This window comes from Podarcis muralis, chromosome 6 (genome assembly GCF_964188315.1).
Source record: "Podarcis muralis chromosome 6, rPodMur119.hap1.1, whole genome shotgun sequence".
NCBI lineage: Eukaryota > Metazoa > Chordata > Lepidosauria > Squamata > Lacertidae > Podarcis > Podarcis muralis.
This window is the reverse complement of record NC_135660.1, coordinates 63,635,582-63,779,760: the sequence shown is the minus strand read 5'-3', so window position 1 is coordinate 63,779,760 and position 144,179 is coordinate 63,635,582. Positions and strand designations below refer to the sequence as shown.

The following is a 144,179-nucleotide window of genomic DNA, read 5'->3' as shown; positions in this document are numbered from 1 at the left end:
CAGCTTATTTCTCGAATGTTTTGGCTCCCGAATGCCACAAACCCGGAAGTGAGTGTTCCGGTTTGTGAACTATTTTTGGAAGCCAAACATCCGACGGGGCTTTTGTGGCTTCCAATTGGCTGCAGGAGCTTCCTGCACCCAATCAGAAGCCACGCTTTGGTTTTCGAACATTTTGGAAGTCAAAAAGACTTTTGGAACAGATTCCATTCGACTTCCAAGGTATGACTGTAGAGTCAAGGAAGCTATTACAGGTAATAAGTCTTCCTTGGGAAAACTGATGTCTTGTCCAAACAAAAGACACAAGCTTTGGTGAAAGAAATGCAAGCAGCTAATAAGAGATGCAAACAAATAATTCAAGGAGCACAAGGCTGAAAACCTAAAGACCAACACAAGATATTCTTTAAATGCATTAGAAGCCAAATATCAGGTATGGGGAAATGAGACACAGGTATTGAGAGTGAGGAACAGAGGGAAGCATGTGACAGTGAGGGAGTAAGAGACAGAGGAAGGTGTGGGTAAAGTATTTTTCCCATTTCCCTTCTCTCCCTTCCTCCACCAAGCCTCCCCCAACTTCAATTTTTGCTGTCCCTGCTCATCTCCTAAATTTAAAAGATAGTTACATACCAGCGATAAGTATTAGTTCCCTAGGAAGATAGTTTTCACTATTGTGATATTATGTTTATTCCCACCCCACCATTCGTGACTGACTGACTGACTGACTGATTGAGGACAATAGCTGTCAGAAAGTGAAATATGGCATTTTGATCTTCATTTGTAATGCCTTTGTATACTTAGTGTTGTTGCATAAATAAACCACTTGATTCTTGAGAAAAACTATCAGGAGAGAGAAGAAAGATTTGATGCTCTATTTATAGAACAAAACTGGGATGACAGATTGGATTCCAGCATTCAGCTTAATCTGTAAAATTTTAACAACCAGGATAAAATAATGTTCAGACTGAGAGCAACATAATTGCATTTGACATACACAATACAAAACAGTTCAACTACGCTACTTATTTGAAACTCATACTCAGATGCTGGCAAGATCTAAGTGTTCCATTTCACAAGACTAAACATCAGCCACCTAAAATGTTATTACACATACAACCTCTAAACTCTGTATGAATAGAAATGGCATGACCACTTAACAGGTGACTTTGAAAGAAATTGAAAGAATCACTGACTAATTTTGGCTTATAATCTTAAATTACAAAGCGTACCATCCTAGACATGCTTATTGAGAGAGTAAGAACAATTGACGTGTACTTCCATGTAAACGTACGTTGGGTTGCTGTTAAAGCATGATTCTCAAAAGTTCTTCTTAGGCTGTAATCCCAAACAAACTTACGACTAAGGAACATGCCCTGTTGATTTACTTTGAAATAAAAAAAGCCTCTGATTACACTACTCAACACTTCTAGATGCACATGAAAAAACAGTGCAATTCCTATCACCAATTGAAAATTTTGGAGTTTCTGTAATGTAGAATCAAGCAGCTAGTCTATGACTGCCCCTTGATGGCAAGAATGGGAAGAGGAATAGCATCCCGTTACTTAAACTGCCATTCATATACTTGCATTTCTGTGTAATAACACTGTTTTTAAAATATGCAAGTATAATCTATCCCTATACATAATTATTTAAGAAAATGCTAAAGTTAATTAGCTGACAAAATCCACCTACTTTATACATGTAAGTAATTTGTATGCTGATGTTCTTGTTGTAGAACAGAAACCAACACAAATACAGTACCTGTGGCAAATGTAATCCAGATTCTTTTTTCAAAATTTAAAATAGCCATTTTGCTGATCTAGATTCCGCCCATCCCACCCCCACCACGAAAACAGATTGTACAAATGTTGATTCCCCCACTATTTCTCTGGGCTGCTGCAGTTTTATCTTCCTGACTGCTGCTTCCCCAACCCCAATTGATACCCAAGTCTAGCTGATATCCATCAGAAAGTTCTGAATGGACTCAAATGTGAAACTGCTGTTCATCTAACAAAAGTATAGAAAATGTCTCTAGGATCTGCCTCCATACCAGAGATTACAATGAAAAGTGGTGATTGTAGGGATATATTTTTTTAGGAAACTGGGTGGTGAGGTGAAGTGGGGTGTGGGGGTTGGAGAATCCCGGAAATAAATTACCGGTAGTCTGGTTGGCTCAATGTCTCTTCTGGACAAATTCGTGGAAATTTATTAAAGATCAAATTATCAGGAATATAGGATAAGTCCTGCTGAATGAGCATCAACATGACTTCAGCAGCACCAAGTCTTGTATCACTAATCCTTTAGAGTTATTTGAGAGTGTCAACAAACACATCAAAAGGAGTAATCAGGTACACATTGTGTACTTGAGACTTTAAACTAGGAGTGGGGAACCTGTGGCTTGTGTGCCAATATTTAACACACCAGGCCATTTTCTCCAAACCATGCCCACCCACCCACCAATAACATCACTGATGATGTCAGCTGATGGAAAGAGAGGGTTTAATTCTGCATTGGTTGTATCACCCCATTCCCAGGAGGGAACAGGATCTGGCAGCCTAGGCAGCAGAATTTAATCTCTGCTAACCACCTGATGAGTGGAGATTACAGTCCTTTGCATTCTCCTTTAAGTGAGCAGGATGGTGGCAGGAAAATGTGAGACCAACATTGCTGCCACCCAAGGCTTGTAAAACCCTTCGCATGTTTGCCCCCTCCCCTTTTAAGACTGAAGCACAAGGGATTTTGACAGGTGCGTGGTCACACCCTTCTGTCAAATTTGGCACATGAGGCAGATAAGTGGAGCCAAAAAGGTTCTGCATCCCTGCTTTAAACCAACCAATTTATCTGTGCCATACATAATTTTAGATTTGTTATGCTAGTATTTTATGAGGTTCTTATGATATTGACCTAATTTATCTTAATTTCTGTAATGCTTGATTAAGTTCTATTAAGTAAAGGAAATGTATTTGCTATGTGCCTGGAGACTTGTCCTTGAACACTACATTTATAGTGTGGTGACAGTAAGGGGGACTAACTCTCCCTCTTTAATGTGGCAGTTGTAGAGGGAGCTGAGATGAAAAACTTAGTGTCTGCTACATAGAAATCAGGCTTAGATTTTCCCCTCAGAGCATATCTGGATTTTGAGCAAGTACTGTGGACACCATCCCCTCTGGTAATTTATCTCCTCCCTCCAGCCAGATCAGTTCTTCATCCTAAGAGACATAGATAAATCACCCATGCACCCATTTCACTTATCCAAGGGATCAGCGTAAATGTCAAATCCAAAAGAGAAGTGTCTCTAAAAGCTCACAAAACAAATATCACTCCTCCAACTTTCTCCTTACTATGTACTTTTCGGGGGCGGGGGGGGGGGGAGAAGGTAACCATCCATACACCCTCATGACCAAGGCAGCCAGTGAGGGAGGGAAGGGATTAAGACACTGTGGACACCAGGGGTCACAATGGCACTATTATGATGGCCCTTGTATTAATTAGAGTAGGAATGGCAGATTTCAAGCCCAGGGGCTGGATGCAGCCCTCAAGGCTTTGGGACTTTCTCCAGGCCATATTCTCTTCTCAGCTGCACCTAACCAGCCCAGCTGGAATATGTCCTTGAACTCTGATAATGCTTCTTGTTTGCTGGGGTAGGAGATAGAGCTGCTGTTAGCATGTGTATAGAAAGTAAGCTAAAATTCATGTTTATTGCTCTGCCCACTCTGGCCTTGCTAGGCTCTGGTGTTTGGCCTCCAGAAGGTTGCTTAGAATGAAATACAGGCTGAAGAGGGTTCCCCCCCCCCTAAGTTACTGTTGTTGGCATCCGTCTGTCTGCATAGACAGTGGAGTGCACCTCTGGGGCTGAAGTCATACTGCCATGTTAGTTATGGGAGTAGTAGTAACTCTGGTGAGTGACACTTCCTGCTTCTTCTGCGGTAGTTTCTCCACCTTTGGTCCCCACCCCACCCAAGTTTTAAATCATTAAAAAAAACCCAACTCCTGACCCACTGATATTTTGTTCTAGAATGACACAATCAGTGCCATTCCATGCATGTTCATAGGAGCATTCATTTGGCCTTACTCCCTAGTAAGCTTATTTAGAACTTAGGGACATAGGTGCAAATACATGGAATAGAACCACAGCACTGTTTTAAAGCCATGAAACTCACCAGATGACATTGGGCCAGTCCGTATACCTCAGCCTCAAAGGGTTGTTGTGAGGATAAAACTGGGAAAGAACCATACATGCTCCTGGATAAAAATGTAAAAAAAAAACACCCAGTAAATTAAAAAAAAAAACAACCCACTACGTTGGGGACAGAATCTCTGAAGAGAAAAATAACAGGGACTTTTTACCCTTTTCTGTCACCTATCATTTCTCTCTGTTCCTACAATTCTGGTCCCACAACTTCTACTCTCTGAAATGTGAAAAGGATCCGGATTTCTTTCACCAAAGTATTATTTACTAATATTTTCCAAAAAGGAGAGAGAAAAAATCTTACAACACTTTGTTTTTAGAAATTTCTGTATAACCATAAATAAATCAATTAGGGGCGCCACAGAAGAGTCTATTTACGGTTCTTATTCACCATCATAATTAGAGGAATATTAAAAAAGTTTCATGTCCTGGGGGCCATCCGCAACCCTCCTTCGCGCAAAGATGGGGAGGGAAACGTCCAGCCGGTAACCCAACCAGCATTTAGAGAATCCCTCTAAGTCTGCGTAGAGCGCGCGGCAGGCAGTTCCCTTAAGCGGGTGAAGGAATGACGGGGGAGCGTGGGCACTGCAGCTTCCCTTGACGCTACGGAGTTTTCGTAGCCGCGCGGCCAACCTCTCCCTCCCACTCACCCAGCGCGGCGTTTTCCTATACTGTATAATAACATGCCGCCCACTAAAACAACATGGCGGCCTCGCTCTCTGGCCCCGGGCTGTAGGCGGCGCAGCGGCTCTGCGGGGTTTTGTGGCGAAGAAGCCCTGGCGGGGGGAAATCTCCGCCTGTGCCGCCTCACAACTCCCGTCTGCGGCTCCTCCCTCGCCAACTGAAGGGAAGTGTGTGGGGGGAGAGAAAGAAACCAACGAGCGGGGGTGTCCGCGCCTCAGGCTGCCGCCACGTCTCGCGGGCCCCTGCTCCTTTTTCCTTTTTGTTTCTTCCGCGCCGGCTCCTCCAACCGCCGCCTCTGCTGATTCCGGGGGCGGCCTAGAGAGGTCGCCCTTGCTCTGAGAGCGGCTGGCACAGGAGCCGAGTGAAGGGAGACCGCGCCGAGAGAGGGAGCCGGCGGCTTGTGGGCGGGAGCGGGGTGGCGGCGGCGGCGGCGCGAAAGAGGGACGAGGGGCGTCGTGTGAAGAAGAATCGCCGCTTGCGGGCCGCCAGCAAATTCCTCCTGAGGCGGCGATACGGAGGGAAGCTGAGGGGGCAGACTGGGGATAGGGCTATAGCTTTGAGGCGGGCGAGGAGCGGGGCGTCATCGTCTTCGTCGTGGATGTGCCTCTGAGGTAAAAGAGGTTGCCTGAGGTAAAAATTAAAAAAAAGCCGGCGAGGAGGAGGGGACAGACGGAGGCGATCAGGACACATGGCGGCAGCAGCAGCCCCGGGGCTGGTTTGACAGAGAGGAGCGCTGCTGCTGCTGCTGCTGCCTGCGAGGGAGAGAGGATGTCGCTGCAGCCTTCGGAAGCCAACTCGGAGCTCCTCTCGCCCGCCGCCGGCGACAAGCGGCTGTTGCTGGGCTGCAGCGCGGAGGAGGGAGAGAGAGCGGATTCCCCGGCGGAGGCGGCGGGATCAGAGCAGGACGAGAGGGCGGCGGCGCTGGCGGCTGCGGAGGAGGAGGAGGAGGAGGGAGGAGGAGGAGGAGAGAAGAAACTGCCTCCCCAGCTGACGGAGCCCAGGGCAGCTTCTGGGGTATGTATGCATTATATGTTTGCTCCTGGTTCTTCCTAGCGGTCTGCTGCAGCAAAACAGCGGCAAAAAAGGCTGGCAGACTGATTGCGGCAAGGCTAGTAAAGGATTTCATGGACCACCATCAGCGGCTGAGATGCTCTTTTAAGGGATGCTGGAAAGCTTCTCCCGTCCACAGATGCTTCGCTGCTGAGCTCACCAGGAGATGCTGGGATGAATGGCTCGGCTTCAACTCCTGTGAATCAAGCAGCTTAAGGCCAAATCTTTCCTGGTGGTAATGGAAAGCAAAGGGCATGAAATTCACGGGAGGTTTTGTTTCTTTTCCTCCCACCCTCTCAGGTGTACACATAATATACATGTTGACTGGTTTCACTAATGTAACAGCACCCAGTGATTAGCATCAGTGGGGTTTTTTGGGGGGTGGAGGGAGGTGGTTCTTATAAACTTATCCATAGAGAAGTAGCTGGTATTTAACGGTCCTGCCATTTTTGGCTACATTGTCGGAACAATTAGCGTGCTGAATGGGACAGATTGCGTAGGCGTGGTTTCCAGGATTTCTCTGTTCTGGCACGGAATAAGATCCCAACACATTGTTTTTCGTTTTAAATCAAGGCCGTTATAACATTGATGTATCAGCAACTTTTTAGCATGAATATAGTTTAAATATCTGTAAGTCCAGTGAATAAGTATCAAGGAAGATTTTGTCAAGACTGTTTGAGAGGAAAGAGGACTGCAGGGGATAATTAGGAGAAACTAGTTCTGGAGGACACTTTAAGGGGAGCAAGGATTTTGCTATACATACACATTAAATATAAATACACTGTGAATGAAAGCTTGAGGTCATTAATCAGGTAGCAGGACAAATTAGGGGGAGCACCCAACACCCTTTGAAAGTAACTCCAGGGGGTTGTGTTTTGACCTAGTGTGTATCATTCCAACGGGGCACAATTATGGTATGTACTTGTATTTAGAATGCATTAATGCTTATAGCATTTTCACCATTTAGCCTTAATTTCTCAGCTATAGTTTCTCTCATAGTTTGATAGCTTTGAGAGACTGGAGATTGCTTTTGGAGAATGCAATTATAAAGTAAACAGTTAAGCAACAAATGAATGCTTAGAATTGCCTAACTAGAAACAAAATCATTGGTTGAATCTTGGGGGGTTGATAAATCCAGATTAAAAATGTGCCTAAGAAGGGCCTGGAATGTTCCCCAAGATCTTCCATGCATTAAATGACATCTAGCCACATTTCCATAGACTGATTATACTGCATCACAAACAGTGAATGAGGCACCCCATACTTATTGGGGTAAGAAATACATGATCCACTGGGTCTTAAATGCATACCTGTCAAAAAATGTTAACAGCAACAAAGGGGGGGGGGCAAAAGGAAAGGTAAGTAGACACTTTTTAGAGAAGGAGAAGGTTATCTTTCTATTATGCACCACTCATTTGTGTTCAAAAAGCTACACAAATCTCCCTCACTTGAATGGTAGAGTGGGAGGGAGTGCTCAGCACCTAGAACTTTTTCAGAATGTCTAAAACAAAACTTTTTAGAAGTGCAAAATGGCACATGCATGAAGAAAAGTTGTTAACCAATGATGGGCACTGATATTTTGGCAGCCTCGTTCTGTGGAAGATTTATGATCCCAATAGAATCACTAGCTTATGGAACAGCATCCTGTATTTAAAGTGTCAGAATATTGTGGTTTATTGCTGAGAACTTTACTTCCTTCCAACAGATGCCCTACAAGGTGGAAAGGCATGTGGATCTTCACAGCAATTGAGTGACAGTGTGTATTTGCCAAATCTAACTGAGCACATTATGGTACTGCAGAAGAGCCTGTTCTAAATATCTTAATAGGCCAAAAGGCTCATTTGAGGAGAATTTGAAAAGCTATATTCCATGTATCCATGGCCCCTGTGCTGCAAGGCAGCAAATCTCATTCTGCTTCCTGCTTTCTGTTCTTCTCCTACTAGTAGAAAGTGCAATTTGCCATCTGGAGAAAAAAGCAGCAGGGGGTGAGAGTCCCTCACCAGCCCTTCAGCTAATACTGAGCATCCTTTTTCTTCCTAGCAAATAATTCTAGAACATTCACAATAAATGTAGACCAGAAAATTATAATCAAGCACATTTGTGGGGATGATGACTCAAGTCCTAATTGTGTGAAAGTCTTCTGTAAACTCAGATTGAAGTTAAGTGCCTAAAAATTAAGAACATAAGTGCCCTGCTCAGATCAGGCGAGTGGCATTTCTAATTTAGCATCTTGTTCTCACAGTCGCCAGTTGAAGGCCAAATTAACTGCACCATCCCAAGAGGCCAATACTGAGGCTAGATTCTTAACATTTGAGGCCAACTGTAACTTTTAAAAGATGTTTTATGCTAATAGTTTTCAGAATGTTTTCACTCTGTTTTTGTTTCATTTTTAAATTCTGGATGTGTTTGCCCTGGGATTCCTTCAGGAGGGCAGGAGGGATACAAATTCAATACATAAATAGTACTTGGGATCAGGGCCGTCTTTATCTGAGGGTGCAAGGGGTGCGGGGCACCCAGGTGCTGAATTCTGGGGGGCACCAGGCACCCACCGCTGAAGCCACCTAAGCTCTTAACTATCTGCTTGTTATGAAATAATAAATAATTTTGATCAAGCTAGAAAAACAAAATAAATATATACCTAGGTATTACTGCAATGTATACCTACTGTTTCACTAAAGGACTTTCGACTTTGTGTGCTCATTTACCAAAGACGGCAGTGCTTGTCATTCACAGCGGCACTGTGCACGCGAAATTAACTCTTACATCAAAATATTATGTTACGTATTGTATTGAGCTGCTATGCGGCAGCGGGGTCAGTGGCACCGTTGACACGACTGATGTTTCTCCTAAGTAGGTGCCTAAACATTACTTATAAATTTAAGTGTGGTGGTGTTGTATACTTAAGTATAAGTGTATTGTAAATAAATGAGCAAATAAAAAAGTTTGTTTCTTTTCCTCCCTTCTTTCGTAAACAGGAGATAAGGCTTAAGCGTGGTGTCTGACATAAGCCTAATAAAAGTTAATTTGGGGGCTGAACTAAATTGAGGGGCGCTGGGCACATCTTTGCACCCCAGCAGCTAAAGACAGCACTGCTTGGGATTGTTTCCAGTTGTGTACAATGAAAGTGATGTGCTGAAGCTCAAATAATTAAAAGACTTACCTATGCATTTAACACTGAAATCTTTGTTGAGTGTCTTGTTTTGTGTGTTACTGATATCTGTAACGTAAGGAAAGGGAGCACATCTATTTTAGAAGAATAACAATTGTACGTCTATATTTATTTATCTGAATGGCTTGGGTGGAGGTAGCAAAAAAAGGAAGTACAAAATGTGTTAAATATAACTATGTTACTGAGATGCTTCATTGTATCTAGGGAAAGTAACAGATGGAGAACAACTCAATGATATTTTGGTAACAAACGTCAAGGCTTATAAAACATTTTGAAATGAGAAAAGAAGAAAGAGCTATTGAACTGGAGCCCATTTATCACAAAGGAGTTTTTATTTAGTGTTCTAAATAAGAATTTATGCCTTAATTGCTTAATGTATAGCAACAAGCACTCAAGTTGTAGATCTCTGAATTAATAGACAGGCATGTATTTGACATAATTCTGTGGACGCACAGAAGAACCATAGAATGTGGTAGAAAATCAATTTCTTGAGAATCTGCTTTTTAAAATAAAAGACATGTTTCTAGCCCTTATGGATGCAGATATATGTGGGGAATTGGAGTAGAGCTTCCTGAGAGCCCTGTAACTAAATACAGTGGTACCTTGGTTTACGAACTTAATCCGCTCCAGAAGTCCGTTCTTAAACCAAAGCATTCTTAAACCAAGGTGTGCAGTGGAGGACTCAATTTACAAATGGAACACACTCAACAGGAAGCGAAATGTTCTTATTCCAACGGAAAGTTCACAAACCAAAACACCTACTTTGGGTTTGCAGCATTCTTAATCCAAGTTGTTCACAAACTAAGCTATTCTTAAACCAAGGTACCACTGTATGCTTAAAATATGTCAGCAATGCCTGCTGAAGTCTTGGGAGCAGTAAAGATGGCTAAATAAGATTTTCAATAGTTTGGATATGGGGATTTGCCTGTTCTAATTGTACTTTGCAAGTACTTTGGCCACAATATGTAGGACAGTTTCTCTCTCATGAGTTCCTTCTTTTGGTGACTGGACCAGATGCACTACTTTTCATCATCTTCCTCTGACCCTGCCTGCCCTCTCCTTTCCCTGATATAACAACTTTAGATACAGCTTTGACCAAGCTGCTTCTAGAACCTGAATAGCTTTCAAAAGAGTATAAAAACATGTATTGTGCATTCTGTAGGTACTCCAGACCCACACACTTCAGCATCCTATATTGTTTTGTTTGGCTCAGAGGCACTGAATTAAGAGAGGACAGGGAAGTGCCATATGGCATGCTCTAAACCATTTTTAGTACGTGGGGTACAATTCTATATTTGTACTAAAGCAATCCTTTTGTAGTTAGTATATGAGAATCCAGCCTACTAATATTGGCTAAATAGTTCTTAATTTGTTATGAAATCAAATTGATGGGTGCTGCACTGTAGTTTTTGAGGAAAAAAATAATTTATTTTTAATGGTGGGTGACGTTATTGCACAGCTTGTGCAAGTATTCCCTCTGCCCAATGTATAGGTATTTTTTTCTGTCTAAGAACAGCTATCTTGAGTATATTACATTCTTTTTCTGTCATGCTTTATCACTGTACTAATTATCTGCCCTAATTCTTAAGTAGTTTCATACAGCAAATGGTATGGTTTTATTCTAACCAGATTCCTTGGTGGCAAGGGAAAAGGATATCAAGAATACTGTCAGCACACGATAGGATAAATGATAGTCACTAACATTTTATTTCTAATTAGATTGTCAGCAGATGGTGGGATGAGTCATTGGCTATTTGATTAGATAGTGACAATATTGTCATCAAAAAACTCACATAGTTATTTACTACGTGGAAATACTTCAAAAAAATTCAGCTCTAAAAATGTTTTCCTTACAAATACATTCCAAGTTGAAATATGAGATTTCTGTGATTCAAGCTTTATGCAAAATGTTATATGTTAAAAGCAGGATATTATAAAAATGGTTTGTGTTTATTAAACCATTAAATTTTAAAACTTTTATCTGCTTAACTTTTAATTACTTTTATTTAAAGAATGTTCTTGGGAAATACAACTTCAATACAGAACGAAGCCGTTATGGTTAGCAGTGGCGTAGCGTGGGGGTACAGGGGGGGCCGGCCGCACCGGGCGCAACATCTGGGGTTAGGGCAAATCCACAGGTTAGGGGGCTCAAATCCACAGGTTAGGGGGCACAAATCCATGGGTTAGGGGGCGCAAATTACTTGCCTTGCCCCGGGTGCTGACAACCCACGCTACGCCACAGATGGTTAGAGTATGTCATTCAAAGTATATGCTCCCTTTCTAGTTAAAACAAAGCAAAGGGTTAAAGAACTAGTCAGCCAAGTATCCAAGTTTAGAGAGTGGCATGTTGTGTGGAATATTTTTGCAAATGGCATTACTCTGGGCTCATCTAGTTCTCATGGTTCCACCTTTAGCTGTCCTTTAGGAGGAGAGTTCTGGTCCGGGGGTTCTTCCATAGGTGGTCTCTTGCACATCCAGGCTCCAAAGAGTCCTCAATGAGTTTGAGGACTTAAGATTTTCATATCGATTTTAACATCTACCGTAAATTCCGGCATATAAGGCGACTTTTTAATCCCAGAAAAGAGGTTAAAAAGTTGGGGGTCGCCTTATACACCGGGTATGGGTGGCGCGGAGCCTGCCCCCGCCCTCCACTGCTGCAGCAGCGGCTCCGAAGCAGCGGGTGGCGGGCTCCGCGCTGGGCGACTTTCTCCTGGTGCGGAGCTGCCCAGCGTATTAGGTGACTGGGCTTATAAGACAAATCCCCAAATTGCAGCTGCTAATTTGGGGGGTCGTCTAATATGCCCAGTCGCCTTATATGCCAGAATCTACGGTACCTTTAGAGAGAAAACTGTCTGCATATACTTTTTTAGGGTAGAACCCGGATAAAATTTGGTGTACCTAACAACTCCACTTGTTACATTTTTAGTGTATATGAACTAATATAATATGACAGACAAACCAATTTGGAAAGAGAGGTGTATGAATGTAAAAATGTAAACGTGTCAACACTGTGTCAATATTAAAAATGCGTGTTTGACTCTCATAATGTTTGAAGTAGCCCTAAATTCCACTGAAATCAATGGAACTTGTATGTCACAGCACTGAATTGTTTTTTTCTAATTGCAGAGCTTGGAGGCGGGACCAAAAAATGACATTTCACCATTCAGCAGTTTCATTTCAACCATCAGCCAGAAACAAGAAGATACTGGAAGTGGAAGCTCACCTACAGAATTTGTTATTGCAGATATAAAAAACGGTAAGAGAACAAAAGTTTCATTATTTAGCCATTTGTGACTGCAGGAGCTACTTGGTGCACTGTTGTTAGTAGCTGTTTTGTTTTTTGTTTGTGTTGTGACAGTGCCTTGGTGCTTGCTAGTAGAACTGTGTTCGTGCAAAGTACTCTAAAGTCATAATAAATGACACAGCACAATAATAGCTAACAGTCTAACAAATGCAAGTTAGAACAGATAAATAAGTCAGTAGGGAGTTTTAGGATGAAATAGCTACAATGAGTATAACATTGACAGTGTGCACTTTGTGCATGTAGTAAGCTTTTCAGTGGCAGTAATCATAGCCTGCTGCCTCCTTAGCTGTTTTTAAATGTCAAGATTTTTTTTCTATTGACAGTATAGAAGAAGTGGGGTTGTTGAAAGAGCTTGAGTAAAGATAGTTTGGATGCTCTGGAAGGCCTTTTTTTGAAAAAGTGTGTAAGAATACAGTGGTACCTCGGGTTACATATGCTTCAGGTTACATAGAATCATAGAGTTGGAATAGACCACAAGGGCCATCGAGTCCAACCCCCTGCCAAGCAGGAAACACCATCAGAGCACATACGCTTCAGGTTACACACTCCACTAAGCCAGAAATAGTGCTTCAGGATAAGAACAGAAATCGGGCTACGGCGGCAGCAGGAGGCCCCATTAGCTAAAGTGGTGCTTCAGGTTAAGAACAGTTTCAGGTTAAGTAAGGACCTCCGGACCGAATTAAATACTTAACCTGAGGTACCACTGTAGTCAGGGTTGAGTTGCCATCACAGGCAGACAGTAGCGGCGGAGGAAGCCGCTTGGGTGCCCATAGGGGCAGGGCACACCGTGGTGCCTCTGGAGTCTGCCTGCCTCCACCCACTCAGCCACCCTACAGTTGGGGGGGGGGGAGACAGTGGGTGGACCGTTTGGGCAGTGCAGAGCCAACGCGCACCCAAGCCACCACGTCTCTCCCAGGAGAGACATGGCTCGGGCACGCTGCAGGCCCCATGGTGAGTGCTGCCCGGCATTTTGTCACCCCCCTCAGTGGTGACACCCAGGGTGGTCCACACCCACCGCACCCCCTTCCTCCGCCCCTGGCAGAGAGGACTGTTAAATTTACAATCAGAACAGTATGGGTGAATATGACTGACATTGGGGGCAAGTCTTTTTTTTTTTTAATCCAACAGGATCTGTACTGCTGGTTAATTTTAAACACTATACATAAGTATTTGCTGTTGCTGGATAGGACAGCTGAAAAAACTGCCACAGGAATTGCAACTGTATCTATGATAACACAGGTTTTATGACAGCTTTGCCTATTTGAATATATGCTAGAATATGGTTGGAAGGGTTTGGGTGTAGAGCAAAACTGGAAATTGACCCTTAGAATTCTGAACTAGAATTGTACCATGTCACGTCATGACATTTGTATCAGTCATTGAAGAAATTGCACTGTTTCATACCCATTCATTTCCAGTTAATGCTCTAATAATCTAGTCTCTCTTCTCTTATCAGAAATGCTTTGTTCATCAGATTTTTCATTAACATTCTTGCCTCTCATACATTGGTTAAGTGATTTTTGCATAATGTAACCAAGCAACATTCTCAAAACCATTATTCAGCAGTACAACGCTTTACAAATCTTACCATCGCTTAAACAGTTCCAAGTATTTTTAGAACAGAGTTCAGGAAGGATTTTAATTATTTTTATAATCAATAGTTTTCAGTGTTTATAGTATTCTTTAAGGTGCTGTTGTAAACTGCACGACTGGTACAGCTATTTAAAGCTTCTTAAAATTTTTACTAATTAATTTAGTATGTTATTGTTTGGTGCTTATTTCTAGTTTGTTCAAAGATAATGCTAGAAAGGGTGTTGCTGTATTTAAAATCAGTGACACTGATGTTCAGAAGCATAAGGATCAGGAAACATATTATTTATTATTTTAAGTCATATGAACAAAACCTTTCTTTCCTTTTTAAAATTATATTATCCCACTGAGATTAGTGATTTATTCAAACTTTTCATAAACTCCCATTTAAATTGGTGTAGTAGAAGGTTTCTTTTACATTCTTGGTCTTAGAATATGAAATATAGCTCCAGTTTGAAAGGAATTTGAATGTCACTGGGTGCCTCAGGTGCTGGAACTTCATAAGTGTTAATTCTATGACTGGGTTTAGACATAACACTAACCTATGGTTTAACATTATGAGAACAAGCCTCAGATTCATTCACTCCTCTCTCCTCCTGTATGGCCACAGGAAGGATATTGGGAGCTTTTCTTTCTGTGGCTTGTCATTCTTTCAAAACTGGGACAAACTGTAATTAGTCTTAACTATGGTTTAGGAGGAGAAACCAGAATCAAGAACCACAGTTTATATAGTTCCTGGCTCATGGAAAGTGCATCTGATCAGTTTTTGGTGACTTCCTTTCCTCTTCAGCTCATCCCTTCCCACCCCATCCTATCCCATTCAGACAAAGTTTTGGGGAAAGGGCTTATGAAAGTCACCTTGCATCAGTCCCTTCCTGCTAGTGCTCCTCTAGATCCAAACAAAAATTTATATATATATAAATTTATATATATATATATATATATATATATATATATATATATATATATGGTATATTTTATGACTTGCACAAATGTATGGGCATGAGGTATCACTGCAACCCAATCCTATTTATGTGGAATTTCAATAGTAGTTCCTTTCAAATATGCAGGTAGGTTCAGGTAGACATAGTGTCTATATTTTAGTTTACTTTCGAATTAATTGTTTTTGTAGTTGCAGTTTATGATTTTTTAAAACTTTTGCTTCTGAATCAGCAAAAGAGCTTCCATCCCTTGGCCATGATGTTAGGCAAAAACAGCGCACCTCGGTAGATATACTTACAGCAGAAATGAAAGTTTCAGTCCCACTAGAACATCCTCTTCCCATCCAAACAAAAACTCTAGTAGACTTCCGGTAAGTAGCATTATTTTTTGTATATGTACTGTTAATAGATTTATTGATATGTTCTTTTTAATTCTTCTAATTAAAAATTAGATGTTGTATCCAGCAACCAAACAAAGCTTTTGATATTTATACTAAACTCCCAAATGGGTAATCTTCTATTGGAAAATACATATTTTTTCATACTCTAATTTCCTGCAACTATATAACCTGTGAATGCATACCAAGGAATAAATAATTCAGCTCAAAAATTTCCTTTAAATGAATGTATTTTTAACTGGAGGCAGATGTAGAAGATGCTAGGAGGGAGCAAATATGTTACATACCTTCCTCCCAGTTCCCAGGGATTCCAGCTGCCACTTTGCTAGAGAATCTTTGGGCCACAGCAGGTGAAGTAGGAAATAATCCCATCTCAGACATGACTGCCAGGGTGGCTGCTGCTGTCTCTCACAGCCTGGTGGCAGATGGAGGTGGTGCTGGGGGTGGGGAGCAAAGACATTACATGCCTTTCTCAAATGTTACAACATTAGGCAGCTACCTTGGGCACATTGTGATTGAATGCTTCATTTACTCATGGATTAGCTATGTTTGGTCCCTGCTGTTGATGCTACTTCCTCGACTGTGCTCCCTTTTGTGATCATGTGGCTTGTCCCATCACAATGGATGGCAGGTCTGGCACTCTGCCTCTGCTACTGACCCATTATGACCTTGCCAGGATAGCATGCAACTTAGGGACAGGAGGCCTGGCATGCATTCTCTGCTTCTGTGATCTTGTTTCCTAGTGCAGATGGTTCATGAGGTAGCTGGCTGGCTCACCTGCTCAGTGGCTGTCTGCTGTGGCATGCAACCTCTGCTGCTGTCTTGCTAAGGTGACATGGCATGGCACACAGTTGCCATCTTGCTGCTACACATGGATTATGTTCAGGTTGGAATGAAAGGCCAGCTACACTGCTGTGTTCCTGAAACGTCTTGTGCCAGGCTGGTGGGTAAAAGAGGAAGAAATGGCAATCTGCTCCCAAGCAATCTGGAATGAGCACTGGAGAAGATGGATCGCTTCTTTGAGCATATCAATTTGTACCTAAAGAACTAGCTTAGGTCTTCCAGTAGCTTAACTTTTAGCATTTTTCTTTTTAAAGAACTGACCGTGTGTTGAATCACAAGCTGCTTGTGAAATTTCCTTTACTAATAAAAGCAGCTTGCTATGTGACATGGGGAGCTTTTGTTCTAGTAAAACAGAGCTGCCTTGGAATATGTGGAAGAAGCTGTGCATTTCTTTGGATCTCAGCTCCTTAGTTCCTTATTATTTCATGCCTAGCCCTAATGGTCCAAAGTATGTAAGGTTCTCTGCTTTTAACTGCATTTATGGGTGCTATTTTTACATGAATGTAATTACACCTATTTGAATGTAATTTGGATTTTTAAAATTTATGAAAAAGAAATTAAATACAACTATGGGATACAACCTAGTATTTATATTTCTGGGTGTCTAAAATGTATTGAAAGCTGTTTGTGTAAAATATTCTGCTAGCTGTATAATTGGTTGCATTTTGTGCTTTCTGTTTAGGGAAGACATAGAAAAAGCTAAATTATCAGGAGACTGGAAAACAGTGTATGATTTTTATTCAAAAACGTTTGATTCTTTTCCAGAAATCAATACTGCGTTTAAGGTAAAAACCACCATTATCACCACAAACACATCTTAATTCGCTTAAACATTAACTAGCAATAATGCAAATATATGTTTTATCTAATATATATAATTAAAACAAAGCAACCAAAAGTAGAAGCTAGATAAATTAAGGAAAATGGCATGTTTAAAATCTAATTTTGTATAAGAAAATAGTAAAAACTGGCTTTTTATATTGGTACATGAAACTGATTGTTAGACCATTTTCACAGTGATTAGCAGTGTTATACTGCATTTTTCATCTATGACAAGATTACTGAAACCCTACAAGCACAGCAATCCAGGAAGAGTAATATATATGAAAATAGCATGTACGCTACACACAAGGTTGGAAAACTGTACCCACACTACTAGATAGTGCTGTTACCAATCTTTTGGGGCATACAGGCACAATTAGAATCTGGAATGTGTGTTGTGGAAACAGAGCCTGCTCTGGTTGCTTCTCTTCCCCCACCCCTCCCTGGGTCACCCCGCTCCAGATAAACAACAAAGTTCACACACAAACCCTTTTTGCCTTTGAATGTGATCTGGGCAAAAGTTTAATTCAGTAGAATTAAATCAGTTCCTCTTGAATTTGCATGATTTTACACAGGGTCTCCCCAAAAATCCACTATAAAATTAAAGCTTTTATTGATACAATAAAAAAATAAAAATCTGCCTCTGTCAAGCACTACAGAAAACCTTAATGAAGGTGTTGCAGGCACAGATTCTGATGGATTTTTTTAGTATTTCATTAAACGACCTCAGAAAAAAACCAAAGCAGCCAACAAATCACAGAATCCATCTGTAGACACATGTGATCTATGATTTGATGGTGATTTTCAGGGGATCTCATAGAAAAAATATGATAATCCATGTATTGGGTCCCTGTTTTTGTGACACAGCAACACTGGAAAGTACCAGATTTGTAATGGTTATGCTTCAATCAATGGTGACATCTGTGATTTGACGAATGTGGGCTTGGGGAAACCCATGAAAAATCAGGCAATTAAAAGTTATCAATTGTATTGGATGTGATATGAGTATGTACCCATGCCTTCTTTCACTCTCACCCCCATAGCTCTCCAATTTTCCCCAGTGTCCCAGATTGCGTCTCTTTTCTTCGTATGCTTTCAGTCACTCTGCTTTCTGTTCAACTGCTCATCTGCTGGTTTTGAAAGGCACATAGAACTGAAGGTTCTTGCCTACTTGCCCCAGTCTCCAAGTGGCAAGAGACTCCAGCGGTTCCTGCCCATTCCAAGGTTTGGTTTCCTTGGAATGAAGGTCAATGGAGACTGTGGTGTCTTTAGGGTATATGGTTTATTTACACATGTTTACAACCTGAGCATAGGATGGAAGGGCTCTCAGCATTCTCCAACAGATCTTGCTTCCCTATTAGGTTTCCAGGGAAGTCCCTCCAAAGCCATAGCTTTGGCATTCTGCCTACAGAAAAAGTCAAGCCTCTGTGTCTCCAGCATCCAAGGCAGCTGAAAAACTCACACATGTGCAGCCCCACTTGGCCTTTTGTTCTTTGTCCTATGATGACATGGCATCCAGCCAGGTGAGGTTGGAAAAAAATCACCCATTTGTCTCTATGGCAACAGGGGTCACACTTTAAAATGCTGATGATGGTATTTAGCTGAGTGGGCTAAAGCCATTAGCTTAATAAAGAAGCTGGTCTGACTGGTTCTGCTAGATTCTAAACCTCTCAGATGCAGAATTACAGGCCTGGAAGTGGCCTATGAATAGAATGACCACCCCCGCCCCTAATTCTGTAACAATACTTTTCAAGGAAAAAAGTAACCACCCCATCACCTCCATGAAGAAGGGAGCAGTAAGCTCAGAGTCTTCACATGTGCCAAAAGAAGTTGTCAGGGGAATCACTGATGCTGTCATGTCTGACAACGCTAATGATCTGTTCAGCTGGTGTGGGATTTAATCTAATCACACCTACCCTTTTACAGGCAAACTTCCATTGCATTTTTAAAATGAAACATGCTTGCAAGCAACCACCCAGTTTAAGTCTGGCCAGATGTTATGTTAGCAGATTCTGTTATCAGCAGCTGTCTCCACACAAGGGCAGTACTGGTGGCATTCCAGTGCATTTAAAAAAGAAAAGACAAACTATGGATATAATGCCTTAATCTTTATGAACCTCAGTTCTTGGCTCCCATTGGCTTATTATGGGATAAGGGTCATCTACTAATCGTGAGACAGAGGAATCAAGGCAGTCTGTTTCAACATCTGTCTTATGCCCATTAAAGCTATTTTAATTAATTAAAGCATTTCAGTACTAATGGAAGCTATAAATACCATACATTTTTAAAAAAATCAAATAAAAGGATTGCATATGGATAGTTTGTTATACTGCTGAACAAGCTGTAGAACTTTATCTAACTTTTGACACCATGTTAGGGAGAAAATAAGACCAGAGGGGCAGGGCATAGAGTAGTGGATCCTTGCCACATTCCCAATTCTGCTGGCCAGGGCAGGGAGTTATTATTATTTATTTACAGCATTTATACCTTGCCATTTAGCCAAAAAGCTGTCAGAGTGGCTTACAAAAACCAGTTCTAAGATGGTCTCTTCCTTCAGTCTCACAGTTTAAAAAAATATGACACATGAAGAAAAAGGAATGGGAAGGTGGAGGGGAAAGCAGACTCAGTCATAGCCAGTGTTAGTGGCAGCTCTGACAGTCTTGCTCTTGATGAAGAGCAGATCCACCCCTGAAGCACCAAATCAGATCCAGGAGCACAGCTGGATGACAATGTCCAGGCCTGGAGGGCAGGCAGCTGCTGCCCCACAGTTCTTCCCTCAGCCAATTTGATGGCACTAAGAATAATCAAAGAACTGGGCTTGATGGAGTTACCTTCTTCGTCAATGTCAGTGGTAGTGGAGGAAGGGCAGGTAATTCTTTTTTGCTGTCATCTCTCAGGCAGAAAGTGGGCCACCTTTGGATCCAGAAGCACAATCACCCATTCACCCTTTCTTAGAACCTTGCAGCAGCAGATTGCCCCTGCTTTATACTAACTCCTGCCAGCAGTGTGGATTAAAGGTTAGGATCTCTCTCATACAGCCAACATGGCATTGGCCATGTAGCTTGTAACATGCCTATGAGCTGGCATAGCACCAGCAATTTGATGTGGTTTCCAGGAGAAGGGTTGTGTCAGCGTAGTAAGGTGTGCCGTTTGTATCAGAATGCAAAGAACTAATGAAAATATCAATTTTAAATGTTAATTGTTTTATATTGTTTTATAAATGATGCTATTACAGAATGTGCATTTGTAATGCAAGTTTGAAAATACCTCTGGCATAACAAATCTCATGAAACAGCTCTTTAATATATTTTCACAATTTGCAGAAAAATATTGATGCCCCTTTTAATTCCATTGAAGACTGTGGAGTTGATGCTAAGTTTGTGAATGCTGTTTATGATGCCTTACTAAGTTCAGTAAGTAAAATGATAGTGTATTTTTCCACATTTTGTACATTGAATATACAGTTGTGTTCATGTACAAATTGTAGTTTTTATAATATACAACAAACTTTTAGTTCAAATATAATCTGTGTTTTCCATACACTGAATAAAAAATGCTTATGTTAGTCTAAATGTGTAGCATAAACAATGGAGCAGCAATATACACCTCTTTCTTGTCCTTGTGTCCCAGCCTCTGTGCTTTTACCTTAAATCAAACATAGTTGATGGGCATAGGATGCTATCTGCATTCGCCAATAATGTACTAACCATTCACCACCAGATAGCAGAAGGGGTAAAAGTTGCCTGTTGTTGCCAGTCATGTGATAGCAAATACATGGGAGACCAGAAACTACATTCAGAGCTATATTACCCAATGGTACAGTAGACAAACATGTCCCTGATAATCCCTGTTGGAAAGAGATATAAAGACATGGAAACAAAAGAGATAGTTTGATGGGGTTCATATGGGAAAAAATAGGAATTATCAACTTAGAAGAGAGACTACCAACAGGAGATTTAAGCAATAAATTGATAAATGGCTTCAAAATACTGAGGATTTCTTCCCCTGAATTTTAAAATAATGACTTGTGTTTTATTGTAAGAATGGAAACTATTTTGACAAGAGCATTGTCTTATCATCATCCAACCACAGGACTATAATGATATCTGTAGAATTTGCTTCTGTGATGAAATGCTGGTTGTGGCTTTTCTCTCTCTTTCTTCGTTTGTTCTAGCCTCAAGATATCCAGAAGTGTGTCCTCAAGGGAATAATTAATGGTTTATTACAGGAATGGAAGGGGTAATTATAACTTCTATATACGTTTAAATTGTGCAAGTCATTTAGAGTTTCTGCTGAGATGGAATTTTGGAAAATTAGTAACTTGTAGCCCAAACATCAAAGTCCTAGGTTGATCATCTTCATTTAGGTTTTGTCAACAATAACTCTTTTGCCAGATGCACACAATATATATGAGGGCAGAAAAAGGTTTGTAAATTGTAGGACTGAAAAGGCATAACATGCTGCCATAAGAATATACTGTCATATTTATTTGTACTATCCATATGTATATAATAGAAGAATGAAGTGACCCATTTAAAACAAGTCAATAGTTTTTCATATCATCATTTTATAGTGCTATGCTAGATTCCAGGATACTGTTACTGACCTCAACATTCTTTGGATTCTCCATCCAAACAATCATGCATACAATTATTTTTTTAAAATGCCTAATTAAACTAGGTGAAGCTTAAAAATAAAACCTTGGACATAAAGAACAACAAAACAAGCCCCTCAAATGAAGATTCCAATGAGAAATTAAACTGTATCAGCAAATTTTGTTCTGTTCTGTGTGGACTTCATTGAGATTGAGGATATCCTTCCATTACAGAATGGTGTATTATCACAATTTAAATATTAAAAACAGAGGAAGAGCTCTGCTAGATCAGACCAAAGGTCCATCTTGTACAGCATCCAGCTTCCTAAAGGAACCAGTCACATGTTTTACATGCCTAATGACTCAATGGGAATGAAATTAGCTCTATACTAGTCCAGGGGCTGTTGGTGTGCTTGGCCTCAGACAGATGCCTCAAATGCCCCCAGGACTCAACAAAGCAGAAACAGATACCAGTGTCAACTCACAGCCATTAGAAAGTGTGTTATACTTGGCATTATTATCAAATCCTTCAGCCCCTTAAGGCACATCTTCTCTGGTTTGCCCCCTTGTTTCCCACAACATAGATTCTCATTTGCCATTTTGCCACACATTCACACTGTATGGAGAGATCCTTTTGGGGCTCTTCTTTAATTTGGTGTGATCTTCAGACTGCACACCATAACTCAAGAAAGTTAACAAATGTTAAATGGTACCACTCTCAATACATACCCCACCTTGACGATTCTGGGTGAGATTCAATTAAGTTGTTGCACAAGCAAAATGAGGTCCACTTAGGCAAAGGGACATTCCTCCCTCTCCTTCCTCCCCACATCCCCTCCTTGCACCCCCTAAATCTGCTCTAAAGTGTTGGGGGAAACCCCAGAAGATGTTTAGGATGAGCAGACATGGGGGAAATCCCATTGCACAAGCAGACTTGTTCTGCTTGCACATATCCCACTTAACCTTATGTTGAATTGCACCCTCTATTTCTTTTTGAGAACTGCTGTTTATTACTACCCTCTGCTTCTTCTTTTGATGTTAATGTTTGTCAGTAAGCCCTGACACTCTGTTTGATTTGGTTCTTTAGACACTGTCCTTGAAAACAATCTTTCACATATCTGGCCTACATTTTTTGCTGTGAAGAAAGGTTCAAAGAATTCATTGGGCATTAGATTTATTCCTGTTCTCTCATGGCCTTTTGAGCTACAGTTTCCAAACTGATTATAAATGGTACTATTTTCAAGCAAGCATGAATAGTAACTGAAAGCTCACAGAAATGGGTACAAAATACTTTCCTTAAGCAAGAAATCTCCATCAAGTTTGCATTTTGTGCACAGAACTTTTAAGTTATGAATCTGCACACTTGTAGATAGGTTTGTTCCAAATATAGGTCATAATGGAGAGAACCACACAACTATCTTCGGGACTTGTGTTTCTCAAACAGCAACCTGTTATGCTTTATGTTTGCATATAATTAAATGCAAGCAATGTTGCGTCTTCTAAAGAGTTCTTCATATGTAACTAATTGGAACATTTTTTCCCTTAATTTTGCTGATATAGTAAAACTTTAACAGTTTAGAAGTCATATTCTAGAAGTTGTAGGCTACTCTATACACTTAAATGTGGAAAGACTACATAGTTTTTATGTATGTGCTTGCATGTATATATCCTGACAGGTGAAAAAGGAGTTGGAATTGCATGTTAAATAAATTTATGGCATGCACACATGCTGAAATGGTATGTTTAATTCTAGAACCGTTTATTTGCTTTCAGGCCACGTACAAAAGATGATCTTAGAGCATATTTTGTACTAATACAGGTAGGAAAAGAACCCTTTATTTATTACCAAGGAATAAGTGCACCATTGAAGCCCTTCTGTTGACGTTCATTTTGTTCTATGCTATTTTGACTTGCCCCTAATTGTTCCTGTGTGGCTCTTTGTATGTTTGCAGTGCTCACGCACAACACGTAGCACAGCAACAGTGAGGAACAAGAGACCCAAGGAAACACAAACCAAGTTAATTTTGCTATTTGAAAAGGCATATCAGCACATCTGCTTGTAATGGTATTTGTAAGTGGGTAGGCATAGAATTTTATTGCTTGAATTAGCACATTGGTGTCCTAGTGAGTGAAATTTATTTACAAGTAACCATTTCTTCCTATCTACATAAAAATGTTAGGCAGTTATTTCACTGTGATTAGAGGATTTGTAGTGCCTCATCACAAACCTGGATTTGCAGGAAGTCAGAGTGCAGCCCTCATTTTAAGCAGATTTTATATGTTTATATTGTTTTAACTCTATCAATGTTTAATTGTATTTTAATGGTTGATTTTTCTATGTTTTTAACAGTTATTGTTTTATCTGTAAGTTGCCTTGAGTCCCATCAGAGGAAAAGGCAGGGTATAAATAAATATATAACAACAATAATTGGAGGATTTGAAGTGCTTTATCACAAGCGTGGATTTGCATGGGGTAGGGGAGTAAAAGAGAAGGCAGGTTGCACAACACCAGTCACCATGGCATGGGAGAGGGAAGGGAGGGATACTGACAAGGAAAAACAGCAGCAGAACTTCCTGTAAAGCAGGGGTGGTGGGGATAAAGAGAAAAATAAAAGTTTTAAACAACAGCGGAGGTTGAGTAAAACATGGATGGAGACAAACATAGAGAAGAAACGAGACAATTTTAACAATAGCAGATGTTTGAGAAGCGTGAGCAGGGGTAACATGGGGGGAAGTGGCTGTTGAAAACAGTGTTTGAGTACAGTGAGAAGGGAGTTGGGAAAGTCTTGATCTGTTATCTTTCTGATGTTAGTTTCTGTGTTGTGCCCATCTCTGCTGTTTGTTAAAGCTGGTTTGTTTTTTTCTCCCCATTCCTGTTTTACTCAAGCTTCAGCCATTGTTTAAAACTACAATTTTCATCTCGATTTTCTTCCACTCCAGCTTTACTCAAACTTCTGCTGTTGAATGAGTTCAGCAAGGAGGGGGAAACACTGAAAGAGGGGGAAATGGCACGTTTTAAACGACTCCCTCTTCCATTCCTCAGCTGCCTCATGTGAGAGAGATAAAGGATGTGGAACCCTCAAATATTCCATAGTACCTTCCCACAGTCATATATTTCACTCCTGCTAGCATGTGTGTCTTCAACATGACGTTCCAGATTTAGTGCCATCATTCATAAGACATACTTTGCTTGTTAGTACAGTATTTATTCTGAATGACTACACTGAATCTGGAACTTCATGTTGTACACCCATATATGCACAACATCCATCAAGTGAGCTTAACATTTTCTAACTGAATAAGCTAATGGACAAACTTGCTCTTAAGTGTCTATTAATATTAAAGATAAAGTACCATATATGAACATGACGTGTGTGCAAAAAAGCTGCAGAAAAGGAAAGAGGACGTGGCATAAAAATGGGGCTGGTATGTGTACAGGTGGAGAGAAGGAGATAGGAAAAAGGGGGGGTAAATATGATAATGGGGAATGTGTGCAAAGCAGGCTGCACAATAGGAGAGGGGAAAAGGTATGAAAATGGGTGAGATGTGTGCAAGGTAGAGTTGAGAAGAATGAGGAGGAGGGTGGAGGAAAAGGGAAAGTGAAGAGCTGAGTGTCATGAGGGTGCTGATGGCATCTTGACCTCAATCTTCTAATGACCGCTCCCAACAGCTTCATGTCAATTAAATTTGTGTTGATTAAACAGCATTAGGGATAGAATAGTGCCCTGTGGCACATCCTGGCATAACTTCCAGGGAGCTGAAAAGCACTCTCCCAGTGCTACTGTATGGACTCAGTCTCATTTCTAGGCCCCAAAACGCTGTAATACAGTGCCCCCAGTTCCCATATTGTACTCCCCTTATCCCTCTCTGTAATTGTCATCCATCAAAGTAATCAAGGCCAGCACAGTGCCATGACCAGCTCAGAACCAAGACTGGAACAGGTCTAAAAAATCCATATTATCCAAGAATGGTTGCAGCTGCCCCATCATAATTCTTTCTGCCACTTTCCCCATGAAAGAGGTTTTTATGATTGGTCAATAGTCCTTCCTGGCCAAGGGTTCCAGGACTGGTTTCTTTAGGAGAGGCACCACCACTGCCTCTTTCAAGGCAGCAACAATCACCCACGCACTAAATGAAACATTAGCCACACTCTGGATCCATTCAGTCAAACCAGCATGCTAGCTGCATAACGATGCTTTGATATATTTTATTTTATTTTATGGTGGTATAAAAATACTTTTATGAATAAATAAAGAAATAGAAGCAATCAGTTCTTACTATGGTGATTTTTGTAATAGTATAAAAATAAATTACAACCAAAATACTAACACAGTGTTTTTAATCTTTTACAGAATCCTCTATTTAGTACCACGTCAACATTTGTTATTTATGCTCACTTGCTAAGACAGATTGCTGCCTTAACAGAAGGCGATCATCACTACCTAATTCACTGGTTTAAAAAGTAAATAATTCTTTATTGTTTACAATTAGAAAGTGTGTGCTTCCATTGCTAATGGGATTTTATTGTAATATGTTAGTTCTGATTAGGTCAGCTCTTTAATTTTTTTAAATAAACCTTTAAAACCTACTGGCAGTCAATGGAACGTGGTTCAGTATTTGTAGCAACTATAAAATAGACAAATTATACTATATTTTTCTATGCCTAATCTACTCCAGAGTTCCATCTGATACCTACTTAACAGACTAGAACTGGCCCACAGAAAAAGTTAACAGTTCTGCTAACTATTCCCCATACCACTTTAGTACAGTTCAATAGAAATTTGTCAACTATTAAATACTTTTCATAAAAAGCTATGAGTTCCACTAACATTCTACAGTTTGCTTTCTATCATAAAAATGACTTCAGTATATTTCTTATAGGATATCACAGAAGAGATTCAAGCAAGTGCTGGACAGGCTGCTACAGTTTATTTCTCTACGACTTTTTCCTGCAAAGCCTGAAGAATTGCCTCCTCTGGAAAAGTGTTCTTGGTGGATTCCATCAGCAGCCAAAGTGTTGTCTTTATTTAGTAGGTTTCCACAGACTCAATTAGTTTGTGTTCCTTCTTCTAATACGATGCTTTTCTTATATAATGTGTGGTGTTTTTTCCAACCAGGCAGTAAAACTAGTGATGTGCAGTCAATTACCTGTCTATTAGGACAAATCTATGTTTTACATAGATGTCTCTGGCCTTTCCCGCAAAAGTGACCCAGTCATCTGTGGCAGGACTCCCTTGTGCCAGCAGCAGCAGCAGCAGCAGCTCTGGCATCCCTGAACCCATTAATCACACACCCCTTTGAAGTTGGATAGAAACTTTTCCATTGGAACTGTCTTTTCACATCCCTAACAGAAGGTGCACTTGTTCTCAACGTTCTATTGCTAACACCTTCCATCTGAACAAAAATTGGGAACCTTACATGATTATGGTAGCAAGTCAGTTAAGGGCTTGGAAAATTTACAGATTGCCAGTGCTTAGCCTATTGTATAGAATACATCTGAAATAAAAAATGCATGTCAGGATAACTAAATCACTTCTATTACTGCAGTGATTTAATTTTCTGGTTGTTGTTTAAGAATATAAAACTGAAAACTGCATTAATCTTTGTGTAGATGTTTTGTTCGACAAATCAGTTTTTAAATCTAATGCACAGATATTAAAAGTTCAGGGGGGAAAGAGCTAAACGAATGGCACCCGGATTAGTTATGTTTTCCAGCAACCATGATTTTACTTCCATAGGTTAAGATTTTTTCAGGGGCTGACTGGCCGTTTACTGTATATTTTACTTATTTTTGTGTGCTTTTTAATAAAAAGTCTAATTTCATTTCTCTAAAGAAAGCTGGCTGTCATTTCTGAAAACTCATATTTAAATATATCTTTATAGATACTTCAAATAGTCTAGCTAATCCTTCTATTGTTCCATATATGGATTTTTATAATTCTACACTGGATCATATTGATGTCATGGAAGAATATCATAATTGGCAATGTTATGGAAATTCTCAAAGGTAAGAATTTTTTAAGAGTTTAGTACCATGGTTGAAGGCTACTAAATGTCATGGGTTGTGTGTTATCAACCGCTGACTGTATTTTTGTTGCAATATTGTCAGGGTTTCCATTTTTACTAAAATGAACCATTCTATCCATTTTAGAGTGGCTGGAGAAACCCAGCCAGATGGGGTATAAATATATTATTATTATTATTATTATTATTATTATTATTATTATTATTATTATTATTATTGTCATCATCATCATTATCATTATCATCATCATCTATAGTCGTCATCCTATCATTTTTAATTAAAGATATTTTAAAAACAATGGTTTTTCAAAAACTATAGTCTTCCAATAATTTATAGGTAATGTTAGGTTATCAAACTCGTGTACATTAGACAAAAACTTTTCATTTTTTCCCAATTTTAATGTGCAGTTCTTCACCCATTTATGACTCAAATGTTTTCTAAGTAGCTAGTATTGTACTTTTCAGACATACTTTTCAGCAATGTGTATGCCCATTCACAGCAGCTATTCAGAAGACCTCAGGCAGTTCTGTTCTTCATCATTGTTCATCTTAATGTGGACTGCTTTGGAGCATTAACATCAATGTGCAACAGATTGCAAACACTGAAATCTTATTAGAGCAACGAAGTCCTATATTTTGCATACTGAGGCTGACAATACTTCATTTCAGTGGCTGGGCTAATGCAACCAGCATGTTGCAGTTCTATTCCATGGCTAATATTATTTGTTGCTCCTGTATATCATACATATTGCTTTCATGTTATTAATAAATGTTTTTCTTTTTAAATTCAAAATATCAGTTATTCTCTGCTAATCTGTTTATGCTTCCTTTTGCCTTCTTCAACAAACTCTCCACACGAATAAAAGTGTGTTCATAGCTAATAGTTTGGGAAATCATAGCTTTACTAGTTTTTGGAGAAACAGCTGTATAGTACATTGTCCGACTCATGGTTTTCCAATTCCATGTTTCACGAATAACAGGAATATAGGGGTAGGGTTGCAGTCTGAATCAATATTGTGGCAACAACCTGGGTGGATGGGTTTTCAGTTTTTCTGGAATGGCAGGAAGTACGATTCAGATTGACAACTTTCTGCCACAAGAGAGGATTCCTCAAAAAGCTGGTCCCTCCCCAAAAAAGACAGCAGGACTTAATCCAAGCTACAGCTAAAGACTTTAAAACCGGGCTGGAGAACCTGTGGCCTCCATATTTTGACATGGTGGCCTTGATATGGGTGGTTGTTAGGCAGTCCCTTATTGCCTTGCTTTAGGACTTTTGTTTGTTGTATTTGGCTACTCTAATTCATAGTGTTTAGTAGAATCACTTTGAAAGTAATATAATTAATGCTTCTCTTGTCTGTTTCAGGTTTTCCTTCTGTCAATATCCATTTATTATTTCTATAGCAGCAAAAAAGGTTATTATTCAAAAAGATTCTGAACAACAGATGATAAATATTGCACGGGTAAGTATATTTTTTTATTAAAATATATAATGTATTAAAACAGGTTCATAAATATGCCCACAAATGTTACTAGGCTACCAAAAAATTCAGTAGTCCCCTGGGTGCTGATCGAGGAGAGAATCGGAGCTCCATCTCCCCTGAGGCAACTTGCAGCATTTTTATTCTGGACATGGAGAAGGCTTCCACCCTCTGACAAGCTACTTTGTTTCTATGCTGGGTGCAGAGGAGGGTCAGAGTTTCCCCTCCCTTCTCCACGGGGTGCCAACTTGAATAAAATATGGGGAGGGCCAGCTAAGCACCGCCCCACATAATTGATCACATGACATGGCACACGTACACCATTTGAATGGCAATGCCCATCAACTTTGGGGGAGCTCAGCCCCCTCAAATATTTTAGGGGGGCGCAAAGGAACCTCAGCCCCTAGGAGTTGGCTCCTATGCTTCTCCACCAGCCCACTCACTCACCTACATAGAATTCCATGCACTTGTTTATGGCTTCAAGGCTAATGCTTTAATTCAAAGCTGTATTAAAATCAGTATAATGAATATACTATGTGACCATGGGTGACTATGAGAAAAATTAGAATTTGCAGGATTGCCCAATCTAAAATTGGCAGTGGAAAACACTATTATTCTAAGTATTGCATAGTTTATTCTGCAATATTTTGTATAAACCACACCATTTTAGAAAGAAGCTTCATTAGTTCAGAGTCCTACATAAGACATAGATGATAATATACTGTACTTAATTCTTTTGTTTTCTGTCTTGGATTCTAAACAGCAAAGCCTTGTGGACAAAGTCTCGCGGAGGCAGAGGCCTGACATGAACATGTTGTTTCTAAATGTGAAAGTGAGGAGAATGCACCTAGTTAGCGATTCACTAGATGAGGTATACAGAATTATTTCTCTGTTGATTCTTGAAAGATGCCTCTAAGCTGTGCATGCATATAATCTACCTGAAGGTACTTGTCTGGTTTCATAACCTGGTGTGTAATCCAGTATTAAATCATTTTCCCATTTCAGTCGTAAAGGGAAACTCTGGTTTCGGCAAATCTTCAGCTCTGGCATTGAAGTGAAGGTTGTTGGGGAGGGGAGGGGAAAGTGCATGGTCTTTTCAACCAGTATATTGACGTTTATCTCTGCCAAATGATCTTATGCTGCTTTTATAGATCACACATTGTTACTGCTTTTAAGTTGTATTACAAAAATTGTTTTTTATATTTTGTTTCTGTTTACGGGCAGAGTAGAAGTAGTTTAAATAAATAACTAAATCATAAAACATGTTTGCAGTTTTGCAAAACATTGGCAAGAGCTTCTTTTTAATTCAGTGCATAGGGCCTGACTCAGAAATGATGACCGTACTGTGCAATCAACTGTGACAAATGTTTTAATACACTATCACTGCAGCCAGGCAGTGGCAAAAAAATCTTACGTATACCAACCACTTACAATGGTACCTCGGTTTACATACGCTTCAGGTTACAGACTCCGCTAACCCAGAAATAATACCTCAGGTTAAGAATTTTGCTTCAGGATGAGAACAAAAATCACGCGGCGGTGGTGCAGCAGCAGCAGGAGGCTCCATTAGCTAAAGTGGTGCTTCAGGTTAAGAACAGTTTCAGGTTAAGAACGGACCTCCGGAACAAATTAAGTACGTAACCAGAGATACCACTGTATTTCCATTTGGAGATTATATAGTCAACAAGAGAAACAACAAGAGAAAGAATATGAAACAATATGAAAATGTACACATTCTATTCCTGCCTTCACTCTCTTACACTTCTAAGGACAAACTATCACAATGCTGTTCCCATAGCATTCAGATATTATCAAAGGATTCAGCATAGGAAGAAAATGCAGTTCCACATTCATGGACTATTGATTCCTCAAAGACTAATAAGATGTGTTTATGATGTCTGAGTTAAATAATAAACTGATTTCACATGTTAAATAAAAGGTATAACATTAAAAGTTTTTAATGTTTCTTTTTACTAATTTATATATGTGTGCTTTTAAACAGCTGACAAGAAAAAGAGCAGATTTGAAAAAGAAATTGAAAGTTACATTTGTAGGAGAAGCTGGTCTTGACATGGGTGGCCTAACAAAAGAATGGTTTCTTCTTCTAATTCGACAAATTTTTCATCCAGACTATGGTGAGTGTTTAAACTGAAGCTCTTCTATCACTTCCACAAGTCAGACAAGAATTAACAATTGCAAAGCGGAGAGGATTTTTATTTAAATTAACTCCTCAACTTTGTGCCAAGAATTCATTGGTACTAACTTACTCATCTGGGACCTCATAGATCTACGCTTCCAGTATGAACCAGCCTGCATACTTAGGCCCTCTTACATATTTCTCTACTGTGGAAAATGTGGAGGATGAAAATGCAGGAAAAACTATTTTCAGTGGTTGTAATGAAGCTATGGTATTCTGCAAGTAGGTTCACTTTCTCTTTATTTGTATTCCGATTATGAGTAAGAATGGTTTATTACAGACGGAGTTGGAATCTATTGAATCATTGAGGGTTTTTTTTGGAAAAAAATGTTCTTTTTTTGTCATTCAGTTTATATTAATAATGTATAGACCTGTATAGCTTTTTTTTCTTTTATTAGATGTTGATATTGTTGTTCTTTTTAATCATTTTGTAACCCATTTATGGACCTGTCTGGGTCAAAAAAGAGCTCTGATAGAAATTAAATTAGTATGTTGCTAATAGCTTCATGGTTTGTTAGATTTATGGCACTCTTTTTTCCATTTCAACTTCCATCTTAAATTTTCATAATGATGAAAAGTAATTATATGAAAGGGAAAGACAATATCTGAAATGGGCAGAGAAATTTGTTTTAAGGAATTTGCTTTCTAATGCCCTGACAACACAGTCAATGCAAGCAAACATTTGAATAAATTTGGAAGCAGAATCCGGTTAAAGGTGCATACTTCTAGGTCTATTTGAAATCAACAGGGCTTCAAGAATTCTAGATCATGGTAAGATCACACTCTATTTGGGGCACAAGTGATATAATTTTAATAAAAAAAAAATTGTTCTATTCTACAGGCATGTTTACATATCACAAGGACTCTCACTGTCATTGGTTTAGCAGCTTGAACTGTGATAATTACTCTGAATTCCGATTGGTTGGTGCTGTATCCTTTCCTGTCCACTAGAAGGTGTTGTGTACACAGCAGATTAACCATGTCACAAATATTTGAACTTTTAAATGAATTGTTGTTTTTCCTTTCATAGCAAATCATTAAAGTTTTCTTATATTGTTTATGTACAGTGGATGTTAACATATATTTTTGTGACTAAAGAACGAGAGAGAGAGAGAACAGCAGTTTGCTTCCAAAATACTCAGCTAAACCAGTTGTTGCTTACTTCAAATCAAATGGCAGATTGCAACGCTGAATTCATTAAATAGCCGTACTTTCTGTAGACTATACATTATAGCTTATAATTTTGCATTCAGTTTTTACAAGTCCTCTTTAAATGTTTCTGTTCACACACAACTCAAACTGTACTGTGATACCTTATGACAAGAGTATGATTTTCAGCTTAACATCCAGCGCCTAGCTAATGGGACTAGCTGTCTATAACAGTATCACACTGGATATTCGATTTCCACTATGCTGCTACAAAAAGCTACTTAGTCCTCCCATTGTACCATGTGATCAGAATGCGCCTGTAGGAATTGGTAGCGTTACTATTGATGACCTATGTCGGGTAATGCCGGTAGGTATAAAACAATGCTTTAAAAGAACACTTGCAAATAGTAATTCTTGTGTTATTATTTTCTTGGGTTTCCCAAGCTTCCAGCCACAGTCTATATTCTTTAACACTGATTTTGACTGCATTTTCAGACTGCATTTACATAGTGGCAATACAAGTTTATATTCTGCAAGCATAGACAAATTCCAGGTTGCTATTAGAAATTTCACACATTAAGGCCCATGTTATGATGCTAGGAAACATATACCAGTGGTGAGGGATGATATTTAAAACTACTGCTTGTGTCTTTTAGTAGCTTTATGCTTGTCACAAATGGGCCATGTGACTTTTTAATCATAAGCTAAAGTTGCAATTTAGACTTAAGCCATGCTAGGAAGGTTTGCAGTTGAGAGCCAAATGACACCTTATTTGTGATATACCATTGATGTTCACTGTGAAAACAAGATGCTGGACTAGATGGGCCATTGGCCTGATCCAGCAGGCTCTTCTTAGGTTTTTAAGCTATTGTGTTTTAAAGTGGAAAGCAGCAATTCATAAATATGGTATACAGTATGATCAGTATGCGTTCCCAGTTGATCTGTACTTTTTGTGTTGAGATTTAGGTGAAAAGGACGACATCTTATATACTACAAATGTTACATTTTTTTTCTGCTTGCAGGAACTGGCTCATGGGCTAAATGAACTTCTTTCCTATGAAGGGAATGTTGAAGAAGACTTTTATTCAACCTTCCAGGTATAATAGAAAAGCAATTATTATAAAATAGAAAAGGTAGCCTATGTCCTATTTCTAACAATATCAAAATTATACTGAAAATTAGCTTTACAAAATAGTTCTGAAAATTAGTAACTTCATGTAAAATAGACACCTGACATGTAAAATACCAGCATGTGCTTTTACAGCACTTGATCTTCATCATTCTTTCTTAATGGATAGCTGTATAGTGGGTTATATTCCTGCCCAGGAATAGCCAATTAATTTATTGTATCCCTCAGCAGCTTGGAATACATGGTCCTCCTGTCATCTGCATTCTGTTTATCTGCCTCTGTAACTCATGTGGTTACTGAAGCTCTTCCTTTCTCATTTTTCCCATTATGGCAGGGGACTGAGGTTTGGGATTGTGATAGCAGGTCAAAAGAAAGAAAGAAAATACATCCATTTTCCTTTTTTACAGTGGGCGCCCAAGTGAAGTGCAGTATTTGCCCTCTAGTGCTCAGGACATATACTATTCCCAGAAACAATGGGTGTTTTCCCCCAATCTTGCTGATGAGCCATCCCAACCTTTCCTTAACTGGGATCTTGGTAGCGCTTTAATTTTGCAGTTATGTGTGTGCATTGAATGAAAGCCCCTACTAGGACTATTGCATACATACAGCTGTTGTATGTATATATAGGGTTTTTTTATTTCATACTCACCCCGCCTTTCCTTCAAGGAGACAATGTACACAATACTCCCCTCCAAGCCTGCGTAGTAAGTTAGGCTGAGAGATAGATACTGAGTAGCCCCAAAACACCCGGTGAGCTTCATGACTGAATGATTATTCAAACCAGGATCTCCTAAGTCCTAGACTGGCACACTAACCACTGTAGCACACTGATGCTGTTATTTCTAAACAGGTATTTCAAGAAGAATTTGGAGTCATCAAATGTTACAACCTAAAGCCTGATGGTGATAAAATCGCAGTTACAAATCAGAATAGAAAAGGTAATTTGATTTCATAATTAAACTTGCGAATATTAAGGTGATTTTCTTAATTTTAGCTGGTTTGTAAAAACACACAGGTTATAATATAGTAACTCTGCCTATTTTTAGTGTGGTGCAGTTTAAGATACAGGGCAATAAATGTTAATAATTAATGTGTGGCAAAAGAAATGAAAACTCCTTTCTTTTCAGAGTACGTTCAACTTTATGTAGACTTCCTTCTCAACAAATCAATCTACAAACAGTTTGCAGCATTTTATTATGGATTTCATAGTGTCTGTGCTTCATATGCATTAATGGTAAGAATAAAAAGCAAAAAGTATTTGGAAAATGTACTAAACAAAAGTTTGAAGAATTTATTATATTCTCTAGAGATTGTGTAATATGTGCATGGAGTTTGCCCATGAATAATAATGTAGAAATGATAAACTTGAAGTGCCTTGTGCCACAAAATACTAAGTAGTGAAGATATATAATGCCTTATGCTATTGAGTAATTACTAGTTAATAGTTTCAAGACATCAAAGCATCTAATATATGAAGAGGTTTTGTGAGCTCATTGAGTTTCCACATTGTTTCTGTAGCAGCAGACTTCCTCCCCAACACATCTAAATTCCAACTCACTATAGAAGTCAGCGTAGATTCTACAGAATCATTCAGCTCAGACATAGAAAACCTATGCTAAATGGGTGCAATAAGCACCTCAGAAATAGGGCAGGATATATATGCAATAAATAGAAGGATCGTTGTTGAGTGGTCGACAATGTGCAGGTGCTTTTCTTTTTTCTTGCTTTGTACAGGAAAGTAATAGTGGGTTTAGTGACACCTTAGTAATATACCTTAACTCACAAGCTGATCAATTTGTTCAGTCAATCTGGACATGATTTAAGTTCATAACAATAAATGGGACTAAATTAATTTAAATCCACTGCTTAACTATTTAACTAGTTTGTGTGATCTAGTTTTCAAATTCAATAATTTGGCAGCTGCTTCGTCCTGAGGAGGTTGAAATTCTAGTTTGTGGAAGTCCTGAACTGGATATGCATTCTCTTCAGAAACACACGCAATATGACGGTTACCAGAAAACTGATCTTACTGTCCGGTAAACATATTTTCCCCCTTGATTCTTAATGCTAATTTCTACAGAATTCCAATAAAAACCAATTGTCAATGGGGACTGAAACTGGATTTTACGCCTATTGCAGGTATTTCTGGGAAGTAGTACTTGAATTTCCCCTTGAACTTCAAAAGAAGCTACTGCATTTTGCTACAGGAAGTGACAGAGTACCTGTAGGAGGAATGGCCGACCTGAATTTCAAGATTTCAAAGAGTGAAGCATCCACAAATTGGTAACTTCTGTTTCCGTTTTCATTATTCTGACTTTAAATACATTGAGGGGCATATGGGAGCAAACCTTCTCATTGGTGGCCCTGCACTTGTGGAACTGTGTTCCTGTTTTTATTCTGATTATAATGGCTGTACTGGGCAGGCCATTGTTTTAATGTACTGGCAATTTTAATGTTACTGATTGTTTTAAATTGTGTATGCATTATTATTTGCTTTAGTTTATATATTTTGGTTTACCATCTTGTGAGGAAATCATTCTGAAATGTGGAATATAAGTATCTTAAATAGATAACTTTGTTTCATTAATGTATCATTTTGTTATGTTAGTTGCATAGCTTTTTTAAAACCAGAGTTCCTTTATAATAAACTTATTCCCCCTAGATTTAAAGCTGTAAGCAAACACAATTGGTTTAACTCATGTAAGCCAAATAACCAGATAACCTTTTGAAGGTTGGCTTGCTGAAGACTATATCCTAACACTGTTTATTTTAATAGGCCAGGCCATAGTTTTCAGCTGACTTGTTCTGAAACTTAGCAGTTTATTTGAAACAGGATCCCATAATGCTAAGCTGAGATTCTACAAAAGTGACACTAAACTCTGCCGAAGTCCTCCCAGCTGTGTGGGAAGAGAAAGAAGAAGGAAATGTGCAAGTCCAATTCTTTGTTCAGGCTCATTCATGCTTGTCCATAGAGCACTAAAACAGGATTGGGGAGCCTCTGACCCACAGGCCAAGTTAGGGCTGCCAGGCCTCCCTTTTGGCCTGTGAGGCCATTTTGGCCAAGCCATTCCCACCTGCCCTACAAGTGAAAACAGGTACAAACTTGGCTCAGTCAAAAGGGGGTTTGCAGGTACCATCAATCAGCCTGATTGTGAGTGCCTGCAAAGCCCAAAGGGCTTCACGAGATAGCACTTTGAAAGGGGCTTCTAAAGACCCCTGTGGCCATGATGATGTCAAGTGACCTTTTTATTGCCATCAGGTGATTAAAGGTTGGTGGCTTTGCCTGCCCATCAGTCTTGGCTCACAACAGGTGGGAATGATAATGATCTGGACCGCCGGGCAAATCCAGTACCCCACCCCTGCACTAAACCTTGGCTTAGCATTACGGCCATTGGAAGAGTAGATGGATTGCATCAGAATGATGGCTTAGTACTGTGTTCCCACCTGTGGTCTAGGCTATTCCAGATTCCACACTCAGTGGCTATAAAGGTACAGTGGTCCCTCAGGTTACAGACGCTTCAGGTTACAGACTCTGCTAATCCAGAAATAGTACCTCAGGTTAAGAACTTTACTTCAGGATAAGAACAGAAATCACGTGGTGGCGGCGCGGCAGCAGTGGGAGGCCCCATTAACTAAAGTGGTACCTCAGGTTAAGAACAGCTTCAGATTAAGAACGGACCTCCAGAACGAATTAAGTTCTTCACTTGAGGTACCATTGTACTTTACCCTGTGCTGCTTCATCCATTGGAGCTGAATTAGGAATTTTTTTAAACCAGGGGTAACCAAAAAGCGCGCACACGGCCTGACAACTTCCCTAAGTCTGTCCAACTTTTTAACTCATTAAAAATAAGCAATTTCTTATTGTTTCTTTCCCAAATTTGGCATAAACCATCCATACACTTACCTCTCCTACACTGTCAAGTTTCAAATAAGTGCATTGAACCATTTTCTAACTATAAGCCATATAAAATATACCTCTCACCCTATTTCTCATTATAATAGCAGAATGTGATTCAAGTGACACACCCTTAACATTGGGCTGCAGCTATAATTGTGGGGCCCAATTATATTGGCTTTCAGTTCCTCATGTGTGGCAGTCCCTTTGACTAGAATAACTGTTTCTTAATTTAAGTGCAGAGAGCTACTTTGTATGAATTCCTTTCAGCAAAAACTAGTCCCTCTACTAAAAAGAATGGGATCTGACTCACTCCCAGCACTTACATACATATTTGCACACATGGAGCAGTGGATTGTAGCAACAGTTAAATTTAGTCAGTTGAGTTATTTCTTACTAAAAATGTGTATGTTCTCTCACAATATTTTTAGGTTACCTGTTGCCCACACTTGCTTCAATCAGCTCTGCCTGCCTCCTTACAAGACCAAAAAAGAGCTGAAACAGAAGTTGACAATTGGAATTTCAAATGCAGAAGGCTTTGGTTTAGAATAAGAACACTTGAAAAGTATTGCCAATGTAGCACTCGCTTTCCTCTGACTGTGCCTTTAAAGCTTTTCATTTTGCTTTTAATTCTGTAACAGTCTTACCTAGAACGGTATAGAATTGTTTGTTTTTTAAAGAAAAAGTGCACTCTTTTCTGTATAGAAATATACTCTTTTGCTGGAAAACAATTTTGTACAGTATTCATGTTTATTTGTTTTTACAATACTCGATAGAGGAAAGATGTCAGGACTGTCAGATCTGAGGATGTATATATTTGCCTTTGTCTAAATGAAACTGTCTCATACTGTCTTCACAAAGGGAGGTGACTTAAGAAAGTCAGCCTCTGTCTCCTCAGGTTGCACAAGCTACAGGCAAAAGCTACAGACTACTTCACTGTTGGTTTAGCTTATGGATATTCCCCAGGGAAGTACAGCAAATAATATATATTTTAAAATACTTTTATATTGTAAGTCGCCTCAAGACTAATTTTAGTAGTAGGCATCTAATAAATTAAATTGGGGGGGGGGGGGATCTTGATTAATTAAACCTGATGAAAGGTGATCTCCAAACAGTACACACAATACAGCAGAGCTTATAGCTGCCATTGACCTGAGGCATGTGGTGAGGCAAATAACAGTTTTAAGGTAGAGCAAATATAGTATTAATATATATTGTGAATATTTGGGCTTTCATTCTCAAGAAATGAACTATTTTAAAAGCATGTAAATAATTGCCTGTAGGCCAATATGATTTTGATAGTGCAATATAAAGCTAAAGATTTATTTTTACAATTTTTAGGGTTTCAGATGTTATATATTAAGCCTTTACAGATTTACAGAGCTGATTGTACAGGAATGTAAAAGCTGCTGTTTTAAATTTATCTAGATTCTTGGACCAACTTTAAGTATTAAATCAATTGCATGATTGTGATATTAAGCTAGACAGTTTGGCTGTTAGTGTACTTTTGTAATTGTCATTTTAAGAAAAGGAAATTTAATGTATAATAGTACATTTGAATTTATTTGATGGTAAACAAGTCACCTCTCAGAGCAATGAAAGGTGTAATTTTGATATTTTAAAATTATACATCTTTTCATTAGGAATTTCATACTGTCTTTTACACAAGGTTTAAAATAAATTGAGCAAATTTTTATACAGTTGTGAATGTTATAAAATTGTATCAGATATTCTAGCTTTTATTTATCTCAATGCCACAAGAAATGGAAATGACAACTAGCCTAGATGTTGATAAAAACAGATTAGACATACTTATCAATGACACATCTATCAATGGCTATGCTGTGAGAGATAAATGGATCCTCTGTTTCCATAGACACCATAGTGCTGATTACCAGCGGCTGCCAGATACTACTGGAAAAGAACTGTTGCCTTCATTTTTTGCAGGTATTTGGATAACAATTGTTGAAACCAGGATGCTGGACTTGATGGATATGTGGTTTGATCCAGCCATGTTTCTTCCATCCCTTCTAGGAGAGATTTAGACCAGATAACCCTCAGTGAGCATATGGGGCTTCTCTGCATTCAGACCACCTCATTTACATCCGTAGTAGGAAGTGAGCCCTTCTACATTAATTATATAAAAAAACTGGAGCTCTCTAGAGTGTTAGGTCCATGGAAAACTGATTCATTAGTACTACTTTAAAGTTAAAGGGTTCCCCCCCAAGCCCATATCCAATAAATGAAGCAATAATATTCTGCATTCCAGAAGCATTTATCAACAACCATATAGGCTTCTAGGGACACAGTTAATATGACACTGGGGGAAGTTTTGAAAGGAACCAGCTCACAGGCCACATATCTTTTTTTTTACTGTGAGTATGTAGCGGAGGACATGGACTGCTGCCCTGCCTAGTAGACCAAAAGAGTCATACAGCTTCTGCTTGAGTTTCCTGGCTCCCTTCCAGTACCCACTTAAAAGCCAGTATATGTTGGTTTTAATTTGAGTCATTACCTCTCCTGATGAGAGTGAAGAGCTAAAAGATACAGTACAAGGGAATGGCAATGCCAGATACTTAAATGTTATAGCAGACCTCTATCCATTAAAAGTGCTGGTCTCGTGACTGTAACTGTTGAACTCAGTTTCAAAAAATGAAAGTCTTACAGAATAGACTGAAGAGTCTTACCACAGACAATTCTGGAGCAGTGCCTTGAACAAACAGATTAAAGGGAATAATATGGGGAACATAAATCAATCAGTAGCACATGAGTCTCTTAGTCTCAGGGTCATGGGCCCGAGCCCCACAGTGGACAAAATATTCCTGCATTGCAGGGTGTTGGACTAGTTGGTGCTTGTAGTCCCTTTCGATTCTGTGATTCTAGAGACAACTCCCCCATTAGGAAAAGTGGAGATTTTGAGTGTCATGAAAGAGCAGCAAAGAGTTAAATCTATTATAAACTGTTGCTGCTATCAGCAAGGGTGAAGAGGGGCTTTTGAGAGTGGAGATTCTGCCTCTGCTGCCAAAGTAATGTGATTGGCCATGGATACAATGCATTGTCCAGTGAGATGGGAGGATTAGCTGCTCCAATTCAGACAGAAAGATCTCTTAGCAGTGGCGTAGCGTGGGGGGTGCAGGGGGTGCCAGCCGCACCGGGCGCAACATCTGGGGTTAGGGCAAATCCACGGGTTAGGGGGCGCAAATCCACAGGTTAGGGGGCGCAAATCCACGGGTTAGGGGGTGCAAATTACTTGCCTTGCCCCGGGTGCTGACAACCCACGCTACGCCGCTGTCTCTTAGGCTAGCCCTGCTCATTTCAAGAATAAATGGAATCGCTGCCTTTCTGGCAATTCTCTACTCACTGACTAAACACCAACTCTTGAATCAGGAAGCAAGACCTATTCATAAACCCCTATGCTCTAGATACTCCTTCAAATAGAATCCAGTCAAATATTAATTTAATTCCAACTTGTTTATTATATTTGTATCCCATGCTTCCTCCAAGCAGCTGCACATTGTTCCTCTCAACTTCAGAACAAACTAGTGAAATAGGACGAGCAATTGTAATTAGCATTGCTGCTGAACACAGAACTTTGTTTATCTAATATGTCTAGTTAGCTGGAAGTTCAGAAATATTTCTTGAGGGTTCTTTAGGAAAGGCTGGGTAGGAATGGGTTAAAGCACCTCAGAGTTAGGGGAAATGCACTCCCCAAAGGCACAAAGAAAAATCATTGTGATATCCAAAAGGTTTTCTTGAAACTGACCTTTGGACTAAATCAAAACCAAATGGACAAATAGTTTCCATGCCCGGGACAGAAAATGTATATATAGGTAAGTTTCAGCTATGAAGAACAAGTTCCATAACTGGCAGTGAGAGATACCCATCTATGCCAATGTTATTCGCTTGATGGATTATGACCACTGTCTAAATTAGGGAGGAATCTAATATGAGAGAAAACAAGGCAACAAAAGAAAAGGAAGGATGACAGAACAAGTACAGTGTAAGACACAGCTTAAATTAGAATTGTTTTGAGATTAATTCATTTTTAAAGAAATGAAAGCAAATCTACTTTATGCTTTGGTACTCTAATATTGTAAGGGGAGATGGTGTGTGAGTACAGAAGTCTAGAGCCCACTATGTCAAGGTGGAAAGTCACTGCCAAATGGACTGTTGTCACACTGTCTATGCCCAATTGTTACTGCCTTTCCAGAGTTAAATGCTAGAAAACATTAGAATGGAAAGTCTTTGTCAACAGTTTCCATTCAATTTTAATACAGGTTTGTCATTAGTTTGCTGCCCAGATTGAGAACTTGATTTGAAGGCTCTAAATCATTTTCTGGCTTCTCAAACCCTTCCTGAGCAGGTTAATTTCCCCAGGTTTGCAAGCTGATACACTGGACATCTATTTGCTCTCAGGTTCTAGTTCATTCCTCCTGGGACTCCACCAGGACGCCAGGGGGTTCCTGAGTGGCATATTCATTCTCAGAAGGCTGCAATCAAGTCCAGAGCTACCTGCTAATGTTTTGACAGTTCTGTTGCCACTCCACTGCTTCAAATATTCTGTATCAAAAACTGTACATATTTCAAGAACTTTTCGGGCCTGTTAACCTATTTTACATGGGGGGGGGGGAATAATCTGTTTTCTATCAAATTAATTGAATAAAAATACTCCACTGCTACACAGATACTATACTATGTTGCTTGTCTTGTCATTTATAATTAGCAGTCGTATAAAGAAACCACATATGCCTCCTGCTGTCATTCCACATCATTAGGGCTGATGACAAGAGGAATTTCACATTATTTCTGTCTATACATACATTTAAAATGTAAAATAGTCATCACTTCGCTTGTCCACAGACAGGTGGCGCTGCAAACTACACTGTGACCAAAGGTGGGGATGGGTGGTCCAATCAAACCAAGAAGGGACAGCTTGAACTAGTTGCAACAGCGCCCCAGAAGCTGCCTTGCTCCCCGACTCTTGTGTGTGCTAGCCTTGGGGCCCATGTCCTTGGGATCCAGATCCCCAGGTTAGCTAGTGCTACTACTGACTACCTTTCTCCTTCTCTGGCCAACATGGGAATCTGTTGCTTCTGCCACCACCATCACCAATTAGGATGAAGAGTTGGCCCAACAGGAGAAGTAGCTTGGAAAGGAAGAAGTTTATCAGAAGTGCTTATCCTCTGCTTCCTCCACCAAGTAGACTGAAGAGCTGGCCTAGATAAGGTGTTGGTGGCAGCAGGAGCAGGTCCCCAGGTTAGCCAGGCAGTACTTCTGGCCTTCTTCTGGTCCTGTTCCTCCAGCCAGACCAACTCTCCATCCTGCTTGGCTGTGGCAACATGAGGTGGAAAGGGAAATATCTAGTGGGTGGCGAATGTATGAAAAGCAACCTGGAACACAGCCCCTAATATCTATCTAAAAACACAAAGTTTCTTACATCAATTAAAATGACAATATAAAAACAGTATAACCATCTCAAATAAAAAGCATAGCAATATCAGGAAGCTTGACAAGGTCGTGCACAGCAGATAGAGCACTGTTTCCCATTAAAACCACTCAGCCAGATGGGTGGGGTATAAATAATAAATTATTATTATTATTATTATTATTATTATTATTATTATTATTATTATTCCTAACTGTCTAGAGTAGAGAATGTTGACCACAGCTGGTCTTAGACATCAGAAGGTTGGGTGTGTTTTTTAACCCCATGAAATGCTTCGGTTGCTTCAAAGTCTCAGCAACACCCAAGTCAAAATCATGTCACCTGGCTCCAGTCCTGAGTAATTCAAAACTTGGGTCAGCTTAACCCAGCTACTGTATTTTTTGCTCTATAAGGCTCACTTTTTCCCTCCTAAAAAGTAAGGGGAAATGTGTGTGCATCTTATGGAGCGAATGCAGGCTGCGCAGCTATCCCAGAAGCCAGAACAGCAAGAGGGATTGCTGCTTTCACTGCGCAGCGATCCCTCTTGCTTTTCTGGCTTCTGAGATTCAGAATATTTTTTTTCTTGTTTTCCTCCTCCAAAAACTAGGTGCGTCTTGTGGTCTGGTGCGTCTTATAGAGCAAAAAATACGGTAGATACAAGCTAGAGCTTGACTCTAGATTTTCACAGCAGGATGCTGGGTGTGTGGGGGTGTGTGTGTGTGAGAGAGAGAGAGAGACCATTGTAGATAGAAGAAGCCTTACATGGACATTCCCCGACCCCCTTTTAGCCCTATGCAACTTTAGAAAGTACAGAAGCTCATTGAAGATTTGGATGAGGCAACCGATAAATGACTGCCGTTCATATTTATATATTATCTGTTAGGATAAATTTGACATTGCCTTGTTCTGCGTCGCACAGCTGTGCATAGCAAGTATTTAAAACCCTTCTGCTGGAACGCCTTCCTGATCAACTCTGGCAGGTCTGTAGAGCTTCACCATTATCAGATGCCTAGGCTAATGCTAAAGGCATCCAGAGAATTTCTGTGAGCCCAGGGCATGGTTATCTTCCTATACCTCTAAGCCATGTCTCCTTATAGTTACAGTGCAAGTGAGCTCAAAACTGGGGCAGCGATTGCAGTTTGTCATGTCAACGACACTGAAGACCTTGTTAGCAATACTTCACAAATGTCGGATCCTAACACATGGGAGACTAACAGAGCTTATTTCTCACTGTATGCTATATTTATCTAAATCTTAGAAGAATCCTACATCTCCTTTGATGATAGTTTATGTGATCTAAAATGCAATTGATTGGTGCACAAGGAATGCTCCTTTTTAAGGAAGCATCTGCCTTGCTCAGAAAAAGGTCAAATGCTTGGCTTGAAATGCACAATGCAGCCGGAGAACATTTTTCATTGTAAAGTGCGTGTCATGCCATCATGCAATTTGGCGCTCTCTGCACTAATAAATAGACCCACCAGAGGCACTGCTCCTTGAGAGTGCATTAGATTAGAGTATCCCAGTCTTGGAGAGTGAGATTTGCATTTTCCGCTTGTAATTAAAGCAAGCCATGATATACTGACTCTCTGCTTTGAAGTTATATCTTAAGTGCTCTCAAAATTGCATCCAACATGGTGCCACTCTCCCATCAAATCCTTCCTCAAAAGCCATGTCTTCCACACAGGGTTTAGCTCAGCCTTTATTCCTCACCTACAGAAACAAAGCCTATGTATGTTTAGAGTTCTGCATATCCATCCTTACTCTTGCCTCTGCCTTTCCTGCTGTACCTTTCTTCACCACCTCTGCTGCCTCCCCCTCTGTCCAATTTTAGCACGAGAGTTTCTCAGGGCCATGTACCTAGATCAGTGCTTTTTTTCTGGGGGGACACAGGGGTAAACATACCCCTAAAATATTTGTGAATCTTTGTACTTTTGTCCATTTACTATATTTATTTTTCCCAATTTGAACTATAAAATGGTGGTTTTCTTGAGTCAAAATGAGAGTACCCCTAAACATTTTTTTAAAAGAAAAAAAGCACTGACTTAAGTAACAGCTACAGCCACTGCATGGAGTCCTTCCTTTGCATGAGCTGGAAATATATTTTTTTTTTGCTCAGAGAAATGTCTAACTGCTCAACGAAAAGATACGAACGATGAAATGATCTTTCCATCTCAGGCAAATGATATTGCACTATTCCTTTAAAATTAATTTTCTGTCTGCCAGTTAGGGTTGCCATGCCATTTCTCCTGGCATGGATAAACAGTGAGCAGATAAGAGTCTAGCCAGGAGCAGAAAGCAAACCAGAGCAGTCTTTACCAATCTGGTGCCCTCCGGATGTTTTGATCTACGACTCCCATCAGCTTTAGCCAACATGGCCATGCTTGCAGGGATAGATGGGAGTTGTAGTAATCCAAAACATCTGAAGGGTACCAGGTTAGCAAATAGAGCATCTTCTCTATCTGTTTCTCTACCCATTCTGCCTCATTGCTCCCTGTGTCCAGGAAACCATCCATTGCAAAAGTCAAAACAAACCTGTCAGAAAAAGGTGGTGTCCTTGCTCTTACTTTCCTATTCCATTCATGAATTGTTTTAGTAACTTTCTAGAGGAAATGGATGCATCACACGCTTGCCAGGCTGATTCTTTGTGCATAGTGAAAACAGGTATGCCTCTTTCCCATTTGGACAATAAAAGGTTAATGTGTTGTTACCTGGACACTCCATGTGGAGGTGATCACAAATCAAGTCAACATAAGATGTCATCAACGGCCACAAATGTCGAGGTAGCGACAACATACATCTGCTAATCCATCATGCAAAGAGAAGCATCGGCAAGATGTATCCTTAAACAGGCACAACACACCCTATAAACAGAGAACTAAATTTAAGGGGGCTGAAGTCCAGAGATTCCTTTGAGTTTAAAGAACTAATTTCATCCTTATAACATGAAAGTTACAGGGGAGATTGTAAAGCCCATGGGTTGGGTTACCAACTAAATGAGAGTGGAGGGAAAACCTGTCATCTTCTGAGCCCATAAAAGCAACATCACATGAAGATTTTTATTGGCATAGCAATGAACATTATGACCCCCTAGCTCAGCTGAACAAGCAGTCATGAAAGGCACGAAAGCCATTGCAAAAGTTGGCAGCTTTAGCCCCAAGGTTGCCACTTCTCCTCTCTTTCACCTTTAACGGGACCGTGACATGCAGATTTCACATGCAGGTAAAACAGAGATGGGGAACCTGTGATCCCCTAGATGTTGCTGGACTACAGCTGCCACCTTCCTTGACCACTGCTAGGTTGATGGGAGCTGAAATCACACAGACTCACCACCTCCCTGAATAAAGGTAATCTGAGAACGGAGAGATGGTCCAAAAGCGTTCCCCTTGGCCAGGAGTGCGGGCAGTAATATAGGGCCCTGCACTTACCTTTTTGTTTGTTAACTGAGTTCAAAAAGATGTCATTCTGCTTATTTCTCCCCTCTTCCTATAAAACAGGTTGATTATGAGTCAGGTTGATTATTTTATACAAAAAGGGGGGGGGTGACCTTGTTGCTTTAACTTTGGGGTTTTGTGTGTGCTTTTTTAAAATCAAAATACTTCTGACCAGAAAGCAGTTATCTCCAAATGTTGTCCATCAGGCAGGCAATAAATCAGTCCCTTCCCACCAACATAGAAAAATATGGCTCTGTACTCTTCCGGTAACTTCTCTTGCTTCATTTTTCCATTGACCCTGCTCTTCAAGCTGATGAAATCTCATTCTCTCCAGCAATGACAGTGTCGGGCTATAACCTGGGTCACACTGACCCACACTCAAGCCATCTATTTCTGAAAGTACCGTATTTGGAATCCAAAAAACCTGACATTCTCCCCAGCTGCCCGTGACTCTTGAGAGGACTCCATGGTGCCTGATATTTAATAATGATCTCCTCTCCACCGCTCCCATCCAGCAATTTCTACAAGAATTGTATGGCAACTGCCAATATATGAGATTGCCAGTTCTTGATTAGTGTTATTTCTCCCATGAGACCTATGCTGGGATTCCTGTATGTATCCTGTTGATTACTGAAGCAGGACTGAGTTTAGCAGTAGCTGCCTTGCTGGCTTTGGATAAATAGTTCTATTAATATTTGTCCTTCCCATTTGCTGGATACCAAAGAAGGACAATGAGTGCTGTTAAAAATAAAAGTTTTGCATTGTTTCTTCCCCTACCAAGAGCACAACATCAACCTTTAATACCCTCCGATGAAAATAGGGACATCCCATTACTATTTAGACCCCACACATCTTACTGGGTTGCCCCAGCTACTCTGGGCAGCTTCCAACATATATAAAAACATAATAAAACATTTAAAAACTTCCCTACACAGGATTGCCTTCAGATGGCTTGGGGGTTGGATAACTCCATACCCTCCAACATTTCTCCAGTGAAAATAGGGACATCCTAAAGAAAAGTGGGACATTCCAGGATCAAATCAGAAACTGGGATGGCTTCTCTAAATCAGGGACGTCCCTGGAAAATAGGGCCACTTGGAAGGTCTGACCTTCACTGTCTGCCGACAATCATGTCTTTGAATTCAAGCAATTATTCCAGCCCAGATCTAGACTCTTAAGCATGGAAAGTCCTCCCGGTTTCCGAAACTGCAGCACAGATTCACTAAGGTTTTCAAATTGCAAAATGTGCTTTTAAAAAAGCTTTGAGATATTAGCAGACTCCAGATTTCATATTTTCCATTCAAACCAAGGACTTGAATAAGGTTCCTGTAACTTTGAAAGGCCATAGATAGGGATGGGTGGTGGTAGAGCATCTGCCTTGCATACATACAATGATGGTCCCATGCAAGGGACCTCTGCTACCTGCAGGTAAGGCTGGGGAATACCTCCCCCCCCCCCGCCAGACATCCTGGAGAACCACAGTCCAGTCAGTGCAGTCAGTACTGTACTAGCTGGACCAACAAGTCTGACTCAGTAGAAGGCAGCTTCATATTGTGAGATCATCTGTTAGAATTGTGTCCTCCTGAAACCCTGGCCTGTCTGGCAGCAAGTCAAGTGTGCCAAGTCCAAAGTTCAAGGGTCAGTCCACACAAGCAAAGGTCAGGAAACACAGTCTAGGGTCAATCCAAGTAGCCATCTCTGAAGTCCAGCAGTCAGGATGTAGTTCAAAGTCAAACCCAAAGCACGGTCCCATGGAGGTCGTGGAGTAACACGCACACACACACCCCGCGTGTCTACTCTGGGCAAACAGAAAGTGTTGTACTTGACTGCTTATGCTACATCCCACAGAGCAGACATGGCACCTCAGCTCTGCTGCCCTTTTGTACTTTGCCTGCTGACTGCAGCATCTGGGCTTGATGAGACATGAGACCCTCACCTGTTCCAAGCCTACTCCAGCTGAGGAATCACACCCCTCCTCCCAGAGCTAGCGAGCCCCACCTGGCCAGCTAGGGAGCTGGGCTGTGGGCCCTTGCCTGACTCTGCTTCCTAGAGCTCCCCTCCCATTGCTCCCGACGCCTCAGAGCCCATCATGTTTGTGGAGACAGGGACCCTCTGGCTCAGGTGATGGGTCCTGCTGCTCTGGTTCCTGTGCAATGACCCTCTCACCATCCTCTGTCACCTTATGAGTAGTTCCATCCCTGTCCCCTGCTTGCCCCTGTGTGTCCCAGTCCTGGCTACAGTCCTTGCTGGGATTCTCTTCCTCCTCTCCATCATCCTACCAGTTCATAACAGTCACCAAAGCTGGGGGTGAGGGGAGCCTGGCAGGGCCAGTGCAGTTCTTATTGGAGCCTGCTCAGTGTTCAGACCAGGGAACTGTAGACTAACTGGCAAGGTTTTTTTTAAGTAACTACTGCAGTCATATTCCAACCATAACTGTTTCATGCCAGGTGTGAAAGAGCACTTCTAACATCACAAAGAGTCTTTGTTCAACTGCCAACATGCAGAGTATGAGAAGAAACAAAACTTTAGGTAAGATCCTCTTCCAGATGAGCTAGATTTCATGGAATGAGGTGGTTGAACGGTGGAGAGATGCTATTGCTTGGAGCGAATTACAGCTCTCTGAACTTGCCACCTGGTCCAGACGTAAGTCAGAAGCAATGGCACAACATTTGCACCAAAAAATGATTTCATTTCTGGCACAAGAGTGCTCTTGTCCGCCTCTCCATTATCCCCAGCCACTCTTCACCTACTGCAGCCCAAGGCAAATGACATGACTGTGGGAGAACGGAACAGGTGAAGCTGTGGCTGCATTTTCTCTTGCAATTTCCTACTTTTAAAGGGAAAAAACCTCTTGATCTGTAACGCAGCAACTGTAGCAGCAGGGGGGAGTCCGAGCATGTGGCGGGTGCTAGTGTACAGGGCAAGGCAGTAGTCACCAATGGCTTCTTTGGTTGTGTGGGACAGCCACCATAGGAAAGCCATTTTGAGCTTCTCTCTGAAAGGGTGGGGAAGTGTTTAAAACCTGGGGAAACAGAGGTTTTATAACCAAACTTCTTTATTAGTGCAAATTGATTTGGTCTTGACACACAATTATGAGATGTAATCAGCGTAATGGAAAGGTTTTAGAAGCATTGGCAGGGTCTCTCATGGGAAATGTGTGTATGTCTATATAATCAGCTGTCTGATTCCATTAACATGCCAGAATTGAAAATCACTTTAAAGCTGTTATTCCCCCTGCTTCTTTTTTGTCATGTACATGCACTTAGTATAGTACAAGCCTCCCACAGACACTGTGGAAATCATCTACAGTACCTGGTTAAGTCACTTGCTCTTCCTTTATTTCAAACTTGCATCTCTCTCACCCTGGGAATATGGGAAGCACAATGTCTTCTTTGAGCTTTCACCCTCAATTCAACACAGGCCTTGTTGTTTATTTATTCATCCATTCATTTGCGTGGGAAGCTTAGATCTCGCTTTATTCTTCAAACAAATTCGAGGCAGCTACCAGTCGGAAATCACAACACGCAATTCAACTGAATCATAAATCAAAACATTAGCAAAAAGCAAGACCACACAAACAACTGCAAAACTGACATTAGACTCAGAACTCCATGTAGGCATGCCTACAACTTGGGGGCTTAGCTGCGGGGAGCCCTGAGGCACGACTCTGTCTCCAATGCCCATTAACATCCATAGGAAGCCATTCAGAGCAATCGTCAGGAGGTTTAGGGCACAGTGTCCTCAGCATGCAGAGAGCCACAGTCCCTCCTTGGCAATCTCTTAGGTGGGGTTAGCAAACTGAGATGCAGCCCCTCATACACCAGCCATAGCACCGTTTGATCTGGCACAGAGGCAGATGTTAGAAACATAGAGAATGTCGAGGGAGACTAAGAAACAGAGATGCAAACAGGATTTTCTGGCTCCACTTTATGCATGTCAACTGGGCCCGCCCCACCCTTCAAAAAAGGACACAAATGTGCATGTTTGTGCCCTCATTTGTGGATAGGCCAGGAAGACGCTGCTAGCATTGCCTGGACGGAAGGAAGACAGGCATCTTTCCAAGTTTTTTGTCCCGTTTGTCGATTGAGGCGGTGGCTTACAATGCTTGCTAAAATTGCTTCCCCCAATGCTAACATTGCTAAGACTGTTTCACTAAATTGAAGTGCACAAAAGAATATAGGTAAAGGTAAAGGGACCCCTGACCATTAGGTCCAGTCGTGACCGACTCTGGGGTTGCGGCGCTCATCTCATTTTATTGGCCGAGGGAGCCGGTGTACAGCTTCCAGGTTATGAGCAGCGCACGGAAACGCCCTTTACCTTCCTGGTGGAGTGGTACCTATTTATCTACTTGCACTTTGACATGCTTTCGAACTGCTAGGTTGGCAGGAGCAGGGACCGAGCAACGGGAGCTCACCCCATCGCGGGGTTTCGAACCGCCGACCTTCTGATCGGCAAGTCCTAGGCTCTGTGGTTTAACCCACAGCACCACCCGCGTCCCACAAAAGAATATAGCATGGCACAATTCTATCCCTTCCCCTGACATTGGGGTCAACCGAAAGGGAAATAGGATGGTGGGGAGCATGGCTGTTTAAAATTTTTTTATGTAAAAGCAATGACTAAGATAATTCTCAATCTGTGGTTTGGAGCTAAGAAAGCTCCATATTGGGCTTGGGCAAAAATGGCTTGAAGCAGAAATAAACTCCTACTTTTCTGTTTCCTTTCTTTGAAAAGCATATGCAGGTGCCAGTAATTCCTGGCTCATTTACTAGATTTTATCTGTCTTCTCCCACCCCTTCAAACTCATTTTTATCTTTAAGATTCCAGTATATTTGCTTTGGCTCTATCCCAAGGGAGGCAGCTTCGCCCTCTTGTCTTGGCATGCACTTAGTTAATGAAACTCCAGGCCTCGTCTTCAGAAGGATTCCTTCCCATTGGCAACACCTTTTATGCTGTAGTAAAAAGTGGGTCAACCTGAAAACTCTCCATCTACATTTGATTTATAGCAAATGTAATAGGGGAAAAGACTGAAGTAGCAGAAGAGGGTTTCTTGCATACTCGGTCCCATTAGCACTGGTGAACCATTGTTTTTCCACAGTTTCCAAACACCACTATTTTTATCTTATAAAATCCAGTCTTACACACTTTTAGCTTTTAGCTCCCAGTTCCAAAACTGTTGTAGAGAAAAGACACACAAAATACTGCTTTATTCTTCAACATCCTGTGCCAAAGACCGTTCTGTAATTTTATTTAGAACTCAGTCTCATTTGGTAAAGGTCCCCTGCAATGCTAATTAAAAGGTTCCTCACAACTTCTGGTGTTTTGGTTGTTTCTTGCTGAGAATGGCAGTGAGGTTTCTGTGAGTAGCTTAATTCCCCATAAACAGTTTATGTGCATTGCCTCTCTGTGTCAGTTCCTGTTCCCATGAGGGAAGAGAGACTTTGATTTCCGCTTCCTTCTTGCTATTGTTTTTGCAATAGACCCTGACAAGAAAATAATAATAATAATAATAATAATAATAATAATAATAATAATAATAATACAGGAAATTAGGAATTAAAGCTTCTTCTTCCCATTGCAAACATGGTCACTGCAGCAGCAGCAGCAGCAACAACAACAACAACAACAATTTTGGCTACATTTGCACCATACATTGAATACACTCCAAAGAATCCTGGGAACTGTTGTTTGTTACAGGTGCTGAGAATTTCCCTCACCGAGCTACAATTCCCAGAGTGCCCTGGGAAGAGGGATTGACTGTTTAAGCCACTTGGGAAATCTGTGCTCTTAGTAGTAGTAGTAGTAGTAGTAGTAGTAGTAGTAGTAGTAGTAATATATTATTTATACTCCACCCATCTGGCTGGGTTTCCCCAGCCACTCTGGGCAGCTTCCAACAAAATATTAAAATACAGTGATCTGTTAAACATTAAAAGCTTCCCTAAACAGGGCTGCCTTCAGATGTCTTCTAAAAGTCTGGTAGTTGTTCTTTCCTTTGACATCTGGTGAGAGGGCATTCCAAAGGGCGGGAGCCACTACCGAGAAGGCCCTCTGCCTGGTTCCCTGTAACTTGGCTTCTCACAGTGAGGGAACCACCAGAAGGCCCTCGGCGCTGGATCTTAGTTTCTGGGCTGAATGATGGGGGTGGAGATGTTCCTTCAGGTATACTGGACTGAGGCCATTTAGGGCTTTAAAGGTCAGCACCAACACTTTGAATTGTGCTCGGAAACGTACTGGGAGCCAATGTAGATGTAGTATAGGCATATGTAAAGAAACAAAAACAAACACCAGTATTCAGAAGCGGTCATTTCCATGGGTGATTCCTGCCGGCTTCAAGGTCCTTCATGATGATGATGTGGACCTTGGTACGAAAACATTGGAAGCTGGTGTTGTTTCCTGGAGTATTTTCAGTTGTGAGTCTCCAAGTCAGGTGACCACATACAAAGACAAGGCTCTTCTGTTTTTTAACTGTTGTGTAAGAAGAGGGAACTTTGTCAAATGCTGTTTTTCTCAACTCTGCTTGAACAGCTGATCCTGCAAAAATTCTTCTTCTTCTTCTTCTTCTTCTTCTTCTTCTTCTTCTTCTTCTTCTTCTTCTTCTTCTTCCGTATTAAAGGTACATGACTCCCACCTTCCTTTGCACCCGATCATCCTAACTACTTGGGCACAAGACACTAGTGTTTTGCTGACTCTGCAAGAGATGCAGACGGCATATTGATTATTCTGCTTCCAGGATGGGGTCTGATGCTCAAAATGCCATACTGGAAGTCAATAGTTGATAGAGATATTATTATTATTTTGGTTAAAACTCAGACTCCATATGAAAATGAGAATAATGCTCATTTTGTACAAGGTATGTGTGATTGATATCAATATTCATATAACAAATCAAGGAGCTAGGGTTTCATTGCCAGTTTGGTAAAAATGAGTGGGTGTCAAAGAGAGAGCCAGCAGTAAATCACACTACTGCAAGCTGGAGTTCACTCTTTATAAGTAAAAACAGGATATTCACAGACTTGACCGAATGTCAGGCCTAATAAGAACAGCAGCTCATCCCCAGTGGGTCTCCCCCCACAACCCATGAATCAGTTGCCAAAACTGAAAGTCCCTCTCTCCTCACAATCAGTGCTTTCCCCCCTAAAATACAGTGGTACCTCTGGTTAAGAACTTAATTCGTTCCGGAGGTCCGTTCTTAACCTGAGGTACCACTTTAGCTAATGGGGCCTCCCGCTGCTACTGGGCCGCCACCATGCGATTTCTGCTCTCATCCTGAAGTAAAGTTCTTAACCTGAGGTACTACTTCCAGGTTAGCAGAGTCTGTAACCTGAAGCATTTGTAACCCAAAGAGTTTGTAACCCGAGGTACCACTGTAATGTTTTGGGGTACTCTCATTTGGACTCAAGAAAACCACCATTTTATCATTCAAATTGGAAAAAATCAATACAATATATGGACCAAAGTTCAAAGATTCACAAAATATTTAGGGGTATGCGTACCTCTGCATCCCCCCCCCCCCAGAAAAAAGCAATGCTCACAACCATCTAAGTCCCCTTTCTTGGAAAAAGCTCTGGAAAGTAGGGGAGTCCCCTACTTCCCAGAGCTTTTTCCAAGCAATCGGAGACTGTGCCTGCATGAAGCCAACCTTTCCTGTACCCTTTTCATGCCTCTTCTGGTTCTGGGAGACCAGGAAGGAGAAGAGCTTGTCAAAGGAGGGGGAGACACCCATGACTCTTCACCAGTCTGACTTCCCCCTCTCCTGTTCAGCTTCTGCCTCAGATTCTAGACTGTTCTCTGCCACAGACTCTCCAAGCTCACTAAACCCTGTTACCTCTTCAGCTTCTGACACCTCCTGCCCACTGTCTTCTCCTTCTCCCTCTGACCAACTCATCATTGTCCCACCGCCATTCCCCAGGCTCTGAGCCTTCTTCCCTTGGTGGTTTCCCCCACCATTCCTCTGTGTCCAACCAGTCCATGGCATTGGAAGGGTGGGAATTTATGCTGCTACTTCTCATTTCTGCCCAGGTGCTGCAAATCAACCTGTGTGGTAGAAGCACAAATATCATTCTACCCACTGCTAAGGTGAAAAAGAAACGTGTCAATTTGTTTATGTGTGACTTAACTCAGAAAAATCCAGTGATGCAGCCTACAGCGGTATCGGATTTAAACATATCAGGAGTTGCTTCAGGATGCAGAATAAACTGGAGTGTGTACATAACCAATGACGCAAGTTTGCTCAGTGTTTTCTGTCTGCTGGCAATGAACAAGAAGAAAATACACACCGCAATACCCTGTGATATGCCACAGAAACTGGGAAGGTTTCTACAGGACATGCACAATATGATTGTGCTGGAAATTTCTGTAGAAGACTGTCACTACAACATTGGTTTGTCTCTATGGGTAAAACTCCAAGGAATGTTGTATTTTATATTTATATATGATACACAGATTTGATGTTATCTGATTTGATTAAATGCTTCTAATAATTTACAGAACCTAGGCAAATTGGTAGGTTAGTCTCAAGACTTCACATTTCAAAACAAAACAAAACCCAAAGCAGCCCAAACAGGCTGCAAGTTTGATCAAAGAAAGGGTGACCTGGAAGAGAGTCCTTAATGCTTTCCCTTCCAGGTTATTTAATTCCAACCAATCTATAGATCACTTCATAACATAACGCCTTGGAAGTGGTGTGCAAATTAAAAACAGAATAAAATGCAGGTTCTAAGAAACAACCAATAATAGAACTCTAAAACCAATAAAAACAACAAAACAATTTCTGCAAGTATTCCATAAACGACTGGGTCACACCTCAGGAAAAGCCTTCTTAAACAAATTTCTCCAGTTGATAACTAAACATGAAGACACTAGGCGCCTGCCTGAAATTGGCTGGTAATTTATTCCAAGGGGTAGGAACTGCAACACTTAAAGGCTGGTTTCTAACATAAGCTAAGTGCTTGGTGGGTTGAGCTCAAAATCTGCAGACTCCTTTTTTCACTTCTGTAGGTGAAAAAGCAGCTGGGCTGTGAGCTGGAAAAATGTCCCAAAGGGCAAGAAATCAGAAGGGATCTCTCTTCTCTCTTCCTCTGCTCTGGTACAGTCTGCCCAGGCTGGTAATACAAATAACACAGAAACAAATCACAGGCAATAAATGCAGGTCACATGTAATTTGAACCTGAGACTTATCTGGAAGTAGCTATCTCTGATGTATAAATTACAGAAATCAGACCTGATTAGATCTGGGTCACATTAAAGAGGCAGTAAACTAACAGGTATTTAGCTTATCATTATAGTTTTAGTACCACAGGCAAGGGGAAGATGCAATATGAATTGGGGTTTTTTATGGGGGGGGGACAACCTCAGGCACCAAAATGTCTTAGCCCATCTTTCCTCCAGGATGTTCCATTTGTTCATATAAATGGGCATGTAAACACAGCTAGTGATGGGAACAAAATCAGAATTAAGGGAGTTCAGAATATGAACTCCCCCAGTTTGCAAAGCTTTACCCTAACACAAGATGAATGCCAACCCTTTCGAATTCAGACTCAGCTTGTATTGGGGTTCAGCTCTGCTAGCCTGCCAGCTCTCCTGCCCTGCCCACCAACCCTCCCCTTCTCCAAAACCTACCAGGCAGGGTAGGGCAGGGCAAATGCAATGGCAAGGACTCTCTAGGGGTCTCCATATAACACCTCCTCCCTCCCAATGCCACAAGTCCTGCAAAAAGGGTACCCTCTGGATGTTCGACGACAACTCTCATCATCCCTGACCACTGGGACTAATAGGGACTGTAGTTCAACAAGATTTGAAGGGCAAGATGTTGGATACCTTTGTCCAGTGACACCATGCGAAGCACCACGAGTTGTCCCAACTGGAAACTCATCTTAACAATGTTTTCTGGGAAGCCCAATTCCAAATCAAGCTGAGAGCTGATCACCCAGCAAAGAAAAAGGGAAGCAATGTCTGAACAAATGTATTAATGACCAACATTTACACACACACACACAAACACACAATAATAAAGAAGACACGAGCATAATAATAATCTATTATTTATATGCCACCCATCTGACATAATATTTAACTCCTGAGCCCTTCATTCTTGACCAGGATCAACATGCCATTTTAAAGCTATTTTTGTTTAGGTTTCGTTTGCTCGTGTTATCCCAGTGAATGCTGAACAAGGCCATGGTTTTGTGAAACAGATCCAGGAAGCTATTTAATCAAGATCAAAGCCAGCTTTTATCAGGCAAGACCATTTATATTGGCAATTTTTTGAAGGTCACTGACTAACCATTCACAAATCAGGGGAGCTATCCAGCTAACTCCTTCTTTACTCTGGACATTGCTTCTGAGATTGCAGCCTTCTGGTAAAAAACAAATTGTTAAACTTTAACTCACCTTCAAGGGACTTTTGAGTTTCCCTATGAAAAGCAAGGAAATATCTATATTTTTAGTGCTGTGAATGTTAGCAAACAACTGAACACTCCCATCCCTTTGATTTGCAATACTTTGTGAGGGGTGGAGTATTTGCCTCTAGTAAAATAGTCCAACTAGCCTGATTTCTGCTCTACTGTATTAAACTTCTTTTCATAGTTCTATTATCCACAAGGTCATTAGTAATCTTAAATTAACTAAGACAGGAATAATTAATAGTACCTGATCTCTTAATTATCGAAAAGAAAGTGTGAGCGGCGGACAGGTTTCTCTTTGGTTTTCCCCCTCAGCCCTGCTCTCCAATTATGCTTGAATTTCTTTCTTCCTTTACTTTGGGGGGTAAACATAATCAGCATTACACCTGCAATGGCACTTTTTATTTTTGCAAGGGGCAGTTGGCAGCCATGTTGGGACTGAACTTTGTTTGGAACTGCCACTGCCGGTGCAGACGTTAACATTAATAATGATCAGTTCCAAAAGAAGAAGAAGAGAAGAAGAAGAGAAGAAGAAGAAGAAGAAGAAGAAGAAGAAGAAGAAGAAGAAGAAGAAGAAGAAGAAGAAGAGGAGAGAAGGGATTTGCAATCAACATGTACTGTTTTGCTCCTGAAAGACTGTGGAAGGGGCAGTTTCTGCCTGTGTGGCCTGTGTAGCCATGGGTGAGTGTTTGTGAAAATTATTTCCTGCGTGTGTTGCACTGTTGAGCTGCATCAAAATGCTGGGGTTTGTCACAAGATCAAGAGGCACAGCCGTTCAGTTCAGCACCTGCTTTGCATGCAGAAAGCCCAAGTTCAATCTTCAGCAGCCCAAGGTAGGGCTGAGAAGCACCTCTCTCTCTGGAACCCTTCCAGTCAAAGCAAGCAGTAGTCAGCTAAAAGGACACAGTTGCCTGCCTCATGCATCAGTTTTCTATGTCCCATTGTTCTGTGGATAGGCATCATGATGTAATTAGCAACTTGCGTACAACAGGCCTGTTCTTCGCACCGACTACATGCTTATGTATGTAGGTATCTGTTTGACATGTCCAGGTTGATGAAGACTTTGATCATAATAAGAAGTAGATAATGCAGAACTCAGAGGTACACTAAAATGGCTACATGCCCAGAGCAGGCCATTGCCAAGGGATCCATAAAAGGATCGTGCTTACAGTTCTGCATGCATAGCGCAGTGATAATGTGCATACCTCGGGGGCAAGAGATCCCAGGTTGAGTCTTTAGCACCACCGGTTAAAAGTAACTCAGATACAAGGGACAGGACTGGAATGGGAAAGACTTCCGTCAGAAGCTTTGGATCAGAAAACACAGCATTGCCTGGGCTATGTGGAGCATTTTCCTAATCTGAGTCAGACTATGGCAGGTTCATACACATAGGGCTGCCATACATCCAGAATTTCCTGGACATATCTGGAATTCATTTGTCAGAAATAGTGGCTGGGCGGAATTTGCTAAACTTGGTAAAAATGTCAGGGGAAACCCGGGCATATGGCAACTCATGTTGAAAATGTTGACTTTTTGGAGATTTCGCAAAAAAAAAAAAAAAAAAAAATCTTAACAACTTTGGGCCAAAAAGAAAGAAGTAACCCTGTGGTAACCCCAATACACACATCATTCTGAACAGAACTCTGTGTTAACCCGTTTGTGCACTGAGATTGCTGAATCAGGCAGAAGATACATGAAATGAATTGTGGTGTGGCTCTTTTAGCTGAAAGCCAAAAAATGGGGAAAGGAATTTTTGTGATACTGCACGAATCAGAATTCAACTTTCCTAAAAAGTCAATACCCGAAGGCAACTACCGATGCAGTCTGTAACAAATGCTTCTGTATGTGTGGATTAGGACAAGCACGAATACACTTCTTTTTTATGTTAGCTGCGTGCAGACTTCAACACCCTGAAGAAAATAAGCTAATGATTCACGTGCTGCAAAACAATTATTTGCGCTCCCCAACTGGGCCTCTCGGAAGACATTGCATGTGCATAACTTTCCATGTAGTTTGGCTGCTGTCCCAGTAGGACAATGAACTCGGAAATATGTGCCGTGGAGAGAGCTGGTTGCGCTTGATCATTTTCTATTACACAGCCTTGAACTTAAAAAAACTGCTCATGTACCACAGAGGCAATGAACCTCGGCCTGACATCAGAATTTAGACACCTGACATAGGCATAAACATAATTAAGACTTTAAAAATAAATAAATCATAGAGCGCTTCCAGATGATCTGTTTATTGATATTCATCCTGATTGGTTTGCAGGGAGATTAAATGACGTTCTGTCGAAGTGTTATCCTTCACGTCCCAGTTAAGGTCTATCACTTCCCTTATAGCAAAAAGTCTGATCCTTTGGGGAAGTGAGTTCGTTGAACAAGATCTCCCCCGTGACCTAGAGGAAGGGCCATAGCTCTGTGATAGAGAATCTGCTTTGCATTCAAAATATCCCAGTATCAATCCTCGGCATCTACATGTAAGGCTAGCAAAGACTTTTTGTCCGAAACTCTGTAGAGCTGACTTGCAGTCAGGGTAGAAAATGCTAAGCTAAACAGATTTTTTGGGGTGGTAGCTTAATTCTGAGCGTATTGGTCTACCCCCCCCAAACATATTCCATGTGATAAACAAGAAAATATTTAAAGATCCTGTGTTCTCTGTAGCATAGATTTGTGATATCCAGTATAAATAGATCATTTTCCCCACCTCCATTTTAGAGACTCATTTGTGTAGGTGAAATAGCTTGTGAAAGAGGAAACTGAAAAATGCACTCCTTGGGGATTAAAAACTAAGTGTGTTGAAAATATTTATAAGTACAAGCATATGAAAAGTATGCCTCTAGCAAGGCTTCTTGACAAAATGTTAGGCCCAGTGGGAACACAGCATTGTTACCTCAGAGGACCTACAGCAACAGTGAGTATTCCATACAAAAAGTTCTACAGCCATATATAGTGGCCCATCAGATATCTGTTATAAACCTTTATCTGTTTATATCCCACAAGGATTGTCAAGTACCTAAAAAGTCTGGCATAGATAGATAGATAGATAGATAGATAGATAGATAGATAGATAGATGATAGATAGATAGATAGATAGATAGATAGATAGATAGATAGATAGATAGATAGACATAGATATGTCATAGCTACAGAGCCATGTAGATGTTTAAGGCAAATGCATTCTAGGTTCAGGCTCCTACTTGGAAATGATGCTGAGCCTTCATTTACTCTCTTATAGGCTCTGAGATAATTGCTTCCTTCAAAATGAGATGTAATTACTCCCTCCCATGCCTAAAGAAAGAGCCTGACAAAAAGCGAGTTATCCACACTCTTCCTGCAAGAGCATTTCGTCATTCAGTTGGTAAGAGGTGGCTCCTTCTCTACTGAGCGAGGCTGCCGCTCGCTTGCTTGAACAAGTGTGGCCAGATTTATTCCTTTGTTCTGCAGGCTTCGCCCCACACCCCATCATGATGCGCCTCAGTCCCTTCTCAGGTTGTTTCCACACACAGCTGCTTCTCCCACAGGCAAAGCCATCTCCAGGTCTGTTGGCTGTCACAGGCAAGAGGCCTGCAGTCCCTTCCCCTGTTGAAACCACACTGCTCTCTCGCTTGTAAAGAAAGCATTTGACAGGTTATAGGGTGGCTTTTCTTCTTGTTTAAAAGCTGGGTGCAAAATAAATTTGAGGTGTGCACAGTCTATGCAGATCATCCATCATATCAAATATATGGCTTCTTGTTTAGAAATTCACTGACCTCCATGAAATACTGAGGGGAGGGAAAAGCTTTCCCAGACTTTGCCTAGGATTCAAGTCCTCAGGTTACCCCATGAATATGTATTGAAGACAGGTTTGGGTCTGGATATATGCAAGTTCACTTATTCTCCAGGGACTCCATGACCAGTTAAGGTCTACCACTACCTCAACAGCTCCTCAGTTTCCACAGAGCACCCTAAGAACGTCAAAAGCATCATGATAAAATTCTCGGTTTATATGAATAGAAAGAAAGAATTGAAAAGCATAAAATTACACATTGCGTGCATATGGTTGCATACCTGGCCGTCCCTATATGAATATCCTCTTCTTTTTGTGGCATGTGGTAAGCCCTGGGGTTTAAATAAGGGGCTGCCAGCTTTGCAACTGTAGACAGCTGACCTCAGTTTGAACCTGACTTATTTTTGCGCATGGCGCTTGTAAAGTGATAACTGGAGTGGGTGAGGGTTATTTTTTTTTTTATGATGCAGGCATGTTTAAAGTACAGATCTGCCAGTGCGAAATGCAGGAGGTGTTTTGAAATTCAGGGCTGCTGTGTTTCTGTGCCCCCCGAAATAGTATCTGTAGAAGCTCACAGAAAAATGGCAAAGCACAAGAGCTGAAAGTCTCTGTTCATAATATTTTTTTTTAAAGAAAAAATTATTCATGCCTGGCAGCCCGATTTCATCCAGGGAGGGAAACCCTGCCAAAGTAAATAATTCCAGAGAGCACCGGAGATAAGAAAGAGGCAAAGGAAGGGGTCTTAGCAGAAATTACTGGGCTATAAAGAATAACAAGAACTTCAGAGAGGTTAAATCTTACTTGCAGATATAGAAGCCTCCAACAGACAGCTAGTGTGCTTAATTCAGGCAATGGGGAGGTATTGGAGACACCTACCATTTGACTCTCTTTGCATTCAAGTTTCTGGGGAGGGGGGGGAATGAAAGGCCGTGTCTAGACTTATCAAAAGACCTCTGAGCTGTAGATGCAGACCTACACGGTTCCAGCAAAATTCCAGCTGCTGTTTGCATCTTGGTAACCTCCACGGTTACTGTAAGGATTAAAAGAATTAACAAAATCCCATAGAAACTTTGTCTCGAGGAATGCTAAGTACTGAGTTTCTTTTGGGGTGGGGTTCCTACTTACTGTGGATGTACTTATTAAAATGAAGGTAATTTAATAAAGATGATGAAAGTGTCCTTTAAAATATTATGATAAATCAGGGTGAGAAAACTTGTTTTAGCAAGAGAGACGCAATCGCTTTGGGGCAATATTTGCGGGTCAGGTGGGGTGTTACATGCTAGCAAGGGGCAGGATCCAAAACAAAGGTGATGCCAAGGAGCAAAGCTGCATGCAACGTGCTTTCACAGCCACACCACATTAACACAGCTCATGCACATAAATTCATCTGCGCATCCACACCTGTGACCTAGATGCTTTTGGACTGCTATATCCTCTGTGGAAGTGTGTCAACAGAATTTTGTTGTTTTTCTTCAGTGGTACTTCATATATATATATATATTGCTTCTTTCTGACTTAAATTCAGTTGTATTCCAAGGGCTTTGAGCAGGTGGCTCCAAGGCTGTTTTATGAGATAAAGCATGGAAAGATCCCCATTCCCAGGACCTCACAGGCTAAATATTCAGAAGGCACAGAAAGTCAAGGCACAGAAGAGGAAGCACCAGCTCAGCAACATCTGAATTTGAGTAGATAGTACTGTAGTCACGGCATAATGTGGTACTTAGGCTGAAGTCACACAATAAATTCTGAGAGCTGGAAGTGGTCTGAAAGAGGTGTGTCTTCTTCTGCATCCATATTTTATTTGTCCCACTGTCACCTCTGATCAAACAGGGTTGGTAAGGTTTAACCTGTTTAGCTGAGGGGCTCAGCATACGTAGTTTCCCAACAACACTGGGGTTTTTTTATCTAGTTACACTGAATCGCATTCTTTCATTTCATATCTCCCCCTATTGCTTTCCCCACTTAAATTCATTTTCTCATTCTTCTCCCATGGAAACAGTGGTTTTACCATTTCCAATACCTGCAAAGAAGCAGACAGAGAAGGAACTGCAGAAAAAGACAGGTTTGTTCCCTACTACCATAACAACCTGCATTGTTGATATAATTCATTCCTGTAAATTAAGCACTGATTATAACACACTGTATCCCTCCTAAGTATTTAGACACCAAGCTAACACTAGCAGGTTCCATATACACTGCTGATGACAGAGAATAGTTTTGTTAACTAACCAGAAAAAGAAGAAGGCCCAACCATTTTAAATGCCTTTCTAGGCCTCTAACAGGTGCGTGGTCTGGAGAAATCAGCTAATCAAGCGTTTTACTACATAGAGATGCACATCATCGCCTGCTAACATCAGATCAAGCTGCTGTTAAAGGCATTAAAACAGGTGACAGCTCCTCCAGTGAGGAGACTGTTGCTTAATTTAGATTCTGCAACACTGGGGGGGGGGGAGTAGGGCAATTTTATACATGAGGTTTAAATTAGCGTTTGCTTAAGTTAGCGCACGTGGTGAACATAAAACCTGTGTTGGCTGTAATGCACATGGGCAGTACAATCCCATGTGTGGAAATAGCACTGTATTCAACTGGCCTTACTACCTCGTAAGTGGGTTTAGCATTATAGCCTTATAGCACCATCTCCTACATGTTTACTTGGAAAGAATTCCCATATGAATTCGTATCTTTTTGACTAAAATGTGGGTTGTTGTTTTATTGCAACCCCTTAGTGTTTCTTGATATTGTTGTTCACACCCCAGTCTCTAAGGTTTCGGGAGACCCAGCCTCTTCCTTTCTCCACCTACTTGAAGCAAAGTACAGTCGTACTTTGGAAGTCGAATGGAATCCGTTCTGGAGGTCCGCTCAACTTCCAAAACATTCGGAAACAAAAGCACGGCTTCCGATTGGCTGCAGGAAGGTCCTGCAGCCAATCGGAAGCCCCGTAGGATATTTGGCTTCCAAAGAACGTTCTCAAACCGGAACACTCACTTCCTGGTTTGCGGCGTTCGGGAGCCAAAACGTCCGAGTACCAAGGCGTTCGGGATCCAAGGTACGACTGTACATAAGAGATTGATACCATTTCTGTAAAACAAGCTTTACACAACACCTATACAGGCTGAGCATAAAATGGAAGGTTCAGGATTAACGCTCCAACATGTTCTGCTCCTGCATTAGTTTTCTAGGGTAGTCATCAAAGATTTCTGACAGAAAGCAAGCCCCTGTGCCTGTTTTTTAGACTCCATATCCAGGACTGCCGGTCTTTATTCTCTTCTACATAGAGAACCTTGATGATGTTGTCTCCAGGAAAGGGAGGGGAAAGAAATACACCCTTCCAAAAAAATATCCAGCTACTAACTATGTGCAGCAACACATCACCTGTGCTTCGCCATCTCTTTACTCACGGCAAGGGCCCATTTCCCCAGCAAAAGGACACCTGGCAACATAAACTGCTTTGTCTCTTTTTAAAACCTCTCTCTCTCTGTGTGTGTCTCTCTCTGTGTGTGGTCCCTCCCTGCCCCCCGCCCCCAAAATAAATTTTGTAACTCTGGTCTCTTTTTACAACCAGAGTCACAATATTTTTGGGTTGGGGGAGGGACCACAAAAACCCATTTAGTCCAACCCCAATCTCATTATGATATACTGTTTTAAGAACTGTGTATTGGTCATTAATCAAAATCCAATGCTTGTTTGCTCAGAAGTAAATGATTAATCCCATTGTGCCTAACTTAGAGGTAAGAATTTTGGATTGTATTGTCAATTTCTCCTCAGCATTCCTTCATGTATTAGTAACTTTCATAGCAGACGATGGTGTTTTTAGTGTGGCAGTGGTCAGGTGGCTCTTCTTAACTTTAGCATAGGTAATTCTGTGATAGTTTGTTCTTCACTTACGCCAAAGCAAGGCAAACTTTTTTTGCACAGATACAATCCAAAATGTTTCTCGATCTGTGCAGCTCTGATCGCTTTGACGCAAGGCTTCTTGTCAGCTGCAAGGCAGACTAATTTAGCTACAGAAGATGAGTCAACCTTTGTTTTGTTATTTTTGCCTTTCTGGCTCTCATACAGCTTCTGACCACAGTTCAGCCGACAACACATTCTTGGAGGTAATTGCAGTCCTGTTAAAGGGAGTAAGGGAAGTTCTGTGGTTAGGCCACAGAAATGTGTCAGGAGATTATCTGCACACTTGCTTCTCAGAACAATCTCATTGACGCTTTATGGGCTTCTGTATAATAATAATGTCTCACCTGCTCCAATTGAATCTATTCCCCTACTGGGCAGACTAGGCTGGGTATGCTCTCTAAATCCCTAATGCACATTAGAAACACATTTTCCCTCTCAAAGAATTCTAGGCACTGTAGTTTGTTACAGGTCGCTTATAATTATTACTCTGTGAGAGGTGGACTACAGGTCCCAGAATTCCTTGAGGGAAAGACTCTGTTGCAAATGTGCTTTATAGGGTGTGCACAGCCCAAGTTTCTAGAGTTTGCCACATTTACACCTAGAACTTGCAGACTGCATATTATTGTTGTTGTTGTTGTTGTTGTTATTACAAATTATTATTACAAATACAAATGCATACCTTTAAAATACCTAGACACTGAGGGCGAAATTAATTTTATGCAAATATCGTGGTACCTTGGTTCTCAAACATAATCCATTCCGGAAGTCTGTTCCAAAGCATTCCAAAACCAAGGCGCTCTCTCCCATAGAAAGTAATGCAAAATGAAAAAAATAACATGAATGAAAGGTTTTGTTTTGTGAAAGATTTGGAAAGAAAGGAGGCTCTCTCTGTGACGCAACAAGAAATGTGACCCGATATGGACAGGCAGACCTTTGCTGCAAGATAGATGGTCTTAGGGAGGAAGAGCCATGGATCGGTTATCAGGCTGGGATCATAAATTTGAAAGGGCTGTTATCCTCCTGGAGAGACTAATTATGATGCAGCGGGTCTGGAAAGTTAATGAGCGGACATTTAGACTGTATTTCATCGGAGTGACAAGATGGCGAATGTTTGCTCGAACAAAAGCCTGGACTATTGGATTTCTACGAGAGAGCATTACAAAGCCCACACAGAGATATAAATAAGACTGTTTCTTTCAATCCACTTGTGGAGAGAACTCAGAGGTGACTGAAAAGGAAAATGAGTAACGACAAAGAGTTGAGAAGATGGGACTGAAAACATCGTTGTAAACATGAAAGCAGCAGAAATATGGATGATTGGACTCCTGACGATCGTGAAGCATGGGTACCCCCCACAAAAAAAATTAATTTGGAAAACATTTGGACTTTATGATGTGTATTGATACAATTTGGACTAATTGGTATGATATGTTTAATTTGGTAAATGGAAACTTAATAAAAATTATTTTTTTTAAAAAAAGAAAGTAATGCAAAATGGATTAATCTGTTCCAGACTTTTAAAAACAACCCCTAAAACAGCAATTTAACATGTATTTTACTATCTAACGAGACCATTGATCCATAAAATGAAAGCAATAATCAATGTACCGTACTATAAAGTAAATAAAACAGTATTGTAGATGATAAAAATTAAAATTATTATTTCTTCTTACCTGCACTGATGATAGTCGATGTTTGGATGGGAGGCTTTTATCCATTTCCGCAATCACACAATCAGTAGCTGAACAGGGTTCCACATAGTCACAAAAACAAATTAACCGAAAAAGCCTCAAAAACAAAAACGCAAAATAAGTAGCAAAAACAAAAGCACCAGACTTAATCCATTCCGGAAATCCATTTGACTTCCAAAATGTTCAAAAACCAAGGTGCAGCTTCTGATTGGTGCAGGCACTCTGGAAACCATAGCCGACAGCCACATTGGACGTTCAGCTTCCAAAAGCATTTGAAAATTGGAACACTTACTTTCGGGTTTTTGGCGTTTGGGAATCAAGGCATTTGAGAACCAATGTGTTTGAGAACCAAGGCATTTGAGAACCAAGGCATTTGAGAACCAAGGTACTACTGCACCATAAAAGTTCTTGGAGTGGCAAAGCCAAGGGAAAGCTCATTTACTACCATAACAGCCTTAGAGACCCATAGCAAATAAATGAAACAGAATAAAATCCATTCATAGTATTCACAACAAAGGGCAACACAACCTAAGATCTCAGAGCAAACATTCTCAACAGGAGGGAAACTGGAAGACAATTTCAAGGTGGGGAAAACAGATAGTGGGAAAAGAATGGAGCATCTTCCTCCCCACCATTCCTCTCCCAATTTCAGCCTCCCAGTGCCCCCTTTTATTTTTTTTAATTAAAAGAATGCAGTGCACATCATATGTGGTTTCAGCCTCTGTCACTGGGGCTAAATAGTAGCAATGGTGACGTCCCCCCTCCTTCCTTCCGCTAATGTTTTTAGATCCAGCGTTAGCAGTTTATAATTTTGGCAAATTAGTTGAGTATGTGGGTGAAGAATGGGGACAAGGCAATAATAATGCAACAGGTATAATCCTCCAACTCCTGCTCCATAAATTATACATTGACATTGGGAAGTGAGTGCCATTCTTGCAGTCAAGTCAGTCTTCGATTTCATAAAGGCAGGTTTGTAAATCTCTTTGGAAATAGACGCAAGCTGTGTAAAGAAGGAAAAAAGTAAATTCTATGTGAATAGGTTTTCCAAGACCAGTTATATACATAGATGCAGATGAAACGGAGCTTTTTGTTCGTATCGATTTCTGCTCATGCAGGCCTGCGCGTAGATTTAACATTTAATTATATGTCTTGGGGGGGGGGGGGTAAAGCCAGCCAAAAACTGTAATTAGATTCCATGTACTGCAGAGATATTTCTGGAGATAATCGTGTGGTGGGAGAAGAATCAATTCATGCAAGGTCTCTGCCCAAATGTAGATTTATGAAACACAAACAGTAAGGGCAGAGGGACGTGTGTGCTATTTTCTGCCATCTGAATGTAATTTATATTCTTGTATGAATATTTTAATAGCATGCAAATATTGCACTCTAAACTGAAGCACCAAACGAATTCCCCAATAGAGCAACTGCTACAAATGATCACAACTTAATACTGCAGAATTAATATAGGACATCTTCTTTCTCCCATTATCAAGGAATAGGCTAATCTCCAACATCCTAAACATTTCTGCTGACATATCCGTCTTGCAACATTCAACAGTGGGCTGTTTCTGTGGTGTGAGCATAGTATAGTGTTTTCTGGTGGCATGTACTGGAGGAGTCAAATGAGCTGTGCCCCTGGCACGTGTCTGTTCAGTTGTTTTATTATTAGACTGTAAATGTACAGGGTAAGAACCAAAGAAATGTTTGTCAAATTGAGGAGCCGCATAACTCCATGGCAATCTGCCGCAACGCACTTTTATTTAAAAATCATGTGTACGATCACTTCATTGCAAGGTTCTTACACACACACACACACACACACACACACACACACACACACACACTATATCCTTGTTCCAAATATAGGCTCGGTGTTGAGGGATACCTTTTCTCCTGCATGTGGCAGCCTCTTATGTGAATTGAATGATGGTAATCGACATCGCACCCTCTGCTCATGGTGGGATCCTTAAGATGGTCAATTTGCCATGAAAATGGAGCTCCCTGATTAAGGGCAGAAAACAGACACCACTAGCAGACAGGGATTGCAATTTACAACCAAACAGGGGGAGCTGTAGCAATGATGTAAACTCTGAGCAAGGACTTAAGCAAAGAATCATTGGGTCTAGTGCACTGAAGGAGGGCAGTGTTGGAACTCTTAATTCCATATGGGTCCAGCGGCGGAACAAGTTAATCAGGCGCCTGGGGCGGTGCGCGTGCCCTGCGTCCAGGGCGGGGCCAGCCAGCCATGGGTCAGGGCCAGCTGCCCATGGGGGCACTGCGGGGCCTCCGAGGAGTCTGCCCGCCTCCTCCCACTCAGCTGCCCTACAGCTGAGGGGGAGGCAATGGGCGGACTGTTTGGGGCAGTGTGGAGCCTGCAGGCACTCAAGCCACCGCGTCACTCCCAGGAGAGACTCGTGCCTCAGGTGCGCTGCAGGCCCCGTGGTGAGTGCTGCCCACCATTTTGTCACCCCTCCTCAGTAGGGACACCCGGGACAGGCCTCACCTACCACACACCCCTTGCTACGCCCCTGTATAGGTCTCCTCTAAATCATGGGATAATTTCTGTTGTTATATTGTATTTTATGTTGTGAACTGCCATGAGCTCTACAGATGAAGGGCAGTATAAAATAGTAATAGCAATAGTAATAGTTAAGGAAAAGGTAAAGGACCCCTGGACGGTTAAGTCCAATCAAAGGCAACTATGGGATGCAGTGCTCATCTCGCTTTTCAGGCTGAGGGAGCCATGTTTGTCCACAGACAGCTTTCTGGGTCATGTGGCCAGCATGACTGAACCACTTCTGGCACAACAGGACACCATGACGGAAACCAGAGTGCACAGAAATGCTGTTTACCTTCCCACCGCAGCGGTACCTATTTATCTACTTGCACTGGTGTGCTCTCGAACTGCTAGGTTAGCAGGAGCTTGGACAGAGCAACAGGAGCTCACTCCGTCATGCAGATTCAAACCGCCAACTTTCTGATCGGCAAGCCCAAGAGGCTCAGTGCTTTAGGCCACAGCGCCACCCGCTTCCTTTAATAATAATAGACAGCCGCTTGAGGCAGTTGCCTCACCAAACCTCCTGGTTTTACTCCACATTTGTAAAATAACTGCAAGGAAGGGGAGAAAGACAGCATCAGTGAAGTGAACTCATATCAGTGTGTCTGACCCATGAGGAATCGGGAAGGCTGTCATCACTTAAGCCTCAAGTTTTAGACCTGTTGGGTAAATTTCAGAGATAGGAACTCTTAGCTCATGCCACAGGAAAAGTTGCTGAGCTCATGAAACTCTAGAGATCTAATGAGCTCCTGCTCTTGACATTGTTTTCTACTTATAGTAACTGGATGATGTCCAAGTGCCTTATCCCCTTTGCTGCTGCAATTCTATGCTCCACTGAGAACTTGGCTTGGAAGAGACTCTGCATTCCTTTCTGACTCCCCTCACAGACACTCAGCTCAGGGCTCAGAATAAATCCAGCAGCTATTAACACTTTGCAGTCTCTGTGTCTGCTTTCCCTCTTTTTAAAACAATCGTCTGTCAGCAGGGTGACCTGTGAGGGAAGCCTGTGCTCCCCTTGCTAGGTTGGGGTGAAGGCACTGCCAGCTTCTTTCTCCAAAGTGCAAGGGAGTCTGGCCACTTGCTGTGTTTTCCCTGGGATTGATTTAAAGTCCAGTTGCCTGCAGTAGCCCCCCATGAGATGGTTCTGGACTGAGAACCACCATTAAAACTGATATTTCCCCAGTGTTTCCATACAGTTGCAATTCATAAGCCTGAATGAAAGCATTAATACAATTGGTAATATGAATCACTTAGTTGGTGAAATCTACGTGTGTGTGTGTGTGTGTGTGTGTGTGTGTGTGTGTGTGTATTCTTTATAAGATTTTAATCTAAGCTTTCCTCTCTAGCTGTATGCTCAGGCTTTTGGCTCTGAATTTAGATCATAATGTGGTATGAGTTATGGCCTGTTTTTTGTGTTTGCCCTTTTTATTATTGTTGATGGATGAATGTTTTTATATACGTTGTTTTGGGGTGTTCTTTGTTTTAAGTCACTTTGAGACATTTCATAAAAAGTGAAGAATGAGTATACAGCGGTACCTCAGGTTAAGTACTTAATTCGTTCCAGAGGTCCGTACTTAACCTGAAACTGTTCTTAACCTGAAGCACCACTTTAGCTAATGGGCCTCCTGCTGCCGCCGCACCGCCGGAGCACAATTTCTGTTCTCATCCTGAAGCAAAGTTCTTAATCTGAGGTAATATTTCTGGGTTAGCGGAGTCTGTAACCTGAAGCGTATGTAACCTAAAGTGTATGTAACCTGAGGTACCACTGTAATAAATAATTCTTTGTTAAGTGAAGAAAGGCCTAAATGGTGAGAAGGGGCAGATGATCTAGATAGCTGTCCACATTTTCCATTGGAGAGCTAACATATCTAACTGTGTACTGTACTGTAATAAAGAAAGAAAAGCTAGATATTCTGTTTTTCAGACAAAATATATTTGCCATGTCACAGAGAAGTTACAGCGCTAACTTCCTAGAGGGGAAGGAAGAACATCACATAGATCTTTGAGGTCAGAATCCTTTGTATGTACTTTTCAAAGGATGCATACCTATGTAATGGAAAACATTCTCACTGTCCACTGCAGAATGTTATCACTGTGAGAGTGTAAATGTGGAGATAAATGAGAGTAAATGCAGAGATGCGCATGGTATACACATTCCAAACACTTAGACAGTCTCTGATACATAGACTAATTTGGAAGCTCTCTCATGTTTTTCCTCTGCCATTGAACTGATATAGCCTGTCACACAGAGGGATGAATGAATGAAGGATGATATCGTCCCTTTTTCCCCACCAGCCTTTTAGCATGTTGGCGTGAGAGACAAGAGTCCAACTGACCTGTGTCCGAACCCTGAGTGTGATGAGACCTCTGAAAAGAAGAAAGAGAACATCACCACAGGACCTAACCTATATTGGGACCCAAGGAATTTAACATCCTCTTACCATCAGCATAAGGGACCCTGGGGTTTCCCATAAGTCTGCTGTTATCTTCCTCTTTCTGCACCATTGTTGCTGTTTCGCCTATATAAGTAGCCACACTTGGAGAATTCTAGCAAGCTGCTAGAATGTAGCATATCATTAAATAGCTTTAAAGAAAGATCACACCAGACCACTGATATTTGGCTTCTGCAACAACGTGACACTGGAAAAACATGTCAAACTATTTCCCACCGCTGGGCAGCAGAATTGAACTTTCTGTGGGTGGAACATGTTGAAAAGGGGGCTTGGTTTGAGAAGGTTGAAGAGTTCTTCTCCTTGCAGCTGCTGATGGTGTGGGAAGCATCTGAGATCCAGAAATTGCTGGCAGGGAAGAAAGGCAGAGTACTCGGGTCATTTTATGCTCAGCTTCGTTGGGACCTGCTACCAGGAATATCACAAGGGGCTATTTAAAGATACCATCCACCTACCATCCAAGTAGGAAAAACTTGTCATCATAAAGATCTTGGCCACCTGAGTCCTATCCCTTCTTACTCAGTAATGAACTTGGGAAAGGTCACACAAGCTTAATGGACAAGTTGGCTGCTGTGGGTGACTTTAGACAAGTTCAGCTGACTCACAAGCTGAGATGGGGATCTAGAAACCATGACACACACACCCTAGGCAAGGCTGCTGTAGTGCAGTCTACATGGGGCTCTCCCTTGGAGACTGCTCAGAAAGAGTCATTCATTCATTCATTCATTCATTCATTATATTTGTATGCGACTTTTCCACACACAAAAATCATGCTGAAAGTAGTTCACAACAAAGAGTGCTTCCTTCACTTTCCATCTTCCCAGTTCTGCTTCCAGTTTCTTTACACCTTCCAGGTCAAGGTCTGGGTATAGTTACACACAGCCCAGCAAGATTGAGCCTCATTTTTCATTCAGGTGCTTCTGTTGTGGTTCCTGCTCACTATTATTGCTACTCAGAGCAACATTTGGATGAGAAACAAAATATGAAGGAGCTGACACCTAAAATGCCATTCCCCCCCTCCCAACACACACACTTAAGTAGAATCATAGAACTGTAGAGTTGAAAGGAAACCTGGTGATCATCTAATCTAACCCCCTGCAATGCAGGAATATCCAGTTATATCCATATGGGGATCGCACCTGCAACCTTGGCATTATCAGTACCAGGCCCTAACCAACCAGGCCTCAAGGATCGATCTATCTATCTATCTATCTATCTATCTATCTATCTATCATCTATCTATCTATCTATCATCTATCTATCTATCTATCTATCTATCTATCTATCTATCTATCATCTATCTATCTCTATCTATCTATCTATCTATCTATCTATCTATCTATCATCTATCTATCTATCATCTATCTATCTATCTATCTATCTAATCTATCTATCATCATCTAATGCTCTAGATTATAGACTTCTCCTTGAAAGATTGTTTTTTTATCCCGGTCCCAGACATCTCTCCTTGCAACTTAACTTCCGAGTCATTTGCTTAAGCCTTAAGACCACAGCTGCTTGCAATGCTAGGCATGCTTACTTGAAAGCAAGTTCCATCGCAATAAATGAGAGCAACTTCTGAGTCCAAAAGCAGCACACGCTCAACCGGGAAACGGTTCCTTTTCCCCCCATTCCTGTTGGAAGCGAACAGATTGAATTGAGGAGGTGAGGTGAGTGATGCCTTTTCCTGCATGCCAGGCTTGACTCCAACCCCCTTGGATTTCTGCCTGCCATATTTTTACCCCGTTCTTCTCCCTCTCTCTGGCTATGTGCGCAATGCGGAGGAAGTGCCTGATGCTTGGCAATCAGCGTGGGAAGATTGGAACTGGTGGCGAGTTTTAATACAGCGCTGTGGAAACCATCCAGAGACTCTTGTCTACCGCTCCCCCATTGTTCTGTCTCATGCTACACACGTCACCAATTTATGAGGGTACAAAGACACTTAATTTAAGCCACGGCATGAATGAATTTCCCCGCTAAGGGAGAGAGGCCACGAGAGAAGGGGCAGGAAAAAAGAATGATTTGTGGCATCCAAAGTAGCTGCTGTGCAAAATCTAAGGGAAGGGAGCTGGAAAGCACTAGGCCAGGCTCTGCTGAGGGGGGGCGGGGAGGCTGAGCCCCACTGATTTTATAACGAATTACCCACAAGGACTAATTTTACCTCATGACTCAAACTGAATTGAACAAAAATAGGTAGCACCTAGGTTTTTATTAGGCGTTGAGGGTCAAAGATAATTTTAAATGCTTAAAGCTTAAACAGGAATAGGAAATAAAAGTAAATAGCTACTCCCACTTGATGTTTCTAAGTCTGTGGATATTTGGGGCTAATACTCCTAAAGCATTGTTTACTTCCTCTCTCCTCTCCTCCCATTGCTTGGTCCCTGCTCCTGCCAACCTAGCAGTTCGAATGCACGTCAAAGTGCAAGCAGATAAATAGGTACCGCTCCGGCGGGAAGGTAAACGGCGTTTCCGTGCGCTGCTCTGGTTCGCCAAAAGTGGCTTAGTCATGCTGGCCACATGACCCAGAAGCTGTACTCCAGCTCCTCGGCCAATAAAGCAAGATGAGCGCCACAACCCCAGAGTCGTCCCCGACTGGACCTAACAATCAATTTACCTTTAAATTTCACAGGGGTAATCAATTTACCTTTAAATTTCACAGGGGTAATCCTATAAACAGGCTTTCCCCATGAAAGGTTACACAGATAATGCATACCTAACTACTCTGCTCATCACCTTGTTAACAGACAGTTACCTTGAGCATCTGAATAATTTTTCTTCACTATGCTTTTGTATACATTAATAGTGAAAAGCACTTGCTGATGGCCAGTTGTATTTGTGTTTGTGTGTGTGTGTGTGTGTGTGAGAGAGAGAGAGAGAGAGAGAGAGAGAGAGAGAGACAGAGAGAGAGAGAGAGAAACCATTTCTAAAAACTCAAGTATAGCAAAGCTGGGGCGGGTGGGAGAGTAATATCTATGTTTGTTCAATATAGTATGAGAAATGCAAACAGTACAAATCTCTCCCTTGTTAAAGGGGAAAAGGGAATCAGACTGTGGAGAGGAAAATCTGGAATGTATTTCTAAGGAGGGAAGATAATTTTACATAGGGAACAGTCACAGCAGGAGGATATATGGTATGAAGTATCAGCATTCAACGCTGCCCAAGTTTGGGGGTGAAGTCTCCAAAATGCATCCTTGGGTCTACTATTTCCAGCTGTTTTCAATCAGCATAATTAACAACTGAGCCTATTCATCAGTTTAAAAAATTGCATGAACTGCTTGAAGCGTAATGCATAATCTCATGTCATTGCTGTCCCAAAGTGTGGCCCATGCACACAGCCCCTCCAACTTATGCAAAGCAGCAGAAAGAATTATCAGGAGGAAACAGACTCCTAGAAGTCAGTGCCAGTCTTTGTCTGATTCTCCTCCAAAAGGTCTCTGCTTCAATGTAAGACTTGTCACAAGCTTATTTTAATACAGTGGTAAAGAGCCCTGCATTTCTGAAGCCACAAGGCATGCACAGACAAATAGCATAACTCTCCTCTCTTAAAAGCCAGCACAAAAATAAAATGAAAACTTTGAGAGGTTCTTTCTGTCTGAGAGGCACCCTCTGAGATGTTCTTATGGTTGTGTGATTTTTAAATCCATGAGAGCAATTTTGTTAATAGTTTTACCTTGAGGCATGAAAAGACATTTGGTAAACAAAAAAGGCTTTGAACAAAAAGCTTAGACTTTGAGAGGAATTGTAAGGGCATTGCAGATAATGAAATGTCCTGACTGTTAACAACTTTCCATTGAAATGGGGAGGGGGGGACGCAGCAAAGGATAGCCTGGACTTTTTTAATCGTTTTCCGTGAAAATAACATGTTGCCTTTGTGCATTTAGAGCCTAACAAATAGAAAGCAACTTCTTCTTCTTCTTCTTCTTCTTCTTCTTCTTCTTCTTCTTCTTCTTCTTCTTCTCATTTGCTGACAACCAATGTTACTATGAAGGCAACAAGACATTTCACTTCTGTATACTGGATTTGCTTACCAAATAATGCGAAATAATTCAGTTCTGTTTACTGGATTTGCTTACCAAATAAACGCACATCAAGGGTTCACCCCATTCAAAAGTGAAGTTCATATTTTTGCATCTGATGATGGAGGTTGATTCTAGTCCACAAAATATTGTGCCATAATACATTTCTTAGGGTTGTAGCCAATGTTGTGTGTCCAGAGTTCCACTTGCACAACAGAACTTCTCCTTCTTCTCCTTTCCTTGCAGGTGCACAACATTTGCTCCAGAGGATCTCTTGACCCTTTGGAACAGATTTGGGGGATGGGAAGAGAAGAGGGGAAGAAGTTCTGTTGTGCAAGTTGAAGTCGCTGATATCGAAAGTCACTGAGGTTGAGGACAAAAATAGGGACATATTTTCCCTCAATCGCTTCTGATAGAGGTTATCCTACAGGGCGACCCAAACTGGGCCTAAACCCCATTGAAATGGATCTCCAAAAAAGTACCGTATTCCCCCATGTATAAGACGCCCCTTATTTTGGGGGACTCAGATTTAAGAAAATGGGAGACACTATCCGTGTATAAGACACCCCCTAATTTTTCACAATATTTTTTAGGGGGAAAACCTAGTCTTATACGTGGAAAAATACGGTAAGTTACTTTCAAGAGTGCCTGCATAAAGTGCTTTGGGGCAAGGTTTGTGTTTTTTGAGAAGGCCCAAAAAACCTACCCAGATCCTTTGCAACAGTGCTATATCTAACAGATAACTCTACATTATTATTTGGAAAAAAGGCTTGGTAGCCAAGCATCTCAAGGCTAATCTACTTAAGCAAGATATTGTTTGCTTATCAATTATTGCAGTTGACTGAAGTTCCTAGTTATCAAATAACCTATATTAGTAATTTAAAAATCCAGGTGACATATGCCTAGTCATATAAGCAGAAAGGAGGAGGAGAAACTGTATTAAAGAATGATCCAGCCTTTGTTTGCATTTGCAAAGGGCAGGGTGCAGAGATACCGATATATGCAAACAGAACGATTCATGTACCACCCACACTCAGCTACCAGGGCATGCACACAATGCATGCCATTTCATTGATGCACCAGACATGCTATTGAACACCAGACTGTGAGACTCCCATAGGAGGGCACACACATACCCTCAGCCCTACAGCAGGGAATCCAATCTAGCAAGTTTGCTGACATGAGAAAGCATGGACATGGGGGATACTGGAGCTTGTGTGTTTGTGTGTGTCCTCTGTATACCCAGCAGCCATCTTCATATACAGCATCATAGATAGATAGATAGATGACAGAACGTAAGAGCATGACAAAGTGAGAATGTGGGCAGGGGCAGAGGTAGGGGGTGCGGACCACCCTGGGTGTCTTCGCTGAGGGGGAGGTGACATTTGGCAGTCGTGGGTGGGCATCGCGCCAAATGTCCGCCATTGGTGGCTCCCTCCGTGCCCCGCCTCCCTTGGGAGCACGCCCACCCTGGGCAGTGCGAGCATATGCTCTGCCGCTGAATGTGGGGAACTGTGGAAGAGATTATACTGCAGGCACAGCCAGGGGTGTTGACATATTGGAAGCTTTGTGGGTTAAACAGTAGCTTTTAACTGTTCTCTGCTCTTCAGCAGCACACAGAGTCATTAGCTGATGATTAGGAGTTCTGGAAGAGGGAGGTCTTAGATATGGCCAACAGCAGGTGGGAACATACCCCCCTAGGCTTCTTTTTTGTTTGTTTGCCACCTGATTCCGCCAATGACTGAACAACCTAGTGAATCCCAGCTTTTACCTTTCCCTCAGCTAAGGCCATGCTATGATGTTCAAGTCCTTCCCAAGAAAGAGATTGCTACAATTATCAAAACACAATTTATTTTTTGAAGTGAATTGTTTACACAGTAGTGTGGTACAGTGGGGGGGGCAGGGGGAGAAGAGGCTTTCCCCTTTTTTGCAATACAAATTCCATGTCAGTACTGGTGGAACAAACAGTATAATGATGTGATTTGCATTTTCCATAGACACCACCACTACAAAACAGGTTAAGTGAACACAGAGATATGTACACACACTCCTATTCCGATTGGCTTTTTCATATACAGTCCGTGCCAAAATTACACTATTATTTACAAAATGCTATATATCTGGGGAAGATTAAAGACTATAATCAGAAAGTCACAACAACAACAACAGCTTTCTGTGTCTGTAACAGCTACAAAAAAATGAGGTATGAGAAAGTGTATAGAAAACTATTTCTATTTATGTGCAAGATGCATACTGTTATTTTAGACCAATTAGCTTGAGAAGTGCAGCTACATTATTACCCCTTCAATATGAAGGACTTTTAAATTGCTTAGCTTTATTTTACTGTTGTGAAGAGCTATTTCTTGGAGAAGAAAAATATTACTAAACTCTACAACAAGCAAGATAATAGGAGAGTTTGTCTCTACACTGAACAAGGCAAGTTGAGCAGCCAGTGTCTACAGGATTAAGGCATTTCATTCCGTCTCTCTTAAAAACAAAACCGTGCAATCACAGGAAACCCTGTGTGATTATTTTTGTTTTTTTAAGGCATAGCCTTTGTGTACATAGGATGAAGATCTACCTGTGAAGTGCGGTTGCAAAATTAGCTTACTGTTTGGCAAGTTGAAAGACAAGATTCCCGAAATCAAGTCTACAGCTTTGCAGGGGCCTATTTACATGAACAGTTCCCCAGCCCCTTATGCTTTTCACACTTCCTCTCACCCCCTCCACACATATCTAAGCCTAAAGGTCAGAAATTCAACAGATGCAGCTTTCCCCACTGCTGTAATTCACTGGTGGGGAAAGTGCTGTCTGTTAGAAGTGCTGCCTGTCTGTACAGCTCTTACAAGGCACACTGCTTCCTGCTGTATGCTTTACTTTTGCCCCTACAGTACACCATACCCCTTTTCCTCTCTCTCTCTCTCTCTCTCCCCCCCCCCCCCCGCTTCATTCCCACTTAAGAGGCCCCTTTTCACCACAATCCTAAATACCGAATTGTATTCTGGCCAAGACCAGCTTTGTCTTGACTCAGGCCTCAGGTTTGGCAGTTCCGCCTCTCTCACACAATCTCCGCTACAACTTAAAAAGTAGGCACGAGGTTTTTTTGTGTGGCTACCTCTGCAACATCCCCCTCACACAATCACAGCTTCCCAAAAAGCCACCACACACACTATTACTTCTTCACAAACTTCTCTGCCCCCCCCCCCCCCTAGTTAAGGCAAGTGGACAGCAAGTTAATGGTATATCAATCACTCGTTTTCTACATTAGGAGATGTTCTCACGGAAATTCATATTCTCTCTCCCTCCCCCCTGAAGTCCAAGATGTGGCTGGTAGTTTTTTTGTTTTTAAATGTAAATGCATAATGTTCACAGTCATTTTCCCTTTTAAAAAAAGTAGTCAGCCTACCCTTCTAGGTGGCTTGCTAATGCTTATTGAGAAGTTTAAAGTTAGGTGGCAACAGATGCCTCTGTGTTTTATTATCATTCACCAATATGGAGACAAGCTTTCAATCCTGCTCCAGCTTTGCCATTCAGGGAAGAGGCCATTGGCTATCCGAGGGCTACCCAGCTGTTCACAGCCTGCCTCGTGCCCTTTTCTTGCCGGTTTGAGAGTCACGCAGCCTTTCCTGGGAGACGGCACTTGGACTCCATCCGACTTCCATTCTGCATGGACAATCTTGTAGTTCTGCCCATCGTTATTGTCCCAGAATGTGTGCTCGTCGCTTTGGTAATACACGCAAAACTCAATGTTCTGCTCAGCGGCAATGACGGGAGGCAAGTCAATAGCAAAGGAGAAGGTATCGTTGTCAGAGTCTCCATACACGTTGTTCATGTAGACGCAATTTATGTCGGAATAGGTTTTCCACGAATCATAGGTGACCCGAATCCGCACCTTCTTCTCAAAACTCACATTTTTCACTTTCACAGTCCCCGAAACAGCCCTTTCTTGGAGGGTGCAGTTCTCAAGACACACAAAGTTCTTCTGTAAGTGGTTCCGGAAGTCCAAGTAATCCGCCGAAGGCTGAGCGAAACCCAGAATCAAGTTCTTTTCCTCGTGTAGTTTTAAGCCAGCAGTTATGTCTTCAAGGTCTAGCAGGTCAAACTGAAGGTCCCACCCTGGATTCTCCTGAAACTCAGAGAAGACATGAATGGCGGTGAGAGAGAGACCTTTCGAGTCTGCAAAGACGACTCTCTTCTTGGCTCGTCCGGCAGAGCGCTTCCAGTCACTGTTTTGGGACTCAGTTTCACGTTTCACATTGAGGCACGGTCTGAGAGGCTTAAATCGATCCACAAAGTTCCTTCTCTGATATTCGTCAAGTGGGTTGAGAAAGCTCTTCACAGGTGGCGAACGAGCCAAGCATATTCTCATGGCCACATCTACAGGCATGATAGAACTGGATAGGGGCCTTGGGTCCAAGACTTCTATCATTCTGCAACGTAAACAAAAATCAATTAGGCTTGCGTTTGTACCGGAGGACATGCGCTGGAGGGAAGCCTCTGCAAAAGGCTCCCTTTGCTTACACTCACCCACGTTCATAATTCATCATTTGCTGGCTGGGAGGCTGTAAATAATTCAGTCACAAGCAAGATTAGCCAGAACAGTGACTGGCAGCCAGATGCGGAACTGATGAAATAATAACACCCTATTCAGAACACTTGGATGAATTCCACATGCCATTTTGAGTCAGCCACGTTTTTAAATTCATGTTTGCTTTGCACCTATGAAAGCTTTTTGTCTTTGTTTTATCAATAAAGCTCAGAGCAGGAGGAGTGCGCAGAATAATGTTCTTAGATTGCAGATTCATACTTGGAAGGTAATCACGGCTCCCAATGCACAAGAAAAGGAAAGCATGCCTATCCTCTGTTAAAATTATAAAAAAGCATCTAAGTAACATTCATGAGAAATAATTCCTTTTTAAATCCCTTCTATGGAACCTCTTATGTACCATACAGACAACATTTTCATGATGCTTCCTACAACCCTGTTTTTTAAAAATATATGTAGGTGGCATCCAACTTATAGCACAATCCTGACCCATGTCTACTCAGAAGCAAGTCCTATGAAATAAGTAAGGCTTGTTCCCAAGTGAGTGGTGCTATGACTGCAGCTTTAGCCATACTCAAGAGTAGACCCAGTGAGAGGAATCGTTTGTACTGGGTCTGCTCTGAATATGACTTAATCAGATGCATCCCTATTCATCCATCTCTGAAGCAATTCAATAGTTAAATACATTAAGAGATCTCATTAATTTCTCTGTGTACATTACATACAGGAAGCCAGCTATTTCCCCCCCCCCCCAAGTACATTTCTTGTAGGCAACTATGGTTACTTATGACAGTCTTAAAGTAATGCAGAGGGTTATAAGAGGAATCACTTAAGACTACAATAGTTGGCGCCTGTGGCGTGAGAGAAGCCTTATTTTACTGCAGCTTTCCCACAAGCTCAGAGGAGACCGTTTAGGCCTAAGCAAGTACAAATCAACTTTATGAGGAGTCCAGCGATGAGGCTATTGGAATTTTCTAGACTCCTGGGAGGAAAGTTTCAAAGCATAGCTATTTAAGTGGCTTTTCATGAACACCACCCCTCTGTTGGCCCGGGAGGACAATGACAGGATGACTCCCAATTCTGACAAGGTTGTAAGAAGCAGAAGAGAATGAGCCCACAGAGCCAAACCCCTTTCCTTCCTTCTCATGCAATCCCTTGTCCTTTCACTGCGTTCGCAAGATTTGAAACGCAGGTATCTTTCCTGAAACCATTTTCTTGCAGAGCTAAGGGGAAGTTTCTGGTCGTTATGCTGAAACAAGCCCTTATTCTACACCAAGAGATTAACTCAAACAGACGAGGGATGATAGGAGCAAGTTGCTTTGCTGACAGAAAACACGCCAACACCTTCCTTAAGTAGGAGTTAGGTAAGGTACAGGATCCGAAACCCCCTCCTGTAAAATGCGGCTTTCCAAAAACGCTTCGTCAGAGAACCTGCGCTAGGCTGCAGCCACAGCGCGACTCATGACGAAGCAAAAATAAAACACCCCGACCCTTCCCCGGCTTGCTCGGAAGCAAGTCCCGCCGCGTTCAGCTCCGAAGCAAGTGGGTGCAGGATTGCAACCTTGCTGAAATCGCCCCCGTTCATTCCTAGGCATGACCTTTCCCCGCTGCAAAGGAACCTCCTTTCCTATCTATCTATCTATCTATCTATCTATCTATCTATCTATCTATCTATATCTCACATATATATGCACAACAGGCTTACCTGCGTTAAATAGAAGAAAGTGGACCCGAGGAGAAGCCCATAAATATGGAGGGACGGTCGTGCAAACGGCAATCGGGGCTTTTCCGTGCGGCTCGACGGAGGAGTAACTTCCGCACGAGGCTTTGGGACTTTTGATCTCTCTGTGGTTTTAACTCACCCAGTGCGTCCCCCCCGATCCTCGCCCGCAGACTCAGCACCCCGCCAGCCTCGCTCCTGCTGCTTATCAAACGCTGCGCCGTCTGCTCCACGTGAAAGCGCTGCGGAAGCCAATCGCGTCGCAGGCCAGGCGCCTGCCAAGCGAATCAGCGCCGAGCTGCCCGCGCTGGGGGAGGCGTGATAGCTCCGCTGCCAGGAGGTGCCGTGGGATGGGGGCGAAGCATGCGGCTCTGTTGACACAGCCTCCAGCGGGAAGACCCTCGGCTCAAGGTCAGCCCCTGCCGGCGACCCAGGAATTAAGGCAGTTTTTACAAAATATATAAATAGGCCCAGAATGAATTTGGACAATTGGGGCGGGGGGGGGGGGGTTGAACATTGTAGTACATATTGCATTGTTTTAATGGATGCTTCATTATATAGCGCACCTTTCTGTATTTTGTTTTATTTATTTTTCTTCTGTAACTTACTGCAGGACTTCCCCAGCTGCAAGGAAACAGGCCTTTTCTCCTCCTCCCCACTCCATCTTCACAACAACCCTGTGAGGTAGGTCAGGTTGAGACATGATGACTGGCCCTAAGTCATTCAGTGACTTTTGTGGCTGGCTGGCTGGTTCAAACCCTGGTCTTGGTCTCTACAGCCACAGCAGGTGCTCTAACTCTACAACAGTTTGACTTCGCCTGCAAAGTCATACTCTTCCGTTGCCTCCCGAGACAGACGGATGCCAACAAAATCACTTCAAGACTTCCATTGGTTGCAGGAAACAATTAACAGATTTAATAAATGTTAGTGACATTGCAGCCCAGGTTTGCTGGATAACTTTCACCAGCAGTTTCACATATTCAAAAGCATAGGGGACATCTGTGGCAGCCCAAAAGGGGAGGAACAGAAGTCTCTCAGCACCACTGACTGGGATCATCCTTCCAGAAAGGACTGGGGCCACTATAAATTTGTGTCTCTGAGACCCAATCCTGTTGGGCAACCCAGAAGGAGACAGTGGTTGGTGGTACTGAAACCCATTGAGAGGTCCAGAAAAACCAACAGGGTCACGCTCCCCCTATCTATTCCCCAGTCCCCAAGGTGTTTTCTGTCCTATAACCAGGCCAAAAGCCAGACTGGAATAGATGTAAATAATCAGTATCATCCCAAACTGCCTTGAGTGGCGGTGCTTCCAGAGCTTCACTTAATGATGAAAAATTAGACACTGGGTGATCATTGTCCAGGACTGTTCTGTCCACATCTGATTTATTTAACTAAGGATGCACCACCACCACCACCCTTTTCAGTGCAACAGGTATAATCCCTTCTCTTAAAGATGCAGTAATAACTTCTGACAGTGTGCTGTCCAGACAAGTACGCCTGGCCCTATAGAGCAACGAAAAGGGCCCAGAATTTATTTGTATCTCTTGAATTCAGTCCTGCAAAGACACGTAGAGCCATAACTTTATTCCTTTGATACTCCTATTAAAATTACCGGTAATAGTACTTTACTAACAAATTTCAGGATTCAGTCTGACTACACCATGTAATTTGGGTGCCCAGGGGCAAAAAGATGCTCCTGCACATTTAAGAAAGGCGTAGATCCCTGCGCTTGCCAAAATTCTTTCTTCTAATTAGAGGCATGGGACACTCTGCAGATGAGGAAAGGAAGCTACCCTTACGCATGTGAACAGGATTGCCAGCAATGCATGCATGTAGTTAAGGAAGATTATTATTAAGGAAGAGGAGCTAGAACCAAGCCCTTAGCATGTTTACCTGCTCAGCACATTTTGGAATTTCATATTTTCTGCCTAATGTATGATGCAGCTCTAGACATTTGCATGATTGTGACCTCAATATTAATCTCATGTTCTAGATCAGTCCTGGAGAACCTTCAGCCCTCCAGATGTTGCTGGACTGTAATTCCCATCATCCTTGACCATTGCCCATGCTGGCTGGGGCTGATGGAATTCTCCAGTATCTGGAAGGCCACAGGTCCTGCACCACTGTTACAGAACATTGGATTTAAGCATACTTACAAGTTAGGAGGCTTTTAGTTTTTGTATTTTGAGGGAGTGGAAATATATGAATCCCTGTGACCCATGTGTGTGGGGTGGATGGATAATAAATCGGCTGGGTGCCTAGTTTCAAAACATGGGACTAGCACATAGAAAGCCCCAGCAGAGTTTAAAAGTGTGGAAATAGGCTGTTAAATTTGTTTAAATATCCCATTTAGTTCACTGAAACAGTGGATCTCTTTCTACCCCTCTTATCATTGAACATACCACACTATGTTAAGTAAGTTTAAAATACTTTACTTTACTTACAGATTGCATTGTTCCATGCAACAGCAAGGTGAACACAGGAAGAAAGCTTTTGGGCAGAAAATACAGAATCTTGTTCCAAACACGTGCTCTAAGCTTGGGAACAAACTTATACACACCCTCCTTTGTTGGCTACATGGTACAGAGTGGGGTGGACAGGAAGAGAGGGCTTCATTTCCTCCCTCATCGGAGAAGACGGGGCATGACCTACACAGCTGTATTGTCTTAGCCCTTCATGCACTAACTAGCCCTATGTTTGCTAGTTGTATATGAATGCAATCTCCCACTTATTACTGGAACCATTAAGGTCACAATCCTAAGTACTCCTCATGTGAAATCTTACTTCCCAATAATAGTTATTAATAGCATTAGTCTATAGGTGTGTCGGAAGAACAAGAAAACTAGGCCAGTCATTTATTTTTACTGGAGCCAAGAGCTTATGTAAATTAGTCTGCTAAGCAAGACCACTTTTCTTTGGATTCATGATGCAATATAGCAAACCTCCAGAAAGCGGGAGAAAGCCACTGAGATGAAAAGCAGCTGTTATTTCTCAACCCAACTAAGCAAACAGCTGCCAAGTCCTTTCATTCATTTCACGCAAATAAAACAAGTAAGAGGCATGGGTAACGCTTGCTGCTTTTTTATAGGTCAACTGTGAGTCTGCAAAAACTGGGCTTGCATGAAATGGTGCAAAGGAACAGCTTATTCTTTATTATTATTATTATTGAATTTATATTAACCTTTCATGCAATGAGCTTGAGGTGATGTTCCCCATTTGATATTCACGGCAACCCTGTGAGATGGGTTAGGCTGAGAGGCGGTGTGACTAGCCAAAGGTCACCTAGTGTGACTGACTGGGGATTTGAATCCTGGTCTTTGCAGGTCCTAGTCCAGCTCCTACCCTAATCAAAGCAATGCTACAGCCCTATCCAATCATTTTATCCAATTAGATTGAAGTGAGAGGAGAACAGGGACATCCTTTTGGATCCCAGCCCTCTGCTGCATCCTCATCACCCAGCCATGTCCCCTTCCACTAAATGGATGGGGGGGGGGGGAGTCTCAAGCAGGGAGCCTGAGGTTTTGAAGCAGAGGTTGGATGACCAGCTGTCATGTATGATCTAGCTGAGATCCCTTAATTGCAGGGGGTTGGACCTGCGGCATCCCTTCCAACTCTGCAGTTCTATGCTTCTAGTGAGCAGGCCTATTCAAATAATTTTATAGGTGGGGAAGTGTGTTTGTATCTACAACAACGCTGGCTGGGAGGTATGTTTTGCATTCTACCTGGCTATCATTTGTGGGGTTATCAGCAGGGCACCCAGAGGCAAACAAAGTCCCTGTGAGTTGTGTAAAAAGAAGGAAATCCCTTTGCTTGCATGACAAACCGCACCTGCTAAAATTCCTTCCTCTGCACAAGTACAAGACCCTTGTCCTCCTTTGTGTCTGTTCACCCTAGAGATAGGTCATGATTTGTGATAAATTCCCCCAAGTACCACTACTCTGTGCATGTGCTTTAATATGCTCTCTATGAAGAATATTGCCTAGCTTACCTGTTGTACAGCTGCAGGAGAGGAGCACCCAACTAGCCATCACAAAAGCCAAAAGCAATTAGCATCAGCAGTGCTCCCTTCCCGCAACTGGGGTTGCCAGTTGTTTAGCCTGGCCTCTGTAGATATGCCATTAATAATGGCTGTATATGCAAATACTAGCCGTTGATCTTGTTTCTCTTTCTGCAGCTGTACAAAGCTTCACCAGTAGGATCAAGCTGCAAGAATAAGCCACTGATATTTTTTCATGGTCACCCACCCAGCAATTGCTTGCCATTTTGTGATATATTGTTACTGCCTTATTTATGGTTATTATTTTTTGTTTGCCGATTGTCTACTTCTTTCCTGAGCCAGCTGTGTGTGTGTTTAAAAGGGCAAATGACAGCGAGGCTATTCCTCCACCTCTACCCTATGGCTACAAAGCTGTTGGGCCTCCCAGATCTTGTGATGATTGTCGTTGAACAATGACTTATGCGGGAGCATTGTGTAAAGGTTTCACTGCCTTGGAGGCATGCTTTGCTTTTCCAGGAAGGCCCCTGACCCCTGCCTATAATTATTTGACTGTGACAAGCGCGCAGCCACCTTTTCGAGCCTCCTGCAGACCAAAAATAATCTTCCCACACTGTATCCCGTTTGTTTGTCTCGTTCACACTTTTCTTATTTCCGTCTCAGTGTGCCATCCACGACAGGGAACTTATAAAAAGGTTCTGAAGGGTGGTTGTCACCCACCTGTCTGCAGCAGTTTTCAGCCATCTCCTTCAATGCAGCCTTTGAGCTGAGCAATGACCCACATCATTAATCCAGGGAAACACCCGCTGTCTCTCTGCTCCAGGGAAACAGGATTGCAAATGACTTTTGGGGGAAAGGCGGCTTCAGAATTTGGGCCAGCTTCTTCACCAGTGCTTTAATCACAGGCTGCTGCTTCATTTTAGCTACTTACTACTTTTATACCCCTTCTCTCCTCCAAGGTTGCATGCCACCCCCAATCTCTGCTGTTTCCATTGGGGAATCAAGGCGCGGTGGAAACTAGTGTGTTCAATAAATATGGTTTCTTGTACACATATTTACACCTGGATCTACTCTGAAGAGAGTTCACAGCATTCACATCTCAGGAGCAGCCTATCCTTCATAGCAGCCCAGCACTGGATTCCCAGACATCTCTGTGCTCTTTCCCAGCCTTCAGCCAACTCACCAAGATAGTTCTGGCCTTCACAGCAGCACATCCAGTTCTCCCCCTTCTTCATGGGTAGGCAAACTAAGGCCCGGATCCGGCCCAAGCGCCTTCTAAATCCAGCCCATGGATGGCCCAGGAATCAGCATGGTTTTACATGAGTAGAATGTATCCTTTTATTTAAAATGCATCTCTGGGTTATTTGTGGGGCATAGGAATTCATTCATTCCCCCCTCCCCCCCAAAAAAATAGTCCGGCCCCCCACAAGGTCTGAGGGACAGTGGACCGGCCCCCTGCTGAAAAGGTTTGCTGACCCTGCCTTCTTCCTCAGCCTCTCAGTTTCAAAAGGACACCTTTTTCCTATGTGACATCATGCCTCCTGTAAACTCCCCCTCCCAACTCTGCTATTTACCCAGAGTCAGGCAGAAGGTCAATGACTGGCCATACCTTGATGGTCCTTCCCACAAGGAGATTTCCTGGTTTAGCCTGCATTTTAGATCTAACATCTGGCACCTTCCCTTCAATATTATCTCAATTATACTGTTTATTAATTTCTAGCATTCCCTAACTAGCAGTTACAGGTGACCTTTCACCCCCAACCTCTGTTACTCTAGATCTGTAACAATATATAACTTCGCCCCTCTGTTTTGATCCTCACAAAAAGCCTGCGAGGTAAATTAAGCTGAGAGATAGTGATTGAGCCCAGCGAAGTTCATTGCTGGGTGAGGATTTCCACCTTCCTTTCCCCAGTCCCAGTCCAGCACTCTAACCACTATGCCACACTTGAGATGATGTTATCACATGAAGGTGTGTATAGTTGCAAACCGCAGTGTACAAAAGCCCACTGTAAAAAATAAAAATAATTGGCCTCTGTTCATTTCAAATGCTGTGTGTATACAGCCTAAATGATGCCCCCCCCATGTGCCAAGTACCAAAATGAAATGGGGATGGGGATGAAGCACACCTTCTGGGGCTAAGGTGCTTGTGTGTGTCGCTTCTGTGTTCTGCACAGCACCTTGCTCCTGGTTAGCAAAGCAAAAATAACCTACGTGCAAACAGGTATTGCATTATGCTCCACAATCCCTCTCTGACTTTTCTTGGCAAACGGCTGTCCTTGCATGAAGTGTTACTTTAGGAAGAAAATTCCCACGGGCCGAGGGGAATGCCATATCCCTGCTTACAATCTCCATTTCTGTCCCTCCTTATATAAATTAAACTCAAACCAGTGAATAAGGCTGCAGTCCCATAATAACCACTTATCTGGACTTAAGCCCAGCTGAACTTCATGGGACTTACGTCTGACTAGAGATATATAGAATTGTCTTTTAAGGATGTCATTGGGACCATTTATTCCACTTGCAAAAATATATATATCTAAAGTTTATTTCAGCGCAGAATTCAGTGCAGAATTTGATTATCATTTTCTTTATGGGGCAGACATGCCCCAACTTCAGTACTCTGCATACCAGATGAGTTATGCAGGATGACATTACACATATTTTATTAGGACTGAGAAGAAGTTGTTCAGCTTGAGTACTCTGAGTACCAGATGAGTTATGCAGGATGACATTACACATATTTCATTAGGACTGAGAAGCATGGAAGGAACATGCTTGGTTATCTGGAGGGTAGCTTGACACTGGCAGACATCACAAGTGGCCTCTGAAAGCTAGAGGTGCCATCGTTCACGCTGCACAAGGAAAGCTCATAAAAAGTGCAAGGCAGAAATGTCAGAGGCAAAGGACATTGCAAGAGCAACAATCTCCCCCTTCTTCATTTTCGACTCATGCCAATGTGTTAAGTGAAACCTGGACTCTCTTCAAAATCAGACAGTAGGACTGCAAAAATTGGTCCTCAAGCCCTACAAAGGTAGGAAAGGAAACAGCATCCTCTCCTCTCAGTCGATCTGGAACCATTTGCCCCCCCCCTTTTTTTTTTTACAGAAAAGTATACAAATGTCAGCACTTTTTCCTTAAACAAATAATTGGTACATTCAGGTAGCAGCCTAACTTGTGTGGGTATCTTTTTTAAAAAAAAAACATCAACAGCTGGTATTTGGTGATTGAAGATAGCTGCCCTATGAAGGCTGATACTGTATCTTGTAAACCAGTACTCCATTACAGAAATGAGATTTCTCTGAATGGTGACTCTGTTTCCACCAGAGCTCTTCAAGGACACTTTTCCCTACTCTGTTTCTTACCTGTTCCATTTCAAAGTTTTTCAGTTCCAAAGTTTTTAACTTTGGGTTTTTGTTTCTCTGGCATAAATAATCCCTGATTAAACATTGCTGCATTTTATGCTCAAACCTGACAATGGCATTTTGTCTCAAGTGTTTGAGGTGAGATTACCGCAAGAACTCTTTGTAGTCTGGGCAATGTATTTTTAATGTCACGGTTGTAACAGCTGTCCTTCAGCTCTTTCAGAGCAGCCAGGTGTTTTACTCCAACGTAGCACTTCTGTCGCCAGTACATTTGCCTAGCATTAAAAGTATAATAGTGTCTTATTACAAAAATGATTTTTCCGCTCCCAAGCTAAATGTACCTATTGTAGTGACGAGTGCTACGTGACATCTTCACATATTGGCTAGTGCCCAGGACAACATGAATGATACACTAATGATAAACAATGCAACACATATCTCTGTGCCATGTTGTGTACCCGCTCTCCTCACAGATATACCACAGTTTCATGGATTTCCTTCTTCCTTTTCTTTTCTTTTAGTTGTTTTAAGAGATATCATTTTTTCTCCAAACTGCAGCACCAGTCTCCTGTGTTTGGGAGATGGAGGGAGTCCTTTCAGTTCACTTCTATGGGTTAAAGAGCCAGTTGAATTTCCAAGTATCCCATTGAGGCAAAGAAGGGCAAAAAAAGGCAACACACACGCACCTCCCTGCTCACAAGGCCGCCAACTTTCATGATGCATATTCTGCATATTCTCCAAGTTTCATAATGTATATTGTGACCAATACAGTACCCTGCAGATTTGCTGAGGGATAATTCAAAGCGGAAAATTTATATCATAGAGGTGTATTTGGTGGATCAAACAGATCGGACTGTAGCCCTATTTGGACATTCTGAAACTGTACCCAGTAACTTACAACCCTCTCTACAATCAGAGACCCTGATCATGCACAAGTCCTGGCTATGTTGATCCTTGAAGACTAGAAGTGGCTTCAGTTTATCCTTGCTTCTGACCTTCCCACTCAATGCCAGAAGGCTAGGAGGTGGAAAAAACGAGGCTGACAGGCATTGCCCCTCCACTGATACAATTTTAAAATGCTAGAATAAAGCCCCCCTTTTTTCGTTCACATGATTTTCTCTTCCTCCTTACGTATTTTCTTTGCATTTGAAGTAGCCCTTCAAATGTGGCTCCAGTTGGATCACTGCTGTACATTACATGATCAGAGAACAGCCGACGGAGAAATGGGCAAAACTGCACATTTCCAATTGCTAAGTAAAATCTCATGCAAAGACTAAATCTTTGCATAAATCTAATATTAAAATCATAAGCGGGACCAACATTGTGGAAAGTTCAGTGTTCCAAAGGTAGCAGCCTTGAGTGTCAGTGTATGAAATAATGAATCCTATTTTTAGTAACATATAAAGAACCTTTCAAAGTGATTCACAGAGGGACTGGATGGTAATCCAAAAATGTTGGACCAGCCATCAAAACCAAGTCCACGATGGGAACTTTTATAGCTTGACATCTGTCTGGAATTTATGACTCAGGCACATGATCTCTTTCTGCTACCTTGTTGACAGGTGTCAATCACATCCTTGTTGGCAGATTCCCAGCTTAAGGAAAGCTACCCTCCCAAAGTCCACTTAAGGCAAAATAAGGAGGTGATACAAGGTCCTGAGCCTGCCAAGGATGATGCTGCCAGCAATGTACTTGTTCTGTTTATAAATAGAGGACTCTGTTCCATTGCTTTGATGTTGGCACCTTTTCCTTTAAAGGGGAAGTGACAACTGCAAATTTAAGAAGCACCCTTCTTTTCTTTTAAGCTAAGTTAAAAAGAGTTAGTAAATTCCATTTAGGAATAAAATTATTTATTTGATAGTACTTGGGAAGACCAATATAGATGATACACAAATTAGCCCCTTTCCAACTCTGCATTACTTGTTGTCTCTGATCAGCTCTCACGATACATTTTTAGCAAAGATGAAATTATTCACAAAACATTAACCTCTTGACATTGACCTCGAATTTCAGCCTCAGAATCTGAATGTCAACTTTTAAAAAATCACAGGGTATAATGCTGTCCTAATAGTACAACACAGATGAGCATTGTTTTTAGACTGGACTCTTTCCAGTGTAATATTTTCTTACATCAGGTTGTTTTTGGATGGATTCCTCTGGAGTCTGCTGACACACAAAGGCAACTGAAGGGATCCAGCTTACATAGTTTCATTTCCTGGAAACGTGCAACATCATTTGCACAGGCTAATGTGCAACATCATTTGCACAGGCTAATGTCCATCAGGATAATCCCAGAAGCTATGAAATGGAGGAAATCCATTTGAATTGCCTCCCCGCCCATTTATTATTATTATTATTAGTAGTAGTAGTAGTATAATTTATGAAGCATCTAACATATTCTAAATGCCATACATAGATTAAAAACTTCCTGCTCACAGGCTTACAATCTGAAAGGCATAGCACAAAAGGTAAAATGGATAGAGAAGGAAAACAAACAAACTCAAGTACCAGTTCCTCAAGTTATAGAGGCTGTGGACACACTCCCATTTGTTCTGCCTCCAGTTCAGTGTCTTCTCACGACCAGTTTGGGAAGTCGTATAAACACGCTAGCCACAATTCACATCTGTCCAGGAGTTTCTTGAGAAATATTGTGTTTTCCCTCAAACACCTTTGAAACGATTTGAAAATGTAAGCCGCCTGAAGACATCCACACTCCCAGTCCACCAGCGGGTGTGAACAGACGGCGATTTTTTCCAAAAGCACATCCAACTGTGCTGATGCGTACAATGATGTGCAAATACATTGGGGGGGGGAGTGGTCTCACTGAGTGATGTGTACACAGTCAAAATTGTTCTTAGAATGACCACCTTGAAAGGGAGGGAGGGGCCCAATGGCTGTGGATCTCAATGGGCCCTGGTGTTCCAGCTTTCCTGCTGCAGCAACCCATGGCCCTGTAGTATAAGAAAGTGCTTAGTATTATAAGAAAATACATTAAGCCTGCAATTTGCATGGGGATCAAGCTTAAAGCCAAAATCATGTATAGTCAAAGCACATTAGGGTGGGATTGCCAAAGCTTTCCCCTCCCCTCATTTCCACTATTCTATTCTATTCTATTCTATTCTATTCTATTCTAATCATTTCATTTCATTTCATTTCATTTCATTTTAATTGCCAAGCATGTAAAGCTGAATGTGCACAAGCTAAATGTGCATAAGTTGCAGGCTTACTGTATTCTGCATTTTGTGATCATTTTTGTTGTGCATTATGAATACAATGGGCACACAGTCCTTTCGCGATGATGCAGTTGTCATGCCCGCATGTGGAAGATCTACCTAAGGGTCCACTTTTCCCTCTCCCACTGCCTGCACACAGGCAGCATAAGGTATATTAGTGGGGATGATAGACTTGCACCCATATCCCGCATTTCCACCCAGGCCTTCCTCTCTGGGCCTTCAGGCATAAGCTGAGGAACGAGGGAAGCCGCCTTTTTTGAGAGCCTGTGCATACCAGGGCTGTGCATGCAGGGCAAGCGAGTTGTTCCCTGCATGTTTCTGAATTTCATTGTTTATATGTTAAATATTTTTAAAAGTTACCTGCAAAAAAGAGCTTCATTCTTGGAGACTGCCATGCGGTTTCCAGTCTAGAGTCACTCCTGGCATGAAGCACACAGAGTTGCAAAATATACCCTGTGGCATAAAGCCACATTAGCTTTGAGGGGTTTTTTCTGGACAAAGACAAAATGCCGTTGTTGAAACTCCACAAAGAATCGTCTTACAGACTCGTAATCCCAGCCCCGTTCTGTCATCGACCCACGTAACTTTTTACCAACTCCTTTTTCTTTTAAACTATTTCGTTCTTTCTTTCCTTTTTTTAAAGGATTAAAATGTTTGTATGTTCATGTCAGCTAACGGATGCCTAATAGTTTGTTTATTTATTCATTTCTTGCGAGAGGAGTTTGCTGTACAAGGAAAATAAAAGGAGCTTCATTCTGTATAACCTGTGGCCAAGCTTGTAAGTGAATTGGGCTTTCATGGTTCTTTAGGTGGCATAGGACACAATCCGATATTTGAGTTCCATTGGCAGAAGAACTTTAGGATTTGGTAAAAGCTCTGGCATGCCAACGAACCTGGGACATGCCAGACAAAAGAGACACTGGGGGAACACACCAGATATGCCACCAGAATGGACAAAACACAGCAAAAGTTGTATCCTACATTTCTCCCTCTTCTCTCTGTCATGCCCTCACCTGTTGGGCATCCAGATTCAGGCACTATGTGCCCCAGCTGCTGGCTATAGCTCAATGCTCCTTCCTCTCTACAGGCTGTGAGATGGTACAGGATCCATCCCATGCCCTGTTTCAAGCAGACCACAAGCTCCCTCTCATGCCTAGTAGTGACGGGGGTGGTCCTAACTGTTCCTCTGTGGGGTTGTTAACTTCCAGTTCCTGGCAGACACCTGCACTCTTGTGAACTGCAGGGCAGGCAGTTGTGCAACAGGCCATGGTATTGTGCCAGAAGGGATGCCGCAACAGCTATGCTGCTCTCTGGAGACTTTCTGGAGTGACTGCTTGACAGCCCCACAGGTGTGCATTTCTCTTTCGGGACATGAATGTCATACAGTACAGGCGATGACTTTACGACAAGGTGGGGAACCTTAGGGTCCATACCAAATATGGCCCCTCCAGGCTTAAGTGATCCTCAGTACATTCCCAAGGTTATACGCATCTCACTTGCCCTGCTTCACAGCCCAAGATTTTTTGCTGGGCTGGAGTGTGTTCTTGAACTCTGATAATACCTCTTGGTCACCTGGCTGGAGAACAGAGAGGAGGAGTATGTGTGTATAGAGACAAGGCTAGGGCACAAAGGTAACATTGGTTGCTCCACCCACTTTCACCTCTGGCTCCACCCACCACGGGCATGTGGCTCTTAGCAGGTTGCCCAGTGGCCCTCAGACTGGAAAAGGTGCCTCCGCCATCTTTTCTTTGTTGCAGTAGGATTCATTTGCTGCATCTTCGTCGGACCTGGCTTCAGATAGGACTCTGGCAGGGGCATGAGTTTGATGTGGTCGAGAGCAGTGACCTCTCCTCAATACGCTCACTGAAGTTCCCTGGACTGCTGGGGGTGAAGCCATCAGATGGGGATGGTGAGGTTTTGAGAAAATGAGGTAAATTACCAAGAAGACAGTAGCCCTGGCCCATAAGAGTCCAAGCTGAATGAAGTCCTAAAGCTACAGGCCCACTTTCTTGGGAGCAAGCCCTATTGACCACATTTTGAGTAGGTGTATATAAGGTTGCATTGTAAATAATTTTGCCCTTCAAACATAAAACTTTCTTACTTTATTTTATTTGCGGCATGCAAATGACTGCAAACTTTGTTTTAATATTTGATCACATGTTCTTCTTGGGCTTGATCAGAGTATGACAGATTAATTATTTGAGTACTGTATGTTTGTTCGTTTTAAACAATGATTTGTGATCTGTGAGTCAAGGGAGAAAATGCTTTTGTTACAAGTACTTTTCCTTGCAGTGACACTGTCTCTGAAACACTGTCTCACACTATACAAATAAATACATAAAACAAAGACTATAAAACACCACAGGAATATAGGAAGGGGCCTTACATTGAGTCAAATTATTGGTCCATCCAGCACAATGCTGTCCAACCTGACCAGCAGTGACTCTTGAGGGTTTCATAGAAGACATTCCCTGCTCTACCTGGGGAGGCAGTGGGTTCAGCCTGGACACTGAGGTCTAGTTCTGAGGGCCTTCTGGTGGTTCCCTCTCTGCGAGAAGTGAGGTTACAGGGAACCAGGCAGGGGGCCTTCTCAGTAGTGGCACCCGCCCTGTGGAATGCCCTCCCATCAGATGTCAAGGAAATAAACTATCTTACCTTTAAAAGACATCTGAAGGCAGCCTTGTTTAGGGAAGTTTTTAATGTTTGATGTTTTATTGTGCTTATACATTGGAAGCTGCCCAGAGTGGCTGGCGCAACCCAGTTAGATGGGCAGGATACTATTATTACTATTACTATTACTATTACAACTATACCTGGAACTTTTTATGTGCAATTCTGAGATCTCTACAATATGGTAACCCATGCTAAACCATAGTGGTCCTTGTGGAGAAAGATGTGAATCCTTCCTATACACTAAGCGAGTATAGCCCTTTTCTTACATTGGCTTTCTTTTTCTTTATTTCTTAATCAGACACAGTTAATTCCTATATTCGGGGTGCTGGCGGGGGGTGTCTCTTACAAGGTCCTCCTTGTTTTGTGTTTCACAGAGGCGAAGTCTTTGCTCAGATATATTAGCAGAGTTAGAATTCTTTTTCCAAGTTTTTCTTGGATTTCCTACACAAGGAAGGTCTTCTGTAAAACAGACCCAAGATGAATGGAGCCTTTCTCCTCCAGATTTAGTCTAGATTCTGACTTGCGTGAACCTTAAAATAGGGGTTTATTAGGGGCTTGATCTGTTTACTTCAATTTGCTTCCGTGTGTTTTCTTTTTCCCCCCTCTTCAATTTCTCTAGGGTCGAGGCTGGCCTGGCATACAGCTTAGCTTTGAGTTAGGCGGGTGAGAATGATACTTCTCTTGAGTCTGAGATTGACAAGAAAGCCATTCTTGCTCGACCAACTGACAAGGGACCTGGAATTGCTTATTGGGGTTGCAAAGGAGCCATTACTCAAGCTGCATTTGGCTTCTCTGTTATTGGGGGGGGGGGGCAGCTGCTCTAACTGTAGATTTCTTCATTTTAAAACCTCTGTCAAGAGTCCCTGCTAAGCATCACACTGCCTTTTGTTGGCTCTGTGTTAATTCCTTAGAGGAAGAGTACAAATTTACAAATGTACTATTTAACATTTCTTTCAAACCAACAGGCATGTATGTTAAGCGGCATTTAAAATAGTCTCTCTCTCTCTCTCTCTCTCTCTCTCTCTCTCTCTCTCTCTCTCCCTCTCTCCCTCTCTCTCCCTCTTTTTAATATTGCCCAATTTTATTTAATACTGCCTACCAGAGAGACCAAGATTAAATCCAAATTTTTCATAACATCCAAGACCACATGGATGATACCCATACCTTTCCCAAGACCTTCCTCAAGGACGGCACGTGATATGCTGGGTGAGACTTATACAAAATGAAAGAGTCCACGTTTGAATTTGTTCTGTGGGAATTTAACCTTTGCCTCTCTTAGTAAGCTCAGGCCAAGCAGATTTTAATAACCAGAAAGGGCAAGGATTTGAAAAACAGTTGAAAGGTCCCAAGCCTTTAAGAAGCTTGTCTACAACCAGTGCTTTTTTTTTGGGGGGGGTACACAGGGGTACGCATACCCCTAAACATTTTGTGAATCTAACAGAAGAAGAAACTAAAAAAAATTTAAAAAATTGTTTCTTCTCTAGCACAGTGAATCGTCACGTTTCATTTCTACCCCCAGTGGCAGCCTCATTTCCTGTCACAATGTTTCCTGAGTCTTAGATGGAAGCGAGCGTTTAATGTGTGAAGCAGTGTGGAATGTGGATGTTAGTGCACACAACCTCACGCCAATGTGGAAGGTACTGTCAGCTGTCAGCTGTGTAATATGAGGTAATGCATGTTCCTTGTACTTTTGTCCATTTACTGTATTTATTTTTCCCAATTTGAACTATAAAATGGTGATTTTCTTGAGTCAAAGAGAGCATTACCCCCTAAACATTTTTTAAGAAAAAAAGCACTGTCTACAACACCAGCTTGCACAAGCTGAAACATGTCCAAAAGATCATCTCTATTCAGCTATGTTAAAGATCCTGTGTCAGGGGTCAGCAGACTTTTTCAGCAGGGGGCCAGTCCACTGTCCCTCAGACCTTGTTAGGGGCCGTATAATATTTTTTGGGGAAAATATGAACGAATTTCTGTGCCCCACAAATAACTCAGAGATGCATTTTAAATAAAAGCACACATTCTACTCATGTAAAAACATGGTGATTCCTGGACCGTCCACGGGCTGGATTTAGAAAGCGATTGGGCTGGATCTGGCCCCTAGTTTGCCTACCCATGTCCTGTGTGGTGTAGTAGTTAAACTGCCGGAGTCGCACCTGGGAGGCCGGGGTTTGAATCCCCATTTGGCCATGAAGCTCACGGGGTAACCTTGGGCCAGTCACTGCCTCTCAGTCTAAACTTACCTCACAGGGTCTTTGTGATTAAATGAGGAGAGAGAGAATCATGTACACCACTTTGAGCTCCTTGGAGAAGAATTTAAATTCATAAAATAAAAATAAAATAAATACATAAAATAAAAGCCCACGGCATCCAAGTCAGAACAGATGTGAGCAATTCCATCTGCAGCATATAATGCAAATTGCTCTCCGGAAGCATCCGCAGAATTGTCGCTTTTCTACACTGTGATTCCATGAAAGTGTTTGGAACACTCTGTTTCATTACTTTGCTATTGGTTTCATGCTAGGCCTTTCAAGCTCCGATATTAAGCATTTGTTCTCTTTTCTTGGAAAGGGCACAATACAAAATAATCTGCATGTGGCAATGTGGATAAATATCTGAGCCATAGCTCCATGGAATCAGCTGTTATATAAATAGGAATGGAGCCACCTCTGACAGCGAGGGTCTCTCGCTGTTTTAAGTTGTTGGTTTTGATAATGCACACTGAGCTTGTGTTGCCTTTCTCTTCAATTATCGTCTGTTTTCCCCACCCTCACTGGTTCGTGGGCAGAAGGAACTGGCGCAGATTGTGTTCTAAGATATAAACAGAGTTCCTGGCACTAAGAAAAGAAGGAACAGTTTGTCAGGATTTATAGAACTTACGCTCCTAGATTCTGGACGCAGTTCTCTTCCATCCCAAAATACAGACCTAGTTGAAGTGCTATCAAGCTTCCAGAGACAATTAAATTATCCAAGTCTTTGTATTAGAAAGTCAATCAACACCAAACCATAGGTTGTTATGAAAAGATAATAGCATGGGTCTGATCCCTTATATAACCATGGTTGCAATCCTATCCACTGGGGACAGGGAACCTGGTGGACTACAACTCCCATCATCCCTGAATGTTGGCCATGCTGCCTTCCAAAAACTTGCTGCCACTCTGTTCCAAGCAGCTTCTGCTGCCTGAAGCAGCTGCCCCACTCTGCCTAATAGTGGGACTGGCCTCATATTCACCAGTGTCCATGTGTGTCGTACTTTTGGTATTGATCCCTCCCAAATTTTTCTCAGAGGGAAAACTATACAGGTAACAGTGAAAGCCAGGGTTATTTAACATTTCTAAATACCTTAGCTTTTAAGTATGAAACGTTTACAAAAAACAATCAGTGCCTGTGGCCTGCTGTTGACCTAAGGAACAGTATATCTTACCCTAGTGTGGATGCTGCTTAGATCTCCATGGACTGGGTGCACTCTCACTCACAGTGAGATGCTCTTTGCACAAGAGAAGGTGGGTGTCCAATCCTGGCATCCCATGAAATGTTGGCATGCTTAAGATGGTGTGTCCCATATAGGAGAATAGGAGCCAGGGCAAACAGGAACTGAGCAGGAAGAGCAAAGAGTGGCTGCATATACACATTATGCCCTTAAAACACATTCAAAGTGCATTTCCCCCTTCAAATAATTCTGGGCACTATAGTTTGTAAAGGGTTTCTGGCAACTGAAACTCTGCAAAGGTTAAACCTGAGTGCCCAGAATTCTTTGTGGGAAGGCAGCCCCTGAGCCACACCCTTGAATGTTTAGCGAGGCAGAGGGGGAACTTGAGAGGGGGAACCTGAAAATAAAGCAACACTGGCTCTTGGGTCTTCCAGAGTAGAAGCGGGGGGGGGGGGGGGCACCACACCTGAGGTACTGTGTCCAGTTCTAGGCACCACAATTTAAGAAGGATATTCACAAGCTGGAATGTGTACAGAGGAGGGCAATGAGGAGACTGAGAGGAGATATGATAGCCATTCAATTATTATATATAATTCAAATATCTAAAGGTTTGTCACATGGAAGATGGAGTGGGCTTGTTTTCTCCTGCTCTGGAGGGTAGGACCTAAACCATTGGCTTCAAGTTGCAACCAAAAAGATGCCAACTAAAAATCAGTAAGACCTGTCAGATGGTTAAGAGCTGTTCAACAGTGGAACAGACTCCCTCAGGAGGTGGTGGACTCTCCTTCCTTGGAGGTTTTTAAGCTATGTTTGGATGGCCGTCTGTCATGGATGCTTTAGTTGAGATTCCTTCATTGTAGGGGCTTGGACTAGATTATCCTTGGTATCCCCCTTTTGATAGGGGGGAAGGAACCTTAGTTTGCTATGTATTTTCATTGATTTTTATTGATTTAGCAGGGGCAGCTGCCCCTCCCGGGGGCCCCTAGCTACGCCCATGTTTCTCACGCTACGATTCTATGATTCTAATATCCTATTATGTAATGTTTTTGCTTTCTATGACATTGCTGCTTTATCTTCTTCAGTCCAGCCCATCTGAAAATTGCATGCTTTGTATTGGATCACTTTGCCCTGTGGCTGATATATGGTAACCTTTAATGTCTTAAGCATCAAGGGAAACTTTATTCCAACATTGTTCTCTTGCTTGGAGCAGTTTCTGCAAATTCATATGTAACAGGGAAGTCCTAGAAGCTTTTGATCTTCACGTCCTATTTTCCTGTCAGGACTTCGCCCACCTTTTGAAGAGACAACCGTCTCTACTAGATATACCTGTATGGGTGGGTTTGCCATTTTCTTGCTCCAAGATGCCTTTCCACCTACAGAACGAGAGTCCCCTTCCCCCAACCATGGAAAAGTAACTTGGGGTGGGGGCAGAATTCTGAGCAGCAAAATGGCTGGAGGGCAAAGGGTTAAGCAACTCTTCCCCATTAACATTCTCTCATTCAAGCTTGTTGACTCCTTTTCAGTTTAGTATAGCAGACCTTCCAAGTGTCCCTATTTTCCAGGAACATCCCTGATTTAGAGAAGCCCTCCCGGTTTCTTATTTGATCCCAGAATGTCCCGCTTTTCCTTAGGACGTCCCTATTTTCACTGGAGAAATGTTGGAGGGTTTGGAGTTATCTGACCCCCTCCCGAGCCATCTGAAGGCAATCCTGTATAGGGAATTTTTTTTAATGTTTAATGTTTTATTATGTTTTTATATATGGTGGAAGCTGCCCAGAGTGACTGGGGCAACCCAGTAAGATGTGTGGGGTATAAATAGTAAAATTTCCATTATGGAATGGGATGTCCCTATTTTCATCGGAGAAATGTTGGAGGGTATGGTATGGTATAGTATCAAAATATTTCTCTCTCTTTTTTTGCAGAATATGGATAGATATATTTTCAAAATGAGAGCAAGAGGATCAAGTGATGCTGAGGACAATCCTAGCTGCCACTTGAATGGACTGCTGGAGAAGACTTGTTTAATTTGAAACCAGTAGCCAGTGCAAACAACCTCCCCCTGCCCCCATTGGCTATGCATTTCCATATAATATCTACACTGGCCCACAAATGCTATGATGTCATAATGTTTCAACAAAATTTGTTCCAAGTAAAGGGACATTTCCTTCCTTCAGTTTTGTTAGGTAACCTTTTATGGTCTATTTTTAATATTCTTCCCTTTTTGTAGCTCATTATAATCAGTGCTTTTTTTCTTTTTTCTTTTAGAAAAAAATGCGCCAGCGCTCATCATGAAATTGTTATAGTAAGTTCCACACTTTTAACAATTTGAGGAGGAAAGGTGCCGGTACTGCGTGCCCTTGAGTACCCCCAGGAGAAAAAATGGTGCCGATTATAATTTTTAAAATGTTCTGATTACCCCTTTATTTCAAAATATCTACAGGTGCATTGAACTCCATGGAATGGGCCAGATTTTCACAACATCCCTTATATTTTAATATTGACCTTTTACAAGGCTTTGGATTTTTGAATGCTGCTTTTGTACGTTACTTTCTCATGCATTTGCTTCACATTGTGAGAGCTCTTCTAATCGGTACTATTATGGACCCATATTAAAGACAGAGGAAAACTATGGGGCAGATGTATTCATTTATTGGCTGGAATGATGCTTGGGGAGGGAGGGTAACCTTTGGGGTAGAATATCCCATTGCTTTCTTTGTACATCAAAATGCAGGATGCCAATGAGTCATTAATACTATTATTTCAGATGCATACATTCTGAGATCTTGCCCTTGGTGCAGCGATTATCACAATGTGGTTTCCTACTGGAATATATTATTTCTAGACGCAAAATGGAACCTGTTGCGACTCTATAAACAAATGGTCCTGAAGGATGATTAGTGTTGACACAGAGCTAAAAACGTGTGTTCTTTGGCTTTTGAAAACAACCGTCCTTTCTTATAATCTGTTATGTAGGGGTGTCTGTTAAGTAGAATTAAAATCCTGTCCATGTCAATTGTAGGTCACTGCTTTTCAATCAGCCAGTTTTGTTTTAACTCTCAGCAGGGTAAGAGAGTAAAAATATAAGAATATGAGAAGTGCCCTGCTGGCTCAGGCCAAAGTTCCATCTAGTCCAGTGTCCTGTTCTCACAATGGCCAACCAGATGTTTCTGGCAAGCAGAACTTAAATGCAACAGAACTTTCCCCACTTGTGATTTCCATCAACCGGCATTGAGGGTGTTAAGTTGTGGGTGAACAGATCAGACGACACAGCGATTCTTCAACAGCTCTTGTTTATTCAGAGGCCAGAACAGAACTGAGCTGAAGGGCTCAGTCAGCCTGCTTATATAGAGCTCCAGTACAACGTTACTGTAGCAACTTTCTAAAACTATCCAATAACTGAACGTCACTTTCGATCCTTCATTTGCATAACTATCTACAGTATCCCCCTGCTGGCCCAGGGTGAGAACTTCAGTACATAACAGAGGGGAATACTGCCTCTGAACGTAGGGAATTGCTTTTGTAAATGGAATGATCTAAGTCACATATTCATCCACCCCGGGCCTCAGTATTGGAGGGTATGTTTCCCATAGGTTCAGACCCTGGTGTGGAACTTAAGAAACAACCATCACTTTCTTAAACAGGAAACAGGGATCAGAATTCCAAGCAGATGAGTCAGGGATTGACAGGATGATTCCAACTCATGATAGGTTTATTATCTGTGCTCTGGACAGGATGGGTGTCCTGACTAGGGGAGAGGATAATATGCAGGGGAAGGATAATACTCATGTGCTCCTTGATAGCAGATAGCATACTCTTAAGTGGAGTATAGATCAGGCATAGGCAAACTCGGCCCTCCAGACTACAACTCCCATGATCCCTAGCTAACAGGACCAGTGGTCAGGGATGATGGGAATTGTAGTCCCAAAACATCTGGATGGTTGAGTTTGCCTATGCCTGGTATAGATGTTGAAAAGCAGTTTAAAGTCCTCTTAAACACTAGCTCAGCTGCCTGGAGTCTGCAAGGGGTAGCTTTTTGTATTCCTGGAGTCTTCTTGCACATTACAGAACCCTAATTATGCAAGGGGCCACAGGAAATTGCACCCAAACATAACTATGCATGAACATTAGTGAGTGCATGAAGGGATTAAGATCATAGAACTGTGTTCCTGGACTCAGGTAGGCCAGGCCATCTCTTCTCTGATGAGGGAGGAAGTGAAATTTTCTTATTCCTCCTGTCTCTCATCTCACCATGTATCTGACCAAGGAAGATATGTCTAAGCTTTGCTCCAAGCTTAGAGCATGTGTTTGAAGCTATTTCTCTGTGTTTTCTACACAAGAGTATTCTGCCTGTGTTCTTCTTTCTGCTGCTTGGGTAAATGCATGAATCTAACATTTGGAACATTTGGTAAGTAACACATTTTAAGCTTACTTAAAAGTAAGTGGTCTGTCCATTGCAAGTGGGGTAGAAAGAGGGGAGCGCTTTGCAAGTGGAATAAATGGAATATGCAAAAGGTTTAACAGCCTACATGCCAACACTTCACTGTACTGCTTGAGTGTGTGGCTCTCCCCTTCTGGAGAGAGAATTCAGCCCCACGTTTTGAATCAAAGCACTCAGCTGATTCTTTTATTATTTACCGTGCACACATGTGTCACAGGAATTCATATTTTTCCTCCCACAGAAACTTCTATAGAAACAAAGTCTCCCTGCTGTGAAATAGCAATGGAGAGGGAAAGGTCTTGTTCCCATCCTTACTGCCCCTCCAGTTGTTTAATGCCTGAAAAGGGTTTAAGAAAGCTTTGAGTATGCAAAGATGGCATGATCAGAGGCATCTCTTCACTCTCTCTATAGCACTCGATGGTTTTCAAACTACATTCTGGAGGACCCTGGTGTTCTTCAATGAGAAAACCAGCAAAGATGAGTTGGCTTCCATGAAAGACCATTTGTTCCGCACTGTTGATCTTCCCCCATACAGTTGTGCAACATGTGGCGAGTTTTGCATATATTCTAAGTTCATGTCCTGGCTTGTGCAAACTTTTTAAGTTCACCCTAGAACATGTCCCAGAATGCTCTTCAGCAGACAAGGGCTCTGCGCATATGCACAGGGATTCCAAAGCAGCCAAGTCAGTGAGGAAAGGGTTCTTGGAAGGCAAAAAGCTTGAAAACCACTTCAAAGCATCTGCTGTGCCAGGCCTTTTGAACTGCCACCCTTTATTCTCACCCTCCTGCCACTTCCAATTCATTATTTCTATACCTCAGAAGCTCACTAATTATTGAGGTGTTAAACATAATTATATTAGGTCATTGTTGCTATTGCTAGTAATTAGAATGGTGCATTGTGTAGGCCAAATCAATCACAGGGATGAGGCTGAGAACAGGCTCACCTTTTGTATGCCTTGAAACTAGGTGTTCTATGAAAAGGATGTCTAAATTGCTGAGAAACTGCCTGTCTAAGCTTTGTCCTGAACTGACATTTAGCCATTTTATGTGTGGGCTGCTGAAGTCACATTATTACGGCTTTTAAAACTCAGCTGCTTCCTTGTTCTCCTTCCGTGTCCTTTCTCCCGATTAAAAATCTGGCAATGAAAACATTACCGGTCTTATGGCTAAATGCTCATATTCACACAAAGTCTATTCTGTAGAGTTCTTTGGGGCAAAAAGTATCTTCCTTTGGGGGTTTTCTTTCCTCCTTGGGAAGAAAAAAACCCACATTTTTTATAACTTAAGAATCCCCCCTTTCTCTTGGAATATTTGAACTCTCCTAGATATCCTTCTAAAAAGTGGGAATTAAAGGAGGTGCAGTTTACTGGAAATTGAGTAAATCTGGGGGGGGGGGGGAATGTTAAATATCAGCCAGACCTGGCTGAACAGGGGGTGGGTTTCTCAAGCTGAGGAATAGCTACTGTGATTACAGCATCCTAAATCTTTCTTTCTTTCCTTTCTTTGACATTTCCAGTTTCCTGTCATGAAAGCTTGTTCTCTCACAACTCCCACTTCATCAAATAGACTGAGCATCTCAGTAAGTTAGGGAAGCATGCACGTGTGGGCAGGTGGATGGGGAATCTTTCACTACCAGAAGGCTGGAGGCTAGCCTTATGTAAGTGAATACGATTGGCTAGCACCTTGTCATCATGTGACCCGAGTCCACAAATGAAAAATACTGGAACAGCATGTGCTGTGTTTTGTGTTTTCTTTAGCACCTGCTCAGCCAATCTGTCCTCAGTGAGATATATTTGTGATCTGGCAACATGCCTGTGAACTTTGGGATCTGACAACGAGCTTTAAATTTGTATATCAGTTTGTATTTACTGGTGTTGGAGCACATGGGTTCGCAAACAGATCGCTGTGTCCTCCAGTAATCTTTCTATGCCTTCTCTCCCATTACATAAGAAGCAAGAACTGGCTAAGGAGCATCAGATATGTGATGGAAATGCTAAAGGAGATTTAGAGAGAATCTCCCAGGCCTTGAATTATTTACATCGGTCTATACACTGTGGAAGTTTAGAAGATGTACCTTGAGCAATGTTTTCAGGAGAGTCTTCAAAACTGAGTCCAATGGGAGTGTTAAAGAGATGAAGTGATAGGGCTTATTGACCAAGTCATTGGGTCCATTGGGCGTTCACTCAAGAGACCTTTGAGTTGGCATCCGTCTGTCTCGGGAGACAAAGGAGGAGTATGCCTTTGGGGGTGAGGTCAAGCTGTAGGATGGTTGCAGTGCCGGCTGTGGAAGAGACATGTTTTGTTGCAGATGGGGCAAATGAAGGTGTCCAGTTGTGCTATCCACTTGGTACAATTCAGAGTCTAGTTATGACCTATAAAGCCCTACATGGCTTAGGTCCAAGCTATCTGAAAAACCGTTTCCCCTCATATGACCCTGCCCAGGTTTTGAGATATTCAGGGGAGGCACTTGGTTCTGCCACCCTCACAGTCCCTTTTGGTGGGGATGCAGGAGAGGGCCTTCTCGGTGGCTTCTCCCAGACTCTGGAACTCCCTCCCTGGAGAAGCTAGATTGGCTCCCTCTTTATTGTCCTTCGGCTGGCAGCTAAACCTTTTTGTTCCAGCAGGCTCTGGGGAAATGACTGCTTTTAATGGAAGGGCTGGTGCCGTGCCATGCTGCTTTTATTGTAATTATTTGTATGCTTTAAATGGATTTTATATATGTATATAGTTTTTAATTCTATTAATTTTTAAATTTTGTTTTTTCTGTTTTCAGCAATTTTTGTTTTTATCTGTCAGCTGCCTTGAAAAAGTCAGGGAAGAAGAAGAAGAAGAAGAAGAAGAAGAAGAAGAAGAAGAAGAAGAAGAAGAAGAAGAAGAGTTTAGGATTGCAGCTGAAGATATGACAGCTGAAGAAGTAAAAAAAGCATGATGACCAAACCCAGGTCTAGTTTTGTGATATTTATAGCCACAGAAAAATCTACAATGTATGTTTCTGTCAAAGGAAAGTGTGCCTTAATTCCATCCCCCACTAATTCCAAGCTATGCATTGTAGCTATCCTTCTTTGTGCTTTTCTGCCCCCTGGTGGCAAAAGTATTTTCAAGTCTGCAAATCCTTGAAAAATGGTAAGGAATTTTAGGCTTGATAATTTACCACTAACTGCCATGTTGCTTCATGCTATATAAGAACCAGTGGCATAATACTGCATATTGAGCATGAATAAGAACACAAAATAAAAACACAAGTAAATAATTAAAACAAAAACAACATACCCCTCCGTCCCTTATGCTTTGAGGGACTGCCACATGCCACACAGAGTGGTGTGTATCCTGGCAGTCCATGGGCTCAAAACAGCAGCCCAGCCTGCAACAGTCAGTGTGGCATAATAAAAAATGGCTGCAATGGTAAGGTGGCATAGCACAAATGGGTGCCATCTGTAAGAGCAGAAAAAGAGGCAGGGCCACAAAATTGTACAGGCACCCCATCAATGAGTATTAGTCACTGCCTCACTTGTTCACAAAGAGAAACTCTTTGCACCTCTCCTCTGTTTAGAACAGAACAGAGGGAGAGTGTTTGGCATCCAAACACAGGCAGGTTTAAAGGGGCACGTTCCATCAAGAAGGCAAGCCAGTGCAAACAGCATTGTGGATTTTGGAGGGGATATTTTCTGAACCCTGTGGTGGGTGCCATAGGGTTATTTCTTAATGAAGTTGCTCAGTCATGAGAAATTATTGAAAGAATGCTTGTGGCTAGAGATGAAATGGAATTTTCCTACTAATTTCAATGGAGTTGGGAATGAGTAGTTTAAAAGGACCTAACTGTGCCAAAAACTGGGCTGAATGGATACAGGGAGGGAGCGTGCATGTGTGTGTAGAAATGTAATCTATAGTGGCAATGTTTTGTCTGCCAACCCAATTCTGAAAACTGGAATGGCAGTGCCAGTAGAAAAATAAATGGTCATAATGATCATTTGGTATTGTGAGCTTAGGCATCTGATTGCTGTGTAAATGAATTCATCAATATGCTTTTATCTAAACTGCTGCTTGATGGTGATCAGGGATTTGATAAAAGAGAGTTACCGTAATGGCTGTGGACGGTTGTCTGAATGGGCAATTCAGTGGGGTCTCAGACCTCTGAGCATGATCCAGGGGTGGATTTACTGGCATCTTCAGTCCAGAACAAAAATATGAATATGCTATCAATATACCGGTAATTCTGTTTCCCTCAAAATATTGAAGACTAGGGTGGTATACAGGGGTGACTGTCTCCCTTGTAGGAATCCATTAGAGCAGGGGTGGCCAACTCCCAAGTGACTGCGATCTACTCACAGAGTTAAAAACTGGCAGTGATCTACCCCCTTTTGAGGGGTTCAGGTCAAAGTTGTTGAGATTTTTTTAAGGGTGGAGGAGGGCCCGTTTTTTAGGAGTGCAGAGAGAAAATGTTGAGCTTTTTTTAGGTTGAGCTTCTATGGGGAGAGCCTGTGATCTACCGATAGATCACGACCTACCTGTTAGACATGCCTGCATTAGAGGAATCGGGAGGAGGGAATTGCTCTGCCAATGTGGAAATAAAAGGCTTTTGGAGGCAAAGAGCAACAGCATTTCTATGCATGCTTACATTGAAGTAAACTCATTTGAATACTTTGAGTCAACATGCATAAAACTATGATAAGAGCAATCGGAAGCCCTGGTCAGAAGCAGCAGGCTGGAACAGATCAAAGTGGATCTGCAGCTACGTCCTAAGCCAGAGGTCTCCAACTTTTGTGGACCAGTGGGCATATTTGAATTTTGAGAGAGTGCTGGGGGTGCTGGTCACAAAATGGCTCCTGTGTGGTGTGTGGCATAACACAAAATCACTGTCATTATGGCCATGGCATAACCCAAAAGAGAGAGTAATCATGGTGAAGTTTCCCCCCATAACTGCATTTCTAAACTAGAAACTGGTTTATGCCTGTCATATGGCTGCTAAAGGCACAAGAACCCTGTTTTCCCCAATGTCAACCATGCCCCAAAGCCTAGGCTGCCATCCTATACCCACTGCCCTGGTAGCAAGCCCTATTAAACACTAAGAGACTTACTTCCGAGTAGACATACATGCTACTGTATTGCGCTATAAGTGAATTCTTAATTTTGCCTGGTCTTCAGCTCCTACATAGCATGAGACAAGCCTACGTCTCCTTCCGCATTTGTCTTTCTGTAGGGAGGGAGGATTCTTTAACCTCCACCCACACTTATTGTGTAGTAGTATTTGTAGAAAATAACATCTATGGACTACCTGCTTTCAGATGAACCCATCACAGGAAAGATGCATCCTGGATGCTTGGGGAAAAGGAAGAGCTAACTAGGAAGAGTCTGAGGACCAGAAAAGCAAAAGCGCACCAAGTGGGAAGGAAAACAGCATCTCTTTGGGACCCCAGAGATCCTGTTGCCTAGTGCCCAAACACATTACATATCCACTACAGCTCTGACTTGACTCATTGGCTAAAAACAGGAGTAGTCAGGCTACCTCACACAAATCACTAGCACATTTTGTTTCCTATTTTTCTTGGAGGGCTATAGACTTACTTTTTAAATAAATGAAAGCTTAAGATTCTGGGGCCACTGCCCAGGGGCACCAATAAAGGCCTGGTTAGGCACCAGTTGACAACCCCTGTCCTAAGAGCTGCTGCATGCGCTGGCCAGGGCAGAAGGAGGTGCTGATGGGTTATTAATATTATTTTGCTGCACCAGTTCTAGGCTAGTGCATCAGAGGGTCCCAAATTTTGTACCTTTCCAGGAAACTAACCAGTTTTGGATCCACTCTACCACTCTAGGGCCTTAGGATGGTGAAAATTATGATGGCACCACACACTGCAGCATGCAGTGTGGACCTCCACAGTAGCGTCTTTCCAAGAAAAAAGAAACAGAGAATGAATCTATGAGAGTTAGACACCCCTAAGGCACTGACCAGGTGATCCTAACTGTACATAAGACTGGGCTGAATGGATTAAGTGTTTGTGTGTCTGTGAATGAATGAATGTGTGCAAAAATGTAATACATTGTGGCACTATTTTATTTGCCAAATCAACTATGGAAATGAAAATAGCTGTTTGTAGAAGGAAATGTGGTCAAAATGATCATTTGGTTTAGACATGATTACTGTAAATGAGTCTATCACTATGCTATTATTCATATCTCATGGATATGAATAAGAATGTTAATGAATTGGATAGTTGCCTGAATGGGTAATTCACCTGAAGGGATGTGCTGAAACAACTAGCAGTTTGGAGTGTGTGTTTTTCCAGTTAGCATTAGCTGGAACTGGGATATTATATAGGAATACTATACAAGTTGCTCTCTTGGGTTTTGCTGCCAGTTTTTAGGAGTCTGCTCTCTTCACACAGGCTCTATTTGTATATTCATACATAAAGTGATTACAAAGTCTTCTGTGCTCTATAATCCAAAGAAAATTAATTCCTAAAGTAAATTTTAAAAAGCTGAAATATATTTCTGTTCTTCACAAAACTCTTGTGTGTTTTGCTTAAGGCTGCAAGTAGATCTTGGTAGCAGCTAGATTTTTTGTTTTCAGAGATGCGGGATCAGTTATTGCATGCTTCTTTGTGCCAGAAATCTCCAGTTCAACCTGAAAACTTCATAGCATCAGAACTTAAGCCACTGTTATCCAAATCCCATGCTTGTCTACCAATGGAGCTTTCTCCCAAGCAAAGGATGCATAAAGAGTAAGCCCCCATTAAATTCAATGGGACTTACCTCTGAGTAAGCATTTTCAGGATTGTCCTATAAGTCTGAAATCTCCTCTTATGCCCTATTTTAAGATGATGACTAAATTTACACTTTGTGGCTTCAACATCAAGTTCAACCACCCCACCTTTTTTTCTTAATACCAGGTCCAAGTTCTATTTTGTTATGTTTTCAGAGGTTGTAATGCAAGTATAACCCAATCTGAGGTTTTGGAATTTTTCTTATGGACTAACAAAACTGTTGCTTTTCTAAACCCTTTAGTAATAGCCATGTTTCATTATATTCACACTATAGCTATTTGCAAAGGAAAAACCCACACGAAGTGAGATTTTGATGTGCCTCTAATTGAAACTTTTAAGAGACTTAAATCTTCACATTACAGTTCACAAGAGTCATGCTTCATTGTGCTGAAACATTTTCCTTTGCATTGAGAAAGATAATCAAATATTGTTATATTACAAAATCTTGCAGTTGAAAATCCAGCCATATCAATTGTGCTTGCCGTTTTTTCTACCAGACATGTGTTTTTGAAAACCGAAATTAGCAATGGGGCGGGGGGGGGGGGGGTCCCAACAAGCAGTTATCCTACTTGCCTAGGACACTGACACTGGGATGAAGACCAACTTTACACTGTGCTGCTGTCAGGTGTGCCTGAAGCCACCAATTTCTATAGTGGGCATGCCCAACACTGGCACTCAATACCAAACAACAATCCCACTGCGATGCCTAGGAAGCTTTACTTCCATACTGTGCTGACTTCATGACAGGAAGCCAGGCCTTATGAGGAACGGTTGAGGGAGTTGGGTATGTTTAGCCTGGAAAAAACTGAGAGGAAAGGGAATAGCTAAAGGTCTGTCACAGGGAGAAAGGAGGAAGCTTGTTTTCCCCTGCTCTGGAGGGCAGGACTCGAACCAATGCACTCAAGTTACAACAAAGGAGATTAGGACTAAACAACAGGAAGAACTTTCTGACAGCAAGAGCTGGTCAATAGTACAGCGTCTCCCTCAGGAGGCTGGGGTTTTTAAAGCAGATTGGATGGCCACCCATCAAGGATGCTTTAGTTGAGATTCCTGCATTGCGGGGCGGGTGGGTTGGACTAGATGACCCACGGGGATCCCCTTCCAACGCTACAATCCCGTATTCAGCCGCGCACTGCGTTATTCCTAACGCGTGTCTGCCCAAGCAGCGGTACCCACGGGAAGCTGATTCCCAAGCAGCCATTCTCAACCTGTGGGTCTCCAGATGTTGTTCAACTACAACTCCCATCACCCCTTGCTAGCAAGCCCAGAGCTCAGGGATGATGGGAGTTGTAGTCCAACAACATCTGGGGACCCACAGGTTGAGAACGGCTGCTCCCAAGGAAGCAGGGCTGGGGGGCGGGGCTTCAACCGCGGCTCCTTCGACGTCACTCCGCCGCTCTAACCGCCGCGCCGGCAGTTCTCTCGCGCACATCGCGCATGCGCTTCCCGTCCCGCCTCCCCCCTTCATCGTTGCGCGCGCACCTCTGCTGCTCCGCCTCCCTTCCCCCTCAGTGGCTGCCTCGGCCGGAGGCGACTGTGGCGTCGAATTGCTCCCCGCGGCGGCCGCCGCCGCCACCGCCGCCTCCCCCCGCCGCTCTCCGCGGAGAGAGCTCGGGCCGCCTATGGCGGGTGTTGGGCTCTGAGGGCGAACGCGGGAGGAAGTTGGCTCTTGCCCCCGGCATGGCGGGGCGGCGGGGCGGAGCGGCGGCTGGTCCCCTGGGGGAAGCGCTGCCGCCGCCGCCGCCGTTGCTGCTGTCCCCGTGCTGCGCCGGGGGGGCGTCGTCGTCGTCGGAGCCGGCCCGCGAGCTCTTCGAAGCCTGCCGGAACGGCGACGTGGAGCGCGTGAAGCGGCTGGTGAGGCCCGAGAACGTGAACAGCAGGGACACGGCCGGCAGGAAGTCCAGCCCCCTCCATTTCGCCGCAGGTACTCGCGGGTGGCCAGGCCGCCGCCGCCGCCTTGGGCGTCTCCGCCCCTGACTCTGCATGTGAACGGGGGTTCGGGCTATAGTGGCTTTAGGGCCGTGGGGTTGGGCCCCTTCCGCCGAGGAAGGTGCTGTTTGTTTATTTGGGATTTTAAGGGGAGTCATTCAGGGAGTTGGTGGTCGGGTGCCCCCACGACCGCACGTTTCCTTCGTGGAAATAAGAGGAGCCTATAAACCCACCCCCTTCTCGTCCCTGATCTCTGGCCATGCAGGAGGAACTCACGAGATCCCCGTCCCTCAAAGCAGCCTGTGGGGGCTCGTGTTTAAATGGCCACCGTAGCCAAGAGCAGCCAGACTGACCCGCCTTCCCCCCACATACAGCGAGGGAGGCCTGCAAGTGGTGGCGTGGGCCGACCTTCCGCTCCGTGGGCGGGATGCATTGTTTTCAGAGTTTCCTCGGAAGTGCTGCTGCATACCTGAAAAGTGGCATCCAAAGGGGAAGCAAATCGGTACTGGCCAAGTCCTGACATTCAAAGGATGTCCAGTTTGAGAAGGAAACGTGTCGGTGGTGAATTTGTTAATAAGTTTGCAATCCACTCTCAGAGCTAAATCGAGTGATGGTCCACATCCTGTAAACATTAGTTCACGTTGTGCTTTGTGGGCGCTTTCAGGAAGATGTTGTTGCTCAAGGGGGATTAACAGGCACATTGTGTGTAAAACATGCACATAGATGGGATGTTGTGATTAGGCAAGTGTGTGTTTAGAAGTTCCTGGAAATCATTGGTCACAATTGCATGTGTGCAGGTGTCACATCAGAGTTGATAATTATTTTGTAATTCCATCTTGTAATTGCACACAAGGATGCCTTCTTCAGATGCAAGGCTTAGGTGGTGTTTTGCAACGCTGAGGTTGCTAGAGCTGACCCAAATAGACAAACTGAGAAAAGGAGGCTGGAGCTTCTTAGACACAGGTTTTTCCAAAGCCTACTGATTTTGGCTTGCTTCCAGATAAGTTTGTTTTGGATTGCACATAGCCCTAATGCCAAAGTTGTTTAGTCCATCTGACACGGTGAATTACTTAACTGTCATTAATTTGCCCAGGTAGGAACAAGCAAACTTATCCTATCGAAAAAAAACCCCAAATGATGTCTAGACCAGCAACAGACCATATTAGCATATCACACCAAGCCATGCTATGGCTTTTAACAAGCATGCAAATATACTGGCTCCCTTATACTTACAGGTAGTGGTTGAGAAGGTTGCCTGGTTTGGATGAAACACTAAGCCAAACTTTGGCTTAACAGCTGTTCTGCATTAACCTAAAATACCAGGGAGGAACAATAGTGGTGCAAGGTTTTCTCCAGAAGCATGTTTGCATTTGCACAAAACTGTGGTTTGACTTAGTGTGACATGCAAACTAGGCCCCAGGTGATTGAAGGAGGGGGCAGCAGGCAAGGAGAGGGAGACTGACTAACCCTTGCAACCCCCATCAAGAAATCCCCCATGTGGCATTTAGGTTTATGAAGAAACCTAATTCCTAGGGCAGGGGCAAGTCCAAGGAGGGGAGGTCATAGGCTGAATCTAGAGGCAAATCCCTTTAGCCCACAGGCCAGCAGTTCCCCAACCCCCATACTCACTGGGGAAATCCCACTGAGGGGAAGACATCCCAGCAAGTACTTTAGCCCTGAGCTCTTCATGGCTTTGTATTGTATAATGCAACACTTGGAATTGGATTCCGTGGCTTATCTTCCATAGATACTCCAGAGAAAAGCATGCCCATGTGGGCTGGTGAAAGTTGACTTGCTTCCTTTCACCTCATTCCACCAGCATCCCCTTCAAACCTACCTTTAGGGTTGAGGGCTCCTGAACTGTATACTGCAGATGTGTGCATTCAAATCCTATTCTGTTAGACCACAGTGTTTTTTAAGAATTGGAAGCAGCATAACAGATGGATCATTGCTTATGGCAGGAGCAGACAGAAGGTAGATCTGCATGATTTGCAATAGATATAGAAGGGTTTCTGACTGAATTGAATATTAGTATGCAAACTTGATTTTTTAAAAAAATTAAGCTCTGGGATGGCTGACATTTTGTTAATCATTTATCTCAGCTTCTATGTTTCCTACTTGTAAAATAGAAGCATTAATTCGTTTTTTTGCAGCTCTACTGCCTATTGCTTGAGTTTTGTCTTAGAATCCCTGATCCCTGAGTAACTCAGATATAGGCTTCATCTTTTATATAAACATTGTCAGGTGCCAATTGTCTACCCTGTGCCACCATTTGTTAATCTAGCTCCACCTCATAGCCACTATATTGCACCAGGCAACATATATCCTGAAGGCTACCCATCCCCGGTTGACATTGTGTATAGATATAGTTATAGTTATCCCATGGTTCCCTCAAAGAGATGCCGGGGATTCTGTATTGTTTACTGATGATGCTGACTCTGGCAACTGTTTCTCTGTCCAAATGATAAAACTTCCATTTGTTTACTATATAATGATACAAAATGGATGTTTAATGCAGAAAGTAACATTTAAAAAATCCACAGTTGGGCAATATTTATTTGAACCACCAAAATGTCAGATGTTTGGAACTAAATAGGGTATTGGCCAACTGACAATTAATTAATTTATTTATTATCGGCACACATTGTGTTTTTGCAAATACTGTTTGAATAAAATTAGGGAATGTATACTTAGAACTGATAAGAAAATACACAATGTATACTCTCCCCACCATCACCATTTCTTGAAAATATGGAGACTTCAAAAATTAAGGAAATTTAAAATCTCCAAAATAGGAGCTGTCTCCTGTTCTGTTCTTCAGCCTTTCTTTTATTTGGTTAGCCAGAAGCAGTCCTTTGGCATCTTGTCTAGTTATAGCACTCATGGAATATATAAGGAAGATTAGCAAGTTAGATTGTTGTTTCTTAGCTCTAGCTTTCTTCCTTTGAAGACTGACTATGTAAAACTACTTTTTTGTTTCAGGTTTTGGTCGAAGGGATGTAGTGGAATATTTGCTTCAGAGTGGTGGTAACGTTCATGCACGAGACGATGGGGGCCTCATTCCACTTCATAATGCCTGTTCTTTTGGTCATGCTGAAGTTGTCAATCTTCTCTTGCGGCATGGTGCAGATCCTAACGCACGGGATAATTGGAACTACACTCCCCTTCATGAAGCTGCCATTAAGGGCAAAATTGATGTCTGCATAGGTAATTTTTGAAAACACTTGTGGTCTCTGGATCATTGGTGATTCAGTCACCATTCAGGTGATATGTGGAGAAGTTGCAGAACAGTCAAGAATTGATCCTGGGTGTTTTTACTTTTTTTCTGACAACAGAGATGGAAACCATTCTCATCAGGGCTGTGTTTGTTGAACTAGCTCCTAGGTCCTGTGATTTTCATAATATGGTGCCGGTTTTGACAATGGTTCCAGAGCTGAAAGTGATCCACAGGCAATTTTTAAGTAGTGCATAATGGGGGCTGGGTGGCAAAAGTATGAGAACCACTGGTTTAAAAGTGTCTCCAGTGTTTTTTTATATAAAGTGACACAATCATGCATATCTTTTAAATTGGAAAACAAGCTTTCAAACTATCTGAGGCTTTCTTGTAGAAATGAGGATACATTGTTCTTTATTAAAATAATATAAACTAGTCAACTATCCATGAAATACCAAGTTGTTCAAAATATAAGTGGTTAGATAGTATGTAAATTAATTTTCTTCTTTTTCATTTTTGTGAGAAGCTGGTTATGGGTAATATCCAGCTTGGTTGGACAGGATCTGTCTGCATACATTCAGAGATATTATCTATGTTTGCACATAACAAACCTAATTAACAATAATATAACCAACCTTAAGCCAGAGTATGTTCTTGTTACATCCATTCATCCATAATTTTATTTGTATGCTGCCTTTCCATAGTTCAGACCATGTTCATTACATAATTACAGCATAACAATAATATATAAAATAAAGTTACAAAAAAACCAATAACAGCAACAAAGCCCCCCAACAAAAACCCCTAAACAATACCCTAGACCTAATAGTGATAATAGTGGCTGATTGGGGAGTGTCAAACTGTAATTACATGTGGATGTGGCTGTTATTGTAAGGTCGATGGAGCCTGCCTCCTAGATGCAGAATAATATGTGCATTGTACACATTCTAGTTGCAGAATAATATGTGCATTGAAATGTTTCCATACATTTCTCCTTTCCCACCCTAGGGCTCCAGGAGGGATTTACTTAGCGCTCACATTAATTTCCTCCTAGAGCACTGTGTTGGAGAGGGGGGACTGATAGAGACACAGGAAACACTTTCCTTCTGTTCTAGCTAATGCTTTCTGCTGTATGTACATGCAGCAAGGAAGGAAACGGAGGCATAGACTGTACTTGTGACTGAAAAAGAAAGCATGAAAATTGTGTTTTCACAGCGGAGTATTTTCCAGCTGTTCTGTTTCATCCTTAGGACCAGTTCTGTGACTACCTTTCCTTGATTCTGCTGTTTGTATAACTGCTTTTGAAAATATGTGTACACTTCCCAAGTGAAACTAGCCTTTTATACTGAAATGTTCAGGGTTATGTTTCATTATCAGGTTAGCATAATTCTAACTCTTATTTTATAGTTTTGGATTAGGGCATCTAATCCCTTAGCATCTCCACTGAGCTACTTCCTTGTCAAGTTCTGATGAAAGCTTTATTTTTTTCTCCTTTTAGTACTGTTGCAGCATGGTGCTGATCCAGCTATCCGAAATACAGATGGAAGAACAGCATTGGACTTGGCGGATCCATCAGCAAAAGCAGTGCTCTCAGGTAAATGTTGTCTTTTTGTAATCTGTAAGATTTATGTTTTGGCTACTGCTAAGGTGGTATTGCTTCTATTATGCTTGGTGAGAGTAATACTCTTTGTTAACTGGAGAAGACCTGCTAAGAAAAAAATCAGTAATACTTTGTAAGATTGGTAAAAGAACAGCCCATTTATTTTTTTACTACTCCTATGGGAAAGCAAATATAATGGCTTGTTTATCCTACCATCATGCAAAATAAGTAATATTTGAAAAGAGTGCTACTTGTGCAAGTTTAGTAGCTAGCTTCAGAGTTGATTGTTTCATTTTGAGGGCTAAACTTTTGATTCCAGCTGTGCTATTTATCTAAATTGGCATAATTATACTTTGTATATACCATACGTTTTGCTGCTTGCCTGAATGTTTAGCTGTTTTTGACTTTATACAAAAATAGTGGGGTGATATTCAGCTAAGTTTTACTGAGAGCAGGGCCACTGAAATTAATAAACCATACTAAGTTAAGTAGTTCTATTTCAACAGGTCTACTCTAAAGCCTAGTTACATCACACCCAGTATTTTAAAATTATCAAAATGGATCCAGTTCAGGGTGTTGGTGCTCATAAAAGTTGTAAATGACCTTGTCCCAAGTACTTGAAGGAGTAACTTCCTCCACATGTCCCAGTGTGTTGTGTGCAGTCAGAGGAATACATTTTTATTCATCTAGGCCTTTGGAAGTAGATGACTTTATAACTGTAATTTTAATTATTGTATATTGAATATTGCTTTATCAGATTTTGTTTCTAGCAAGCCAGCATACTATTTGGGGAGGGAGGACAGGATAAAAAACATGGGGGGGGGGGACTTGCTTTATAAAAGTTTTACACATTTGTATTTGAAATAAAAAAAAACCTATCTCCTTTTTGCTAACTTTCAGGTGAATACAAGAAAGATGAACTCTTGGAAAGTGCCAGGTAGGAAATAATAAAAGATGTGAGCTGGATCTACTGCCCAGCCTCTTTCAAAAATACCCGAAAAATGAGACAGGCTACACTTTGAATATTTTTTCATATTCTGCATAACAAAGGCTATTCTTATGTACAGTTATGGATTGGAAATTATTACCATGATCTTAATGTCTGGCATTCTCCATGCAATGGCAATACTTCTCCAATGCAGGCAATCCACTCTGTGTGTGGAGGTGGGGGAGGCAGGGACAGTGCATGAATGACATTCAAGGAAGGGCCTGCACACACATACTGGCATGGGCCTCAGGGCCAGGCTGCCTTGCTCTCTACTCTAGTTGACTCTTTTCATTGGTTACTGTACTGGAATTCACGCCCGAAACAAAAAGTTGGCCCTGGTCAAACTTCTCAACAGGTAAATTAATCACATACACCCAGGGGATTTTGTCTTGACAAAGATAGAATCCGTCTAAAATGCATTGCCCCCGGACAAATAAAACAATACTTTTTAGGAAACCAGGAACCAGCATGCAAACAACCTGCCTGTGGCACCATATTAATCTCAGTCCCATTCCTAAAAGCGTTGGATGCAACCGCTAGTGTTCCTACAATAAAATAAGAATAGATATGTTGCTAGCAACTGTGATTAAGGATTTTAATATATGATATATGAAGTACAGTAAGCTAGTACCATTGCACCAATAAAATCTATTCCAAAGTTTTAATTTTAATTGCAAAGCATTCAGGTAGCTGTTTGTAGTTGCTTTGCAGTATTGTGTAAGTTGAATAAAGAAGGATGCATGCCAAATGTTCAGGAATCTTTAATTGCCTTTTAGGAGTGGAAATGAAGAAAAACTGATGGCTCTTCTCACACCACTAAATGTCAACTGTCATGCAAGTGATGGCCGAAAGGTATTTTGGTTTTCAAATGCCCACTTTCAAATGTTATATTATTATTTTTTAAAAAAAACACACTTTACATTAAAATGTATTTGGTAATGTATTTGGTAACATATACTTTGGTTAATGTTTTGAATTATATTTTAATTCAGGAATGTTTACTTAAAGTAAAAATCTGATATTATGTGTGTTCCCTAGCTGTATAAACAAAAGAGCCATGGATATTCTGTCTTGGCAATATCAGTTGTTTGGTTTTTATTAAAATTGTACTTTTGAAAGCCAGTCAGAAAAAAATGTTACTAAGGAATCTAATATAGAGATTATGCATTGGTTTTCTTTGCCAAAAATGCTTGCTGTATCAGTAAGATTACTAGTGTGCTAGGTAGCATTAATTACTTTCTATATATTTGCCTGGGGTGTGGACAGAAATCAAAATCTGTTGTCCCTTTATTATGCTGTCCTCTTTAAATATATTTATGTAACTAGTTTGGCTTGAGAAAAGATTGCAGTAATTTTTGCCTTTGAACAGAGGTGGGAAATTAAGCCTCATTCTTTCTCTGGCTCACTGTGCTGTACTCAAATGTAACTTATTATGAGAAAGGCCCTCCTAAATCTATGGGTTGGATCCAGAGGTAGCATTCCATGGACGGAACAGCTCTGAATAATCAGGGAAGGTTTTGATCCAGCAGAAAATGAAGATGCTGGATTAGATGGGCCACTTATCTGATCCAGCAGGCTCTTTTTATGTTCCTAAATATCCTTCTGCCAGGTAGAAGAGGATGTGAGTTTTTGCTGACACTCCTCCCTTTGCAGCCCCCAGTGTCATGCTACAGATAATGTAGAATGCTTTAACTGATTTATTATTATAATTTTAATGGAAAATTTCCTTCTATTTATAAAACAGTTAGATTTATTTATTTTATTTCTAGTCAACTCCATTACACTTGGCAGCTGGCTATAACCGTGTTAAGATTGTGCAGCTCCTGCTGCAGCATGGAGCAGATGTACATGCCAAGGATAAAGGGTAAGTTTTTCTTGGGAGGTTGTGGTATGATTTTGTAGATTCTGTTGAAGCATGGATTAGATTTATCTCTGAAATGGGCATGCCACAACTTGTGGCACTTTGTTCAAAGAATAGGCCATCTTAACCGGGCATTTAGAAATTCTAAATTCAGAAGCCCTCTTGGACATTAACTTTATTTGAAAGGGTTGGGATGCCTTAGCAAGCCCCACTTTTGGGGGCATATAATCTTTGCCAGTTTGTGCACCCCTTCTTGAGTTGAAACACAGTCTTCTTAAACATGGAGGGGTGTAAAGACTGGCAAATGTGTTGCACCGGAGGAGGCATTTCTTGCCAACTGCTTCTACTCTTACCCGTGTAATTTCCAATCATGTGGGAAGGGAATGACTGATTGGCGCTTTAATCAGATGATTACATGAAGCTTTTCATTAAATAAAAAAGGGCATGTTTTAACATGGACTTGCATGAGAACTATGCAGAGTCTTTCCTCCAACATGTTGTACTAGGTCAATCCAGGGGTTTTATAACTGTTGCATTCCTTCAAATTTTGTGAGTTAATTCTGCAGTCTGTTATCTTCAATTACAGGCTGATCATCTGCAAATATTTATTTTTTACCACATCGCTGTCTCTAATGCCAACTGACTTTCTTTGTAATCTAATTTAACTTGATTGAACGTCTCCAGTTAAAAACAACAATATTATTTGTTGACTTCAGTAGTACTTAATTGTTATAAGTTGACCACCCAGTTGTTATGCTTTTGAAGAGCATTGAGCCCAATGACAGAGGAACTCCCCTCCCACCCCCCAGCCAATGTTTGGTTTTCCATTTTGTCAGATGAATGTTTGGGCTTTCTGTTTGATACTAATAATGAACTGTGTTTGGCAATATTTTATTTGTGGAAGGAGATTTTTCAGTGTTCATGTGCTAAGTTATTGGGATTTCCCCTCCACAGAGATCTTGTTCCTCTTCACAATGCTTGCTCCTATGGACATTACGAAGTAACAGAACTTCTAGTAAAGGTTAGTTTCTTAATTGTGTGCAATTTTTATGGGAAGGTTATTGCAATTTTGTTTCTTTCTGTTTTGGTATTTTGAAAATTACTTCCTGTCACCTAGATTTTTCAAAATGGTCATTGAAGTATGCATATTATTTAATGTGTAACCCATCTTAGATTGCATGAGGTAAAAGAAATTATGGAAGAAAATGCTGGACTGATTGTGTTTAGGGCTTGTATGTCTGAAAATTCTAAATTTACACTTGACTTTCTGTATGGGATCAAGTAATACTACTTTTTCTTTTGATAAAAATGTCTCATGAGAGAAACATGGGATTAGGAGAGTGATTCAAGATAAAGATACTGGGCTTCTGAAATTACTGTAATTATAATGGTTGCAACAACCACTTGCCCAGCATGTTTTGAGATTGTTCCTAGAAGTATTGGTCTTGGGTTTGTTTTTTGTTTTTTTAAGGAAACTCAAGTTCAAACCATTTATGGATAAAGGCATGTGTCTTGTCATGAAGCTAAACAGTCACTGTTTGAAGGAAAGGAGGACTACTAATCTAACATTAGAGTTCTCAACCTTCTGTATATGAGTGTTTATGGGGTCATGTTAAGATGGGCCATGTCTTCCCTATGACATCAGAGTTCTAGTTCAGTATTATCCAGCATAAAATCATAAGTTATCTTTCCTCTCCTAGCATGGAGCATCTGTGAATGCAATGGATCTGTGGCAGTTTACTCCTCTGCATGAAGCAGCTTCTAAGAACAGAGTGGAAGTGTGTTCTCTCTTGCTGAGCTATGGTGCTGATCCTACACTGTTAAACTGCCATAATAAAAGTACAATCGACTTGGCCCCAACACCTCAGTTAAAAGAACGATTGGCATGTGAGTATAGAGGAAATGGGATTGACTGAGAAGAACTGATGGACATGAACACACACACCCCCCCCCCCAGTTTCCAGTAGGGACCCACACTTTGTAGCCAGTCATGATTTGTGATACCTACCACCCTTCTCCCCTGAGTCCTTTAGTATGCACAAAATCAGAGGCAAGGCCCTGCCCCTCTCCCATACAATTTTTAAAAAAGTTTCTAGTATCGACATTTAAAGGCATCTTTCTCCCCTCAAGACTAGGCATGATGACTATTCTGTGAGAAGACAAATTTACTATCTTTTTGAAATTAGAAGAACCATTCTTAATGATTTCTGCAAATGTGTCTTAATGCAGAACAGTGTGTGTATTTGTTTGAAAGTAATAAGATTTACCTTTGATAATGGCTTGAGACCTATACATCATGAAATCTTGTTTTCTCTTCTAGACGAATTCAAAGGTCACTCACTGCTACATGCTGCAAGGGAATCAGATGCAGCTCGCGTAAAAAAGCACCTTTCTCTTGAGACTGTAAATTTCAAACATCCCCAGACTCACGAAACTGCCTTGGTAATTTGTTGAATATATATTTATGTTGTGTGGTAGCTAAACTAGGCAAGTTGACATGCAGCTATTTTCCTTTTAACCAACTTTGGTGGCCATACTGTTTAACATGCATTGTTGTTTTTTAGGCATAGTTTATCCAAATCCATTTGTTGATAGTATTTTAGAGATAAATGAAATTCAAGGAACTGATTAAGGAGAAGGGAACAACTAAGACCTGAGTAAAAGGTGTAGGGCCTGTGTGGCTTCTGCATCTGGTCCTCAGCTACCCTTCCTTGTCCCCTGCCCCCCCCCCCTGCATGCAGCAGTTAGTCTTAAAACCAGCCTCCCATTGGAGCCCATGGAATGCATTTTCAAGTCTTAATTGCCAAATGGGGTAGGTAGGGTACAGTTTGGGAGAGCATGTTAACCTCCAGCACTATGACCCCTCCAAATGACAGTTATGCTTTTTTTCAAACTTAATTGGTGCATGGGAAGCATTTTCAAGGTAGTTCAACATGGAAAGAGCATCCCAGTTGACTTTAATTCAAGGCTGTTTCTAGCCTAAGTGTTGGTTGGGGGTGTGACCTTTGGGTTGTGAAGATGGCAGTGGTGGAGGCTTAACCCTTCCCAGAGGTAATCTCCATGCAAATCATTCCTCCCAAGCACTTAGGCCTGAAAAAAATGCTCCCATATTTCCATGTGGTTTGGTTTAAAAGTCACATATTTTCATATGGTTTGGTTTCACCATAAGCTGATAAGCAAATGATATAATGATTTCACTTTTTAATAGCACTGTGCTGCTGCATCTCCATATCCTAAAAGAAAACAAATCTGTGAACTGCTTTTAAGAAAAGGAGCCAACATCAATGAAAAGACAAAAGAGTGAGTTTTCATTTCACTTTTTTATTCCACCCTGCTTCCAAGCATCTCAGGACAGTCCTTCCATTAGTGGTTTGGAAATTGTCCAGTTTGTGGTAAACACCATGATTGTAGATGCATACAACAGAACAAGTTAAGATTGGAAGAAAGTGAATCTAAATCCTGCCAAAGTCCTTCTGGCCATGTGAGATGAGAACTAGGGAGACAGGTGAAGCCTCTGGTTCATTCCAGTGTGCAGACTTAGTTGCCATAGAATGTGCTCACTGCATAACAAGTCAACTTCAAACCATGGTTTATGAAGCTATCTTGTTGAAACCATAGTTAACGTCAGCCATAATTCCAGGTGCAGGCAACATGACAAACTAATTAACTTGAAACAGAAGCAAAAGCTTCTGAACTACTTGGTTGCAAGGAAGGAGGAGAAGGCTGCAGCTTGTTCTGGTTTGTGGACTTCATGGTTAACTTTAACAGGACATGCAGATGTAGCCATTGACTTGTCGAAGGCCGCACAAAGATTATTTTAATGTTGCTTTTATCACTGTATAGTACCTTGCTATATTTTTATGAGAAGTGCAGTTTATAAATACTTAAATAAATAATGCATAATTGGAGTCCTCCCCAGTTGCAAACTGATGCTCTAGCCATTGTATTTGCATACTAATTATCAATTATCAGTCTAATAAAACTCAGTGAAAACTGTCATTACTTTTTTTAAATCAAGCTTCCTGACACCTCTCCATGTGGCAGCAGAAAAAGGTCACAATGATGTTGTTGAAGTAGTCATAAAACATGAAGCAAAGGTATGAGCCACTTAATTGTAATCAGGCATATTTTCGTATATAATAAAGTAGAGAATTGCAAACCTGCAAATTTTGTAACTTCTAATAATAACCTTCAGGCATGTATCTTTTTGTGATTTTCCCAACTGTTACATTCTTGGCATTATATAGAGACTAAGATGAAGATTTTTGGGAATGTTTGAACTCTTGATGAACAGTCCATTTTTGCTGTAAAGATGTTTTGCAGGCAATAAAATTTGCAAACCAATATTCCACACTGTGGTTTTTTGGTTTTTGTAAGTGGAATTCCTTCAGATTGTTCTTGAAAAATGTGTTCTGCACACTTTTATGTTAATGATATTTTTAACATTCTGTGGTCATCTCTAGGTCAATGCTTTGGATAACCTTGGGCAGACATCTTTGCATAGAGCAGCACACTGTGGTCATCTGCAGACCTGCCGCCTGTTGTTGAGCTCTGGGTGTGATCCATCAATTGTGTCACTGCAGGGTTTCACAGCCTCTCAGATGGGAAATGAGAGTGTTCAGCAATTATTACAAGGTAATAATTTTAACACTTCTGCCTTGTCAATGTATCAGCTACTTAAGCAATCTTGAGAATTTTTTTTCTGTTGGAACTGAAAAATAATTGATGTGTATGATTTGCAGTACCAGCAAATGTTTGCTGCACTACAAGCTAAAACTAATTCTGAAACCTTCATCCCTTGCGCCCACAGATTCTTCTCCACCTGAGGAACATGCTGAAGGAACTTCAAAACAGAAAAAATGTCATGGGCAATTAATGGTGGCCTGTTTTCTTAGAATAGGTACAAATGCTTGGCCTTGCTTTTTCAGGCTAGGCTATTGCACAATGTTAAAGTGGGGGAGTGTTGTCACTCTTCTTCAAGTGACCCCCTTTTCCAATTCAGAGACGAAGAGCGTAATGACTGGTGGTTCTCTTCTTTCTTTCATCTTGCTAAAGTTATGTCTACAGTATAAGATTGTGTGTTGCAGTTGCAACTTTAGTTGGCTGTTTCATGAACTTTTGTCATTCAGCTGGTGGTAATTATCTGACAGTTTGTGTATGTTAATACTGAATACTGTAATTCATTATGAAAAATGCTTATGTCTCAGTAAAAAATGTCAGGTTCAGTTCCAACAGTGCATGTCTAATTTTGCATTAATAATAGTTCTGCAGCTACTTGTTGTACCTGAGTTTCTCTAACTGGTAATTGAAAGTTTAGTTGGTATGTTCAGTTAAATTGTAAATCAAGCCTTTTGTCTAGGATAGTTATATTTTTGTATACTATGAGATCTCAAAATGGTATTCCTCTAAGGGTTAGTATTAATGACTATTTATTATTGTCATCTGTGCTATTTGAACTTGGTTAAGTAATTTATACCCTCATTTATTTTATAGAAGGTGTCCCTTTAGGCAACTCAGAAGCAGATCGGCAATTGCTGGAAGCTGCAAAGGCAGGTGATGTGGACACAGTAAAAGTAAGTTTAGAAACGGATTGTGGCTTTTCTTTCTCTCAAAAATATGACATATATAAGTGTTGCAGACTAATTTGTGAATATTATTCTCAGGTCTTCAGAGATGAGAAAACACTGAAAATTTAGATAACTATTTTAATTGCTTTGAAATACAAAATCATATAAAAGTTCTGATTTCAAGACAGTTGCTTTGGGGGGGGGGGGGAGTTGGCTGAATATTTGGCTGAAGTAACGTGTGTCTCAACTGTTGTGTTCCTTAGAAGTTATGTACGGTACAAAGCGTGAATTGCCGGGATATTGAAGGCCGCCAGTCTACTCCCCTCCACTTTGCAGCAGGATACAACAGAGTATCAGTGGTTGAGTATCTTCTGCAGCATGGTGCTGATGTTCATGCAAAAGACAAGGGGTAAATATTCCATTAAATAGCTCATAGTGAATGTAGGGAGTGGAGCAGAGGGAGGAGGACAAATCTCCATTCTTCTTTGTGTTAGTGCCTGACACATGTATTGCATCAAGAATGCTTTGGGTGGGGGCTATGCTTCAAATATTTTTTTCTAGAAAAAATAGGTATCATAGGGTATCATGGCTTATTCCCCCCCCACACACACTCATAATCCTTTCGTCATCTAAGTTTAGTTTCAGCATATAGATAACACATTATCCACCACACAAGGCTAAATGTTCCCTCAAGCATATATTAAATGTCTAAGAATCTTAGAATTCTAATCCCCCTCTATACCTTCAGCGGCTTAACATTTGCAAAGCCTGGAACCCCAACAACTGGTGCTTCTAGCTGATGTCAACATTACAAATTACAGAATTATGATGGCAGTATGATCTTTGTGTTGACCTTAAATATATACACTGCATTAATCTTCCCCAATCTGGTGCCTATGCTGATCAGAATTGTAGTTCAAAATATATGGAGGGTACTAGGTTGGGGAAGACTGCTTTGTAACTAGAGGCTATTTGAATTAAATGTATCTAGTTGACTAAAGTATTCAATTTATCTCCATATGAACACATAATTCTTCATGTACTTCTTTTTTCTGAAATAATTTTGTTTTTAATAACAACTATACTTAACTGTATGTTTAGGTCAGTCATTAGAAAATTGAGGTATTTTTTAAGATACTGAAAATGTTAGCCAAAATTAAGGCACCCTGCCCAGTGATGCAAACACTGATGGATGTTTTTCCTTCATATTTTCAGAGGCCTTGTCCCTTTGCACAATGCTTGTTCTTATGGACACTATGAAGTGGCTGAACTGCTGGTTAAACATGGTGCAGTTGTCAATGTAGCTGATTTGTGGAAGTTCACTCCTTTACATGAAGCTGCTGCAAAAGGGAAATACGAGATTTGTAAGCTTCTGTTACAGGTGCGTCACATGAAAAACTGAAGCATGTTTCAGTTTCATTAGTTTGCTTATTTCCATTTAGTGGTATTAAATTTGTTTTTTAAAGAAATGTTTCAAACTATCCCATGTTCTATATTAGAGCAACTACCACAAGATTCACCTTGTGTCTGTTGTATTTAGAAGCAGTGCACTGTGTTTCATTTCTGTGCCATATTGTTCCCATTCAATTCATTATTTGGGTTAAAATCTGATCTTTTAAATCTGAAGTTGTCTTTCATCCCCATGGATTATAATGGGGAATTAAGTGGATTAAGCCTGCTAAAAGTTGGACAGACTTTCTGCAGGAACCTTTAAAAGTGTTTGTGTGTTTGTTTATTTTATATACTGCACGTTCATATAAAATGCTGCAAGACTGTTTACAACTTTAAAACACAATACTACAGTAAATGTCAAACGTATTAGTAAAAGCTAGACCTATCCATGAAAATGGAAGATCCCACCACCTCACTCACCCTCTGCTTTTCCCCAATCAGCTTGGTTTCATTTCTCAGGAAAGGGAAGGTGGGAGAATGGTTGTGCATTTAACCTTTTGTGGGGTGGGGGGAAATGAGGATGCTTGGAGGGTCCATTAGCCTCCTGAAGATGCCTTGTTAATAGCAGGACCAAGTCAGCAACATGGAACCCCAACCCAAATCACCTTGGTTTGCCTCATTAATTGGGGTACACATAGAGCTGGTGAGCATTCTTAGTATAGTTGAATATTTGTTAATAGAGAAAGAAATAATCAGCTGACAATGATACAAATCTTAAATATGTTTCTACTTGAGTTATGAATGCTAATGAATGTGTTGTTGGGTTTTTTTCTTATCATCAACATAGCATGGGGCTGACCCCACAAAGAAAAACAGAGATGGAAACACTCCATTAGACCTTGTTAAAGATGGTGACACAGATATTCAGGATCTCCTTAGAGGAGATGCAGCTTTGCTAGATGCTGCGAAAAAGGGCTGCTTGGCTCGGGTGAAGAAATTGTGCTCCCCTGATAATGTAAATTGCCGTGATACACAAGGCAGACACTCTACTCCGCTCCACTTGGCAGGTTGGTGTTACCATATTAATGCATTTTTTAAGGATCTATCTTGGACTAGAACTTGTAAAGGGGTTATTTAAAGTAATTGGATTTTAGTCAGCAGTTGCAAAAGCCAAAGGCAGATCCTCAGGCTAATCTTGCTTTTTTACTTCCTTCCCCTGCAGTCTTCTGTACCCTCCAAAATTGCTATTTAGACAGTTACAATGGGTTACATCCAATCTTTCTCTTTTCTTTCTTTGCACTCCCCTTCACCCTGAAAAAGAAATCTCTCCAGAGCATTGGAGGCCCAGTGGAAAAACATGGGCTGTATTGTTCTGTACCAAGGGAATTGAATTTGGGTTGAGAGATCTTACAAAAAAACCCCACCTGGTTTTAGGCAACCTTTCACACTCAGTGCAGTGCAGCCTACACTGTTCAGGAGGGCTTCCCTGAACCTCTGGAGGGGGGCGGGAAAGGGGAAGAGAGATTGGATACAACCCAATGAAATTGTCTCAATAGTAGAAAATAGCAAGAGTGACGGGTGACTTTGCAAGTCTAGTATCTCAGCCTTGTAAGCTTGCTAACAGCACCTCATGGGAATGGACGCACACACACAAGGCTGAACATGGAAGGCTATGTATGTGAAGCTTGTGTTTTGCCTTTGAGTTGGGCTTCTCCATCTCAGAGTATACATATAACCGTGTTTACTCTGCAATTAAAAAAAAATAAAATAGTTCAGAATTTTATGGTTCAGGTAAGCTGGAAAAGAAGTTTGTTGATACATTTATAGTAATATTTTTCAGGTGCCTTTTGATAATCCATAAAAAAAATTATTCTCTTGCTAGCTGGTTACAACAATTTGGAGGTTGCAGAATATCTGTTACAGCATGGAGCTGATGTAAATGCACAAGATAAAGGGGGTCTAATTCCTCTACATAATGCAGCATCCTATGGGGTAAGTATATCATAAACTCTATGGGAAGAAGTGAATGATTGAACCAGAAGATCTAAAATTTATTTGAGCACAAATCAATGTTTGTTGGTGTTTGCTTAAATACAAAATTGTGTGTTCACTCTCCCAGTATTTTGCCTGGATACAGCCCAGGGTGTATGAGGGTTTTCTAAACTTCATAATATTTGTGGAAAACAGTTCTTTTTCATAACTCAGTATTGAGTAATACACGCACGCGCGCACACACACACACACACACACACACACAGGAGTCCCTCATGCTGTTTCAACTCATGTGTATTTGCATGTTTAATTTCAGTGAATTCCAACTCAAGCTGTTGATTTTTACACCTATCTATTGAGAACTTGTAGTTAAAACTTCTGTTGTTACTGCTCTGATTGTGTGTCCCCCCCCCATCTCACTCCAAAGAATATATGGGATAGAGGCATACTGCTAACAGACTAGAAGCAGTACTTCCGAAACCAGCTGCCACAGATGATTTTGGAGGGTGAGGGTCAATGTTTTTAGTTACTAGCGCAACTCTAGTGAAGAAGAGAATCTAACCAGGATAGTTTAGATTGTGAGAAACTAAAGTTTACAGGCAAGATTAAGCCATTTCATACTTTTATTTCCTGATCTGCTCTCTAATCCTAGAACACTTCGAAGGAATAGTTTCCAAATTAGGCTGATGGTCAGAAGTTAGAATACCACAGAGGCAACCGTCTCTGTGGCTCTGTGAACCAAGTTATACACTTTGCTAATGCCCTGAATAAAGAAAGTGTATGAATACATTTGATTTCTTGCAGAACAAGTGTTCTTTGTACGAACATTGAGTGTATACACTGCCACGGGCTTCCTAGATATGGAGATTACCCAGCATGATGTTCCCTAGGAAAGGCACTATCCAGATGTTGCCCATTCTAGTGACCATCATAACAGGTAAATCTCCATAGCTATGTTCTACTCACAATATTGTAAAACAGATATGCTGTTAAGCATGCTGGTTATTTACACACATGGGTAAAAGATTACATGTAGATGGGGCTAGAGTTTAAGAGCATGGAGTATGAACTAGAAGCTGTCTGCTCAAATCTCAACTTGGTATTGAGGTCATTTGATGGCCGTGGGCAAGAAGCTGTCTCTCTCTCCAGCAGGCTGTTCCCCAATGCCCCACAGTCTCCCTGTATAGAGATGGAGACAAACAGTTGAATAAGAAAGGCATTTCTAGCAATATCATATCTCATATTAGAGCTTCCAAGATAGGGTGGCTATTTGAACAAACCACAAAACAGGGTGGGGCAAGCTGACCTGCGTGCAATAGCGGAGTACCGAGACTTGAACTGCCCTCTTTGTTTTGATGGAATGTATTTTGCAACGTTCACTTTTTAGGAAATCCAAAGGAAAATTGCAGCAAACGTTTCCCCCCCAAGGGTTGCACTACATAAATGTATTTTATTTTCCAGCATGTAGATGTAGCAGCTTTACTTATAAAGTATAATGCGTGTGTAAATGCTACGGACAAATGGGCTTTCACACCTTTGCATGAAGCAGCCCAGAAAGGAAGGACACAGCTTTGTGCCTTATTGTTGGCACATGGAGCTGATCCTACTCTGAAAAACCAGGAAGGACAAACGCCTTTAGACCTAGTCACCGTAAGTGATGGGATTTTTTGAGAAGTTTGCATTAAGCTTCAGTTCCTGGCTCCTGACCCAGACATGAAATTTGAGAGATTAAAAACGTGTTGTTATTATGGTGGGCTGGAAGCTAAAATGCAGTTCCCTAAAGTTGGGACTGAAGATGGACTCAAGGAATTTAGTTTAGGTGTGGCTTTTGGAAGTACATTTTTCAGAGAGGAGATAAACTATGTTATTGAATTTGTGCTCATTTACAAACATATTGCTTGATGTTATTACCTAGTATTTTCTGGGCTACTTTATGTCTTCAAGTTAAACTATTGACAGCGACCTGCCATTCACAGTTTGTGACTAAAAATGTCTAGGTCCAAAACTCGCAACACAGAATTTCTTACTTAGTATAATGTTAAAGATAGCATCATTGTGCACTCTGTGGCACCAGTGGCGTAGTGTGGGGGGGTGCAGGGGGGGGCCAGCCGCACTGGGCGCAACATCTGGGGTTAGGGCAAATCCACAGGTTAGGGGGCGCAAATCCACGGGTTAGGGGGCGCAAATTACTTGCCTTGCCCCGGGTGCTGACAACCCACGCTACGCCACTGTGTGGCACCCTAGGAGCTTGCAGTTTATATTTAGCCTAGGATCATAAGCATACTTTCCTGGAAGTAATCCTCTTGAACTTAAGGGGACTTCTGAGTAGGTATGTATAGGGCTGCATTGCCAATCTTTCTACAATAGTGTTTGCCACATTAAAAAAATGGTCTTTTTACCTTTTTAATGTGTGAGGTGGGGTACACTGCAAGTGCGTGATTTTTGTATAGGATTTGTCTCTAGGGTCATGCCTTTCATTGCATTGTAATTCTACACAAGCAGACTCTGGATAAGAGTGATAATATATCTGGTGATACTGGTAAATAGCAGAATGTAAGAAAACTTGGCTTCTTAGGATAGCTCAAGTAAAAGGCCACTCACTGTAAATGTTACCTTGTCTTCATATATGCTTGAATAAATTTGTGAATGTCTTAATGATATTCTAATTTTTTTAATTATTATTTTCAGGCAGATGATGTTAGTGCATTATTGACAGCTGCCATGCCACCTTCTGCCTTGCCATCTTGTTACAAGCCTCAGGTTATAAATGTATCTCAAAACACAACATCTTCAGCAGATTCACTTTCTTCTGTTCCATCCAGCCCTTCTAATCTTTCTGCTGCCAGTAGCCTTGACAACTTGTCTGGTAGCTTTTCTGAACTTTCAGTTGTTAGTACAAGTAGTGCTGATGGGGCCGCTGGTTTGGAGAAGAAGGAAGGTGAGTCCTTCCTTTACTGATGAATTGGCTTACTCAGATGGGTGGATGATTTCTGAAGAATTAGGACAGTCCACACATGCATCAAAGACTGCAACATATACCAATGGTGCTACAAGTAGTATTCCTATCCATACCAGTTTCATTATTGCAGACAGATAGAATCTGATGTAACTTTAGGCACAGTAGTGCTCTGCAGGTCATTCAGTGAAAGGCATGTATGTGTGATTTGGATTTTAGATAGATAGATATATCCAAAAATGATTTTTTCTGTTTCTTAGATAGTCACATGCCAATACATATTTTTTTCAGGGCAACTTGATTAGCCGTATGGTAGAAAGATTACTTGAATGTGAGGCTTATGTGTGTTAAATTTACGAATGCTTTCTCACACAATGCCCTCATCCTCCCAGTGCCATTCCTGTAGTTATTTCTGAAATAATTTTTTGTACTTCTACTTTGTTGGATTTATGTACAGGTTTGAGAAGATTTACCTAAGAATAAATCGAGCTAAATATGTTTTAATTTGATTGTATAGAATATAAGGTCAGCAAGTACTTTGATTTTATACTTAAAACACGCATTGTCTTCATTCACAGGTCAACCATAGTTAATGGTTTACTGGGATTGGGTCATTTTGCCCATTTTGCTACAGTCCCCAGATTAATTGTGTTAAACAAAAATTCTAGTTTGGATGTGTTTCACTACACACAAACTATGATTTGTACCCAAAGTTTGTTCTTGACTTGCTGATCATGATTTTAATATTAACACTAAGCCACAGATTGTGGGTTCGTTTCTCTTGTGGGAAGGAGCACAGCAGGCAAAATCAGCATGCTTACTGCAGACTAGTGCCTATGGTTTACCATGAACTTGTAAAGTGTGCCACAGCATGTCCCAAGTGTTATTGGACCTGTATCCAGAAGATTGTTTCTAATTTATACTCTCGTGAACCTGCAGAAAAGGTAAAATACACTTAGCCCTTTAATATGCAACTAATGTCCACTTTTCTTATACAGTTTCAGGTGTTGATTTTAGCATAAATCAATTTGTGAGAAATCTTGGACTTGAACATCTAATTGACGTATTTGAGAGAGAGCAGGTGCGTAGCTTTATTGTTAGGGAAACAAGTTGCATGATGCAAATGTAAAATGAGAAATTTTAAATTGCACGTGTGTGCGCGCGTGCGTGCATAATAGTTTCAGTTCTTAGCAACTTGAAGTTTTCCATGCTGAAGATCTGTGCTGTAATTGATGAGTTTAATGTGAAACTGCATTTATGTTACTTTTCTTTGTAGATAACATTAGATGTACTGGTTGAAATGGGGCACAAAGAATTAAAGGAAATTGGTATTAACGCTTATGGGCACAGACACAAAATAATAAAGGGAGTTGAAAGACTAATCTCAGGACAACAAGGTATGTTGCAGATGAAATTTTCGGGGTTGTGTTGCAAGTTGTGGAGGAAAAGAGGAAGGGAACATATTGATGTGGAGGTGTGGGCTTAATGTCACCCTAAGTTTTTTTTGGGGGGGGGTTAGAGCATGTTTGTGATATGCAAGCTCATTTTTCTATAGTATTGGAACCTGGAAACCTTGCAAGCAGAAATTATTATGTATTACATGAATTCTGTGGCTTGAATCCAATAGTTCCATTAGCACAAGGACTTCTTGCTTGCACAACAGAATTTGCACAGACTCCCCAAAAACCTGTTCCAGACGGTTGGGGAAAAAACCCAGGACAGATTGAGGCACAAATTGAGGGAAGAGTGAGGGGAAAGTTTAATTGTGCAACCAGAAGTCCTTGCACTAAGAACAGCTTTGTTAGATACAACTCTTAAGTTCTAAAATTATAACCTTATCTATTATATATTTTTAATTGAGCTATATGTGTCTAAATATTACCTGTTGCATTTTCTCATAGGTCTTAACCCCTACCTAGCTTTGAATACTTCAGGTAGTGGAACAATCCTCATAGACCTATCCCCTGATGATAAAGAGTTTCAGTCAGTGGAAGAAGAGGTATATCTTTCGATTTATATTCCATATAAAAAATCTCACTGTTGTGTAATCAAATGTAATAAACTTCATTCATTTTTTCAGCCTTGGCTGATTCAGTGTTAAACACATGGTGCTCATCCTCATGTTATGGCTTTTAATGTTGTTATTAATCATTGTCCCCAACTGAGGAGACAGTAGAGATAAGATAGGCCAAGCAATTCTTGTGACTTTTCCAAATACCCTGAACTAACATAGTGCTGACATGTATTTGCTGTGGATGGGCAATTTTTTATTCAGCACAATGGAATCTAATAAAAGTTATTGTTAGAAAGTCTTTGTTTATTCCACTTCAGATGCAGAGCACTGTTCGAGAGCACAGAGATGGTGGACATGCTGGCGGGGTTTTCAACAGATACAACATCCTAAAGGTAGCTAATTGGTGTGTCTGTCACCAAGAAGTCATTGTTTGTGCTATCAGTTCTTGCCCTTGCCCTTGAATTAATTGTGCAGTCTGGAAAGTAGAAATATATACTGTGCCAAGGAAACAAAAACTGGATTTGTAATGAATTAGAAACAAATGTGCAACTTTCACTTTATTGACAATGCTGTCAGTAGGCTGTTAAAGAAATAGAAACACTTCAGTGGGAAGAAAACTAAGATGAGTTGTGGCATTAATAAATGTTATTATGGCCTAAGATGTCATGGTCTAGAGGCCATGGGTGATTTCCAGTGAAATACTTATGTTATCCCAAGGACTTCTGGGTGTGAATGAAACTTCTCTTCCCTCTCCACACACATCCCTAAACCTGTTCTTGGGGATTAACCCCCACCCCACCCTCCTTACACTAATGGAACTGCTTTTCTGGATACAGTCCTGTTTCATCAAATGCATAAAGTGTAATCCTGAAATGCGTGCTTGCATACACACACATACACATATGCAGACACACATGGGGGTCGTAAGGAAGTGTGGTTAGAGAAAAATTCGATAGTGGCAGTTCAGTTAGAATATGGGCAAGAGGAGCACAATGATAATATACAACAATGTGATAGATGATAAAGCAAGCATCTTGACTTTATTAACTAGCATTTATAGTGAGAAAAGAAATAATTCTCTGTATTCAGGGCAAAATCAAGAAAGTTGAGTTTCTTAATTGTAATTCCTTTTCCTAAGCAGATTTGTGGAAGTTGCTTATACTTCAGACAACTGAAGAAAACTAATTGTGAATTCTGGATTTTCTGCCCTTTTAGATACAAAAAGTATGTAACAAAAAGCTCTGGGAAAGGTACACTCACAGGAGGAAAGAAGTTTCTGAAGAGAATCATAATCATGCTAATGAAAGGATGTTGTTCCATGGTATTTCAAATTATTTTTTTCTCATGTCCAGTCATTACTATTTATAATGTTCTGATTTCTGAAATTTGAAATGATCTACAGTTCAACTCCAAATAATGTTTAGTATTAAAGTCTTTTAAAACTCATAAATATTATTAACCAGTAGCTACCATGTAATTTTATATTGTTAATATTTAACTGGTATTTGTACAATACTGTTAGCATTAAGTGCCTGGAAAAGAGGAGAACCGAAAAACCTCTAAAAATGGCATTGTGTGCTTAAATCTCTTTCATTGAGATTTCCATTACAATTGAGCTTTAAAAGCCTAAAAAGCTGAGTGAACATAAAAATATTGATTTTTAATGCTCAGCTGTTTTAGCCTTTTCATTCTGCTCTTTTTAGTTGTATTTGTTTGCCAGTATTTAATAATTGTGTGTTTATTATATACACCCACACACCCTAAATATTCTCCCTCAGTATGATAACACAGAAAGCAATAAGGAGAGGCAGGTGGGGTATATAGTTTTCCAGCAAGTGTAATTGTGAAAGGCCCATTATTGTGAGCAAAGAGACTGGGCAAAAGCACTTTATCCCCAAAAGATGGTTGTCACAATGAGTATGCCAGTCATCAACTATGCCGGGCACCTGTCTATCCTGTTAATTTACAGTTGCAGCCTGATATACATCAGTGCATCCTAGATCTACTTTGTGAGTCTCAAGGGTCATTTCTCCTGACTGCAGCATCCCTACCTGAAACAGGATTTTTGGTTGCCAGTCATGCCTCCTTTAGTGTCAAACCATCCCCAGATAGCACAGTGGTGATATGTTTGCGGGCCTAAAACAAACCTCTCCTGTGATATTATGGCAACACTATTAATGGGATTTATGGACCAGGCTTGGTGCCAAAATTTGTGCAAGCAACAGCAAGGCACTCCTGATTTTGTATCCCCACCCCCGGTTTTTTTGCTTCCCCCTCCCCCTAATGTATTCAGTTGGACAGTGCTTCTGATTTTGTTGTAATAAAACTGTCACTGCAGTATTTCCCTGGATAGCGATGAGTATTATTTACAAGATGGTAGAATATTCAGTGCTAAGAACATATATACAGTGGTACCTCTGGTTGCGTACGGGATCCGTTCCGGAGGCCTGTTCGCAACATGAAAAGAACGCAACCTGCAGTGGCGCGCCTGCGCACGTACGGGTTGATATTCACCACTTCTGTGCATGCGCTGACATCATTTTGTGCTTCTGCACATGCGCGAGTGGCGAAACCCAGAACTAGCCCTTTCCAGTACTTCCGGGTTGCCGCAGGACATAACCTGAAAGAACATAACATGAAGCAAATGTAACATGAGGTATGACTGTAATAAAGACTAACACTTTTTATTATAATGTACTCGCAGGCTCCCCTTTTGTGAATGCAATTATTCATAAAGGTTTTGATGAGAGGCATGCATACATAGGCGGAATGTTTGGAGCAGGAATTTATTTTGCTGAAAATTCCTCCAAAAGCAACCAGTATGTGTATGGTATTGGTGGTGGCACTGGTTGCCCAATTCACAAAGACAGATCTTGTTACGTCTGCCATAGGTAAGTTGTAGTAAAAGTTGTTTGACCTGGTTTTTAATCTTTGTGATTACGTTGTTGTAGCCCACTCTGGGACCTTGCGCTGAAGGGTGGGCAATAAAATAAACAACCTAACAGAACTATATGTATTGTACTAAAATTTGTAGAAGACTCATCATTGCTTATTTAGAGAATGTATATGTCACTTTTCTGACACATCTCTCAGGAGAGAGGATACAGAGTTACAGTGGGTCTGAGAAGGGAGGGTTAGTCCTGTTGTTTGAGTTGCTTCTGCCTGTGCAGACTCAGGATCCAATCCATCATTTACATCTATAAAATCAAGGTAGAAGGTTTCTGTCTCATTTGTCCCTAATGTCTCTATCAGCACAGCTATCAACCAAAAAATGGGTGCATATTATGTTACTTGCAACCAAGTAATGTTTACCAAATGAGGAAAAAGTAGTATTGACTATTAAAATCTTGTATGTCTGCTTCCGCATAAGAACATTAATTTCTCTACATTGGCTAGGTGATCTTTTAATTATCCAATTTTGGTCAGATTCTGTAAAAGTTAAAATTAGTTTAAGTTCACTGGAAAAAATAGACTTAAAATATGCCTGGTTCAGTGTTGGATTGTCATGGAGAAAGTGGCCTGCTACCTATGTGGGGTAAGGGTAAAGATACCGACTTTTCTCACACCTGTCCAAATTGTAGCTGGAATATCTTGTCTGAATTTTTAGCCACCCATTTATGTTTTTATGGATTGTAGTGAGCCCTTAAATTGTGAGCTTTATATTAGCCAGCATTCCCTTTTTAAGTTTTATCTGTGTTGGAGTCCTGGCCAGATCATTAGCAGTTTGTTGCCTTTTCATTCATGAGACTCTTAGTCTCAGGTTCATGGGTTCAAGACACACGTTGGGCAAAAATATTCCTCCATCACAGGACGTTGGACTAGAAGACCCTTATGGTCCCTTCCAACTCTACAATTCTATGAAAAGCTAAGGCAATATCCTTTAAGCTACATAGTGTTCTTTAATCATGTGCTTTAACACATTTTTGTTATGTGATCAGAATTTCTGAGAGAACAGTGTGGAGAACAAAAATAGGTGTCTTGGTGTTCTTGGATCAAACTCAGTATTAAGAGTATATGGATAATACTCAAGTAAAAGTAATGCTTTTTGTAAACCTTATTTGCATATTAAGAAATGGAATTGCTTGTTTATTTTTGCTTTTGCACATTTATAAGTAAAGGTTTTGTTTTCTTTAATATAGGCAGTTGCTGTTTTGTCGTGTTACATTGGGCAAGTCTTTTCTACAGTTCAGTGCAATGAAAATGGCTCATTCTCCTCCAGGACACCATTCAGTTACTGGGCGGCCTAGTGTAAATGGACTAGCTTTAGCAGAATATGTCATTTACAGAGGAGAGCAGGTAGTGTATTTTTAGTTTCACTTTCTAAACACGGTTTTCCTTAAATTTGAAGGTTGGTATTCATAGGCATCTTGGATTTCTATATCTCGCCTTCCAGTTTGTTTAATAAGAGAAATAGCTTTTTACAACAAAGTCCTGCACATGTCTACTCCGCAGTGGGTTCCATTGATTTCAGTGGGGTTAACTCCCAAGTAAGCACATAGATTGCAGCCTGAAGCCGTGAGAGTTCTTCACTTGCTCAGAAGTGCATGGTACTTTTAACTATTTTGTCCTTACTATAAGCAGTTATTTTTCATCACATGCATTATTCCCATAACATGTTTACAGGTGACAGAGAATAATAAACATAATTTCATATTTCAGGCCTATCCAGAATATTTGATTACGTACCAGATTATGAAACCTGAAACTGCCACAGAAGCTTGAAACCCCAGATGTTTTGCAGAGATCAAAATGAAGAGTACACTGAATTGCTGAAAAAATGTATCCTACCCCCACAGCATTGTGGTAGAAAATGTGAATAAAATCTAACATTTTGACTTAGTAAAGCTTTAATAAATATATAGTAAGTTTTCTAAAATTTCAGAAACTTCCTTTTTTCAGCACTTTAACAGAACTCATTCCAGGTGATACTGGGTTTGTCTGTACTAAATTATAAAACATTAACTTGAACTTTGTTTTCTATATGCTGTTACAGTGAAATCTTAACAAATTGTATTGCTATATAGGAACTCATTTTACTAATACTGTGTTCTTTAAAACACTACATTTACACTGAGTAAAATTGTATTTGTAAAACCTGTAAATAAGAGCTTTTCTACTAGCCTGGTATTTATTTACATTGGTTTTGTAATATAAAGTGTTTCACAGCCACAACATATGCAAATATTCCCCCACCCAAATGTTGCATTACTCATCTGCATTTCACTATCCATGAGATTTGGGAACCCCATGTAATTTGCCAATCAAATAGAAACATACACATGATTTTAGCTAAGTAAGCAGAGTTTAGTGGAGGAAATGCCCCAGCAGTCATTAAGTCATATGCATTCCTGAGAAACAGAACATTCCAACAGATCCTCCACAGGGTGTCTATTGGAGGAGGTAAATAAACTTTATACACATGGTGCAGTTAAACCTTTGGGCACCCATTTCATACAAAGGCAATATATTTTGTAATGAGCCTATCTATATCTATACCTCTAGCAGTACAAAGCTAAGCGTAGAGATGCAATGAGATCAAATTTCTTTTTGCATGTAGGACTCCGTGAGTGAAGTCTGCTGTCTACAGTTTAGCTAACCAACTTCCTGTTTTGCTCATTGTAGACGGTAGCTGGGTTTCCCCATGAAAGTCACTGGAGGCAAAAAGGCAGAAAAGGAAGTACTCACACCTTCTCAAGGCACTATCACCTTTTTTCACACCCTCTCCTAACATCTGTTTTCCTTATTTTAGTTCCGACTAGGATTACCCATTTGTTTCAGAGTCTCCTACGTAAATGTAAATGTAAATAACCCCACGTTTCATTTGTCCTCTTCTTTAATTAAGCATTTCAATGGGAGTTCTTCAACATTGTGACCCATAATGTAATTTAATTGTGGATCATTGTCACATTAGGGTTTAAGAGAGATTGCCAAGACTGCTTGGGCTGTCTGATTCATATGGGGACTTGAGACTTGAGTCCTAAACAATTGCATTGCACATGAAGTCAGTGCATGGATAGTTATAAAATCGTGTGGGAAATATAGTAAATATCACTTTATGTGATTGCTCCTGTAAGCAATACAAAAATATAAAGGGGTCTTGATTTGTATGGTACTATATCACTGCATGTTTTCCACTCGCTAGCTTAATTAAATGCTGGATCGAGTGTTCATGCAAAATCTGCTAACTATCATTTAAGCACTGAGATAATTCATTTCATTGCTAAAAATGCTTCATTCTTTGTGAATGATTATTTAATGTGATGTAAATTATTGTGGTATGGGTAGCATTTTAAATGGTACCACAAGATTGGTTAGAATGGTTTTTTGTTTTTAATTTTGCATGACATACCTTGCTTTTTCTGAAGTAATGGTTTTGCTTGTGTTGACTTGAGGTGAAATTCCAGCCTCCTGTGCAATTAGTGCTTTACTCATCTTGAAGTGTCTTACCTGTATTGTACGACATTCCATTCCGTTCAGCCCCAAATAAACTTCATTCACAAACTTTTTGGTATGGTTGCATCATTACAATTAAGCGTGGCAAAAAGGGCAGCGACCCACCAACAGCAGACACCCCCCCCCCCAAACTCTGGAGTTAAGTTCACTTGCAAATTATAATTACTCACTGCCTGTTATCTTGCTTGAAGGCTGCATTGCTGTGGCCTAGCCCTACTCCCCATATTTCTGCAGTAGAAGAGGGGAAACCAAATTAATTCTGACAGGACTGTCAGGAGCAAATGAAGTAGCTGTTTTGGAAGTCCTTGTTCTTCAAGTAGCAGGATTCCCTGTATAGAATGTGATTTAAAGTGACCTCCCCCTAAAGTTGGCTATACAAAGGAATAATCATGTTTCCCCAATCTTTGAGTTGCTCTTTGGACCACAAAGGCAGCTATGTAGGATAGGCACAGTCACACAAAAGGACATTTCTATTCAGAAGTTACTCACTTTTGCCAAACGACACTAAATCTTGTAATTATTGTAATTAACCCCCTTCACGCTTCCATATCCTTGATGGTGTGGGTGAGCTTGCTTTGCTCTCCATGCTCACCTATGTAAAGTAGCCTCAGACACTTAGGCCTGAATGGGAAGTTTTACATTAGTTCAGCTATAACTTCATCCCAACGTTCTAATAAGTGGTTAGCATTGTTGCAATGCTGCCACTTTTGCTTGACAATTCTCTCAAAAAGTGATTTGTAATAGTGCTTGCACAGTAGCTGCTTTTGTAGCATTCCTGGAAATACTTGGTTCTGGAGAATTTCACTTCCTCAGAAAGCTGACATGCACACAGGAGAAATGTAATTGTTACAGAAATTGTACACCCAGCACTTCCTAACAGTACAGCTTTTTGTGTTTTCTATTTTTGCACTAGGGGGCACTAGATCCCAACATTCAAATGTGCCGGGGATTGACTCCTGATAAGAGTTGTCTTAGGTCTGTAGTCACTGGAGGAACTATAGAAAGCAGAATTATGTCCTTTTATTTTTACTGTGTTACTTTAATAGATGAAATAGGAAGGAGTCAGCATTTCTCCTAATTGTACAGTAAAAAGAAAGAAAACCTCCCACTTTACAGTGTTCTGCCCAAGCAGCAGAACTGAGATACTTAACAAGATTTTTAAACGCTAAAGATTTTTAAAAATTAATAACATTAAAATTATTGTAGATTAAAAACCCATCTTTTATAAAATAACTTAGTGGGCTGCCCATATGGGACTCAACCCCATTAAATACAAGGAGACTAACTTCTGAATAGACCACTGTACAGTGGTACCTCAGGTTAAGTACTTAATTCGTTCTGGAGGTCCATTCTTAACCTGAAACTATTCTTAACCTGAAGCACCACTTTAGCTAATGGGGCCTCCTGCTGCTGCCATGCCGCCAGAACACAATTTCTGTTCTCATCCTGAAGCAAAGTTCTTAACCTGAGCTACTATTTCTGGGTTAGCGGAGTCTGTAACCTGAAGCGTATGTAACCCGAAGCGTATGTAACCCAAGGTTCCACTGTATTTATTATAAGTTAACTACACACTGGATTCTTAATGACTAACTGGAGCTCTGCTACTTACTGTGTAGTTGTATTTGTAGAACGTACCTTATCTCAGACAAAAGAGGAAAGATGCATCTTGTTTGGAAGAACAGAAGGGGCAAGGAATCTAGAACAGCCATGTTTACCGGTAATGGTCAGTTAGGCTTTGGGTACTCATGTTTTCCAAGTAACGTGGGAGCTGCAGCAAGGCTGATCTTCCCTGTGTCAACAGGGCGAGACCTTGATGTGACTTCCCTGCTCCCAGTCACAGTTTCACCTGATCTGCTCTTGCATTTGCACAGAGCATCTCATGCTAACCCCACGGCCAGTGCCGGATTTATGTATAAGCTAAACAAGCTATAGCTTAGGGCCACACTCTCTTGGGGGGCCCCCAAAAAAGTTAAAGGGGGAAAAAAATCTGGATGTACATTTCCAAAATATAAAAAAACAAACTAAAATCTACATACAGCAACAGTGTTTTGTGTTGTGTAGGCTCCTATGATGTAAGCAATGGGACCTAGCTGCTAGCCTGCTCCCTAAAATATCACTGGTTTGCTCATTTCTATATATAGGGTGCCTACATCCTGCATGGACTGGTTGCATGGCAACATGTACATATAGCTTTAGATACCTATTAGGTCCATAAATTACAATATAGCATATATTCAACACAAAAAACAGCGACAATGTGTTGTTGACAAAGGACAGCTGGACATATATATGGCCCCATTACCTTCAGTAGCTTAGGGCCTCATCATACCTAATTCCGGCCCTGCCCGTGACGCCAGAAAGAGCAGTGTTGCTGTGGCTCCCATGCTATCACATGACACAATGGCCCAGCTTTAATATCCATAGTATTTTGAGGTAAGTTCACCATTCAGTTTCATCTATCCTGCTACCCTTCTTGGCCTCTTCTTTTTGGAACCCTCTTCCAGAAAAGCTCAGGTGGGGCTGTCACTTTCTTCCATAAATCCCTTCGTCAAAACCCACTTTCCCCATGAAGCTAACCCAAAACATGTTGCTACTTGAGGTAAAAGAGAAGATGGCGCCTCCCCACTTCCAACTACAAAAGCCAACCAGACTGGTCGTTGAAATTTGTTTCAAACGTGCTGCCTGAGGTAGTGGCCTCTCATGGCCTAATGGTAGAGCTGGTTCTGACACCTGCACTCTTATCCCCGCTTGAAACAAAGTATAATAATGTATGTTTAGGGGAGTTTTTAATGTTTAAAGTTTTCTTCTGTTTTTAATGTTTTGTTGAAAGCCGCCCAGAGTGGCTGGGGAAACCCAGCCAGATGGATGGGGTAGAAATAATAAATGATGGTGATGATGTCTGCATTCATTAATATACGTCCCCAATCAGAATAAATGGGTGTGGTGTTTCATATTTTTATTTTTTAAAATATCTGGAATAGTTTTTAAATGTTTTATATACGAAACTGCTTTTAATTGCTTCTACATTTTGCTTTATGGCTGTAACTTGTGTCATTTGTTTTATAATTGCATATTGTTATAACCTTATGGTAGCTGCCTCATTGTAAAGGGCAAATAAAATTTGATTATGATATGACAGAACAAATAATGCTTATCGCTGTTCAAGCAGAATAAGCACCCCATCATGACATGAAGGATAATGTGAAATTAGCCTATTCTTCCAGAGGTCTGCTATATACCTCATAGACTCATTTAACAGCAAGTTAATTTCAGAAAAAACGGCTGCTCTTTGTCACCTGTTTGCTTTAAAAACACTTAATGCTGGTGCAAAACACTTGAATTTGCAACCTTAGAAAACCAAGTAGCTTTCAATTTAACAGCTAACGTGAACTTTTGAAAACTCAGGTCTTTTAACTGCATGTAAGTTTTCCACCCACAGGTATATATACCAAAGGCCAAAGTATTCTTGTCAGAAAAACCCAACAACTCTGGCGGCAAAACGAGAAGCCCGTAGCTCAGTATGCCAAAGCCAGCACAAGAGAGACCACCAGTTCTGACAATCCGTCATTCACGTTTCCCACTGTTTGGCTCTATTGAGGCAAAATGTGAGAAGCTGCTCCCAAGTCCTCCCCACACAAAGCTCTTTATGAGTCTTTACTGAGGCGTGATCCAGGCAGCTACGCTGAAGTTGCCAGCCTGAAAGCAGCCCCCTCCTCGTGGCATTTGGCAGGCTAGCTTTGGGAGGAGGATAGATTTATGAGTTGTAAAAGATGGGCAAATTAAAGTCCTGGGCATTCTTGATGGGATTAGACTTTCTAGGGCACGGCATATATTTGCATATGGCTCTGACTTAGCACATTAGCATTGTCTTCTGGCTCATTTTAATACGCTTCCCAGCCTCACTTCCCTGCCTCTTCACCCATGCGCCCACTCCCTCCTCACAGCAGCTCCTCTCACATCCTTTTGTTGCCTACCAAGATAGTAAATAACGGAGAGGCCACCTTCGAGTTCCAGTCAGAAGCGGGGGGGGGGGGGGGGTTGAGCCTGCCGATCTTCGCTTAACTGCCGAATTAAAAATGAAGAAGCCCTACATTCTCACAGAAGTATTCCGGTTTCGAAGCCCCATTTCATGTTACCACATGCCTGTTAATAGAGGGTCCATAATGCTCCCCCTATATACATGATTGTCATTGCTGTTGCAAGGGCCTGAGAGACTAGTCAGTGCTATGAAGTGAGCCGCTCTGAACACCCAGGGAAAGTGCTGCTCAAATTGTAAATAATATTATAAAACCTTGCTCAAAAAAAAAAAAAAAAAAAATCCCCAGGCCCACTTCTAATAAAAAACACCATGTTTTCTTCGGGGCATTGGCGTAGCGTGGGTTGTCAGCACCCGGGGCAAGGCAAGTAATTTGCGCCCCCTAACCCGTGGATCTAGGTAGGGGCAGAGAGCTGCAAGTGTGAGAGCGCGCCCCCCAGATGTTGCGGCCGGCCCCCCTGCCCCCCTGCCCCCCTCACGCTACGCCACTGCTTTGGGGTCATACCAAGTTTGTGTCTCTTTCAATTTCCCCTCTGGTATAATTAATTTGAACCTCCGCCCAGGCCCCCCAATAACTCTTTTCATTGATGGCACTGAATACTGGAATGTATCAACCAGGAGATGAATAACCTGTATGTCTTATGTTGTTGGACGACAACTCCCATAACCCCTGACCATTGGTCAGCATGCTGGCTGGGGCTCACGGGAATTGGAGTCCAACAAGTTCAGGGCGGGGGGGGGGCACAGCTGTTCCGATCTCTGGTTTAAGCTAACATGTTTTCTAAGCATGTGGAGAAACATTTAACCCAATTCATAGGCAGCTAGGGGGGTTAACATAAAAAACACCTTCCAGGTCAAAAATAAATCGGTCTGTTTGAGGAAGTCTGAACCTTCACAGCGCTTCACTTCTTATAATGTAACTGCAGGCAGGGCCCTATGTGTTG

At 41.4% G+C, this 144,179-nt stretch overlaps 3 protein-coding genes and 3 long non-coding RNA genes across 12 annotated transcripts in view; 4 read left to right on the top strand and 2 right to left on the bottom strand.

Annotated features, from left to right (window-relative positions):
* The window catches only part of LOC114597315 (uncharacterized), an 8,433-nt gene extending 3,725 nt beyond the window's left edge, over window positions 1-4,708 (bottom strand). Inside the window, exon 1 of the long non-coding RNA XR_003706785.2 lies at window positions 4,155-4,708. This is a non-coding gene — a long non-coding RNA (uncharacterized LOC114597315). The remainder of the gene's footprint in view (window positions 1-4,154) is intronic.
* HECTD2 (HECT domain E3 ubiquitin protein ligase 2) overlaps window positions 1-39,150 on the top strand; it is a 58,363-nt gene extending 19,213 nt beyond the window's left edge. For 2 of the 3 annotated variants that reach the window (XM_077930458.1, XM_077930459.1), the window contains 20 exons: window positions 12,213-12,342; window positions 15,154-15,292; window positions 16,845-16,947; window positions 20,308-20,397; window positions 21,159-21,223; window positions 23,352-23,397; window positions 25,931-26,040; window positions 26,460-26,608; window positions 27,462-27,585; window positions 28,966-29,062; window positions 29,844-29,951; window positions 31,083-31,215; window positions 32,119-32,207; window positions 32,635-32,793; window positions 33,449-33,523; window positions 34,406-34,493; window positions 34,683-34,789; window positions 35,476-35,591; window positions 35,695-35,838; window positions 37,882-39,150. In XM_077930458.1, coding sequence (XP_077786584.1) covers window positions 15,228-15,292; window positions 16,845-16,947; window positions 20,308-20,397; window positions 21,159-21,223; window positions 23,352-23,397; window positions 25,931-26,040; window positions 26,460-26,608; window positions 27,462-27,585; window positions 28,966-29,062; window positions 29,844-29,951; window positions 31,083-31,215; window positions 32,119-32,207; window positions 32,635-32,793; window positions 33,449-33,523; window positions 34,406-34,493; window positions 34,683-34,789; window positions 35,476-35,591; window positions 35,695-35,838; window positions 37,882-38,002 — 1,989 coding nt within the window. In that variant the 5' untranslated portion in view covers window positions 12,213-12,342; window positions 15,154-15,227 and the 3' untranslated portion in view covers window positions 38,003-39,150. Of the gene's footprint in view, window positions 1-5,116; window positions 5,882-12,212; window positions 12,343-15,153; window positions 15,293-16,844; window positions 16,948-20,307; window positions 20,398-21,158; window positions 21,224-23,351; window positions 23,398-25,930; window positions 26,041-26,459; window positions 26,609-27,461; window positions 27,586-28,965; window positions 29,063-29,843; window positions 29,952-31,082; window positions 31,216-32,118; window positions 32,208-32,634; window positions 32,794-33,448; window positions 33,524-34,405; window positions 34,494-34,682; window positions 34,790-35,475; window positions 35,592-35,694; window positions 35,839-37,881 lie in introns of those variants that run through there. The other variant, XM_028729736.2, reaches the window with a different exon arrangement.
* Window positions 39,151-76,913: 37,763 nt separating this feature from the next.
* On the bottom strand, window positions 76,914-81,547 carry PPP1R3C (protein phosphatase 1 regulatory subunit 3C). Its single transcript, XM_028729747.2, has 2 exons — window positions 81,331-81,547; window positions 76,914-79,509 (listed from the first exon to the last, which is right to left on the bottom strand). Exon 2 carries the CDS (start codon window positions 79,506-79,508, stop codon window positions 78,564-78,566), a length of 945 nt encoding a protein of 314 aa, XP_028585580.1. The 5' UTR covers window position 79,509; window positions 81,331-81,547; the 3' UTR covers window positions 76,914-78,563.
* A 93-nt stretch (window positions 81,548-81,640) lies between these two features.
* Window positions 81,641-106,896, top strand: LOC144328024 (uncharacterized). 2 transcript variants are annotated; one of them, XR_013393241.1, is made up of 7 exons: window positions 81,641-81,756; window positions 81,959-82,029; window positions 96,092-96,275; window positions 99,960-100,339; window positions 102,887-103,024; window positions 103,992-104,054; window positions 105,249-106,896. It is a non-coding gene; the product is annotated as an uncharacterized LOC144328024 (long non-coding RNA). The 2 variants fall into 2 exon arrangements; XR_013393242.1 differs by lacking the exons at window positions 81,641-81,756; window positions 81,959-82,029 and adding an exon at window positions 87,904-88,370.
* A 3,835-nt stretch (window positions 106,897-110,731) lies between these two features.
* On the top strand, window positions 110,732-137,851 carry TNKS2 (tankyrase 2). 4 transcript variants are annotated; one of them, XM_028729749.2, is made up of 28 exons: window positions 110,732-111,157; window positions 114,145-114,369; window positions 115,875-115,970; window positions 116,877-116,913; window positions 117,741-117,816; window positions 118,734-118,828; window positions 119,780-119,846; window positions 120,526-120,712; window positions 121,146-121,267; window positions 122,034-122,125; window positions 122,844-122,922; window positions 123,289-123,460; window positions 123,636-123,725; window positions 124,319-124,398; window positions 124,656-124,801; window positions 125,608-125,773; window positions 126,632-126,851; window positions 127,667-127,776; window positions 129,238-129,426; window positions 130,465-130,714; window positions 131,731-131,813; window positions 132,009-132,129; window positions 132,634-132,731; window positions 133,064-133,138; window positions 133,962-134,067; window positions 135,451-135,637; window positions 136,886-137,042; window positions 137,406-137,851. In XM_028729749.2, exons 1-28 carry the CDS (start codon window positions 110,914-110,916, stop codon window positions 137,466-137,468), a joined length of 3,633 nt encoding a protein of 1,210 aa, XP_028585582.2. In that variant the 5' UTR covers window positions 110,732-110,913; the 3' UTR covers window positions 137,469-137,851. The 4 variants fall into 4 exon arrangements, with proteins under 4 accessions (XP_028585582.2, XP_028585583.2, XP_028585584.2 ...); XM_028729750.2 differs by lacking the exon at window positions 123,636-123,725; XM_028729751.2 differs by lacking the exon at window positions 129,238-129,426.
* Window positions 137,852-138,117: 266 nt separating this feature from the next.
* On the top strand, window positions 138,118-142,332 carry LOC144328025 (uncharacterized). Its single transcript, XR_013393243.1, has 2 exons — window positions 138,118-141,919; window positions 141,983-142,332. It is a non-coding gene; the product is annotated as an uncharacterized LOC144328025 (long non-coding RNA).
* The last annotated feature ends 1,847 nt before the right edge of the window (window positions 142,333-144,179 follow it).

What these genes read in the sequence shown, in the direction of transcription:
- TNKS2 (XM_028729749.2), top strand. Translation starts at nt 110,914, where the DNA reads ATGGCGGGGCGGCGGGGCGGAGCGGCGGCTGGTCCCCTGGGGGAAGCG. An exon ending in CAAAATTGATGTCTGCATAG is followed by an intron (nt 114,370 to 115,874) that starts GTAATTTTTGAA and finishes TTCTCCTTTTAG; the next exon opens with TACTGTTGCAGCATGGTGCT. An exon ending in TGGTTTGGAGAAGAAGGAAG is followed by an intron (nt 130,715 to 131,730) that starts GTGAGTCCTTCC and finishes TTTCTTATACAG; the next exon opens with TTTCAGGTGTTGATTTTAGC.
- PPP1R3C (XM_028729747.2), bottom strand. Translation starts at nt 79,508, where the DNA reads ATGATAGAAGTCTTGGACCCAAGGCCCCTATCCAGTTCTATCATGCCT.